Source organism: Eutrigla gurnardus (genome assembly GCF_963514095.1).
Source record: "Eutrigla gurnardus genome assembly, chromosome: 9".
NCBI classification, from domain to species: domain Eukaryota; kingdom Metazoa; phylum Chordata; class Actinopteri; order Perciformes; family Triglidae; genus Eutrigla; species Eutrigla gurnardus.
This window is the reverse complement of record NC_139923.1, coordinates 26,380,325-26,503,554: the sequence shown is the minus strand read 5'-3', so window position 1 is coordinate 26,503,554 and position 123,230 is coordinate 26,380,325. Positions and strand designations below refer to the sequence as shown.

Below are 123,230 nucleotides of genomic sequence, written 5' to 3'. Positions count from 1 at the left end.
CAGAATCTGTTCAAGTTTTCTGTAAGAACAGCACTTATCACGACGTTGATGCATGCAGGGCATGTTTTGTAAGGCCTTTGCACTCTTGTGTAGAGTACGATAAAGAATTCACAATAAAATTTACAGGTAAAAGCAACACAAGTCTTCTTTTGTGCAGTTTTTGGCTTCGTGCTATGGTAACTAAACACCTATAATCTGCTGGGCAAATGTTAAATTCAAGGAGTCAGTTCTACTTTTGGCCACAAGAGGGAGTCGTTGTCTATTAAAATGTTGAAAAACAACATTTTAATAATGTTTTCAACTCAAACTAAAGTAAAAGCTTGTCTTTATGCTCACACACAGATGCATTGCTGGGAAGTACTTTTACCCAACTTGTACATTAGTACATTTCAGAGGTCATTGTACATGTTGATATGCTTGTTAGTTAATTTTAATACTTAATAGCATAGAGAAATACTGCTTCTGTTATAATCTGTTACAATTTAGGCTATTTACAGCTGGAGTAAATTCATAGATTAAGACATTTTTAAATTATAAGATATAATGCATGTTTATAAATAAAAGCAAGTAATTATTATTATTATAACTTGTTTTCCTTTAATAACTGATCTGAGAACTTTCCCCACCAATATACAGATGTAATGTATGTGTGAGTGTGAATGAGAGTGCCTTCCTGCATGTCTGTATGTCACAGATCATCAGGATTAGTTGCCATCAAAGATCATCCACTAGCTTTACCTCTGCATCCCTTTTCTCTTTCACCTACTCTCACTGCTTCCCTTCAACGTATCTCTCCTTGCACCGATGTTCCTTTCAATCTCTTTTACAATAAATTAACCATGAACAGCTACAACCAAAAAAATAAATACAGAAATAAATATGGTTTCCTGCAAATCTCCTAGAATTAGAGACCGTTGTTCAGTTTTGCAGACCTTCACTCTCTACCTCTCCTTGAGTCTTTGCCCAAACGTCCCCCGGCCTGTGTTTTTATCCAGATGTTCAATTAGGATTGAGGCCACTAAGGGTGGTGCGTACTCCAACCAGGGGCCAAAGGGGTGTCATCAACCGGCTCTCCCAGCTTATCCCCTGCTGAGCTGATAATGGGATCTGCCTGCTGCCTCATCAGCACCAGAAATGGTTCTGTGGCTCCCGTTCTCATACACAACACCGGGCCTCACTGGATGCAGCGAAACCCTCTCCTACTGTCCACCTGTCTGTGGCTTTCTGACTACCTGTCTGTCAAACGTGCCTCTACTGTACAAGTTAGCGGTTTATTAATTGATATACTTTAACAGTCAGTTAAAGGGCAGTCCTGGATCCTAATCACTCTCAAGCATCCATTTCCTCCTCCACCCATCTTTATCTTGATTTATCTTTATTTATTCTTTCTCATTTCCCCCCACTTACATTCAGTTTGCCTATCAAACAGTCATCAAAAATTAAAATTAAATTAAATTAAAAATAAGACAATGCAAGTAAACTTCCTGCATTCAAATTGCTATTTAAGTAAAATCACAGCAGTGTTGAGGCCAACTACAACAGGTAGGCCTACCGACTGTATCACAGTCTCATTACGTAGAACAATGGGAGCCACTTTAATCAGTAACGAAGGTATAATTGTAATAAAGTTGTCGAGTCCTTCATTTTTAATCTAGTGCCATCATCAGGTCAGAAAAAACCCGTTTTAATCTGCCTCTGTTGTACTTTGTGTGTGGTGCTAATGCTAATTAGCAAATGTTAGCATGCTAATGCGCTAAACTGGTAGCGTTAAAGGTTAGCGTCGCCATTGTTAGCATTTAGCATTTAGCTCAAAGCGCCGCTGTACAGCTAGCATGGCTGTGGCCTCTTTTAACTTTGTTTTTGTAAGAAAACTGAAATATTAAACTATAGCTGTCAAATAAAAGACGTTTTATTTTGCTGTGAATTGTAATGGAGATACGTTTGAACATTCAGTAGCAGAAAACTTGACGTACCTCAAGATTGTACGTTCAGTAACGTACGTACTTAAGTAACGTTAACCGTAATTGTACGTAGTTACTCTCCACCTCTGCTGTTAAACGTCGGAGGACATATTAGGAACATGGTTGGCTGTATTTACATACATTTTTGCAGCCTTTTCTGACAGGCCTGTAGCCTCCATAGCAGTAGGAGGAACAAGAGATGAAGTAGAGATCATCAGAGCCTTTTTCCTGAGCCTTTCTAATAAGGTTTACGGTCAGTTGGAAAGCGGCCCTGCGTCAGTTACTGGGGATAAAACTATAATGAGGATGGGATGTGAGATAAATGACAGAGATGACAAAGTGGAGGGTGAAGTAGGGGATGAAGCTGCCACATGTAAAATTATCTCCCTTTTGAGACAGAATAGGCTACATCACATGGGTCAGAAAAGGCTGATTTTCCACCTCAAACCCCCCTGGAGTCTCTGGTTATCTGAGGCGCCCCCTTTCTTGGGGCTGTGATAACTGTTTATAGGTTACATGGATGATGTCCTGACGATATATTCCTGTTGCAGATAATCTGCGATGGCTCACAGTCTCAGGATTGTGCCTTGACCTTCAGGTGGTGCTAGGTAATCCCGTTAGCCCCAGGGAGCCGCTGCCTGGAAATCCCAGCAGACCTGTGCTGGCCGTGCCGCACTCTGGATCCCTTACGCCAACCAGCATGCAGAGCCACCTGTAGACACGCAGGTAAGGAGAAACAAGTCTGTTGTTCTGTGCAGGATTGAGGCAGGCGAAATTAATACCCGAGTGCTGATTTTGAGATGATCCACATCTTGGTGAAGTGGCTGCAGAAGTGGTTGTTTATACGAGCAGAATGTTCAGCTGATTGGATGTTGTCTTAGAGCTTTTGATTCGCTTTTGTCTCGCCGGATCTTATTTGAGGACGGTGAGGCTTAAATGCACAAATTGTTCCTAAATTACGAACACAATCAGAACACAAATAAGTACATCCTATGAGTGTCTTCCCCCCTGATTTGTGCTCTTTTCATGGCTGAGAATGATGACGAAGACGTATGTCAGGAATCGATCCAGGCCTAAAGCAGCGAGGAAGGCTGTAGATTAGTTGGGAGACATTTAATCCAATGCTCCAAATTTGGGATTAGGCCAGGGAAGAGGCGCCCCCGCTGATCTCTGATCTCTTTGGCACAGTGGGTCAGGAATCACACAGTGGGATCAACAACAACAGCTCAAACTACGTTGTAAAGATGCCTTGCCTGTGAATTATCTTAATGTTAAACTCATAGATAACTAACTGAAATTTAAACATCGATAACTGCAAATTTATGACATGACATCACCTTTTTTCCCCCCTCCATGCTGGAGATCCACTATGTCTACAGTGGACATTCAGCTCTCACAGAAACAAATCTAGATTAGATTCAACAATAAAGCAGTGGATTTTTAGAGAGAAGTCACTGAGATGTTTTGTGTTTGTTTTCTGAATTCATTGTCTATAGAATATGCTGTATAGTGGACAGACGGAAGCATAGGTCACAGTTAATCAATAAGGCCTTCATGGCCTGTTTGTAGTTGCATATTGATCAATCAGGGGATGAATGTCCCCTGGGCTTATAATAGATCTATGATGCAGACCTTCCTTATTACCCGGGGCTGTAATTGTGATGCTGTCTGAAACGTTTTTTTTTCGACAGCCGCCCTGATTTTCCTCGACCTCTCTGCTTCGGTCAGTTAGTACGACATGTCGCGGGCTCGGTGGCTCTCTGCCCCCGTCGCTGAAGTGGATTAGCTCAACAGGTTGACAAACTGTCACAGGGGGTTAATGAGCACATTTGAGATTAAGTCAGACAAGTGGCACTCCTGCTGACTCTCTCTTTATTTAATTTAATCTCTTTCAAGGATCAGTGCGCTTGGCCAGTTAAAAAAATGTCCTCTCGCTGTACATTTATGACGGATTTCTCTCTGTGTGTAACCGATTGAACCCTCTGTCAACAGTTAACCTGTTGACTGTTGACTCAGGAGCCTGATTTCTGTCTCTTCTCTGAGTTCATTTGCATATCGAAAAAGGCTACATTGCACAATTTACTTGTAATTTAAGTATTTTCTGATTCATTGAGAACCACATAAACGTTTGTAAATGTGTCTGATAAGAAACTACAAATGTTTCACGAGATGAAGGCAAAAACAAAGCAGGTGAACGTCCTTCATCGGACCTCATTAGCTGTTAAGGGTTCTCTGTTTGATGGATGAAGTGGCTAACCTTATATGTGTGTGTGTGTGTGTGTGTGTGTGTGTGTGTGTGTGTGTGTGTGTGTGTGTGTGTGTGTGTTCAACAGGATGTTTAACTGGGTGGTGAAAGTGGTCCCCCAACTCCCTGAAGCTTCTGGGACGGATGACGTTCCTGCTCGTTCAAAAGGGAAATGTCCTCCACAGAAAAACACAGAGGAGTGTTCAGAGGACAGGTAAATGTCTCCGTACACGAGTTCTATACCTCTGTGTGCTTAAATGTGTGAACATACTGACATTTCTACCGTACTTTCTGCACCTCCTCTACAGCCAGACCCAGACCGGAGTTTTAGGCTGGCTGTCTAATGGGTTCGTCAGCGCGCTGCCTCAACCTTCTGGCTCCCCGCGACCCAGCAGGGCCAACGCTGAAGCCAGGGTGAGTGTGTAGGGGTTTGAGTGGACATTTACTCTACTCAGGTCAACGGAAGATCTTCTCCTTATTGTCCTGTGAGGGGAAATATAAAACATCTGCATCTGCTAACATTTATTTAATGCCAGGTTTCGATACTGCTTCAAAATGAAGTCGTTTATCAATTACAGTAGAAGTAGTAGTATTACTATTATTGCAGTATTACTATTAGCTAGAATATTAGTAATACTATAATAATAGTAGTATTACAATAAGATTAGTATTACTATTAATGTGGCTTCAAAACAATAGGAACAAGGCAGATTTACAGTAGACTTTCTTTGGCCTCTACATTTTTCTCATTCTCTATTTTTTGGTTTTCTTTGCCAGTCAAGCGAGGATGGAGAAATGTACGGTATATTAAATAAGAGTGCACATTTATGACTTAATATGTTCTTCAAAGGTAATTCAGTTTGTTTGTTTTTGCCTCCAGGCCTGGAGTGATCGGCTGGGTCGCTCAGGGTCTGACCAAGGTGTTGCCTCAGCCTGACGACAAGTACAAAGAGACTGAAAACAATGAAGAACACACTGAGGTGAGACTCATCTTAACCGCGTCAGAACCGCCAGCATTTTTCTCTCCACAAACAAATACTATATACTATACTATATAATAGGAATTATGTGTTTTATGTCAGCAACAACAACAAAATCGATGTTTTTGAACTGTATGACACTTGACTCAAACAACTTAATAATGTCCTGAAGGACTAATCATGGTAAGGATTAAGCTTAGAGTTGAGCCAGGTTAAACTCCCTCCATTAACTTCACTGCATTTAAACCAATCTCTTTCTGTGGCAACATCCAGACAACCCCCCAGAACAATATCAGACACAATGATTCCAATATGCTGAGTTTTCTGCAGACAACACATGGTCCGGTCATTTCGAGTTAAGTTGCCAAAAAGTTTTATATTGAAACATTTATATTCAGGATGATTCCAGGAGGAAAAACAGCTTTTAGCCCATAAGGGCCCCACCTGTAGCTCTTGGCCCAACTTTTAGTCCACGTGCTGAACTGTGGGTATGGATGTAAAACAGGCCTTTGTGCTTTTGTGCAGAGTAAGGGCTTGCATAGGGAGATGCACATGTGGTGTATTCTGTATAGACTAAACACATGTCAGACAACCATGTGCAGCTCATTCAAATTGACATAATGGATATTAAAGTAAAGAAATCGTATAACCATAATTCACTGGCTTGACTTTAAGTACATCTGTATCTCTTTTCTCCCAGATCTATGATGCAGAAACAATGCCGGGTATGTTTCTTGATTATTTATGTATCAATTATGTTTTGCCATTTTCCACTAAAGTGTCGTTTGTATTGATGGTTGAATATCAGACTGATTGATCTGTCTGTCTGTCCAGATTATGATCCCCTCCCACACATCCCGGTGGTGGAGATGGTGTCAGAGGATGAGTCTGAGGAAGTGCCCCCTCAGTTCCCTCCCAAGTGAGTATAAACGGCCTTTTTATTACACATAAAGTTGAGGCACAGTACCTGACTTTACTGGGCAATCTGAATCAAACACTCACACTCACACATACTCACACACACACATGAGTGCAGGTAGTTTAGGTGCTGACTTTTGTCTTTTTCTTCTGCAGCGTGGTAAACTGGATAAAGCATATGGTCCCTCAGCCAAATATACTGCCCCCTGGTGCCGTACCCGTGGAACCAGCAGCCAAGTCCTCCCGCTCCTCTCTGGACAAACGTACGTTGGATAGCATAACTTCACACACACGGATGCTTGCTTTGTATCCTGGACTTCATGTCTTTCTCTTCTCTCCAGTTCTTTCTCCACCACCTGAATCTCTCAGTGGAATCTCCCTGGATACTGACAGCAAGGCCTCGGGGTACGTTCTGATCCCTCACCGCCCGTTTTAATTCTCTCCAAGGCCGGAAAAAGAGTTATTAGATGGCAAAGTCTGGCCAGCTGGAATGTTAGGTTCTTAGCTGGCTTGACATGTTATCCATCTATCCATCTTCCAACAGTAGATGTCTACATGGACAGTGTGTAACAGCTGAAGTGCATACATTTACATAGTTTGTCTCCTGACAGTGTGGTGGGCTGGTTCTGGTCAGGACTGGGCCTGAAGATGCCTCAACCTGCCATTCCACCAAAAGATGATGCTCAGGTAACATTTGTGGATAAATAAATGCTTCAAACCTTTTCCTTTTCTGGCACTTTCATTAATCTAATCTGTATTCATAACATCTCAGCCCATATGATTTTTTTATTTTTTATTCTCAGGGTGCAGCTGAAGTTCTACAGAAAGGTGAGTTTAGCGTTCATTAATCGTTCCTGTAGTCATAGAAACCCCTCTTCTTGTGATTTCCCCCCCCCCGAGTGCCACAATTCACAGTTCAAGCAAGTGGAATCATATCACCTAAAGTTCTCCCAACAATGTGTTAAATCACTGCAGAGTAACGCCAACAACTTGTAGGAAAACATCTCTTTAATAACACAGGGTTGCATTTTATTCAGGTCATTATTTTATATTTGGAAAGTTTTGCACACGTGTTTCCTGTTGAAGCACCCTCTTGTTTTTCCCCCCATAGTTTTTGAGGAGGTGTTTTGGTCGGACGGTCGGAGCCTAACTCAGTCCCTCTTCTCCTTCTGTTTCAGGGGGGAAGGCGCTGCGAGCCCCTTAAACAGCAGGAGGAGACGGCTGGGCGACGCTCTGAATCTCAGACAGACAGATACCGTTAAACATATTGTACTGTTGGGAGAGCTACAGGTGCTGTGCAGAGTGCAGCTCAGCACAACAAAAACTAGGCAGCTGTGAAATACTACACGAATATCGAGATATATTCGACTCACCTTACTGTACCTCATACAGTTTCACATGAATGTATTACCACTTAAAATGTGTGCACTGATATGTAACTAAAACGTGTACTGTATATGCCGTCGCTAATTAGAGGAGTGTTTGTCTTCAGTCTTTGTGATTTGAATTTTGCACATTTTCTGTTTGACACAGAAACATTTAGCCATTTACTCTGAAACGACTGCAGGTTTCATTCACAAAATATTGCAGACCGAACATTTTTTTTTATTCACACACGTGTGAGTTTGTTGTGCTTGAGCCTATGGCAGCATACACATTGTTTTCATGTTGCCATTTTCATATCCAGAAAGAGCAATAGGAGATTTAAAATTAAAAAAAAGATGTTCACTAGTCATTTAAACACAGGAATAATGTCAGATAAGGCGTCCAATCTTCCCTCCACCCTTCACTAAATCTGGAAATAACAATTAAATGGCAGCTATTTTCATTCATGCCTGCTGTATTTATACTTTATATTTAGAGGAACATTGTGTTAATAGTGCATTTGTAGTCCTTAAGAATGTGTTGATTATTAGGGTCTAAGAAAGCTGAGTTGAGTTTGGGTCTTGATCATGTTGGAGTAAGCTTTTCTGCAGGTTTGATAAAGGTTGCACAACACAAATGTAAGAGTAGCGGGTTAATTAGGTGAACTGTGAACTGTGGCCTGGGGATGTGGTGTGGTGTTTTTAGACTTGATTTGAAGGAACCATACTTGCTCACATTGAAAATATGTTGACCATCGTATGTGTTAGAACACATTTGTGTACTGTGATGTAAGGATAGTACAGGAGTAATAAAGATTCTGTGTGAAATGATTTCATGTGGTGGTTTTATCATCGATGCCTCGATGCATCCTCTGCACATGAAGAGGTTTTCCACCTCATACACCCAAATCCACCAACATTTCCAAAGTCAACCCACAAATCGACATTTGTCACCCTCTCGTAGCTTCGTCCAAACTCAAGCCTGACATGGTCCTAGAGGACGTGGACTCGGACAACGAGGACCAGCAGAAACGCAGAGATCAGTCCAAAGCTACGGCGCCGTCCGCATCGCCGGCGGTGGCGGCAAACCAAGAGCAGACGCAAGACGACGGGGAGCCAGAGACTCCAGAATCACCGGTGGAGGCTGAAACCAAATCTCTAGAAGATGCTGAGACCCAGACGGGACGCTGGACGCCGTTCATTGAAAACATCCGAAAGGAGGCCGAAGGTGTGGCTTTGGCAAGCATGGAGGAACGGTAAGACAGGTGGAGAGTGGAGGCGGTCAGAGGTGCAGCCATTTATGAGGTCACTTCCACTGGATGGAAATGTCCTCATCATATCAAATAATTAACTGGATGTAATTTAAAATAGCTACAAGTATGTCCACTCAAATCCATCTATCATCTTCTATTATGTTCATCCTGATTAACCCAAAACATCCGTATTAACATGTATGCCTCCTTTTAACGGATCGCCATGCTTTATGCTCCTTATGGTCGTCATTTCTATGCAGAAAGGTAGATGAAGCTGCATCACGTCAGTCTGTCTCTCTCTCTAGTCTGCTGCAGGAGCGCATGGAGATGGCCCGCATGGCCGAAGAGGTGGCCCGGGAGACAGCGGAGAAGGCCATCAGACAGATGACCAGCGAGGGACAGTCCCTCAATCTCTCACTTGGGAGTCAAGAGCTGCTGGAGAAGGAGCCCCAAGCTGAGTAAGGACTTGTGCTCAATTAGAAAGAAAGAAAAAAGTGTGTGTTTTGGCTTTTTTTGGGGGGGTGATGACGTGACACTGTTTGTTCGCTGTGAACAGGCTGCCAGCACCACAAGAGGATGAGAGCCAAGAGGACCAGAGTGAAGTCGCAGAGTAAGAATGCATTCATGGAGGTTTAAAACTTCACTTTATTGAAATCCTTTTGTAAACCCACTTCTTATTTCACCTAGAAATTGTATCCTATAATAATAATAATAATAATAATAATAATAATAATAATAATAATAATAATAATAATAATAGCATTGCTATAAAACAGTTATTATATCTCTGATTTAAAAGTGTAAGTTATACCGAAGCTACTTAAATAAGCTTCCACGTGCCGAGTTCCCACTCTGATCCCAGCGCCAGTCGTTTGGCTGTCAAGCTGCCAAATCCCGCGGGTTCTCGTTACGCGATCTTTTTCCGCGCGCTGCCTCAGCTTCACACCAACGTGCCATAGCAACCACAGCTTCCCTTGGCAACGGCCGACCCCCACCTCTCAACGGTTCCCCCGGTAACCGCGCGCACCTGCTTCCCCTGCCGCCGCCGCCGCTGCTGTTGTTTCACGTCTGGATGCGCGCGCACGGGAAATGATGGACGGAGACCTGTTGGATTATTTTCTAATCTTCTTCTTCTTCACACGAACCCACGGAGAGTTTCCTGTCGCTCATCGTGTCTCGACACTCTGACGACATTTTTGTTGTTGTCGGGATTGTTAACGAGCAACGCGCGTAAATGTAGAGGGAGAAAGTGAGTATTTTACGATAAGCTCGAGGTTAAGTGGACTAATATTACGACATGAATGAATTTGACCTATTATTTAACCCTAACTTTATTATATCAACTTAATACCCGCGGTGTGTTTCTATCTAACGTGTATTCAGTAGAGACCAGAATTTGATTTAAAAATTACAATATAATCATTCTACGTACAGTCTATAAACCATGTGTTATTACATTCATTCAGCATATTACATGTTATATAATATTTTGAAACATAAATAGACATAAAGACACTAAAAATAAAAGGAAAATCTACCCTAAAATAAAATCCACACAGTTTTAGAGTATAGGCTGTCTGTCTGTCATCAATATTTTCATACACTTGTGTCTATGTGTCTGATTTTCATATCCTAATACGAGATTCAACGAGCCCACGTAAATAGAAAAAGTCTGAAAAGCTGGAAGTGAAACGTGTACATTTTGTTCGAGGTTTGCCCAAGAAATACCAGCATTTTCATCAAAACTGCAGTCAAACCATTATTTATTGGACCAAATTACATAAATCTGACTGAAGAATGGACTTGATGCGGGTAACCTCGCTCTGCCAGTCTGATACATTCATTGTCTCATTTTGTTTGTCACTCATCCTGCAGAAAGGAACAGAGCCTTGAGGAGGAGACTGATGAACCGGACATAAAGGAACCAGGTAGAGATCCAGACAGAATCCAGACGCCCACCCCTGCACACACAATAGTTGCAATTAAAAAAAAAAGTGAATTAATTTGAAATAACAGTATTGTCCCTTTGAAAATGAAAAAAAAATGAAAGTCAGTAAATCAAAGCATGCTATGTTCCGTTCTCTATAACATGTTATACATCAACACCAGGCTGATTTGATTTGTGACAGTTGGGTATTCTCTTTAAATCTCATGAAATCTATAATAAAAAAAAAAAAGTAGAGCCAAAGGAGGAAGCCGAGCCGCAGCAGACGTCCCCCTCTCCACCTCCAAGTCCTGAACCAGTTAAGACTACTGAGTCGGAGCCTGAATCGGACGCAGAACCAGAACCAGAGACCAAGACCCAGGAAGCCGACTCCGAAGCCGAGCCTGTGACCCAGCAGCCGCAGAAAGCAAAGGAAGGCAGTCAGAGCGCTAACGCTGACACAGCTGGTGAAAAGGTAATGAACATGATGAGTGTAATACCCAGGACACCTTTAATTCAACCGGCTGCCTCACCTCACTGACGAATAGCATGGTCTTATGTCTTTGTTTCTGTCCTGTTCTTTCACGTCGGACTAAAAACAACCTTAATACAAAATAAATTACTCAAAACAAAAGGTTTTCTTACATAACACTCATGTTTTAGTCACAATTCAGAGAAGCTTCCATCCTTTTGTGCATCAAAATGTCTGTTTGACGTCCTACACATGATCATATCTGTTATTACTGATACATAGGATTCTCATACCTTTATCTCATGCAGAGATATTAATGCTTGACATTTATTCATGCTTTGTGTCTTTTGTAGGAGGAGGAAGCTACTGGGGACGGATGTGGTGGTATGCACGGATCTACTTTGTTATGTTTTGATGTGTTTTTCCTTCTATGTGACTGTGGTTACAGCTGTTATATTACTGCCTTAATGAGCATCTCACTCTGGTATTTCACTGACTTCTGTCACATGCACGTCTACGTCCAGACTTCTGTGTTTATTACTGTTATGTACACGTCACCTGCTCTGACATCATCTCCACCGCTGTTCGAAGCCGCCCTTGCTTACCATCCACCTGTCTCCTCTTTAGCTCCAGTCAGCTGCGATGCATTTAAGAGCTGCCTGATGCGCATCCCTCACACCTCCGAGTGCCTCGGCAACATCAACGCGTTCTTCAAAGAGAACGGCATCTCCACTCCCAAAATACCCTCCATGCCAAATCTACCCACCCAGCTCTCCGACGTTACCAAGCTCTTACCCTCCCTTCCCCCCGAACTGCGCCAAGAGTTCTCCAGCATCCGACTCACGCAGGTCCCCCGGAACATCGCCCAGACTCTGACTGAGCTTTTGCCCAAAAGCGCCGAGGGTTCGGTCAGTCTTCCTCAGAGCTTCTCAAACATCCCGCAGAAGCTTTCCCAGTTGCCCAGCCGGACGCAGCAGTACTTCCTCAACATCCAGAACCGCCTCAACAGCCTTATGCCTCAAGATGCCTAAGAAACAGCAGCAACAACAGCAGAAACCGAAGCAAGACAAGAATCAGCAAATTGTGGAACTGAACCGGCTCGTCCGACACTCCCCTCTCCCTCCTCCTCCTCCTCGCCATCCTCACCTGCGGTCCCGTTCCCCGTCTCCGTCCTCCCTGCACAGTAGCGCGTCCGACTTACCCAACGTGCCATCCTACCCGCGCCTGCCTCCGATTGTCAGCCCCCCGTCCAAGCAGCTCAACGCCGCGTCCCGCCAGCTGTCCGGGTTCTCTAACCCGGCGTTCTTCATTGAAGACGACTCAGACATTTCGCCAGTAAGACCCACAGGTGAATCTGCAGCAGCGGGAAAGTTAACTATCGTGAGATTCCTTGTAGATACCTGAACTCAGCCATAATAACTAATAATAACAGTAATAAACTTGTTCTCAAATTAAAAGAACAGCTGATTGCCCTTAAATTTGATTTTAAAATGATCATTTGCAAGCTTTAAAACTGAGTTCAGATGTCATGGCAAATGCACTTTTCAGGATTATTGAGCATGCTGTCAGGACAAAACCAGTAGCTGTTTGGTGTTGTGGTGGTGATTTGTATGTTTGTGCTTGGATGTGAATAAACCACCACAGTTGTTTGAATATAGAAACCTAAGGAAAAGAGGTGAACATCCTCAAACTTTTCTAATATTTTGCAGAGGAAAATCAGGATTCAGGACCTCAGAGGGAGGAGAAAAGTTTAAAATGTTGATATAGTCTGTAGGAAACCCGAGGAGGCAGCATACTGACTGTTGACACTTTAAATGAAGACGACAGAATTGTGCCATTGTGCCATGATCCTGATTAGCTGGCCTGAATGCCGGATGAGTAAGCTGGTCCTCTCAGCTATCAAGGTTCTCTTAAGGTTGATCCTCCTGCATTAGCCCGATGTAGGCCCGATGGTAAATCTGCTTCTCACACTCTCCTGCCTCTGCTTGCGGCGCTGCTGAACAACGTATTTGTCCTGAATACACATTTTTATCGATGCTCCTTATTAATACGTGTGTTTCCAACCTCTCCAGAGAGCTCCAGCCTCAGTCTTCGTCCAGCTGTCAATGTAGAGGATGTTGACTCAGACCTTGAGAGAGGAGGAGGAGGGGAGAAACGGAGCAACATCCCCAAAATCCTCACCCCCCAGGACCCCAAACTTACAACCCTTACCGTCCCTGTGACCCCTTCTGGAGGTCGTCAGAGGTGAGAAATACTCCCACTAGTACTCTATGTCCTCTAACAACGTACAGAATATGATTTACTCTACTTTTTTACATCAAATCTAATGTTTTTTTGAAAGGCTGAGTTTAGGTGTTAAAGACATACATTATAATATGTGCATTACAATATTTTTAAAAATCTTTTTCCCCTCATGCTTTCATCTACAGTAAAGGAGATAAAGAGTAAGGAGTATGAAAATAAACATTTTATCATTATATATACTTTCTATCATTTTGGAGTGAAACTCTGCATGTTTTTAGTGCTGTTTGAAACAGATCTACTGCCATCTACTGTCTGTATTTCAGTGTCCTGCTTAAACTGCATGTGTTGCTGAGGAAAATCAGAAATGTCTTTCAATTTGGTCCCACGGTTGTGAAATCTGTTTTTGCACATAAACAGCAATCAAAGCTGCCAAAATGGCACCCAGACTAACCAGCACACATTGTTGATGCAGAACAGAGTGTGAATCCCTGTGAAGCTGAAGTTGTTTGTGTTTCTTGTGTCGTGCCGTTCTGTGTTGTGATGTTCTCGCATGTTCTCTGTCATAACATAGCAGAAGTCAACCAATAAACGGATGCATGGCAATCTCCCGCGTATATCATTACTGTGTATTACCTGTAGACATGGATGGATTACTGAACGGGCCTACCGAGTGCAGGCGTCAGGGTTAAAACGACACAAAATGACCACACAGAAATGTAACGGAGTTCCCGTGTAGAGAGGGGTGGGCGGTCCTTTGTGCCCAGAGGCCCGTAGTCTCATAATGCCTCCATGCCTGTAGAGTTCTGGAGGTGATTATCTTCACTTGTCACCCGTTTCTTGGGTTAATATCATGCTTTCCCTGGCATGTAATCCACACACAAACCCCCTCTCTCCCCCCGTCCCTCTCTCCCGATCCCACATACACACTTGCTTCAAACCCTCCTCTAACCATCCGTGACAGAAGTGGAAGGAATCGTAGGACAATCTGGTCAAAGATGTAAGATCTCAACCCTTTCTAAATACTGGATTGACCACATCACGGTGGATTTTAGTTTGAGAAAAGGAAACAATACCTAACTAAGGCAGCATTGTCTCTCCTCAACGTCAACAGTAGGACGCTTCAGTCTCAAAGTGAAGATGACGATGATGATGAAGGCCCTGTCAGAGCCTGGCCCAGCCAGTCCAGCCTGCACAACTCTGATGACCTGTGAGCCACACTCGCACATTCACAATAATACAAGTCTGCATAAAATCTCACTAACTTTTTTATTTCTTTCCCCCAAGAGTGAAAGAGCGTCCGGCGTCTTCGGCCAGTCAGACCAGCATGGTGGTCAACGAGCGTCTTCAGGAGCTGGTCCGGATGTTTAAAGAGAGAACAGAGAAGGCGAAGGAGAAACTCATCGACCCTGACAGCTCCGACGAGGACAGCACCGTCCCCTGTGAGTTAGAGTCTGTGTCCCTTTGTCTAACACACACACACACACACACACACACACACACACACACACACACACACACACACACACACGAACCAGCATCTCTCAGTGTTTTCATCAGTGCTTTAACAGTGGACCAAGGGTGCCTCAGGATTTGTTAAGTTGTGCTTTTTACAGTTCATTTTAATATATTTTCCCCATATAAAATACTAGGTAATATTTGCATTGACAAAACGTCTCTTTTCATTAAACAAACAACAACAAAAAATGTATCTCAATCTAAGAAATAAGCAATGAACATACCTAACTAAATAAATAAATAAAATGATTCTGTAAATATGCAGTTACGCTGCAGGTATGTTGGGTATTTAAGCCAGTAACACTATGGGGTTTCTGCCTGTTCTCTGGGTGCACAACAGTGAGAAGCATAATGTCACAAACAAGGCGTCATTTCAAGCTGATCAGCGTGCCGTGTGGCTTAATCATTTATGATTTAAATTAAGAGTATTTTTAGAATCCCACATCCTTCATTTAGTAATAGAGAAGACCTAAATTGGGCATGAATGCAGAACCAAATCAGCAGCGTACCGTTTGAAAAGGGGGAAGTGTACACACAGCTGGCAACCACATGAGCAGTGAGGTCTTTGTTGGCAAAACATTTGCCTCGCTGGTTGAAATGCTACTCTGGAGATTGTAAACGTTTGCACACATGTTAGTAGTGTAGTAGTTCCCGAGTCTGTGGCAGCAGTCTGGGCTGTGCACGTTAATATGGTATGATCCTCCTAAGAGGGTGTGATTCACTAGGATAGTTTATTTTCACTTCCAGAGATAACAGTTAAGCTAACCTAAGACGTTTCTGCACATTAATTCCTTTGTGGCGTAGAAAAGTCCACCTCCTTCACCACGCAGGTAAACAGGAGCCTCCATCACCTGCTGCAAGCACACACTGTATTACTCAGGTATAAGACTAATCTACACGGCTAACACCTGAGTGCCCTTCATAACTGGAGCACTCTGATCCGCTCTCAGATGGTAAACCTTCTTCTTTGCATCCTCTCGTGAGTTCTTCTGACCTTTTATTGCCTCCCTTCAGCTCCTCCTCAGGCGTTGGCTCCTCAGCCAATAGATGGAGGAGAGAAGGAGGCACGAGCAGGTCCATCAGGAGGAGGTGGAGGAGGAGGAGGAGGAGGAGGAGGAGATGTAGAGAATGGGGCGGAGGAGGAGCAGTCTAGCCGCTGCTGCAAGGTGAAAACTCCTCGCTGGATACAAGCTTGTATGCACTACCGCTTCCCCGCCAGCATCGACCCGTTCACCAGTGAGAACCCTCCGGACACGGGGCCCGACCGTACAGCAGAATCTCCTTTATTTAAACCACTCAGACATGAATGTCACACACACGTCTTTGTTTGACTACATTTAAAAACAACACATTGATTCAAACGTACTGAGCTGACAACTGCCTGTTCCATTAACATGCAACCATCATTATGAGGTTTGAGTAAAGGGGAATCTACTGTACTGTCACATGTCTCCTAATCGTCTGTCATTGCCCTTTTCTCTTCCCCTTTTTTCACATTCATAAGGACTTTGTCCATTTTCTATCACCTTTCTGTCTCCTTCAATTCCAAATAATGCAAAATGTGCTTTATATTACAGATGATCTTGCTTATTTGTCATGCTTTCATTCCCATCAGTCTTTAGTTAACAGCATATAAATCATTCATCTCTCCTTGTTTCCAACTCTCCTATCGTCTCTCTCCCCCTCTCTCTGTTAACCCTCTCCTATTGTCTCTCTCCCCCTCTCTCCGTTAACCCTCTCCTATCGTCTCTCTCCCCCTCTCTCCGTTAACCCTCTCCTATCGTCTCTCTCCCCCTCTCTCCGTTAACCCTCTCCTATTGTCTCTCTCCCCCTCTCTCCGTTAACCCTCTCCTATTGTCTCTCTCCCCCTCTCTCCGTTAACCCTCTCATCTTGGTCTCTCTCTCCTCAGACCTGATGTACGTGCTGTGGATGTTTTTGGTCACTCTGGCCTGGAACTGGAACGCATGGTTCATCCCTGTGCGCTGGGCCTTCCCCTACCAGACTCCGGACAACATTTATTACTGGCTGCTGACCGACTACCTGTGTGACCTCATTTACATCCTGGACATTAGCATCTTCCAGCCTCGCCTGCAGTTTGTCCGCGGAGGGGACATAGTGGTGAGTTGTGTGGAAAGTGTGTAAGCTAGGGCACGGGCTGCTGACATCACTGGAATCACTGTTTTATAGTGAACAAAAACAGAAATAATCACTTCAGTTATATTTAGGGGTGACTACTGGCAAGAATCTCCGATACGATACATATCACGATACTTTGGTTATGATACAATACATATCACAATATCGTGATATTGTGATACAATACGTATCACAATATCACGATATTGCGATATAAATAAAGATGAAAACACAAGTACCTGTATATGTACATCAGATGATATTGATCAGAGGACAAAACTATTTCATTCAAAACAGCCTCTCCATTTTATTAATTCCCATGAAATTCACTGGAATAAATATTGAAATTAAAATGAAAAAGGATAAAGTACTGCCTTCACAACGCGTCTAAACATGAATCTCTTTTTTTTTTAAATCGATCTTTGGAGTTGAAAAATCTACAAAGTATCGCGATATATTGCAGTATCGATATTTTTACTCACCCCTAGTTATATTATATAATATATAGTTTACTTTATGTTGAGTAATATTGTCCCAGAAATACAGTATTTACGATATTTGTTGTTTTAAGACCATTTTATAGCATTTTATGGAAAATGTAAAAGCATAATAACAACATTGGTTTAAGACTATAATACAGTAATCAACCAACCAGGTTCATTATTCATATCTGCAGTTACTTTTTTTTTTTTTACAGTGTGACAAAAAAGACATGAGGAAGAATTACATGAAAACCAAACGTTTCAAAGTAAGTAACTTGAGTTGAATAAAAGCTATATTTTTGAGTCATCGAAGCGTTTCAGGACCTTCTTGTGTTTCAGTTTGATGTAGCCAGCCTGGTTCCTCTGGAGCTCTTCTATTTTAAAACGGGCATCAACCCTCTGCTCCGCTTACCCAGGCTGCTGAAGGTGAGGTGTATTCATGACAACCTGTTACAGTATATCAGCATTTACAGCTATTCAGATGCTTTTGTTCTGCCTCCCCAGATCAACTCCTTCTTTGAGTTCAACGAGCGTCTAGAGGCCATCTTGACCAAAGCCTTCATCTACAGGTCAGCTGTAGCCTGGTGGTATCTCTCTTGAGTGTCTCTTAAATCGGGTTTCGTAACCACTGGGCACAGGTTACGTTGTCACAGATGCATAGGTGAGGTGTGGTGAGGAAATATGTCCCTGAATACTTTAAATTTGGTTTCATAATGGCAGGGAGTGATGGGTGGTGAGAGTCAGTCTGAGCAGCTGACAGCTGACTTTGTTTTTTTCCCATTTATTTGGGAATGTGGTCCTCAAAATGTTCCAAATTGTTGAGAACATCTGACTTAAATGGCTGATTTCAGTGAGTCTCATTCGATTGACCCATTTGGTTTGAATGGTTACGTGATCAGCTGTTCAGGGTTGCATTTCTCTGCGTTTTTACCAGCGTCACCACCAGCATAAAGCACCACCGACATTCAGAATGGGAGGCCTGATTTGTTGTGATTTTAGCCTCTCTATCTCTTCTCTCATGTTGTCTTCCTTAAGATGAACCCAGATGAACCAACTTGGGTATTCAGATGACACAAATGTGCCGCTCTCTCACTCTCTGTCCCTCAGGGTGATCCGCACCACCACCTACCTTCTCTACTGCCTCCACTGTAACGCCTGTCTTTACTACTGGGGCTCTGCCTTCACGGGACTGGGATCAACCAAGTGGGTGTACAACGGCGAAGGCAACAGGTTGGTGGGATAAACGTGTGACTGGCGATCCATCGTGTCCCTCCTCGGGGTCTTTCTAACGCCTCCTCTCTTCGTCTCTGCTGCTCAGTTACATTCGCTGTTACTACTTTGCTGTGAAGACCTTGATCACCATTGGGGGTCTGCCAGACCCCACCACCCTGTTTGAGATCGTCTTCCAACTCATCAACTACTTTGTCGGAGTCTTTGCCTTCTCTATCATGATTGGACAGGTTGGTATATCGTGCCTTCCACATATATTTGCCATTAAAAAGCTCCAGTGTGTTGAGGACGCCGTTGAAAATGAGCCTTTTGTCTCACAGATGCGTGATGTGGTCGGTGCAGCCACGGCAGGGCAGACCTACTACCGCACATGTATGGACAACACTATCAAATACATGTCCTCCTATCGCATCCCCAAAGACGTGCAGAACCGTGTCAAAACCTGGTACAACTACACCTGGCAATCGCAGGGCATGCTGGGTAAGAAGAGCGCCATCTGGTGAGCACTCGTATGCATCTCCCACGCCTGACCTTTCATTCATAGCGTTCCTCTCGCTTGTCCGTCTTCCAGATGAGCAGGAGCTGCTGACTCAGTTGCCAGATAAGATGCGTCTCGACATTGCTATCGACGTCAACTACTCCATAGTCAGCAAGGTCCCTCTTTTTCAGGTAGGAGTTCCTTAAAACAGGTGAGAACATTGCAGGTGAACAAGAGGTCACGGTGTTCTCTCTTTTTTGTCTTCCCTCTTGACAGGGTTGTGACAGACAGATGATCTTTGACATGCTGAAAAGCCTCCGCTCGGTCGTTTACCTGCCTGGGGATTATGTCTGCAAAAAGGTGAAAGGAAAACTTGTGTTTTGTTTGTTCAAGACGCCTGTGTCACTCTCAGCCTCTCATCGTCTTTTCTCGTGCTCAGGGCGAGGTGGGTCGGGAGATGTACATCATAAAGGCAGGGGAGGTGCAAGTGGTCGGAGGACCGGATGGGAAGACAGTGTTTGTCACCCTCAGAGCAGGATCTGTCTTCGGAGAGATCAGGTGAACGAAGCTGCCGTCTCTGACAAATATCTTAGAATAGGATGGTGGAAAATGTCACTTTCAAGCATTATTTGTCTTGTTGGCAGTTTGCTTTCAGTAGGTGGGGGTAACCGGCGCACGGCGAATGTAATTGCCCATGGCTTTGCCAATCTCTTCATCCTTGACAAGAAGGACCTGAATGAGATCCTGGTCCATTACCCCGAGTCCAAGAAACTGCTCCGCAAGAAGGCCAGGTTAATTAGTCTGAACATCACTGAACCCTCTGCTTGATATGTCCTGTATGCTACAGATGTAATGGAGCCTTGTTCTTTGCCTGCTTGTATGTAATTAAAAGTCTTTTCCCTTCGATCACAGGAAGATGCTCACCAAGGGGAAGAAACCTGAGCCCAAAGAAGAGGCGAAGGATCCCCCTCAGGTCATGGCAGCCCACGTTAGACCCGAGACCCCCAGACTGCTGAGAGCCGCCCTGGAGATGACAGAGAGATCATCTGGACTTAAAGGAGCTCTGGCTAAAGTCAAGGAGAAGACCAACAAGTCCAGTGTCTCGTTGCAGGTGAATATAGACACAAAACAAATAAAACATATCTGCACACGTGGCAGTTGAAGAGAAGGATGTTCATCTCTTGTCTTCCAGCCCTCCATCTCCTCCTCCCTGCCTCCTCCATCCCCCACCTCCAGCGATAGAGACGTGGACACACCGTCACCCTCCTCCGCCGGCTCTGCAACGTATCGCTCTGCCTCCCGTTGCCTCAACAACAACAACAACACGGCGTCTGCATCCCGGTGCCACGGTGACGCAGAGGAAGAGCTCGCCGCGGACAAAAGTGAGGCAGGTGTCAGCTAGGGAAGGGAACGAGGGAGGGAAGGAGAAAGAAAATACGTCGTTCTAATTCTTTAAATGACAAGGGAAGGAGGAGATTGTGAAATGAGAATTCAGGTGACAGTCCCTAAGAAGAGAGGGGAGATCGAAATGAAGAAAGGCTCCCTTTAAAATGAAAATAGAGGAGAAAACAATGCGACAGTGTGTCTGAATGGTGGAATCAAATGTTGTTAATGAACATTTAGACAGCTGCCGTCTTGACGTGAGCCGGATCTGCTCGTGGGAGTTGTGTTCGACGCAAAAAAGAAAATCAAGGTCGTACTGTATTCCACACGTAGCTCCTTTTTGTACATTACATTGTGTGAAATATCGTTGGCGTAACATTAGCTGCTGAAACTCGATCTTCTTTCCACCTCCACACACTTCTTTATGAATTACATGATTAGAGCAAGCCAACTGAGCTTCTTGTCTTTCTGAAACACACAGAATGTTTTTGCTGTTGTTGTCTGCTGACCGTTCTTCTCTTATTCTGTTGGAAGCTTGAAATTAACAATTTGCCTTGTAGGTTTTTGTCCTTTACCGTTTATTTGTGTGTGTTCGTGTCGGTGTGAGTACAGAAACAGACGTAGTAAATCCACACTTCTGTCGTGAAGTCGTCATGTTATTATTGTACATAGATTTTCTGTCTGTCTTTGAACTTTATAGCTTTAAGCAAGCTCAAACATCAGCTAGCCTCTTCTTACCTCAACGCTGTATTTACATGCTAATCAAAGCGATCAATGTATCAAATGTATCCATTAATGTGTGTAATATGTGCTCTACATATTTTACAACTGCAGTTAACTTTTCGTTTTTGTGTTTTCTTTCATTTGTTTTGTAAAATGGTGTAAATATATCCAGGAATCCCACTTTAATGTAAAACCACTGTCCTGCTTCGTAGTGTCATGGCATGTAAATAATGATAAATATTTACTTTATAATGTTGCCGGCTCAGTAATGATGTCCAATTTATTATTTTTGTATAGATTGTATAGGTTTGATTATTGATACAGACTCAGAAAACCCATAAACCAGCTAACTTGTTTATCAAATTATCAATGTTTATCATTTATGGTGTGTGTGTGTGTGTGTGTGTGTGTGTGTGTGTGTGTGTGTGTGTGTGTGTCTGTGTGTGTGTTTTATGTTAATGCCCTTAAACTCATGTATTTTGTGAATAAATGACCTGTTTCAACATATTTAGAGTTTGATATCTGACCTGCAATGACCCCGGTAGAAATCCAAAGAGTAAACCAACCAAAAACAGCAAAAACAAGGGAACTGCAGTGACGTTGGTCTTCATCGGTGATTCATCAGCGTCACCTGACTGACGAAGCTGCAGGTGATGCAGCTGATTACCGAGCTTTTAAATACTCACAGGAGACGCCGAGGAGGGCAGACAGACAGACAGACAGACAGACCCGGAGCACAGACGGGCAACGTGTGTCTGCGTTCACTGAGCTGTAAAGAAACAAGCTGAATATATATAACTTTTAATAGAAGCACACATTAAAAAAAAGCCTAAAACTGGTAACAAATTCCAACTGAAGAAGAACATGTTCTCTGCAGAGGGAGAAGTAGAGAGTTAGTACAAGTACATAAAAGTGGAAGCATGCCTGCGATGGAGGCTTTTATTCAGTCAGGATGAACGCCATCACATACACGCGCAACGCTTTCTTTGTTCTACCGTAAAGCACCGAGTGCATGGGCAACAAATGCACCATGTTTTTCATTCTACCGTCAATCACCCGGTAAATGCGCAACAGCAGAATCGCATTAGATTTGTCACCTAGTGGATCCAACGGGGGCGTGTCTGTTCACTCAGCCCTGTGTTCCCTCAGGTTCATAGGGACTCGAGGATGAACTGATTAGATTTTGGTGGTCAAAGGTCAAGGTCAAGGTCAATGTGTGTTCATGACGGTCCACTAGTTGCTATAATCTGGTGTAGTTGCATCTCATGTGGCTCTAACCCTAAAAACAGCAACCAAGCAATGTTCACTTCTGATCGATTAAATATTTGATGAACAAGTACAAGGTCTGGGGCTCCGGTTTGGTGTACTTTTCAGATGGACTCCTACATTTAGTTTACTTACTTTATTATATCTGGGACTGACAAAAACAAGTTGCTGAAACAGTTGAAACAACATCTATATCACATTAATCCACATCAAGAAGAAACCTTTAAATTAGAAACATTAAGCACAGTCTCAGTCTACCATCAATGGTATCCTGGTCCTAATTTAATGTATAGTGCTTTAAACTATTCACTGGAAGATGAAGAGGGAGAGCTCTTCTCTGTCTGTGAGGATAACATCTTTTCTAATAAATCGTTTTCCCTAACCTGACCCTCTCATAGAAATGAGAAACTGTTACAGATATTTAAAGATGAATCCTTCCAAAACCCAATGTAACTGCTGTTCAGGTGTGTATAGGCATATAATATTATATCTGTTTGAAGGGGAAAAAACAACGTAAACTTTCCAGTTGCCTGATCATAATAACCTCGGTGGGAAAGTCATCGGTGGGGGAGTGACCTTTCCCCCTGTATTGAGGTCAAAGCATCACAAACTAACTGACTCTGTGGAGGTGTTAAACACAGAAACCACCACACCGGCGGAGGAGACGTTCACTTCAACCACATGTTTTGTTTGCCTAAAAACCCTCAAGAGATTTCCAGGCCCTGAAAGCAAACCCTATTTCCCACAATGCCCCGCCCTCTCTGACATCACCGGGCTCTCTCCGGTCAGCTGATCCAACTGAAGTCTGACTGCCGACGGGAAACGTACACCTCTGTGGTCCAGCACTTTAAAGTTGCGTTGGTGATAATGACGTCAGGCAACGTAGTTCGTCGTCGGCTTGCGTCGATATGAAAGGGGGTCGTTTTATCGATTAGTTCACGGATATGAGATGTGAGATTGATACGAGCTCAGAAGCTGTTAGCTTAGCCGCGAACGTTAGCTAGCTAGCTAGCTAGCTGGTGGAGGCTAACTGAGTCACTTGTGATGGTTTGGAGTTGTTTATAACAACGAAGGAGAAGCTGAGATGGAAAACTGCAACGGGGAGGACATTATAGAAACACCTGAGCTGCCTCTGGAGGTGAGCTAATAATACTTATTATACTTATATATATATATATATATATATATATATATATATATATATATATATATATATAAATAAAAGGAAGAAGCTAGAACAGAGTTGTTTACTACAACAGTTCATAACCAAAGACTGCTTATAACACTTCATATCCTCCTGAGTTCGTTTTTTTTTTTATTTAAGTCATTATCTCAGTAAAGTTATGCATTTTATCTGTTTATTATACATATTACATCTTCTGTTTATTATATATATTATATATTATACATTTATGAATGAACTAGAAGCACAGAGTTGTTGTTTTATCTGTTCTACAATAAAGTTGAGATAAAAAACACATGCAAAACACTGTCCTCTTCCTCCTCCTCATCATCATCTCCTCACAGCTCAATGTCTGACTCTTCCTCACTAATCTTTTCTGCCTCGGTCTCCTAAAGTATGGAAAGTAGTTGCAAATGAGAAGAAGCGAGTCCCACTGTCCAGGACATGGCTTATAATTTGTATTTTATAACACTTAATATAACATCCTCTGAATAATCAGGTGGATATTCTCTTCCAGGATCAATAACACTGTAATGTAATCTTAATGCTGTATTTCTGTCCCACGTTGTAGATCATAGTTTACATCCTCGGCTTTCTTCACGCTTCAGACAGGAAGGAAGCCTCGCTGGTTTGCCACAGCTGGTACCATGCCAGTCAGGCCCTGCACTTTCAGGTAATTTGGTTCAGAGCCGGATACATCTGCACCATATACTTCAGGAGGTGTAGTCTCATAGAATGGGTGCGTATGCTTGGAGGCGAACTAAACCTCGCGCCTCCTCTCGTTCCGTTTGTCTCTGCAGAAGAACGTCACCTTCTGCTTCCCGGCTTCAGCTGCGTCCCTGGAGCTGATCAGGGGTCTGAGCAGAAAGTCACGCTGCAGTCTGGTTATCAGCCAGCTGGATGGCTTCAGCATGTCCAGATCACTGCTTCTGGAGGTGCATATATGCTGTTAAAAACAATTCACTGCTTTGGGTTGACGAGAGTGTGGATAGTGACTGTCTTATGACATATTCACGATCTCCATCTTTATGGTACGTCAAGGCCAAACAAGAAGAAGGAGGAAGAAGTGGATGGGCAAAATAGGGAGCATTTTTAATGCTCGAACTTCAAATGATAACACACTTTCCCCAGAGAATCCCCCACCTCAAGGGCTTATGAAAGCCCTTTGAAGAAATCTGTGGAAAAACACAAGTGAAGTGGCTTTTGGCACGAAAAGAATGGCTTTCATTGTAGTCAGCGAGGCACAAGAACTGTGCATTGTCTGGAGTATTTGCGTAGTATCGCTCTTATCATTTTGAATTCTCGTCAAACTGACCAGGACACAGTCATATATGACAGATTGCAGTCCAAAGTTCAGAGCAGCTGCAGCAGTTTACTACAGAATTCACACTCCCTGACCCTTATCACTCTGTCAATAATGCGTGCGTGTTTGCGTGTGAACGTGAGTCAATTTCCTGTTAAAGACCAAGTAAAAGCCCAGAAAGGTGAAGACAACGCCTAATCCACCAGCGGTTACATTGATTTAGCATGTCAAAGTTGGGTTTCGGGTTATTTGAAGAGATTTGGTGATGACATCACTTCCTGTCCATACCTCCATTTATTTTGTGGCTTAGAAACAGCAGGTAGTGAAATAAATACCGCTGTCTTCACCTCTATCTTTAATCATTCTTCTTCTTTTTCTTTTATCTGCTGCCTATTCTTTGTCTTTCTCCCTCTGCAGGTGGGTCTGTGCTTGGGCTCTAATTTAGAGAGCTTGGCCCTGCCTGGTAGCAGTTTAACCGAGGCCTCTCTGCTGGCCCTCCTCCCTCGACTCACCTCCCTCCGCAGGCTGGACCTCCGGGGTCTGGACAGCCTCTTCATGTCCGGGGCTTTCCTCTCCAGGGAGGAGCACCGACAGCAGGTATTAAGTGATCCGTAGAGAAAGTGACCAACATATAGATTCATAGTTGCTTGTGATTTGACACTTGATTCCTGAACATATGGAATGTAAACTAGATTAGCAGAGAAGCATGTTAGCCTCCAGTCAAAACTCTAAACAAATTAATTGTATTATTCTTTAAATTAAATAAATTCCAGTAGATGAGAAGACACTCTTTGAACTCGCAGAGTTCTGTAACTGTACTTTTGTACTTTTACATATAATAAAAAGATATAAAATGAAGGCATTACAACAGTTTTATTGCGAATATAAATGTAATTACAAGGGTGACTGAGTGGCATCCTCCTCAGCCTAACCTTTCATACTAATTCTGCATGGTCCATCTATTGCAGTAAATCTCCAAATTCAGGTTCTTCTTGTTCCAGGTCAGGTCGGCCCTGTCTGGTCTGGAGGAGCTGGACCTGTCCAACCTGCGCTACCTATCCGACCTCACCTTCAACCGGCTCACCGGCTGCACCCCTCGTCTGCGCCGCCTCTCGCTGGCCGGCTGCCACATCGCCTTCGAGTTCGACCCGTATCGAGGCTGCCCGGTGGGAGCCGTGAAGGACTCGTCGGCGCTGCTATCGCTGAGGAACTTGAGGAGATTGTTAACGGAGCAGAAGTCCACCCTCGTAGCTCTGGACCTCAGCAGGACCTCCATCACCCCTGAGTCACTACGCACTATCGCGCAGGTCAGGATGCCTCCGGCGCCTGCAGCAGCTTCTTCATGGTTCGAGTAGCCGTGACTTGATTCTTCACAAATGAAACGCAGTATTTTTGATATTCTTTCTGTTCCAGGTTCAGGATTTGGTCCTGGAGGAACTCTGTCTGCATGGCTGTAAGGAGCTGACCGACTACTCTATGGAGGTTCTGGTGAAGCACCAGCCGGGCCTCCGGAGACTAGACATCAGCGCCTGCACTGAGCTGAGCAGCAGGTCCGTAGAGGCCATAGCGCTGGGCCTGAAGTCAATGACACACCTGTCCTTGTCCCGCGATTGGAGGGTCACTGAAAAAGGTACACATGGGATATTTTAATTATATTTATTTATTTTATTAATTTGTAAAGAAAGCAAAAACTAAAAGTCTTAACACTTAGAAGCCTGTGTTTATTACAAGCTACAACAACAAGAGTTGAATCCCCAGCTTTGTCCTGTTGGTGGCACTGAAGAAAAACTCATAGGGTCCAATTTGAATTGGGTTTATCCTCTGGGGTGCATGCATGTATTGAGAGATACATGGACATCGCTGTCACTGAGCAACGCCTCACGCATCGTGTCATCCTCAGGCCTCGCCGACCTTCTGTCTGCGTCGTCCCTGAGGAGTCTGGATCTGTCCGGGTGTCTGCACGTCGGTGGAACCGAGATAGTGAAAGGCCTGACGGGATCCAGTGCTGCCAGAGCTCAACTGGAGACCCTCAGCCTCAAGAGCTGCACCTACATCAGGGTCAGTCCCTTTGTACGGTTTCTCTGTTCGTCCCTTTGGGAAACATACATAAACGTTCCCCTTCCTCCGCTCCCTTCAGGATCTTGCCGTTTTCAATCTCACCCAGCTTCTCGGGGACACTCTCCGTGAGCTTGACTTGACCTCGTGTGTCAACGTGACTGACCTGTCCGTGCGCGCCATCGCCACATACCTGCAGAAGCTGGTCGTTCTGCGGCTCGGCTGGTGTAAAGAGGTCACAGACTGGGGTCTGCTGGGGATCGTGGAAACCACCAAATGTGATCCCGATCAGGAGACGGTGAGAACAACACAGACGCGGTGTCGGAAACGCTTACAGCACCTGTACCGTCGTATGTTAATGTCCTCATGTCGACTCCTTTGTCTCAGGGGGACAAAGGTCCCAGGTTCACGCGGACCTTCGGCAACATGGGCTTCTTCAAGCCTCCCCGCTTGCCGTTCGAGGAGCGACCCAAGCTGGTGACGCAGGACGACCTGCAGCAGTTCAAACAGCGGGCCGGAGCCTCGCTTTTAGCTCTCAACAGGCTGCAGGAGCTGGACCTCTCTGCCTGCCCCAAGCTCACCGACAGCAGCATCACACAGGTGGGAGGCTGTTTGCAGCTTTAACGCCGAACATTTGAAAATCAGGAGTTAATACCGCCTCTCCTCTCCTCAGGTGGTGCATTACCCCGACCTCCGCCGTCTGTCGCTCTCCATGCTGCCGGACATCACCGACGCCAGCTTGGCGTCCGTGGCCTGGCACTGCCGCAGCCTCACCAGCCTGGCGCTCGGCCACTGCCCAGGTATCAGTGACCGCGGCGTGGCACAAGCTGCACCGTACCTCCACCGGCTGCAGCACCTCTACCTCTCTTGTTGTGGTAACATCACGGACAGGTGAGCGGCACGCAGCTCCACGTCTTCTGTGTGTAACGATGGAATCCTGACCTCTTTGACCTTTGAACCCTGCAGGTCCTTGTTCCTCCTGGTGCAGCACTGCAAACGTCTGAAAACGCTCGACGTCTCAAGGTGCAAAAACATCTCCGCCACAGTCGTGGACGTCCTTCAATCACAGCTGCCCTTCCTGGAAAACGTCCACTACAAATGCATCGGCGGGGCCGATCCCACCTTTACACTCTGACTGAGTGAGTGAATGAATGAATGTCCACTCCTGGATGACCGCTGCTGACCGAAGCCCGCTCCATGAGTCGGGCTAATGCACGGTTCAGCAAATTTGCACTAGAAGTGAAGAAAATGTTGTCAGTTTGGAGCCTTTTAAGCCATTCTGGAAGTGATTTTAAGTCTAAACGTTTTGTTTGTTCATGCTTGGATTCAAGCAGACAAAAAAAACGATAAACCCCTCACACTCTCACCAAAGATACAGCTTCGTCCTACGGGGGAAGGTTTCTGTTGGGTTTATGTGGTGCATCATCACGGAGGATTTCATCTGTTTAAACCAAGAGAAAGCCTGGAAGAATTTCCACAGCGACTCGTTATAGAAAGAGCGTTAATTGTTGTCTTGTATGTTTGGTTTTGGGAGGCTTGTTGTTGATTTTATTTAAAGATAAACAGCTGAATGTTGGGCAGGAAAACAAAATGAAATGTTGACATTAAAGGAACATTTCTTATCATCCATCCATCCATCCATTTTCTACCGCTTATCCTGTATTTAGGGTCGCGGGGGGGCTGGAGCCGATCCCAGCTGTCATTGGGCGAACATTTCTTATCATTTATACTAATTATATATTTAAGAATTTTTAAATGATCAGTGAAGGAAGATGAGTCTTAATTTGGTTATTTTCTTGATAAGTTATTTTTTAGAACAGGAGCATCTATAGTAAGTACAGATAATCATGTCATTTGTCACCTGTTTTTTGGATTTAGTTCACATTTGCACTAATCTGCCCTAAACCTCTGCAATATCAATATCAAAATATGTATGTTATAAAACTTGAGTTTTATATTTTGCAAAAACAATAAAGGTGATGCAGTAAAGCAAAAAAATGTAAGAGTAAAAGGCTTTTATTCCCTTCATGTTAATATGTAACAAAAGTATGCAAACAATAAAGAGTTGTTATCACTTAACTACTTTCAGAGATATATCAAAAATAAAATTGTGAATCCATTAAACTCTATGGAGCTCTAGATTTCAAAATGCATCTCAGACGCTCCACTATAAAAGATACTGTTACACTTCTTTTTAGATTTTAAGTTATTCTCACTTCCATACTCTCCATCTGTTCTCTGTGTAATTTGCTTCACCATGTAGAAGTATAAGAAATACATTAATAAAAATAATTTAAATTTAATAAGACACACCTTTCTTCATTGTCTTGACTCACTTTGACGCTTCATGTTGGTTCTGAAACCCTGCGAGGTCGAAGCCTTTCTTCTTCTTTTTGATGCCGCTGCTCTCCTTTTGTAATAATTATCACAATTATCTTATGGTGGAGGAAAAGTGTGATAAATATAATTTTGATTCAGTTCTGGAATTATTTTGAATAAAGTATTTATTACATACTTTCACTTTCATGTATGTTTTCATATTTTTTTTTTTTTTGGCGGGGGGATCTCATCTTTTTCAGTTCCAGGGTTTGTTTTTAGATTTTTCCTTTTCCCTTTTACAGTTTCACATCATATATTTTCAGTTTACAGCCCAACAAAGAAGAAGTTCGACATGCTGTTTTCAGTGGTCTGAGTCCACTCATGACTCAGCACTTCTACCCGATCACATGACAAAAATCAAGGATGAAAGACGACTTTTCTTCTATTTTTTTATATAAAGCTTTGGCTACAATGCCACGAATAAAACACACACATTTTTTTCTCAGCATAAATCAAACATTTTCATCAGACAAAGTCACCCAAAGCATGTGATGAAGTGGATATTATCACGGAGGATTGTAGGTCAGGCAGTGACGAAGTGATCCGCTGGACCGGTGTCAGTTATTGAGTAGCTCCTTCGAGGGTCAGCATTGAGTGCTTGGTGAGTGAGTATGTTGCTTCCATCATATTATAATAGTACCGTGTATAAAATGTTTCAGGATCGGATGCAAGACAGTAGATAAAAACCTAAAGATGATCTCTGATTGGATCCTGTTCCATGCAGATATATACGGGGATGATTGCTCGTTTTCCTCATCAGAAAACTCTTGATTATGGCAAAAGTTGCCTCCTTTAAAAACAAAAGGCTTGGTACCGAATGCTGAGCTGCATCTTTATAAAAACTACAATAAAAGTGGTGCAGAGCATCTCTATTCCACAGTAATCATATTTGAGGATCCGTACCAAGGCCAGCACTTATATTAGGTGTATTTAATTAAAGTACTGACCAACAATAAAAACATTCTCTATTGTCTTTCATATGTTGGAAACGAGTGTACCATAATCTGAGACTGCATTGTGTTCTAGTTAATGCCCATTAAAAAAGAAAATACAAAAAAAAGAGTGATTTCAGATAAAGACCAAAGCATCTATTGCCTCAACCAGTAACACCCATCCTCACACGCAGGATTATTCCATGTATCGTACATAGTTTTAGATATATTTAGAAATATAAAGTGATTACGAAACACAATTAATGTACAATTAGTTGAGTGGCTCTATTGTAGGGGAATCATTTTGTCAAGTTGTTGAGTGCATGGATGCACAGGTCAGATCTCACCACACACGTACCCCTTATTTCAGATATTCACACGCATACACAAACATATATATATATATATATATATATATATATATGTTTACACATTCACACGTCCTAGTAGCACCACGGTGAGCTCTACTGCTCGGTCTGGCTGAAGTCGTAGCAGAAGTTGTAGTTGCTCGGCGGTTTGGGGACGACGGGCGCACAGTCGGGGATGGGGACGTTCTCGAGGTCCAGGAGGCGGAGCTTAATCTCCATCGACAGCAGGATCTCCAGCTCGCTGCGCATGGACTCGCTGCTCATCTCGCGGCCCAGCAGAACGCTCAGTCCGTCTGTCCACAGGCAGAACTGACAGAGAGAGAGAGAAGGAACGTCACTGAGCGTCCTCTTTACATCCTCGCTGTTCATCACAAACAGGAGAATGCTTTAGAGACTCACGTCAGTCCTGGAGGGGGCGATGAAGTTCAGGCTGTACTCCTCTACGTCGTACGTGATGCTGAATGCCAGGTCCAGCACGTCCTGCAGTGGGGGAGGAGCACGCATGCAGACACGGTGAGATGTGAGCAGAATGAGCGTGAGCTCGTAAGACAGTGAGACCTGCTGACCTTGTTCTGTTTGCCCTTGTTCTCCTTCATGTGAGGACAGTCCTTCCCCATCAGCAGGCCTTTGATATCTGCTACTGGGACTGAGATCAGATTCATTTCATTAAAAATAAACAAATCCTTTTCTCCCTTTTTATTCATCTAAATACACGTTTCAACTCACTCTTCTCCTGCAGTGATTCAATCGTGGGATTTTCCGTGTCTTCCTCCACATCGCCGTAGTGAAGCATCTTGTGATTGGGCGACAAGCGGCAGTACCATAGTTTATCTGAGGAAGACCGTCAGAGGGGTTAGAGAGACCAGAGTATTTCTTTTCAGGGCGTGTTTGTGTTAGGGCTTCCTCACCTTGTCTGCGTCGGCTGCTAATCTTCCTGAACATTGTTCCTTGACACAGCCGGTTGAGTCTCTGCTGGCGGATCAACTCCAGCAGCTCTGGCTTCAGGCGCTCTTTGAGCTCACTGGGAAGAAAAACCACATGCTATGCTATCAGCGTTTTTCTTTATTATAAAGGAACTCAAAAAGGCTAATTAAAAATCAAATCTGCGCCTGTGCCAAAAGTAAAACCAACCCGCATGCATGAACCCTTCCATATGAAAGCGACACACTGTTACACTCAAGTGTTTGGTGACAAACGGCAGCATATAATAATAAACAAACCGACCGGTCAGCTGGTTCCATACGGGTGGAAACTATCGTCGTATCGGGGCACAAATAGCAGAATGAAATCGACATAAATACCCATAAACTGCTGCGGCCTCGAGAGAAAACATCTTCCACCAACTGGAGCACACATTCAAACTGTGGAATCCAAGAGCGGTAATCTTTAAACAGCCTGTACTCACAGGACGGGTGGAGCGAGAGTCTCTTCTTGGTGCAGTCGTTCTGTCTGCCGCAGTTTGAGGATCTCGCTGTAGTTCAGGGCGTTGACTTTGTTCTTGAAGAGCTCCAGGGACGTTGGCTTACTGGACAGCGTCCTGGTGATCTGCTCCCTCACCACCTGCATCACCTGGGGAGGCAGACGTGGAGACACGACGGTGGGATCTCATATTTAAACTGTTTGTTATAATTGCCCTGAGTTTGGGAGATGCACTTTGGGTTGTAGCGGCCCTTAAAAGGAGAGCTTCTGGTGGTTTAGATAGACTTCTATGCATCACCAGAAGTCAGCAGCAGAGGAGGAGGTACCATTTTTCTTCTATTTTATTTTTCATTTTATTTGCATTATTATTATAGACACAGCTCCCATGGGTTAGAGTTAACCTCCATGTTCAAGTTTGCAGAAGTTCCTGTGAACCAAATTACAGAAACACAGGAAATTCCTTTTATAAGCCTTTTTGTTTGACAATATGAAAGCCCCCAACTATAACCTTTGACCTTTAAAATGAGGCCGTTTCTTCAGGTTAGTCTACCAGGCCTGGACATGGTCCATTGACTGCATTGAAGTGCATCTCGCTGGGTGTTCGATCAGGACGCATACGTTACTTCCTCCTCCTTCACGATGGCATTCATTACTCCTTCTAAGCCACACCCCTTCCCTCCAGTCCATTCATATATTTTCCCGCCCACTTCTTTTTATCAGTTTAAAGTCAAACCCTGGTTTCCCGTTGTCCAATCACATGAGTCCATACCTACCTCTCTTCGCCACACAGGGGGGCCAGCCATTGATCAACTCGCTCTTTATTAACCCAATTATCTGCAACATCCTCCCAACACCACCCCACGCTCAATTAGCACGATCAATGATGGGGAAACTGGGGGATTATTCCACTGAACTGGTTCAGCCTCAGATCTTAATATGCATTTCATTTAAAAACTAAAGTTTCAAAGGTCCCGCCAGATTGAAGTGCTGTTGTGCTGACTCAGCATTTGCTATACCCGTGTGTGTGTGTGTGTGTGTGTGTTTATTCTGCATGACTTGTTAAACTGAAGCTCACACACAGGGACAGGAGATGACCCCGGGTACCCCGAAGCAAGAGCTCGGGGCAGTTGGTCAAAAACAGCACATATGTGTAGAATCTATACCGTCTGTATACGTGGAAAATCTATACAGAAATCTATAGCGCTACACGACCAAGCCGACTCCAGCACTATTTCTCATGATCCCACTCTATCTGACACACACACACACACACACAGACACACACACACACACACACACACACACACACACACACACACACACACACACACACACACACACACACACACACACTCTGCTGACCTAGATCATTCCTGTTCACACCCATTTCGAGTAATTGCCTCGACATTGACTAAAGTGTCATTTCCCTCGTTCAGCTCCGTCCAGACTTCTCTCCACACACTTCAGTCTTATGACACAAAATGACCGTTAAATCAAAACCAAAAGCCGTAATCACAACGTCGTGACACGCCGTCAGCGCTTGTTTAACCATCGTTTGGGGACCAAAACTGTTTATGACCAGAGAGAGGAGTTCTGCATCTATCCGGTCGACGTACCAGGACTGTCATTTTATATCGTGTGAACATGCAGGGACACAAAACAAGCGACTGGACTTTCACACTGTGCTCGAGCACTCCCGCGAGCCGGAATAACCTCCAGCAAATTTCACACGACACGAGCCCAGAGACAGTCACGCCGTTGTGTCATCTCAACTCTCCCGTTATAAATCATTCCCGTTTAAAATCAATTTTGTGTCTACGACTGTCAAATTAAACAAACTTGGCTTAACGCACATTCCAACCAGGAAACAAACGCTAAAATCAGCCTTACCTCCATCTTTCTTCTGTAAATGACTGTATTTAATCCCCAACAACTGAATTCCACCCGTCGTTAACGATGAGAGAGAAAGTGACGGGAGAGTGAGACAGGGATCACCTACATGACAGGAGAGGTGCAGGCCTGTGGGTGTTTTGTAAACAGACACCCTGATACTCTCACACACACACACACACACACACACACACACACACACACACACACACACACACACATGCACAGCCTCCGTCCGGCCCCTCTGTCATTTAGCTGAACCGGCCAATAGGAGCGACCATGGCAGCTGTCTCTGTTCCCTAGAACCCTGCAGCACGTCCATGTGTGTGTGCATGTGTGCTAAATATGTGTGTGTACGTATGTGTGCTTGTGGAGGATGACGTTATATATCACGGAGGTGCTGTAGAGCTATGGAAACACATCGTTTAATGGAGGGAGTGTGCACTCATACAAACACCAATACTTCCGATTCCTTCTCCAAGTAAGGAAACCTAAATGTGTGCATACACCGTACCGCCACCACCTCCCTTTCCTTTGGTTTCTCCTCTCCTCCGCTCCCTCCACTCCTCCATCCCTCTCATTCTCCCCTCGTATTGTTTCCAGAGGTTTTACGTTCCCTCTGTTGTTGTCTAATTACTGCTCATGCCGTGAGCGCTTTGTTTCCCCCCCCGTTTCCTTCTCCCTCTGTTTCTGCCGCCCACCACGCTTCTCTTTGTCCACCTAATGCCCCTTTGTCCTTGCCCCAAAAGCACCCTGGGTAAGGGGGGGGTGCCGTGGTCATAAACAAAAGGCCGGTCTGCTAGCCTGGCGCTCAGGACACTGGTCCGCTCCCCGAAAAGGTCAAAGGGTCGCAGGGTTTTTATATCTGTCAGGAGAGCACTTTGTTGACGACGATGGACAGTTGCATGTGATGTTGAAACGCGGCTCGGGACAAAAGCTGCTGCCGCTCTCCTTTTCAGGACAGCTGGATTCTCAATATGCGTCCCAGACAAGACGAGTACTACATTGTGGTGGTAAAGTCACTGTGGACTTCTAAATGCAGGGTCAACTCTTTCTGTGTGGACAGGTCAGGCATGGTTAGCATGAGAATGAACCCATACCAAGACACAAAAGTACAAACTTACACAAATCCACCATAAAAAAAAATAAAAAGATTAACTCTGTGTCTGGAGCTTAGCCTTTTGTTGATTTTGAATTGATTTATTGTTCATTCATTTAAGAAGTGAAACAGTGGGTGGATACACAGGCAATGACCAAATTCAACTTCATCATTTATGTGTATTTGTAGTCTGGCTCAGTGCAAAGGTTACAGACTTAGCACTGCTAAGCTAAGCTAACCAAGTTTCATATTTACCGTACAGCTTTGACTCACGACTTGACTGACTGATGGACTTGATTTTTGCGACACCTATGAAGACGTTCATGCCAGCGTACCTTGTCAAAGTCCTCCTGCGTGGCTCTCATCTCCTTCCAGGTCTTGTTGAGCAGCTGAATGCAGACACAGAAAAGCTCCTCCATCAGCCGATCCTGACTGAAGAAGATGGGGTGGTAGTCAGATCCCGTCTCAGAGGCTGTTAACACACGGAGGAGACGGAGAACAGTTGTAAAGTTAGTTTACGGACAAAGTCACGGCAGTAATGTTGTGGTTCGGAGGTCGACCTACGAGGCTCTCCGATACGAAGGATTTCACACAGGATGAGCGTGAGCTGGATGCTGCTCCTGGCAAACGGACACTCATGTTTGTCTTCCCTGCTGCTGTTCTCCAGGACAAACTGGGAGAATCAATAAACAGGGCATTTTAAACATTACAAATTAGGTTGTAGTACAAAAAAATACAATTTTATATCATTCTAAATGCAAAGTGTCAAATTAAAAGCAGATAAATCACGCTCACCCTGCTGTAGGCATCAGGATAGCGTGCAGCAAAATAAAACATGGTGTCCAAAGCCAGAAGACCAGGAGGCGTTCGCACCAAGTCCTGCCCGGGGTTACTGTTGTTCTGAAATGATCAAAGACAGTATTCATCACAGTAATCCGAGGATGGAAACTACTATAACCAGGAGCTTTGGTATACCGAAGAGAACAACTTACAGAGAAGCCTAACTTCTTGAACTCTTTGGCGCAGAGCGAGCGCCGTCTCTCGTGGCTCAGACTGTTCTCGCTTTCGGTCTCAAACGCCGCCTGCCGTAAACCGTGGATGATATCTCTCTGCTCCTGCAGGGCGAGCGGACGGATGAAAGGTGGATGCTGAGTGGACATCTTTCATTGTTTGCAATAATTAAAAAGCGATGACGCACCGGTGTAATAACTCACCTGATTGTAACAGTCCAGTGGTGACCTCATGCGAGGCTCCAGGTGATTCAAGGTAACCGACTGCAGGACGTAGAGGTAGTGGGCCATCTCATCCTGGACGGACCCAGAACTATGGATGATGTTCTGCAACAAGACACACTTCTGAGATCAGCTTTCATCGTCGCTGAGATGCAGAAAACCATGTGAATTGTATAAATATAAGATAATTTACTTTATAGATGTACTGACGGAGATTCTTCTTATTCAGGAACGCAAACATCTCCTAGAAAAAGAAGACAAGAAGCAGCGTCAGTCAAGTACTAGGGTGCATTGGCGTGTTTCTACCATGGGGTGGCGATATAGTGTCAGTAACGGATGAGTGGGCGGGACAAGGGTTAGACTTTGACCTCTGGAACAAAACCAGCACTTGCCGGTACATGCATCTCTCGTGTTCGGGGCTAATTTGCTGATAAGAAGGGTGGATTTGTTGACCTACTGTAAAAGTGAGGAAGTGCGTGTCGTCAGTGACAAAGAGAGTCTGAGAGAAAGGGCTGAATGAAGGAACTGTCTCCGCACAATGAGAGAGGAGCAGCGACGCAAACAGTGGGAGAGAAAGCCTCGACTGTGCCGAGATGACCGGACAGAACGACATAGACGGGGCCTTTCTAGCCGTCTACAATAAGTGGCGTCGGCTGGATTCTGACTCACATATACAGTAACGGCCTGACTACATGTATGCCAGTCTCAGCCGGGGGATACAGAAGCTCCCCATAAAGACTGAACATGAAAAGTCAAAGTATCCACCGTGCATACCGATGAACAGCTGCAGGCTGTCTGGAAGTAACAGACATTCAGGACGGCTCTGAAACTGACCTCATGCCTACTTTTCTGAGTGCTTGGAAGTTTTGAACAGCTATGAGAAGAGGAAGTACATGAGAAAGTTAGAAAACGGACTGCGGCGGCACCTGTCTGTCTGAGTCCCCGGCTGTTTGAAGTAGTGCCATAAGCAGGGCCATAGCTTTGGTCTGTATTTGCTGGTTCGTCCTGGAAGAAAGGTCAGAGAGGTCAAAGGTTAGAAAATGTAACACTTCCACATCGGCATGAAACAAGGCGTTTAGTTGTGGTTACAGGATGTTTTAAAGCCTTACATTCTCACATCCATGTTGTTTTGGTTGGATAAATGGTCGGGACACTGGATAGTCGTATTCTCAGCACTATTTCTTCTTTTTACATATTTAAAAACTTCCTGTTACAGAGACAATGCTGCCACTTCTCACTGCCCCACCCTATCATAACATCATGAGATGTTAGACGTGGTCACTTTACTGAACAAGCACATACTGAACATTTTTGTTGTTTGTTTTCATCCTCTAATTAGCAAAATGAGTCAGAAAATAGAGCTGGAGTTGACGCATCCATATGCAGGCGATTGGTAAATACATGGAAGTCAGAACGCTTACAATACACACATTAAAAACAGGAAGAGGAAATATTCAATACACACGATGATGATTCAACTATATCATGATTGTCTTCTGAGCTCATGTGTGTTACTTACACCTGAAGGTGAGCGACGAGCCTCTCCATCGTGACTTCCTGTTTCACCTGCAGGAAGAGGCTGTAGCTGCTCAGCACCATGCTCTCCAGGATGTCCAAGGACACCTGCTGGATGGATGCGTCGGTCGGCTTGGCGTTCACAAAGCTGGCAATCTGAAAGTGAGAGAGTGGGGGTTACCGTCACTGAAAAACAAGTCTGTGAGAAACCAACAGACAGACAGAGAGCACGCGATACGGCACCTTCTTGATGAAGACGGACGACAGGTTCTCCCATGAAACTATCCCGTGATCCATCAGCTCCATGAAGCCCGTCAGCGTGTGGGTCATTATCACGTTACTCCTGAGGGACAAACAGAAACAATATGAAAGGCAAATATATATAAAGTATAAAGACAAGCAGCATTCAGATGGACTGCCAGTGTTCAGTAAACCAGTTTAAAATATACATATTTTTCAGAATAAACTCATGTGACAGAGCACTCGGGATTCAGTTTTTCAGCAGTCATGTGATCAAGGAAACTGTTCAAAATAAACAAACATCGGCTTTAAATTAACTGGAAGAGAGAGTCTTTCTGCAGAATATGGTCTAATATTTGTATATTCTATAAATATTTATTAACCATGTAAACTCCTTGTCTTTTTACCAGACAGGTTTATTCGGCAGGATATGCTGCAACACGTGTTGAACCACTTCACCCCTCAGCAAGACTGATATCTATCTGAGGATCGGCATTCCTCCCCAGCCTTGGAAACACACACACATATTGAATACTCACTCATTAGCGTCCTCTACTATTTTGACCAATAAGAGATGTCCGTCTCGACTGATGAACTCCTGAGCAAAGGTGACGTCCGTGGAAACGCTCGCCAGCTCCTTCAGCGAATCGCAGCGCACGCCCGAATCCGAGCTCTGGATGCCCTTGTACAAGTCTTCTGCACAGCGACCCTGCAAAACAAACATTTCCACACCATGCTCAACATTTTTGCCTTTTTTAATTGTTCATATTATGTATCTTTGAAACTCAGCTACTTGTAATGCTTTGTGACAGATCAGTGCTGACTTATTCTCTCGTCTGTGCAGCTGATTGTGTAAATCTGCTGCAGAACATAAATGACAGTGAGGAGGCAGTGACAGAGTGAGAGACAGAGGGCTGCAGGAATGTGAGGGGGGGGTAGCGTGGCTGAGAGGCTGGCTGATGCAGACTCACCGGTGCCTTGGTCAGACGCAGAATGCAGCCGTTCTTAATGTCCAGACGGTTCTACAAGACACAAGCAGAGGAAACATGAAACAGGACGCCCATATGCAGTGACACAGAGACCACAAGGAAGAGGAAGTCAGACACACGTTAATACAAATACAATCAACCACACATATACAATACAAAGACCTATAAACACAGTAACCTTAAAGGTCACACTTTGATAGTATAGTCACCTACGAACTGCAGGAAGAGCTCTGACTAAGAGCACAACTGTTTAGTGTCTGAGCTGCAGAAACAAACCCGTAGCCGAGAATAGTTTTCTCTAAGTAGAAGCCACCCGCGAATAACAGGCCATTAGCGAGGTCACTGATTGGTCTGCACCCACGCGACCTGCTGATCCAGCATTCCTTCTAATACTGATGCATTTACTCTAACCTCTAGGGTTTATTTAATACAAACAATATAGATTGCTACACAAGAAAAGACATACATGTATTATAATCGTTCCTCGCTTTTAGATTTAAGGTAAAACCCAAAAAACGGTTGGATAACACAAACAAAAACAGACAGAGAGCCTTTGAACACTGTGCATGTTTGTACGTGTGCATTGCCGTGAACAAGCACAGGAATATAATTGTATACGTTGCTGAGCTTGAACATCTGGCCGCCAAAATTCCAAAGGTTCCTGTGCCGCCTGAGTTTGAGCTCACAATTGCACTTTTGTCCGCGTTTCACTACAACGCACAAACTGTAAGAGAGGATGCTCTGTGTTTCACATTCTAAAGAGCAGCACACTTATGACAGTGTCACTGCGTCGTATTACCATGAATAAAGGAGCAGGACACATCATGACCATTTATCAAGGATAAAGGAAAAGGAAGGAAAAGGATATATGGAAAAGTTAAATCAAATATTGTCCAGTATATAAAAATACTCAAATTTTGCACATAAAATGCTGCCTTGGCTGCCCCTGATATACTGCCAGTGGGGATGTGAACTCCCTCTGTTCAGCTGTAATGGCCTTGTTTGGAAATGTCTAGATATCTAAAGGACAGGAGGAGCTGCTGCCACGTAAAAGCATCTTGATCAGGGCCTTGAGGGATTGTGGGAAACAGAGACGGCATATCTGAACCCCAGATTGTGTTCACGTCTGTAACGTTATCGTATGTAATGACTGTATGTGTTCCACGTCCATATCTGCAAAATAACAGTATACAGTTGTGATTTCTAGATTTGTTTCTGTGCTTAAACAAAGAAACATCTGGAGGACTGACTCAGATCACCGTCAACGTCTTGAAAACATAGTTTTGAGACATAGTTTTATTGATTTGTGCGTAAAGCAATGATGTGACTCACCGATTCAGTGATGTAGGTCTGCACCCCATCAGCATACTGCAGAGCGTAGTTATCAGGACCTGGGAGATTCCAGCTTCACACACACACCCCCAGATATTACTCATCACAGTAATAAAGTCGAATGACAACAGCAGAAAGAGTAGAGGCAGCAAAACAAATCAGATCCATCATCATCATCATCAGCTTACCCATCACAGACTTCCTTTATTACAGCAGATAGAGGCTTTTTCTGCACAGAAACACAACAGAGCAGCGTGTCAACACATTAAAACAACACACACCTGCTGCATACATGTGGACTCTCCCATGAGTGTTTTCTCTCTGTCGGGGAGCTGAACACATGTTCCAGTAATGACATGCTGTTATGGGATCATGGTGCCACAGCTATTCTCGCTGGCTGCAAACACTGTTTGCTGAGAAGAGGAAATCCAAGAGCTCCCCAACGCTTTTTTCTTTCTGTACGTGAGTAAAAGCCAGACTGCTTCCATGTCTGACTCTCAGCTATCCTGCTATTAGCGGTCAGCCCCGCGGTCAACCAATCAAAATGTCTTAGGGTTGTGCGGTAGACCCAGTGGCTGCTCTGTTATTAGTGGCCGGCCGAGAAGGTCGACCAATCAGATGTGTTTAGTGGAGACAGCTGTGCCAATGAGAGGTTTTTTGAGGGGCTGACAGGAGAATGTATGCATCCGAATCAACACTCCATTGTTGGGCTGCTGTTGGGATTATTACAAGAAAAAAGAACAGAAATATTGTCGAGATTAAAGGAAAAAATGTGAATATGTTAACAATATATATATAAAATCGTATTTCCTTCCTGTAAAACAAAATGACATGTGCTTGTGTAAACTAGTACCAACCAATAACTTCCATCCATCAATCAATCTGAAGCTTTTAGCGATACGGGAGTCTGAATCCCGCTGCATTCAAAGCCCGCCCACTTTTTTAGCGGTCCAATCAAATGCATAGGATTTGAATTGTATTCCTCTTGTTACCGTACAGCGCTCAGAGATTCCGTTTCCCTCGGGAATACAGAAGCTGAAGACGCTCTAGCTGCAGTTTCACCGAGTCTGTGAGGTATCAGGGCTGGAAAAAGTGTGTCAACCTGGGATCTGGGTTCATTACAGTTTCACTCATGCTGCAGTTTCCAAACAGCTGACATTACCAGACTGTCTAGTGAGTACCTGTTAAATCCATTCTGTCTCTGGTAAAACCTTCTCCAGTGATGTACAGCCTTTGATTGTGAAACACACACCCCTGCTACACTAACGCTACTCATGAGTCGTTTGTTGCGCAAAGAAGTACAACTTCCCCCTTAGATTCTGGGAAACAAATGGAAAACTCCCCTAGAATAAAGTCTAGTGAAAGCTGAAGAGTCAAAACCAGCGGATGGATATGACAGCGTTCGATATTATGTTAACAGGAAGGTGGCCTGTGATTGGCTGAAAAGGGAAGGTCTGGTGTCGTGAAAAGAAAATGAAAATAAAAATGGACTTTTGGAAACAAAACACTTCTAATATGAAAAAAAACTGATCAGTTATTATGAAAATTGCAACAATAAAACGCAATGAGTTAAGTTTGAATAACAGAAAATAACTTTCATGCCATTTATTCACATTTATATCATAACAGCTTGTTTATTCCTTTTAAATTGAACACTTTGTGGCTCCATAGAAGCAGCAGGGACGGCGGATGAAATGTGAAACAGCTGACGTGTCTAACTACCAGGCAGTTATTACTTTCACCAGACTTGGCAGCCACTAAGGCCATTTTCAATATGTTGTGCTGCAGCAGCTGTATCAAACCACACTGGTAAGGAAGTGGGGATAATCTGCTTCTGTGGGCAGGAACACCATTCAGGCAACCAAAATTGTCTTTGTCTTTTCCAATGTAACGGCCCCTCTAAGTGTTTCCAAAAGTAGATTTGAAGGAGTTGGAGGAGGATCGTTAGATTTGCAGAGATGCTTCGACTAAGCTAATGGCCTCTATGTGATCAAGGTTATGATGACCTGAGTCTTATTTGGTCATACTCGTGCTGTGAACTCAACTTTTTCTTTTCTGTTGTATTTTGAAACTTGGCCAGAACAATCTTTTAACCACAACTGCCATTCAAATAAAATATCCGAACATGCCTCACAGGTTAAGTTAGGGAGTTAAGGTCACTGTTGCGGCCTTGGAGTTGAGCACATGAAGCAGCCTGAGAGGAAGTAAGTAGGAACTAAGAGCACAAAACGCCCGTGGTAGTTCACCGTCGAGATGATGTTATAAATGAGTAACAACGTACTAATTCATCCACCTTTTACATGCATTTTGGATGGATTGCACGTGTGTTTTTTTTACCTGGTCCAGTTGTATGAGCTGGGGGTATGCCCCAGGCATCTGGATGGCTATCTTCACGATGTCCTTCTGTTGAGGCATGTTGGCACCTCTCGACTCCACCACTCTCTAGCTGTTGATAATAAAAGATACGAAAAATAAAGTGACTCATCAGGTTACATACAGTATATTAATCAAAAACCTGATGAAACCAAAAACTGACGGTGACCTCACAGTGAAGAAGAATGGAACGAAGATAAAAAAAACAGCATTTCTGCTTCGTTTCAACAAAGATAACTACGTGAAAACAGGTCATTTAGTTTGTATCTGATGGGACTACAAATCCCAAGAATTTCATATTAAATTTCCCTCTGGAAATGTGTGAGTAGAATCTGAGCTCTAAACTGTTGAGAAACCAAATATTGGTAATTGTCTTGACTTCAATTCAAAGATTTCAAAGTATATATATATATGAATATTAATTGTGTGATTTATAAAAACGTGACAAATTGCTGTCAACCGCTAACCAACCCGAGAGCCGCCCTCTCTCGGTCGGAGCAACTATCGTTTTCAATATGAAGCTGTAGGACGCCGTGTTCCTCTTTCACGCTGTATTTATGGAGCATGAAGTTGAGCTGAGAGGACCGAATACTGTCTGAACACGCATCACGTTCTGTTCACTCGTTCTTCTCCCCCTTCCACTTCACACACAGACACCGTGCACACTTCCTCCTCGGCCTTCAGATTCCCATTCCCAGAGGACACAGAAGAAGCAGTTGTGCTTCCAACCCCCCCCCTCTTCCCTCGTCCTTCCCCGTCTCACATGGAAACAATACGACTGGATCTAAATTATTCTCTACGTTCACAAGCTCTAGATGAAAGGAAATAGGTCGAGCTTGTGCCTGCTTGTGTGATTAGTTGCCCCCCCCCACCCTCCGCTAGATCTCTTGGATACTTCACATACCAGTCCAGCCTAAAAAGGAAAGCTCTCGCAGCTCATGGCAGGGTTCAAAGCAGTACGTCTGTCAAAACAACCACGCGCCTTTATTGTCTTCACACCTCACGCGCCCTGAGGCAGCGTCTTTCCTGATAAAGAAGGCCTTTTCGAAGCACGAATGAAAACGAGGGGGTTTCTTTAGCGGGATCGACTTGAGGTTGCAAACGCATTCAAATCAGGTGTATCTTTTGGATCATCTACGTGGACTAGACGACCTGGGTCGTTCCATCAGTGCTGGGGTCGAAGGTCAACAACAAGAGTTTGCAGACTTTACCTTTAAGAGATTCGGGTGCAGATGTGGATTTGGTGGAGGGCAGCTTATGAGTCAGCACATTTAAAAGGTAAAAGGGTCACGGTCGTGTCACGTCTTTGCAACAACAAAGACATGCTTGTGGGGTTGGAGCTGAATATCTGTGTGATGACTGTGAAACTGAGCCCACGTGCTTTTTAAATAAAACCCTAATTATTGCTTTGGCTGCACTATAAAGGGGGGAACGGAGAGGAGGCTTTGTTTTGTTGAAACACAGGTGGGCGCTGTAAGATCGGGCTTCCACAACAGCTGCACCTCTATCTATGCATGCGGCTGGCTGCTCATTGAATATGACTGGAAATAAAATCCGCTGATCTGAATGATTCAGACTCTTTTACAGTTTAAAACATTTTCAAAAAACGCTGGCAATTTGAAAACTGAAGCTAATCCTATTGGTCGGTCCAGCACTTTGGTGCTTTCCGATCACCTTTAAATGCTGAAAAAATACATCAACGGCAATCAATTCTGAAATGACTCAACTTTTGTCAAGATTTAAGAATATAACCTGGAACGTCAGAATGGCTGCAAATACTTTTATTTATTACTTCAAGATTACCACGATCAAACTTCTAGGTAAGTTCTTGACTCATATCACAACACACACACACACACACACACACACACACACACACACACACACACACACACACACACACACACACACACACACACACACACACACATTCTACTGAATTATATTATGCAACAGGGGGAAAACGGCTGGTAGATACACTTCTGCAGACTTTTGTCCAGAAGGGCGAGTAACAGAAGTCAGTCTGGTCTACGTCGCCGTGTCCGTACACGCTCCGTCTGTAATACTGGGTGCTGCTCCGCCCGCACTCACATCCCCCTTCATTACATCAATACAAAGCAGGATCAACTTAAGCTCGTGCTTTGGGTCTCAGGTCAAAAAACAAGCTCAGAAAGTGGCGTAACCGGTATTCTGACAAAAATCTTGCATCCTGTTGGACATTTAATTACATTTCTGGCTAAGTGTGAGACAACGATGATTAAGTCAAACAGTCAAATAATCTGTCTTCAAAATATCCAATTTCTTCTGAAACATCACCATCCAGAAAGTAAATACCATACAAGCGCCGCCTGCTCATCAGCAGTAAAAACGCACACAAACACAGTATTGGGTTCAAGGACTTCAACATGTAGAGGAGGCTTGGATCAAACCACTTCTCTGATTAGTAGGCGACGGCTCAGCCGGACCTTAAAGTGGTTATAGAGTGTAAACGAAACGTTTCATACCGCACACACCTGAGTGGTGAACAGGAAAGACGTTGAAGCCGTTTCCTTTTATTGACTCAACAGAAGAGAGAGTGTCTGCTGTGGCTGTGCCTGTCCACGCACGTTTGTCTCCTAAACTGAGTAAGTGGAAGCTGAAACTGCACCTTCGTCTGCGTCTCTGTTTCAAACAGAAGTGAAGTTTAGGCGTCACCACGCTACTCTCAGTGCTGCTCATCTCAATAGATGGACTGGCAATTAGTGTTTTTATTTTATCAATGGGTTAAAATCAACCCAAATGTGATTATTTGCTAGTTTTCTATGATATTATGGAATATATTTTGTTTTGAGTACTGGGTTTTGGACAAAGCAATGTACTTTGAAGACTCTTTTTTTTATTCTGACAGCTAATCATCAAAATAACCTGGAAGACAAACATTAAATCCCTTTTAGCTGCAGTCGTATAACATGTAACAGGTTAGATTAATATATTATTGGGGGGGAAATACATATATATGACTATCAGAGCACACTCAGTAAACTGTTGTTAACAGACCGATGGCACATTTATAACCAGTTGTTATTATTAATATGTCATTACGTTACAGTAAAAGCTACAGTAAAAACACATAAGGAAGAAGAATGAATGTATAGCTGTCATATTACACTAAACAAACTGGTTTTAAACCTCCTTACAGACTTTACAGAGGATTTAAGTTAAAAACTCCCACCGTGTGTTCAGCAGCTGTCACCAGCACTTTGAGTCATTAAGCTTAAAGCAGAACTTTTGTTTGCCTGCTGACTCACTAGTGTGTCTCAGACCCCCTGGAATGACAGAGACCCCCACACACACCCCCATGTGTGTGTGTGTGTGTGTGTGTGTGTGTGTGTGTGTGTGTGTGTGTGTGTGTGTGTGTGTGTGTAGGGGGAAGCTCTCAGCTGCCTGAAATTCCACACCTGACAGGGTACACACACACACACACACACACACACACACACACACACACACACATGAAGGGAACTTATTTAATCTCAAATACATGAATAATACAAACGACAGACTGGCTTTAGGCTTAGGCTTTATAAAAAGTAGAGAAGAAAAACAAATAACAGAACATACACACATGTTATGCACTTGTGTGTAGCCTATCTATTACAATAATAAAGTTTTAAACAAAGAAATGTGACTTAAATGCAGCTACATTACTTCATTAAAGCCATATATGCTTTAAGCTAACTGGAAGTAAGCACATGCATGTAAATAAAGGTAATTACACCTGAACTGTTTAAGTACTTCAAACCCCCATAAGACGATTGCCACATTTTTGTTTGGAAAAAAAGAAGAAGAAGATAGAGGACATGATTGTGAAAGAAGTGAGAGAGTCAGCTGCAGAGCTTTCTTTTCTTTTTCCTGGTCCTACCTGGTTTGAAAAGACAAGTCGAGGGCTACTGTCCCACAGGAACCGCCGCAGTCGGAGCAAGAAACATTTGCAACTGCCTTTTTTTCTCCCCTCCGACGGATATACCTCCGTCCGTAGAAGTGTGTTTCCTTAACGTAACATTTGAGCTGCTAAAAAAAAAACAAGAGGAAACTCCTTGCGATAAGTTTTCAGGAATTATTAGTTGGCTTTAAAGTTCCGGGTTGGTTGGAGTCGTTTAGTTTAGTCGAGGGTTTTAGGGGGGGGACAAGCTAGACAGATTTATATGACGATTTCCGGTTGTGACTTTCAAAATAGTACACGTCCTGCCCGGCGTGTCTTTATACAAGCATTCGCGTCAACATTGCTACGCGTAAGTATCACTTGAGTTGAATCGTCGTCGTGTTTACGCGTTGTGGCGTTTAAATCCTCTCACGTGCTTCCGTTACACACCGTGCCGTTTTTCAGTGAGTTATTTTTAGTCATCGGGCGATACGGCGCTTTTACTTTGAAAGAAAAAAGCACACGGAGACCGGAAACGCCGTTGCTGCCTATGCTGAGTTAGAGCGATTTTTTTTTCCTTTAAAATTGCCAAGAAGTACTACTAGATGAACTAAATCAAAGTTCCGGGTCGTGCGACAGCTGGTAACCGCCGCCCCCTGCTGTCCCTTCTGACTAGTGGAGTTTCTACTGCTTGAAATATGTCAACTTCTGTGTAAAATACCTTTAATTTAAGTTATTAAAGGCTGTAACATTGTCATAGCGATGTGAAAGTAGGGAGCTGACAGGAAACGAGGGGAGGAAGAGATAGGGAATGCAACAAAAGGCCCAGCTCGACTCAAACTGTGGTGGTTGCAATAACACAGTGAGCACATTAATGCCTTTACTTGTCTAACCTTGTGTTATGCGGGTTATGAAGACATTCCTCTTGCATCATCACCTGATCAGGCTTTCAACGCGTGGAACACCATGTTGACCGATGGAGTTTATTAAGGGATCAATCTCATAATGTAATTACCTTCTTAACGGTTCCCTTAATATTAGAGCCAGTAAACCAGCCATGCATGTTCATTTGATAATTGCATAACAGGCCTGAGCACAATATAAGAGCCTTTATCAGCTGAGAACACCCATGACTCCTATCAAGTAGACCAAAGCCAGTCTGCCCATGACAACTGTCACTATTGTGATGTGAATTTAGTAGCCTTATATACTGTCCATAGACAAAATAAATGTTCCGTTAGTGCCATTTTCACAATTCTCAACGTACTGTCTGCACACATACCATGATGACACATTAACAACGTGTGTAACTAGAAGTAGAAACCACAAAATACACAAAGAATACCAAAGTTTGTTTTTTTATTTTTGCTTCATTTGATGCAACTACAACTTAAGCAATGGTGAACCTGTTTAAAAAAAAAAAAAAAGAGTCTGCAGGATTGAGTCTCAAACGGCATCACAAACAGACAGGATTCATTCAACGTACGACTGCTGAACTCCCCGGCTGCTCTGAAGAAGAATTTTAGGGCAAACTCACAACACTGTCCGAACACAATGACTCTGCTACTCACCAGTGGATCAGCAGCAAATACTCAGCACAGTGTTGTAAAGTGCAACGATGACACAAGATGCTTTGACAAAGCAGGTTTTGCTGATGCACTCCATAAACCGTGTAAGTGTAGCCCCAAATTAGTAGAAATAATAATATATCTAGCTATCCACCAGTTATAAAAAAATAAACGCTATCCTATACAAGCAGTAGAGGGATATAAACAGTAAATACATACGTACATCGCAACGTCATCCAGGGAAAATCAGGACATTACCACACAGAAACCAAGAAGCACTGAAATATATGTCGATACTGTCCTTAACTCACCCTGAACTGCCCCCCCCCCCCGCACCGAGAGTGTTTTTAGAGTTGAACATTTTAATTTAGTCAATTAAGAGAAACAGAACATTGGAATAAACCACTGAATAGGGATCTTTACCAAATATAGAAAAACAAGCAAAAGTAGATGCACTTTCCATGACTTGGTGACTATTCACTGAATCAGTAAACATACGACCATGTCCCTTTCCATATTAATCAACAGTAAAAATGGCATTACTATACATACATAACTGAAAGACAACTGCCACAGAATAGAATATTAACCAGAGCCAATATAAATCTGCAGGGTTCAAAAGTCCAGAGGCAAAAAGGAAACCAAAAGCAAGCCTATCATTTCTAATCAAACCTCTCAGTGTGCTGGCAACACTTTCTTTACACTTTAACAAGCACCTTGTTGACATATAGTGTTCATGTATTAAAAAAAAACATTCCTCCCAACCCCTGCGTTTTGGTCCATTGTTACTGATTTCACTAACTCTCAAAAAAACACTCAAACACTGAAAGGTTTGACTTTTGAAGAGAAATTCCCATGATTCAAAACAAAGCACTTAATATGATTGAGTCTGGAACCTTTGTTTATTTGCTCTGCCTGTGTTACAAATGTAGATCATTATTTCACAATAGTCTTGTGTGCTGGTAATACAAAATATATATTCTCTATGTACATGAGGACAGTGCATATTTAACCAGCTGTATTTGGACTCATCAAGCCATGCGTGAGCATCTGTCGGGTGACAAAGGCTGCGCTGTTTGTCTGCCATGACTCTTTTACCTGATAGAAAAAGGGTTTCTCACCCCCCCCCCCACCCCACCCCCCGGAGACATCTGACTCAAGTTCAGAGCATTCAATACAAAACTCAAGCACTCACACAGACACACAAGCACACCAGCGTAAAGTATGCCTACTCACGTTCGCTCACAAGCACACGGGGAAAGCAGATACACAGACATAACGCTTTATCATACATGGCAATCTAAAAATATAATTATTTGTTTTGACTGTTTCCTTGGAAAAGCAGTGAGTAAAATGTTTTGTTCTCGTCTGTGTTTCTTCACCAGGCTGTACATCGAGCTTCTGTCTGACAGCTTGGGCTCGCCGTGTCAGTGCAGAGGTGTCCTTGAATGCTCGTCGGGTCACATTGAATCAAATGAACAAGCGTGTTTGGGGAAACCCGTCTCCCCCCCCTCTGACAACAATCTCAGGGGTCAGAGATTGAGAATGGGCACGTCAAAGAGGTCACAAAGGCCTTCTGTCTCATCCAGGTTGTATATGTAGTCGTGGTCGCTGGGTGGAGGGGACAGACGGAGGAGTGGCGAGAACACTGGAGATGAAACAGACAAAGAGATGAGACATGCAGGAAGCGTAAATGGGTCAAAAGCTCTTTGTTTATTGTAATTGTTATTTGCTCCTCTTATTTGTGTGTCTGCATGCAAACTCACCTTCTGATGACATCAAGTCCTCCAACAGGTCTGCACTCATGATCTCTGTGGGCGATAGAGAAAATAACAATCAGTCTGCAGAACACTGAGAAGATTGTACACCAAAAAGAAATATTCATTTGAGGGTGAGGACGTTACCTTTTGTTGGATCGAACATATCAGAGAGCTCTTTGGGAAAGTCCAGCACTAGAAGAAAACCACAGGAAACATGTCAGCTATATAGTCGGCCACTACATTCCATTGATCCCTCACGTCTCTCCAGGAGTTCACAGGCTTTTTCTGGGGGGATTGTTGTGGTTAAAAACGCCTGATTTCACGGCAGAATTGGTCATTGTGAAGAAATGCACCTGGGGAGTGTTCCACGAAGCCTCACAAATCTCTCCTCCACCGCCCTCGATGACGTCTCCCACACAAACATGCTCTTCCATCATTACACATCCATTTTGATATGTTTATAAAGCTTTCACAACAATGTTTAAGAAACTTCCAGGGACTCTCCTGGCGATTTCCACCCTTCCACCTTATTGATTTATATTATGTGGGATTGGTCAACATGGCAAGCTTGCACATACGAGAGCCAGAGACAGAGAGGGAGTTCAGCAACATGAAAAACTCACATTCAGAGGGTTCCGACTTGATTGGTTCAAATACTGCAGAGGCAGAGGATGCAGATCCATCCAACGAGGCAGAAGACTGTAGTTGCTGAGTAACTGTAGCAGGCGTATCTGTTGTCGGGGTGAGTGGCGTGGTGCTCGTCACTTCTGAAATAAAACAAGTGTGAATAAAATAATGGCGATTGGCATTCTTTTAACGTACATCACAAATGGTTCAGTATAAAATCCAATAAAATATTTTATAAATAAAATGTAGCTATTTTTGGAGACGAAAAACATTGCTATATTACAGCTTACCCTGCTGAAATATGGCAATTTCAAATCTTTGTACCTGTCACTGAGGCTGTCTGGTGGGCTGCTGTAGTTAACGTTGTGGGAGGACCAGGTTTTGCAGTTGTTGTAGGAGCTGCTTTGCAGACCTGGAGGGTGGAAAGATGAAGGAAAGAGGAAAAAGAGTAATGTCTTAACCTTTCAGTCATTTTCCCATGGTCATTAAGCATTTATGAACACTACTTTAAAACATAACTGTCAACTCAAAGAGGAGAACTGAAAATATTCCTGTCTTGGGACCAATTTTTCTAATTTCCTTTGATGATTCACTGAAGAAAGACATCTGAACAGCCAGTATCTTACAGTAAACGGATCAATACATAATTAGAGCTAATTCCATAGGGGAAGCTGATATCGGTTCGGACCTGTGAGGCAGCAGTGGGCAGCTGAGAGGTAGGTGTCGGTGCTGGGAGGTTTTGAAGGATGTCATCTGGAGGAGGGACGGGCAGAACAACAGGAGAGGCACTGGACGGGTCCTTATTGACCAGCAAAACCTCAATGGGACCAGATGAACTCTTGAGACGGATCTGGTATTTCCTCTGTCCGTTGAGGATCTGGATAATGAAAAACATAAACCCTGTCTGATGAGACAAAACGGTAGTCAGACTTTAAGTTTGAAAGTGTACAGTGTTTGAGAGTCTGACTTACAGATTCTGGTATGGGGACCTCTAGTTGCGTGCCAATGGGAGCACGGATCGCTAGGAGGGTGTCACCTGAGGAAGAGAGTGTTTGAGACTATCAATGTGGGTGTCACAAAAAAATGTCGTCTCCAACAATGGGGCATCTGAAACCATTACCTTTGAAAGCTCCACAGAGGTCTTCATGTTTTATATAAGCCATAGTATGAATAGGTTAAGGGTTGAATTCTACAATCACCTCAACAGTGCATATTTGCACACAGACATGAAACAAGACTGACTGGCAGTGGAGCGTTATGCAAAAGCCATTTCATATTCGGGATGATGGGTCAACCAAGGCCGTGATGGTTTACTGAACATCTCTGGGGGGGAAAACATCTAGCTACGTCATACACATAAATGCACTGTGCAGTGAAGGATATGGGCTGTTGTTAGAGTCATCCGTGACATTCTTGATGCTTTGTTGGACCCAGACTCTCTGCTGGTCCAGCTCGTTTTCCCTGAGAGCCAGATCATCTAGCTCGGCCTTCAGATCAATTAGCTTATCGGCTATCTCTCTGGTGTTACATCCTGGACCTACACCCCTGAAATACAAAAATACAGCACATGGTCATGCACAGTCAGTATGCAAAGACTAACAACAGGCTTTATTACTCATATTAAGATATCATTCTCATTCATGTATTCTTGGCTCCTGATTAATCTGCTTTCTATCAGAGCATGGATAAAACCAATAAGGCAGTACTTGAACTGACAGGGGAAATTGTTCATGGTAGATGTTGTAATTACCACACAGCATGAAATAATGTTTTCTTCATTGTTCATTTATTGTGACACAGATTACCACACAAGCAAACCATAAGTAACAATTCCCGTGTACTTACTTCCACTGGATGCTGTTCTTGGACTTCTTCTCGATCAGTCCAATTCCCTCCAACACGTTCGTGATGTCATAGATACGCCGTTTCTGCCGCACTGCCAAGGTGTCTGCAGCCTAAACGGCACGACATAAAGCAACTCAAAACACAGGCAAAGAGAGACTGCTATGTGTGTGTCAATGCTCTCAAAACCGGCCATTACAGGGTATGACTGTGTAACTTCAACTTCCTTCTAAGTCCAAACTCTTGATGTGTAACAAACCAATGATAACCATGTGGCTGGTAATGATAAGTAGGAGGGAAGGGGGGGGGGCACAGACCTGCTGAGTGACAGCTAATAACTACAAGGCTTTACATTTAACGGTCAATATGAATTCATTTTCATTGCAAAACAACATATTTTAATAAGTCTGTGCTTCAAGGTTACCCCAAGTTGAGGGTATTTGGGGTCAAGGTTTATTAAGGCTTAGTAGCACTGGCTTAAATCCCCCCCCAAATCTAATTTATCTTATTAGGTGTTTACAACAAAAAACAACAGGAACTGCAGGTAACTTCTGACACTGCGAGTGTTAATATGTAAACAGCTAATTATGAGGATGCTAACGTTAGTTAATGTGCATGTAATTAAAAAGCACAATGCTTTTGAAGTAACGTCACATAATAGGAAATCGAGGTCACTAATTGACAAAGACATTTTTTTTAAATCAATCGGAACAAAATTGTTCATGTGTTAAAAGGATGAGCATCGTTAGCTTCGACAGGAACGACAAAAGCTGACCCACTTTTTAAAACTTTGAATCTCCAGGGGGGGGGGGGGGGGGGGTCTGGGAGGGGAAAAAAAGTTGACCGGTATTCTCAAAGTCCAACGTGTAGCCTCGCTTTGAGAAACGCCAACATATTGTGACACAAGTATCGGAAGTGTATTTTTGTTTTTTTAAAAGCTACCAAACCGTCAGCAAAAGGTACGACCCATTCAAATTAGCCTGTCACACAAGCTAGGCTAGGCTAACGGGCAGGCTAGCGAAAGTGCATGCAACCCAACGACAGCGGGCAGGCTCAACATGACATGTGCTAGCAAACAACAAAGACTCGGCTGCGTCGCTCACCGCCTTCAGATCCAGCACCCCGTCCTTCGCCTCCTGTAGTAAAGTCACAAACTTGGTCGTGAGGAGTCCCAGGCTCTTCTCGTGCCTGCTGGGGGTCTGCGGCTGCAGCGAGTCCCCCACGGCTCCCAGTTCGCCTCTGTTACTGGCCGACTCTAGCTCCATCATCGTCCGGGACCAGCTCCGTAACGTTACTTCCCCCCCACACCCCCTCTGTGCTCCCCGACCAAAAAAAAAAACCCAGCCTAGCAAGCCCAGGGAAAAAAGAGAGCACACCCGGCCGCCGCAGTCGGGCAAAACAGAAGGCCGGGGGGAGAGTGTGTCGGGTAGCAGGTGTGTGGTAAGCTGGTCCGCCTCGGTTCGCTCCAAAATGCTTTTCACCAAATCGAGCTAAACGGGCGAGTACGCTAATTCAATGAGCGAGCGTTCGGTCGCGAGAGAGCCGTTGGCCACGCGAGGTATGACGGGACGGTTCAGTCGTCACAGGGACCGTCTGCAAATACCCGCGTCGATTCAAAAGCGTGGTACAAAACAACAGCGTGTTCACGAAAACCCGCGAGGCCAAAATAATATTCTTCTAATCCTCTTTGTTTATTTTTTTGATCGTGGGTAAAGGATGACGCACTGCGAGGAATAACTTTTATTTATATCTGTGAAGAGAAAGGGTTTCCCGGATGTACGAGGGAGTGTCACTTTTAACGCGGTCCCTTACTTACTCAAACTTGAAGAAAACACACGCACGCGTGTATGGGCGTGCACGCAAACACGCACACTATACACATGCGCGCGGACAAGGCAAATAAACGACACAAATAAAATAAAAATAAGTTTAAAAACTCTTATGTACTCTTTGAACATGACTTTTGACTGGATTCACAAGTCACTTTTAAAAATGTTTACACTAGGCTATATGATACTATTCTATTTGTATTCTGCATTGACAAAAACGGATGAAGATGAAAATGAAAGGAAGAGACTTGTTGGTGTAAATCATTAATATATATATTTTGTCAGTTTGCATATTGTATTTGATTGTGTTGCGGTCAGAGAGAGTCTCTGGGTTCATCATTAAAACTAACTTGCTTCAGTAGCTTAGTTGTTATAATATTATATACAATATAAAGTTAAACAAATTAATAAATACCCCCGAACCAAACCAAGCCTCCACTCAACCCTCGCATACCTAAATCGGAATGTTTGTGTGTTGATTTCTCTTCTATGAAACTGATGAACTTAGCACTCTGGGCTTGAATACCTCACTCTGCAACTGGTTGTTAGAGTTGCAAACAGACCCCAGGCTGTTTGGATCGGGAGCCACAGTTGAACTCTGGAGCCTCCCAGGGTGGTGTATTCAGCCCTCTCCTGTTCACGTTGTAGCTACACCCACGACTGCTAACCCCTGTAAAACAGGGTCCTTTGTTGGCAAACATGGATCCAAATTAACTGAGATATAACTTATCATGGAGTGAAGCTATGAAAGGTCATTATTACACAGTCACAACACATTATTCATTTGATGTTGATTTGGAATTTTATTTATCAGAAATATGTTTTGCTTTCACTTATCCCACCTTCACAAGATTTTTTCATATCGATCACAGTTGATTATAACACAAATGCATCATTTTAGAGTATATTTTCCAGTTTTCCCATTTGATTGAATGAAGATCCTACTGGTTGTACCGTCTTTGTCCAGCAGGGGGCGGTGGCGCCAAAGGAAAACAAACCGCTCTGGTAAAGTAAAGTCTCGGGGAGTTTCCGGGTTCGTCGCGGTGTAAATCTGCTTTGTACGTGACAGACAACAACCCACATAAACATTTGCACTTATTTCCTCAACATCAAGCTTTTATTTGTATTTATTTGTATTTATTTATTTTTTCGCGAAAGTGCTGTTGCTGTCACGCCGCTTACGACACACCGTGAAGCAGCGGTCAGCTGACTGAACCAAACATCCGCCTGTCTGGTCTCTGCAGCAGGAAACACCACATTCATTCTGTCTCAGGTAATTTTTAAAATGATGTGTCCACTAAAAAATACAGCAAACAGCGATGCTCGGCCACGATAAAAATGCTTCTCTTTTTTGTATTATCGTTAGTTTCGTAGCTACGCGTTAGCTACACTGCTAGCTAGCTACATCCACAATAACAGGGTGACGTTAGCTGACAGCTAACAGGGGTTATCTATGACTAATATTGATTTTAGAAACTGCAAAACACCTGTCCGGCCAATCACAGTTTAACAAGCTATTAATGAAGAAATCCTGTATGTTTACAGTACGTATGTCTGACTCTGCTTTAATTCCTTTGCATAATAATAACCCATTACGTCACATACTTCAGGTGTGTTGTTTTCTACCATTTAATTGTTGCATCCTTGTTTTCCTCCTCTCCCAGCTGCAGCCATGAAGAAGAACAGAGTCAAAGTGAGCAGCACTGCTGAGAAGGAGTTCGTGTTTGAGTTCAGGGCCGGCAGACACAACTGTGTCCTGAAGGTGCCTCTGCAGTTTCCTGTCAGGGAGAACATCTGTGACCTTCACGGACGCCTGATGCTGCTGCATAAAATACCCTGCTACATAGAGAACGGTGAGAATGATGCCATCTGCTGTGTTTATTCTGCTCGGGGTGACTTTCTCAAATTACACTCTTATGTATCTTTTAACCTTTTTTTGAGGCAATCCCTGTTCCAGTTTCAACCCAACCCTAACATTTGCAATATACAAGGATCAAAACACAAGCGTTTGAAAGGAGAAAACTACTTCAGGGGCTGTTTGTGGTCTGGAAGGAAGCACTCCACGTTGTCTTTTGAAAAGAAATCACCAAATCATTAATCTCTGTATTCTTATTTTACAGGTGAGAATATTTGTTACAATATTCTCCTATTAGAACTGAACAAAATTGACACACAATTGATCATTGGTGACTGCTAACGTGGTATTTTAAACTTCTCAATTCAAACAGATTTCATTTATTTGAGATGAATCTATTCAAATAATGTCTCTCAACACATCTTTCTGGGAAAGAGATTGTATTGTCAGGATCAGCATGCATGCTGTTTGAAAACTAAAACAGATGGAATGGATCCAGCCCGCTGATTTTCCAGCATGATACTCTGCTGGAAATACTAAAATAAATGAAAACGTTTTTTTAAATTACTGTTTTTTTTTGCTTCCCGCAGAGCTTAAAATCTCCCTTTCCAGCTTCATCGAGAGGGAGACCACCCTGGACTATGACAGAGAGGCAGAGCTGGCCCTGCAAAGACTCACAATGGGAGATGTGGACGTAAACCAGCTCACCAACGCATGGACCAGGTCTTATGTGGAGGTGATACCACATTTTGTATTGTTATTGTGGTTTAAAAACTCAACATTAGTTGCTTGTACCAAAAGCCTGAATATCAGCATCTGCAGTATAATCATGGGCGGACCTGAACATGTTACATTCAACTATCCAGTTTATAATAACTACTCATTACAAACCCTTTATATGTGCATATCACTATTATTAAGAAACTTAAACAACTCCACACTCTTTGTCTCGTTGTTTTTGTATTCGCTCGTAGAACCCATTTTCATTTATACATGTCAAGTCTTACCGTTACAGACATGCCCATAATTTTGAACGCTATTCAATCACGCTATTCACTCGTGGTATCAATTGATTCCTCAGTTGTTCCAGTTTCATATGAAACCAGTAACGTCACTGTAGCTTTGAGCCACTTAAAGACATCATGTCGGTCAGGATCCCTGGCAATCCCATGGGTGTCGGAGGGTTAATTACAGAGGCTGGCTGCTCAACGCACCCTGATCGTATATCCACTACTCCCATGTTTCTGCCGTATCACAGCGGTGTTTCGGAAGTGTCCTTGAATGCTCCCGCTGACTTCAGGTCAGCCATGGATTATTAAAGTAATTTATACAGAAGGAGAGCAGTGCATCTGCAAATTCATTATTCATGAGTTCCTGATGGGGGGGGGGGAAAGAAAATCTCATTACATAAACCTGCGCGCTGCATTTAATGTCTCTTCATTTCATTTGGTTACACTTTGATGCGCAGACATCCATCGGGACGCACACAGGGTCAACAATTTATATTTCTTACAACTTTATGTTAATACAAAACAGCATAGCGATGCACGGAAACAGACTTTGTGCTTTTCTAATTGAATGGTCTTCTGTCCTACACGCTTCTTTGGCAGTGAACGTCCCTTAATTTGTGTTTAAATTAGAGCAATAAGGTAATTTGGGTTAAAGTTCTGGAGTTTAAACGCTGCTGTCACGTATCAATAAAGAGAGAACGGCTGCCTCAGCTCGTACTGTGAAGCCCCTTTGGCCCACTGCACTCAGACATTTAAGACTTGCTAACCGTTTACATTTGATTGCAGTCACACAGAAATACACATGGACGCTTTCCAGTGTCCGTCATGTTTGTGGCCTGAAGATTCCTGCGTCTGTATAAATAGAGGAGTTTCAGATTCTAATACTGTTCTGTTGCTTTACTAATGATGGATGGTGCACTTAAGTGCCCCGCTATGTTGAGCTGAGCAAAACATTTGGACTTCATTTGGCTTAATCAACCACAGAAAATGTAATTTGCAATAGAGTGGTTAGGTTGCGTTTCTGTGTAATACATTAATACAAAATAAATGACATTTTCTTTAAGTAGTCATGTATTTCCTTGTGTCTCCGTTTCAGACGACGCTGGAGCACGCTCGGCCCGAAGAGCCCAGTTGGGACGAGGACTTCGCCGATGTTTACCATGAGCTGATTCACTCCCCGGCCTCGGATACCCTTCTCAACCTGGAGCACAACTACTTCGTCAGCATCTCCGAGCTCATCAGCGAGAGAGACATGGAGATTAAGAAGCTTCAAGAGAGGTCGGTTACAGGGATATATGGCTTTGGATTTGCTCAACTTCTCACACACAGAAGTTTGGTTCATTTGGTCCCAACTTAGATCAACGTTTTAACACCTCTGTTTTAGTCCTTTTCTGAATTGAGTTAGAACATAGTTTCCAAATGATTTTGCCTTATTATTATTCTTGTTACGTGAAATCAGGTATTGTCTTTCAACAAAACTCCAAGGGGTGTGAATACTTTACAAGGCCCTGTCTTATCAAATCGGTAAATATGTTTTCCGTCTGGCAGGCAATCGGTTGAAATGGACAAAGTGATGCAAGAGCTGGGGAATACTTTGAGTGACCAGGATGTGAATGCAGTTGCCTCTCAACACTTTGATGCACAGCAGGTAAAAAAAAAATCTGAGTGCTCTGTAGCGGAGTTAAAAGCAGCCCCTTGATCTCAGTACAAAGTTATAATTTCACCACTGACATTTCAGGGGGATGCAGTACATGGATTTTCAAATTCAGATTTCAGAATTTAAATATGTTGTCATATCAAAGTTCCTTAATGTTTGAATTTGTCTGCTTTGAGCAGGTGTTGGAAAACAAGTGGGCCAGTGAGCTGAAGCAAGTCACCGGCATTCAAAAGCACGAGTATCAGGAGTGGGTCATCAGTCTGCACCAGGACCTGCAGAAATCCAACAACAGCAGCCAAATCAAGTGAGTAGGTCTGCTTTTATAGACACGTTAACTTAAAAATAACTTAATAAGCATAATCTGAGTTTAAATTCATATGTACGGTGATTTAGCATGGAAGTAGAATGAATATAAAAAATGTAAATGATCATAGGAATTAGTTAAAAAGGCAAGAAACTGACTAAATAAAATGCTTCAAATGTCCCTTATGTGAATTGTTCTACTGTAAAAGTCTCACTTAATCTTTGTTAGAGGTCAGACTCACCCTTAACTAACAGGATCTGCACTTCTGCAGCGCTTCTAATCCAAAACACGACGCGTCCCGCTGCCTTTTGAAGTGCACGCCCCATTTACATACAAATTGAAGTGATTACAAGAGGTCAGACGCCCGTCTTAGTTTGACTGATGCTCAGCTTTGCCACATCAGTTATGATTGGCATCGCGGGATAAGAAGTGGGAAAGGAATCTAATAGCTGTTCACAGTAATGAGTTCCTGCGGGGTGAGTGGCGGTTTAAATTCAGGTCCCACACTCATCTGCATATATTGGACATTTCATCAAAACACAGAAACCAACGAGACCTCAATGCTGAGGGCTTCTCTGCTGCTGTGCTGACCCTGCATCAGTTTTCTTCTTCTATACGTGATGAATATCAATGTGTTGGTGATATTTTAAATCTGTAGCCCATCAAGGTATTCATGTTGGATTCCTTTTGATATTGTTTCTTAATTTTTACTCAAACTAAATCCTTATAACTGTGACTTGCATAAGCATATTGTCTACTATTATTTCTTGTTTTATTGTCCAAGAAGTATCCACAGAAAACTGCTGCTGGATGGGTGGTTCTTTCTTTTCATATTAAATTATAAAAAAGGACTTTCACTCTGCAGGTTTTGTCAGTTATGTCCCTGAACCTATAACACGTTCACCAGATGCACTGGTGTTGATAGATCTGCTTTCTGATTGATTGGTTGTCAGCGAGGAGATTAAGGTGCAGCCCAGCCAGCTGACGGAGCCGGCAGACTCCGGGGCCAGGATGTTTGAGGAGCAGCCTCAGCTGGAGGAGAGCTTTACCATACACTTAGGTAGCTTCATTTCTAACGTTATTTGCACACAGTTTCTCTCTGTGGCAGCCAACATTTCAGTAAACGTTTTTCATAAAAACATCTTCTCTGATAATATGTGTGTAAAGCAGCGTTGATGTTAATCTACAGTCCAATGTCCCGTCAGGAGCTCAACTGAAAACGATGCACAACCTGCGGCTGGTCCGGGCGGACGTGCTGGACTTCTGTAAGCACCGTCGTCACGGCAGCAGCGGAGCCAAGCTGAGGCGGCTGCAGACCGCGCTCTCTCTCTACTCCTCCTCGCTCTGCGGTCTGGTGTTGCTGGTCGACAACAGGGTCAACTCCTACAGTGGCATCAAGAGAGGTCAGGGAGACATATTTCTTTCTTTTTATCTTCCTTTTAACTGTGAGAATAACACTTTAAAGAGGAGTGAGAGTCATGTTTAAATTAGTGTTTTGAGTTGGAGCATATGGATATTAACTTAACGTAACTTTTTTTATGAACTCTTGTTCTGTGTTGACCCCCTAGACTTTGCGACTGTTGCGAAGGAGTGCACAGACTTCCACTTCCCCTTTCTGGAGGCGCAGCTGGACGAGGTGCAGCAGGTGGAGCTCTATGCCAGAGCCCAGCGGAGCAGCAAGCAGAAGGAACAGCCTGGTCAGACTTTTGCCTGCTCCATTACAGCTATAATGTAGACGGCACATTCACAGAGGATTAGAGAAGAGAAAGGCAAGACTGGTGAGATCTAGGCGCTCCACGGATCTCATCCTGGACGTACATTTAACCAGAAAAGGCCTGGACACAGATGCCACTGAAGAAAATTGCAAATTCATTTTTTTAGCCAGCTATGCATTACAAAATGCTTAACTAATATTGTTATTCATGGCCTTGTTCAGCAGTAGAGACACAAAGCTATGAGATGCAGGTCAACATATTGAGTACACTAAAGTTCATACCCAGTTTGATGTTGATCAAGACAAGAAGGAGCACCTTTTATCGCTTACATGAGAGTAAAATACAAGCTCTCTGCTATATACTATAGGAGTGTTGCAGTAAAGAAACTTCACACTGAAAAACATCTCGCAGTTAGAGAATGTCAGCGACATGCTGGCAGAATGAGTGGGGGGATTAAATGGCCAGGAAGTAGAAGACACTTAACATTACTGCCACTGCACTGAAACTGTGTCCAGATCCTTATCACAGCATAGGTTGAGTGGTTCGAGCAGAGCTGTATATAGAAACATTCTTTCTACGTTACAAGCCTTTCAAGAAAAGGCCACTCGCCATTGCCTTTAAGTGTCCTTATGAGATCTTTTGACAAATCTTTTTTGTTTTTTTCCAATATTCTTCCAGAGATTCAAAGGAATGGAGGCGACGATAAGAGCAAAAATGTTGAGAGAAATCCATCTAACATCTTGCCAGGTAATGGTTTTCAATATATATATATATATATATAATATTATTATATTCATCAGCATTACTTTTCTGTTCAGCATTTTTCTCACACTGTACCTGCCGCGTCTCCCTCAAGGTGAGTTTTACATCTCACGGCACTCCAACCTGTCGGAGGTCCACGTGGTCTTCCACCTGTGTGTGGACGACAACGTGCGCTCGGGGAACATCACGGCCCGCGACCCGGCCATCATGGGCTTGAGGAACATCCTGAAGGTCTGCTGCACACACGACGTCACCACCATCACGGTCCCCCTGCTGCTGGTCCACGACATGTCGGAGGTAAGGAGCTCTGAAAAATCAGCATCGACATCTTGCTTAAGGCTGCACAATTAATCTAAATTTTAACAAAATCACAATGTGGCGTACTGTGATTTTTAAACTACTTTGCCTGGATATGTAGCTACAAGAAATTTGCAAACGGTTGAAATAATTAGCAAAAAGTAATGGATTAACGTTAAACTAAATGTTACCTCTCCAAACCGTGGTGGTATTAGTCTGAAAACACTGACAGTTCACTGCTGAGGTTGGTGAACTGGAGAAGAGTTCAGGGGTCAGGCTCGGCTACAGAACACCACCCAGGAGCCGATGTGGATTCATCGTTATCGGTAGATTCAGCTCCCGAACCTCCGTCATTAACCCTCTCAGCATAATCTTCTATCTGCTTTAGTCTACATAGTGTATGATGGTTTCTTGTGAAGAAGTTTCCATGGCCCCTCACTGATGTCTTAATTTCTTCCATGTCATTCTGCCTCTGCTTGTTTATGCACCGCATCCTCGGCTGTGGTCGGGCTCGTCAGTCACTGGCTCTGAATTCAGTCTCAGACTCAACGTTTCCCAGGTTTTAAACCCAGGAGGGCAAAGTAGAGAGTGGTGAACTCCTGTGTTTACTTAGTACCTCAGGGCAGAGCAGCACTCTATGTACTCTAACATAATAGGGCAGAGTAAGCTTGCAGTGATTGATGAACTGAGAGTTTAACCAAATATCCCATCAAAATAAGGTGGATTTTTCTTTTACTTCTGGAAATTGGAAAATCTTTTTTTTTTCCTTTGGTCAGCTGAAAATGGATGGAAGTGAAAATGTGAAAACATAATAAACTGAGAATCCCATAAGATGGAAAGTAAATTCTCATCAAGCCTCTGTGCTTGAGTGCACTCCTGCCACAACATGCCCAGTTCAATTTCTTCTTTGCTTCATCTCTGTTTACATAACCAAAGTCTTCTAACTCTTGAAGCCACAGGAACCAGAGGAACTTTAATTGATAGCTTCTGGTTCCACATGAAAACCTTTCTATCTGTCATCTTCCTTTCAGTCTTGTTTGCCATTCGGCGGATATGTTTGCCTGTTTGTACAAGCCTATTCTTGTGTTTTGGCATCGAAAACACTATAGTTTGTCTAGATGAACTGTAGACTGCAATAAAAAAACAAACACAGGACTGCACCCTTCTTATATTTAGATCTTTTTCCCCTTGAGCATTTAAAAGTTTCGAGGAAAAAGAAACAAAGAATTGCTTAATTACACTTTAATGCACTTTTAAATGTTTGCGGAGAGGAATTTGAAAACAAGTAAAAGTGCCAGTTTCCAGACAGAGACACCGTTTTCACTATTTGACAGCTGTTAGGTTCCTTTTTTAATGGTTTGTAAGAAATGTGAAATCTCCTGGCAAAGATCACAACTTCCTTTCCCGCTCCTGCAAACAGCAACAGCTGGCCTAGCAGCACCACCAGCCTCACTCATATCAGGAAAAAAAACAACCCTCTAGTATGCTATCCTATTGTTTCCGCCTCAGACACCCATAGCTCAAGCCTGGGAAGTTTCACACAGGCAAACCAGTTAGTGGGTGACGCAGCGTTCACGCGGGTCTAAACATGGACCTCGATGACACTCCTGTCTCCAGTTCAGGGATTCAGTTTGGTGACTTGAAAGGTGTCATACATCTGTGTGCGTCAGAGACTCCTAGAGACTAAAGTTCCTGCACTGAATCTTTCTGTGTGTAGATGCAGTCACCTGACAGACACTTTGCCTTTTGACCTAGTTAACCTGAGTCTCAGACTAAGTTTTAACTGTTCATATGACAACATAAACCTGCCTTTCTTGATTTTTTAACACTATTTTTATTCTCATGCAGGAAATGACCATTCCATGGTGTCTAAAGAGAGCAGAGCTTGTATTCAAATGTGTCAAAGGTAAGATGAAACTTTGAAATTGTTTCCCCTTTCTGCTGTGTATTGTATTCTCACCCTGTTTTCATAGACTGCCCACATGTAAACAACATGACCTGTGATGAAATGCAGTATTTCCAGCTGACGTTTGAAAGCAGAGCTCTGTCAAGGTCACGTTAACAGCTTTCTAAAACACAAGGTCAAAGAGCAAGAGAGTTCTTTTCTTTTGAGGCTGAGTTCTTTGAAGTTTCAATTTACATAATGATGATCTCAAATTACATTTCCGATCATTTCCTGATCAAAAATGTCAGATGTTGTATCTGAGAAGCATAGAAGCTCCTCTTGTTGAGAGGAACATTACAGATAGATGTTTGATATGTGATGTCTGTTTTTATTTGCAGGCTTCATGATGGAGATGGCCTCATGGGACGGAGGAATCTCACGCACGGTCCAGTTCCTCGTGCCGAAGGTGAGAGCAGAAAAACGTTAACCTGAGACGACTCACGCTCATCCATTTGAGTGATTTCTTGGCAGCAGATTTCTATGTTATTTCCACAGAAATGTATGCTTGAGGCCTCGCTTGTACACAACGTCACAAAAGGCACACCTGGCCTTGCCTTTGAGTGCAGAGGCTGTTTGAAACGCACGCCATAAATCAAAGATTATACAGCTTTAGGTTTCTCTTGACCAATGTTTACAGTGATAAAAGAAATCTCAGAGACTCATCCAGTTAATTGTGTGATAAGCAACGGGGATTAAAGTGTGGCTTTCAAAAACGCAGAGCCGCCAATCTTCCACTCGGATATCCAGGTCTAACTTTGTGTGAAAGGAAAAGCATCCAGCTTCGGCTTTGATGCGATGGCGTTTTTCACGATGAAGCAATGGCTGTTTTATTTCGGTCTTATCTGGATGTCGTATACCTATAGCGTTTGCGGTTTGTCAGGAAGGCAGCGGAGATTATAGCACAATCTCATGTTGACAGGTTAAGATGATAAAACCAGCGGCATCAAAGGACTCCCGACAGCATTAGCTTCCCGTCAGCTACGTGCTCAGACGACATTCAAAATAGCACCTCTGAAACAACATTGTTTTCCGCGGCTCAAAGAGGACGCCGGTCCAAATATAAGCTCTGTTTGTGTGTGGGTGCGTAAAGATTAATACTTAACATTCTCAGTTGACAAGTCGGCGACTGCTAACGTGGTATGTTCCTCCCCGTTTAAAAGTCACAGCTGCCGGAGCTCACATCATTTCAGCATCTTGACTAATGTTTCCTCAGGGGAGAAAAAGATCCCCGTCAGGTTGAACTAAAGGACACCGCAGGGGCTGTTAACACTCGGCTGTACACAAACAGTCCAGATGTGTGTTTTTTTTGTTGTCCCTTCATTTCAGAAAAGGTTTTTATAGGTTCCATCACAGTGTCCAAGAGTTCACATTGCTGCTGCATCAAATCTCCGTCCTTTGCTGCTCACTAATCCTGGCTGTCTCTCTCTGTGTGTCTTCTTGTATTGACAGAGTATCTCAGAGGAGATGTTCTACCAGTTGAGCAACATGTTGCCTCAGATCTTTCGTGTCTCCTCAACTCTGACGCTCACCTCAAAGCACTGACGGGTAGAGGTGCACCACATTCCTCAAGGCATTCTGACTAATGGAGACTTATTCTAACACATTTTTTTTTTCAGGAACTGTAGATTAAAAGGAGTGGAGATTTAGTGGAGAAGTAGCACAAATCGGCCCCTTTCCATTGAAAATGAGTGGAGATATTTGTGTGCAGTTGGTGAAACTTGTTTTTTTTTTTTTTTTGCACATTCCAAAAGCTCAGTGTGAACGCGTCTTACTCCACTGGATTTAGTGGCTCATCACCAAAGCAGCTGCTGTACTTATAATTTTCAAATCCCCGGGGTGCCGTTCTGGTGACAAGAGTTTTATGACATCATGACATCAGCCACCAGGGCTGCATGCATTCAAGTTATTCCTTTTTTTAAAGCCGCAATCTGTAACTTTCTGCACGTTTGTGTGTCTGTGAAGTTGTTCTAACTCGCCAGTACGGAGTGAAAATGCCATCGACGGAGCGGATAGAGCGAATGAGGAAAAACACGGTGTTGTTTACTAAAGTGATGGAGCTGGATAGTGCTACGTGTGACTTTTTGTAGTCACATATTTCCACACAGATGATGTATGTTGATTATTTAAAAAAAGAAAAGAAAAAGGGATCTCTTTAAATGCCTTTTCTTTTCTTTTTTTTTTTACGTTTTGATCGACAGTATGAGGTCGCTGTCAACATCACATTTCATCTTTTGAATATTCACAGATTAATCCCGATGTATCATAACACAGTTCAGCCATCACATGAGATTTCACAGTCCAAACCAATGGGGGTAATTCATATTCATATTTTAACGGGCTGGTTCGTCCAGAGATGAAGTGACATAAACTTGGCTCCTCTCATCCTGAAAGACAAACGCTGTTGCTGCTGAGATGAGCAGGTGTTTTTTTTTTATTTTTCATGCTGCATTGCAGTGAGTTGTAGTGAGGACCACTCTTTGTGTGTGTGTGTTTCTGTGTGTGTGTGTTTCTGTGTGTGTGTGTGCACATGCATGTGGTCCCTCCCTTCTACCTCTGTAACAGCAGATGGCACTGTTCCTAAAGACAAAGCTGTGACGACACTTGCACACTTTCTGTTAAGAAAAGAGATAAAGTAGAAACAAGCATCTGCTGCCAGTTGGTCCACATGCATCACAAGAGAGGAGGAAGTGCTCTCAAAAAACTCAGCGGTTTCTTCAGTTGCAACTCTTAATCAGATCTTTTTTCTGTATATTTACCGCAGTTGGTTCTATTTTTATGTTTTAATAAAAAAAGAAAAACACGTTGATTTGATGTAAATTCTTCATGAAAGCCTTCACAAGCTCAGATTCACATTTTCACTTTTTTTTTTCCTTCTCTCCCTCTGCCAACAGCGATACACTTACTTACTCGGTTCAGCCTTTTATTTAGACTTGATGGGTTATCCACAGGGACATAATCTCTCTGAAGTGAATAATCCATGTCAGACATTGGAATTGCATTCCTCCTGCATCTAATGGTGGCTTGTAAGCCATTTCAGACAGACAGAAATCAATTCAGCTCGACAGAAAGTTTGCCACGGCCACGCTCAGCGGTGGAATTAGGAAGATTAAAAGAGTTGCCCTCCTCTTCTTTTCCAGATAAATAAGAAAACCCGGTGGCCCGGCAAAGGGTTATGAGATTTAGAAGCTTCATGTTGAAACCTGCAACTGTTTATTATCACACTGCCATGCTGAGAACCCCAAGAAAATGTAAGAATATGTATTGCTGAGTGTTTGGCATTCTTGGGATTGGTCCCAGCGGCCCGGAGTGTTGGGTTTCCTTGGGGAAGAGAGTGCCGGGTGCCGATTCAGCGCGACAGGCCGCCTCTCCTTCCTCTCTCAGTTCTGAACAAATGATTGAAAATTATCAGAGTAACATTCAACTACAGCACTCTTAACTGAAACGTGGAAAACAAGTAGGCACCTGTTAAAAGCTGTTTTAGACAGGAGTCAAAATCTGTACTTGATACTCGTTAGACGAGGATGTCCAGTCATTCAGAAGCATGACAGACATGACAAACATGAAAGTTCTTTCAAGTCCGTTAAGGTGGAAACGAATCACTTCCCATGTGGAAACATTAGTTTATTGATTTATACGGGCCAGCAGTGGGAAACCACCGTGGAAACGATTTCTGTGCACGTGCTAGTTTCACCCAATAATTATTCATTGATAAATTATTTCCTGGCTTTTAATTTAATTTAATTTAAATGGGGAATTACAAATCTGAGGAATGGCATGCCAGCACCGACTGGATGACAATCTAGTAAAACACAGGATTTAAAAGATGCCAAAGGGTTGAATGGGAAGGGTGAAAACATGATTCATAGTTGTTGTTTTTTTTCTGAATTGTCTTCTAGTTTAGGACACAGTCATGATGCGCTTAAAACAACATGAATCATGAATATGAAGAGTAATTATTATTATAATGTATTATTATTTTATATGACTTGTACTAGTTGAACTTCGGTTCATATCTGATAAATAAATAAATATCAGGAGCGTGTTTTTAAGCACGACAACGGTTTATTTCCACTCACGTTACACGTCACAGGTAATGTTGCCGGAACTAGCTATGTTTTTACGCTTCAAGAAAATAAAAGCTCGGATTACCGTTATGAAGCAAAACATTAAAATGTGTATCTTATTTTAGTTTGTCTTTACACGTATCTCAAACCATTTGTTCGTTATTGATTGTTTTTTATGTTTTATGTAGTTAATGAAGCTGTTACTCAGCAGAGAGTGCTCGTTGCGAGTGCTTTCGCCTCCGTTTATTTTGAAAGGTACGAGCGGAAGTCGGGGTCCTAACTGCCAGGAGCTTGCCAGTACTGTCGCCACAGCTGGGTATCTGGCTCTCCGCAAGTTTAGCAACTGCGATACGTCGGGAGCGAGCGAGTGAGTAGCAGCACGGATCTCCCGGAGCCGCACGGTAACTTCAGGTAAAGTTGAACTCAAGAGAGTCCTTCAACGGGGGAACACACCGGTGTTTATGTCACACATACGGGCACATATTCGGCCTTGTTTTTTTTTAGACACACATCTTACCCGGTTACCGTGTAACGGGCGCCGCGCGCGCGTGTTGAAACTTATCCATCGTAGCGTAACGTTATGTGTTTTCTGCCGCTGACCAACGGCTTTTACATTCCGACCCTAACGTCGGCGTGCGTGCCGCTGTTTTTCATCCATACGACGGGAAAAACACACACACACACACACACAAGGGGGGGAGCGTGTGTGATTTGTGTTGGTTTGTTCGAGCCTGAGGCTGAAAGGTGTAGCCTAAAATGGTTAGCCGAGGGGCTCCAGCAGCGGCAGCGGCAGCAGCGTGGTGCTTTCTGGAAGTTTTTTCCACTCTGCGTCGCTGCGTATACCGCCAGGCTCCACGCACACACACACGCACACGGATGTGGTGCCAAGTGCCATGGTGGCAATAACTTTTACAGGCTTACCGACCGATATAACCTTCTCTATCCACACGAAAGTCCGACTGGCTGTGTGACGCTGCGTTGGCGAAAACCCCGCTGTTTTGACACTTTGATATATGGAGGAGGGAGGGAGGGAGGGAAGGGGTTTGGGGGGGTTGCCGAGGCGTTTCAGGACACCCTGTTTTTTTTTTTTGTTTTTTTTTTTTTTGGAAAGTTGCTCCCCAAACTCCTCCAACTGGCAGTGTGGGGAGCGAGCATGATAACATAACATTACCCTTGTTGTTTTCGTGCACTGGTCAAGTATTTCTAAGAGCTCAGCTAAGCTCAGTTGCAGCTGTGAACACAGTCGTTGGACGTAGGATTTGCATTTACTACAGTAAATTACCACAAAAAAAAAAAAACATGTTCACATCCTATTAGAAGATATGGGTCTTGAACAGCAACTTCAGCAGTGGCCGTTGAAGGTGATGATTTAATTGACTTAATTAAATATGTGCATTGATTTTTTTTATTTTTTTTTCTCTTGGGGCTCTGGAGTATTCCTGTGTGTATCTGTCAAAAGCACTTTGTAAACTTCTGTTTTTAAAGGTGCTATATATAAAGTTATGAAGTAATCTCATATAAAACAATTGTGCTGTAAAAGTGGTTAATTTGACAGAATTGCCGTTGTAACACCCCCCCATAAATAAGCGATTGGTGTATTACAGACCTGAACTCCTTTTCCTATTGGAGTCCACAGAAGTGCCTTCTGAAGACTGCTCTGAAAGCACGCTGCTGTCTGATGCATCAGCTGTAGATGCCAAATCATATCTCAGTTGTCATGTCAACATCCTAATGCATGCATAGTGTACTGAAGAAGTACATCATCGCGTTTGACGAGACACCGATGCGACTGGGCGAGGAGCACGTTGGGTATCAGCCTCCTCTAAACGGTCGACTAGCTCGACCTCAAATCAGTTTTCATCGTGAAATTAAGAGTTCAGGGTGAAATTTGCTGTGTCACATTTAAGGACTTTAGCAGTAAAATAGTTTCATGGAAGAGTCCATTTCTTACAAGTCCGTTAGTGGTAGAGGAGGCTCTTACTTGCAAACCACTTCCAAAGTCACATTCTTATCATCAAATGCGATGACACAGACTTTTTTTTTCTCTCATACATGTGTATTTCCATCCACAGCTGATTCATCAGTCGCACAACGTTCCCATGACTGAAAATACTCTCAAGCAACATGTTCGTGCATGAAGGATAATTCATCATCAGTTGTGTAATGAAACATGTCAGTCAAGGGTATTACCTAATGCCATTGTCTGTCTTCCAAAGGCACTTCTGTGGAATCCAGTTGGAAAAAAGGCCAGTCAGAGATGGATCCCACATAGTTCCAGTAACCAGGTATGATGACGGGACCTGCAGGAAATAGACCCGGGAATGTGTTGTTTATGTGGGTGTATTTATTCATAATACCATTTTTTTTGATAGAGCAAATTATTACTTTTATTTATTACCAGCGTATTTATAGCCCTTAAATTAAGTTGATACAAGTCCTACATTTCTTAATATAGACCACTGACCATACCTATTTGGTGACAGTAGAATCACTGGTACATTTTACAATTTTTGATAAATTCTTGTGCAAAAATAGTCTCTACTGATTGTGCATTACTACCCACAAATCAGTTTATTAAAATGTAATTTTTTTGTAAAAGAAATCCATTATTGGATTTGATTTGCTCAGGAAATTCCCCCAAAATGTACAACTGCATAGCTTTTATTCTCACTTTTTACAGCCTCTTTTCTGATTTTATTTAGGGAACACAATGTCAGGAATGTAAAACTAACTAAGTGGCATCCTTCTCAAGAGAGCTGCAGTTTAAGAGCTAAAGTTTTCATTTCTGTTTTCTTTTGTGTGAAGACTGGCTTGTGCTAGACCCTTCAAAATTCAAAGGCCACATTTAGGGGGGAAGAGGATCAAAAGGTTAAACAGCTCAAACCCATGACAGAGGCACTTTTTATTGTCACCATGACCGTGACTCTGCTCTTACACAAAGACCTCTTTCCCCCTCTCCATGGACCACTCAAGTGTGTTATTCATTCTACCCTGGAAAATAGACTCTTCTCTTTAGCCCCGTTCACCCCGGCAGCTCTTCTCCTCTCCTCTCTCCTCTCTTGACACCATTTAGGTTACTTAAAAAAAAAAAACTGAACCTTTTCCTTGTTAAAACTATACACAGTCTCATTGTTTCTTCCGCTAACACGTGTAAAACTAGTTTCCATGTGAGATCCCTTGGGTGTACTCCGTCAACACCATCTGAAAGTATGACTATTGATGATCAGTGACTAGCAGTAATTGTGATCTGAAAGGCTGATGTCAGAGCAGCCCACATTCTTAGCGCTCACTTTCTATATGTTGCCCCAGGGGGAGTTTGCAGCACTCTCTGCAGAGCTCGTCCCCGTCGGGGATAGAAACGCTTCTCAACCCAGGATGCCGTGGCTAGACCAGCTGGCTGTTGTAACTGCTCTCTGACAGTCTAATATCCCCCCCAAGCCAGGGCAGGATAATCACCCGCCGTTGAGGACACCAAGCTACTTAGGCAGACTGAAGGCTTTGCAGTTTTAATCAGTGGTAGGCTGTTTATCTCCGGCGCCGAGTGCTCTCGGTGCTTTCCATGCGTACCTGGACTCTCGCTGAATTACACTCGGCCTCCTGCAAAAAAATATATATATATATATATTTTTAGCTACCTCTTCCTAATGCGGAGGGATTTTTTGCTGGAAGGCTTTTTTTCTTCTTCTGTGCCCTCTTCAAAGCATTGTGTGCTGCTGTTGCTCTGGTATCATGTGTAGCCATGAACAATCACAGGTATGCAATCTGTACAATGGTTGTCTCTCACACCAGAGAAGTGCAGGAGACACTCACTTCAGCGCTGTTTCTTTACATTGCTTTCATGTTTTAAAGTTCATGTCCTAGCTTAGTCCGATTAGTCAAGCTGAGGCACTTTACTGGCCTTAACTTGGTAGTTTTTGTTGCGTATGTCACAAGAGATTTATCCTCGTTGTTGCAGCGCCTCAATTTTATGCAGTATATTTCTGTGTTGACTTTCTGCCTGAAGGAAATTAGCCGAGATAACACCTTGTCTGCACTTAAGTTGGACCAATTGCCTTTTGGGGGTTTATGTAGCCTGAGCTGTTGGCTTTATATTGACAGAAGCCGTGCTGCCTCTGTTGTATTTGTGTCTGAGTGAACGATTGAGTTTGTTTTTGATTTAGTTTCTCAGATCTGCGCGGTGTATTTTGTTATCTATAGGCAAACATTCAAACCACTTGGGCCTGGCACGGTTACTGCTGAATTGAATGCGTCCCTCAAGCACTAATCATTGTAAAAACAGTGAGCTCATTTGTTGAAACAGGAGGAAGCAGAGAAATGTAATGGTACGAGTAAGTTGATGGGGAGTATGTGTATGTGTGTATATATATATGTATTTATACTCCCCTGAAGAACAACAACAACCACCAATCAAAAGCAAGACCTGCTCACAGACTGGGAAAATCATGCATGTGCTGGAATGCACATTATTAGACCACCATAACTCACTAGCAGCGGGGGAAAGCGCTGAATATAAAGCAACCTGTCTGGTTGCTGGATCTCTCATTGACGGGAAGCAGAGGAGTACGAAACATTTTTTTTTCCCAGCTCTCTGCAGGCTCAAAGGGTCAAAGTCCAAACCGTTTCCCTGTAATAGTGCTGCTCTGCAGCCAGCTGGGTCAGAGACAGAGCGCTTGTAGGCTCCCCTAATGGGCCACGGCTTAGAAGAAAAGATGACTGCTACCCTACAGCCCAGGAATGTCACCTCTGTGACATTGTTATCATCTAACATTTTCGTTGTTGTGACATTGTTGCTGCTTTCTCACAGTTATTGCTGGGAATCACACCAGCAAGTTATCCTTAACGTCATTCCAAGGATTGTGATTTGACTGAAACTTCACTAGTCATTTATTCCACCTTGAGTTCAATCAGCATTTTTTTTTCTTTCATATATAATATAAATGTAATATGCTAACACCCTCTGGCATCGTGAAAGTATGATATCATGGGACCCTCGGGACCACTCCTGCCAACACGGCAATCTTAAATTGGTGTGAGAGGGTGAAGGGAGGCACGTTCAATTCACGCATCTAGGTAATGTGTTCTGTTATTATCTCGTCTGATCAAAGACGAGACATGAATATATCTTCAGTTTTGCATGAAATCCCTCCGTGCCGAGGCGTGTGGGTGTGCTGGCACCAGTTCAGTTCTCTAGTGGCTTGCTTGGCCGACTGCTTATTCTCTTTAGTCCTAATTTGTTGCTCTGTATTTTTGTCAGTAAATTGGAATGCATTGTAACTCAATGGGTGATATGTTTTTTTTTTTTTTTTCTAAAAACAAAATAATTTAGTAAATTATGGGATTCATTCCTTTGGCTGGCAAAGGTAAGTGTCTATGACTGTCCTGGCCGTGTCACACACGGATACATGATGAAAGGATGGGTCTTTTTGTGACTCCATTATAGCCGGTGAGTGAAGCATAACGCTGATCACATCCGAAGCTCTGTCATTATGGTTTAAAAGTCTGAAGGTATTTTCAGACATTTTTGTCTCGCTTTATTCACGCAAATTCGACCGCTTGAGTGTTCTTCGCAGTCTGGTGGGGGTTTGGTTTAGCTCCAAAAAGCCTCCGACTGATCTCTGAACTCACCGGGAACTGCAGCTCTTTTTTCCGTTCCTTTTTCCTTCTCATTATAAATAAATTCGTACATCTTCAAGCCTCGGGGTGGGGTGCAAATGTTTAGCTCGGCAGCTACCATTGTAACACTTACATCCCTGGCCAAAGTATTGGCGGTTTGGCTGAGGAATCGGTGAGCTAAAAAAAAAAAGATGAGGTATTTGATTTTGCTGCATCAATTTTTTTGAAGTCCAATAATGTTATGATGAATCTGTTGTACTCCTTTTAATGTATAAAGTGCATAGTCAGGTTCAGGACAAGAATGGTATTGAATGAAGATCCATTTTTTTAGAAAGAGTGCATGTCAGTTTCATATCGGGAGTTTGCTTCTGTCTGGTTCTTTGAAGCCTTTATCAACTCTACTGTTGGAGAGGAAAAAAACAGGTTACTCATAGCTAACAGGGTAGTTCTCACCTCCTCTTTGGCGAGAGAAAACAACGAATCCAAGAGCCTGACTCTGTTTGCGTTGTGTCACTCACACAGCCTCTGTTAGCATGAATTACATTTTTTTGACTGTGCTTAGTTCTGCCCACATGGTTCAAGTGTGGAGGGGACTGCGTGGCATCGAAGGCTAAACAGCCTCGGGTCCGGCTCTCACAGAAAGGCGGGGAACAGACGGCAAATGAGCATATCGCTTTTCTGTAATTCCCCATTAATGACCAGCGCCGTCGTTTGATAGTTTGACATGGTTGCTAAACCACAGTTGAAGTCCAGATGAGACAGGCCCTGCAGCGGGGATAACACAGGCTTGTCCTCGGACATTTTCCCATGGCGATAAGGACCGCGCCAGATGTTTGCAATACATATTCACACTCTCGCTCTCGCTCTCTTTGACTGAAGTCAGACAAGCCCCAGAGATGATCTAATGTGGCAGATCTAGAAAGGGCAAATCTGGTAAGGCGTTTGGTGTGCGAAATTATGAATGACCCTGCCACCTCCTGATAATTTGTTACTGAAAACTTCCAGGAAAACGCCAAGCCAAGGGGACGGCGAAAAAAAAGGTTTCCAACTTGAATTAGCCCTCTTTGAAGTTGGTCTCTGTGAATGGGGAAACTGCACATTATAAGACACCACAGTGTTCTCTTTCATGTAGGAAGCTGAAAGGGATGCTATTGAGTGTTTGAGGGAGACCTTTGATATGTGAGATGCTCTGTGCCTTGTGAAAGGATCAAGCTTATGATTTGAGTCAATATGTGTGTGTGAGTGCTTTGATGAATGCTCCTGCCAGTTCAATGTTTTGTCAAAATGTTTGGTACAGCAGGCTTAGGGGATCAGCCGTGATCGTCCCTGCAGCTCCCATATGTGTGAAAAAAGTGCCTGCTGCTCTACACATGTGTACAATAACACACACCCATATAAATGAACACAGCCACATCTAATGGAACTGCTGTTTCACCCTAGTTGACGGTAAACAATGTCCCGTTTGTGAACGTGTTTGATATTGACTGTCCCGTCCAGCGTTTAGAGGACGTGACTGAAATGAAGGAAGAAAACATTTGTCTTGATTACATGTTTCCTTTTTTCTGGCAGCCTCTTCATCTCGTCGAGCTGATGATAGACGTTTTTCTTATTTTCCTTAAAACGCCCAGGGTAGCCTTCCTCCCTTTTTTGGTATGCCAACTTGGGTCGCTGTAAAAAGCTTTTCCTATTGTGTGATTTGTTGTTTTCATGCTGCCGTTTTATAGTCTTCAGGCAAAAAAGGCTACATTTAATAAGATTACAATGCCACTGCAGTGCACTTCCTGACAGAGCAGGATGTTTATTAAAATGTATTTAAATGACGTGCACACGCAAGACTCAGCATGTGTGTGTGTGTGTGTGTGTGTGTTCATGTGTGTTCTGTGTATGTTACTGCTTGAACAGAGAGCGAGAGAGAGGACTTTGCCCTTCTCTTCCATCTTTACCATCTGGTTTGTGTAGTATTTGACGGAGGTGTTAATCATTGTGCCTTGGGGCCACACTGCTGCTCTGAAAGCAGCTGGAAAAAGGTGATGGACCTGTTGATGTCCATCTGTCCGTATGTCTGTCAGTTCTCTATGGACTGCTGTTTTATCCATGCAGCTGGAAGGTTCATGACCGTGGTTTTTCTAGTTTCTTAAACAGCTGGAAGGGTCTCTCCAGCACTAGTTCCTCCACAGTTTTTTCACACTAGATCTATGGTATGACTACACTTCTTTTTAAAAAATTGCATTTGCGGTTCTGTGTGACATGTTTACATGTAATTTGAATGCAGTCTAATAATAAAGCCTTAATAAAATGTCATCCAATAGGTCAAACTTATTTTTAGAGTGCTAGTGCACACAACAATATATGCAAAATGCTGACGACATAGGTTATTTATCTTTTTGAGAACATGGCATTGCGTCTTAATTTATTATTATTATTTATTATTATTTATTATTATTATTATCTCCATATTCAGCTTTAACTGATGGGTGTTTGGCTTCGACCCTTGTCATCTTCCCGTTAGCAGCAGGAAAGAACTAGAGGAGGAGAGTTTCTACTTAAAGACAAACTGTTTCTGAGAGCATCGCAGGTAAAATTGTGTCCCTCCGTGCATCTCTGTCTGAAGTCCATGTGTGTTTTTCTGTTTGTTTGACAATGATCCATGCATTCATTCATGCACCTTTTTTATGGGTAGAACAACACATGGCCTGCAGTGAGACTGCAGAGTAGGATCTCCACCATTGTCTTTTCTCTTCTTGAAAGCCGTGTTCCTGCCGTTTCTGTTTCAGATGTTACTTGGCCAGCTATTAGTCTCATGATTACTTCAGTGATTCTTCATGATGGATTTTTGTATTAATATAAAATGATCATCATAAACTCATCAAGAAAAGAGAACTTTTTTTTAATTAAATGGTGGGTGTTTTCCAAATAATTTGCATGAATATGAATTGGTCCAAATCTGTCGGTTCTTCTTCTCAGTTCTGTGGGAAACATCCATTATATTTAATAACGGTAAAAGGACATTTACACAAATCTAATCTTGAGACATGTTGCTTATATTCGAGGTGGAGGTGTGTCCGTAATTATTTGACAGAGCAGATGTTGTGATCTCGTGTGTCTAGTATTTATTATTTTTAATCAAATATAGTGATGCACCATATCCCCAATGGAAACGGCATTCTTTGGGGAAAACCCTGCTTTTCTCACTGACACATGTCAAAACATTTTAAGGAGGACAGAATTCTGTGCTGAGGGAAAAACCATACAAACTTGTGTTGTTTTGAGTTCATCTTCTCAGCCGCAGGTACAAACATGTGTGAAGCAGTCTTGTTCTAACTATAAATAAATCCCTAAAGGGATGTAGCATCCTGTGTGCCTGGCGTAGGTTTATGGTTTGATTCAACATTTCATATTTGAATAGTCCTTATTTATGTTAGCGGGCAGCTGTGACAGTGTCCTGGCGCTGTGCAGCAGATGGCCCTGTGGAAGTAAAACACTAATGGGATTCTGCAGCCTTAAGGGAACATATAGAAGAATCTTGGACCATCTATGTTATGTCCTAGTATAGATAACTCCTGGAGAATGCTAACCGTCTGATGGTGGTCGGAGTGGTTCTAATCCTGAATGGCGCTACATGTTAAAAGCTGTTGGGTATGTATAGAAGCTCTGTGTTTAATGTGTTTAAGCATCAGCCTCACGTATTTACTTAAAGGTTAATTTGCTGTGGAAGCACACAATGAGTGATTGATCCTTCCCATCCCATCCTCCGTGCCATGTATAATGTGGGTGACATTTAGGCTTTATTGGGGCCCTGCTGCTATGCCAAGAGAGTAGTGTCCCTTGAATTCTATTTCTGACGCAGTGTTTTGGTTTTCCTTGGTTCATCAAAGCGGAGAGCAGTGTGTTGCAGCTTTATTATGGCCACATTTGGTTTCGGCCAGAGCTGGAGAAGCCAGGAAGGTTTGTGGAAAAGGCCACCATGAAATTAAAACCTCCTTTGCCTGCCCAGAGTGCCTATGCGTCTTTAGCCATAGCTGTCGTCCAGCATAGACACCGTGTTAACAAAAGGAACCTTGCAGCGTGAAAGGCTGAGGATGTGTACGGTTTTAATGCAGAATCATATTATGTAGCAATGAACCCATTTGTAGAAACATTTGTAGAAAGAGCCGCCAGCTGGTTTGGGGAAAAGCAAGTGTGGAACTTGAAGTTTTGTTGGCTGGAGCCTCCATTTACTTAGTGTGTACTTAATTATTCTTTCTTCCATACAGTTCCCCTTGACGGAAACAATGAAATCCTTTTTTTGGCGTTTTCCATTCCCAGTTAATTATTAGGCTACAGGGAGGGTGTGTGTGTGTTCAAGACATATTTGTACTTGGGGTGGGTGCGCACCACAGAGATAATACCATACTTTGCCAGCCGTTTTAAAGAAAGATCAATTATAGTTTGTTTTTTTGTGTCCAGATTTATCTCAACAGAAGATTAGTGAGGGGTAACACACATTGGGTAAGCGAGGACACAGAGGACCAAGCTGTGTTAGAGAGGCCGCCCTGCCTTCCTCTAAAATGGGATTTTCAGAATTCTCTTAATTCCAGGCAAGCCGCTCCTGTTGCAGAGGGGAAGTGCTGCCAACAGCCATTCTCTGCACTCCGTCTTCATATTGATCTGCCTCTGGGCTCCAGAAATGGGGATTCCTTAAGGCCAGTCTAATGACATTACTCAACACCCCACCCCCCCCTCCACCACGAACCACCCTACCCATTTTAGAGCTCCCTTCGCTCCACTTTTTTCCCCCTTCTTCCTCTCACTGTTATCTAATTAAAAGCTTTTCTATAGAGGGTTGGTCTTGGCCTCCGGGCGTGGGGTACGGACATGGCAGCCAGCCGGGGGTTGAGTGATTGTGTGTGTGTGCATGCTAGCAATCATGGGTGTATGTGTGCATGTACATGTCTACTCGAACAGGCTGAGCTGGTGAACCAGGAAAGGGGTTAAAGCAGTCCCTGGACTAGCGGCCATGCAGGAGTGTGAGCTTAACTAAGACTGGGCTGCACGAGGGGAGGTAATGAGAGAGGGTGGGAGAGCTGCCCCTGGCCCGACAGGCAGCTGAACATGATACTGGGTCAGGGGGTATAACACACAACTTTTAGGGAGTGGTTATAGATAGTGAGAGAAGGGATGGGGGAGTGGTCTCATTGTGGGCTTGTTAGATGATATCAATTCATTCTTTGTTTCCTAAGCGCCTGTTGTGCTCCTGCTATACAACACAGGTAAGTGTGTGTCTACGTACCTTCAGGTCAAGGTTTTAGCTTTGGTCTGAATTTTGTCTTTCAGGCGTATTTTTGAGACGGATACAGACAGAGAGCGACGGGAGTCTTCAAGTGCTTTGGGATTTTCCCAGTTCCCACCTTACAGGCTGAGGCACAGAAGAGAGGGAGGGAGGGTGCATAATGGGAGGGATGCAAAGGAGGTGGGCTAGAGAGGAGGGAACCGGGGACACAAAAAGAAGCAGGATAAGAAAGCGTCTTGAGCATAGAGGCGAAGCAGGTGGTCAGGAGAGTCAGTGCAGATATGCTCTGCAAGTGAGTGGAGTGCGTTGATTGGATAAAGAGTGTGAGCAGCCTTTAAAATAGATTAGACGCTAAGAATCTTCAGCAATGCGAGACACTAGACGATGGTGAGTATCATTTTGTCAGATAACTACTCCTTTGTGGCTCAGCACGTTGTTTTGCATTAATTACGCTTTTCTGTCACATTGACTTCCCTCGGTGTGAAAGACCAGAGGTCGATTAGCTGCTGTCATTCAGCCGAGCATGATGAATTTCCACTGAATGTGATGAGCTCATTGTAGCATATGAAATGAAACTGTACCTCCTTTACTGTGACTGCTAACGCTAGTAAAAGGCCACCTGTATCTTTCTTTAATAGAAAGTCTAATTTAAGCCATGTTTTATTGAAGAAGTTCTGACCTTCGTGTTGTTATTACGGAAATTCTCTCTCATTATTTATTAAAATTGAATAATAAGCTGATTTAACACCCTGAAGTGTGTTATACTATAGCTGAATTTGTGCGATTTGTAGATTTTAAATGAGGTTAAGCAGGTCATGAACATCTGACAGCAACGAAGTAAGTTTGAAGTCATACATCTTTGCCATGCTTGCATGTTACAACATTGTGTTGGACCACAAACACCATCTCAGAGCACTTAACTGGTCGTTGGTGAAACCTAATTAAAATTGTGACCGCTCTATTAACTAAATGTAAACACGCCTGATCGTGGTTGAATGGAAACTCATTAGCGTTTGCATTGCCTCTTATTAGTCCTTTTACCTTGACACAATAGTTTTTTTTTTAGTGACTGGAAAGCCACAGTCTGCAGGGAGGTGCATTATCAGCCACATTGACTCACAAGAGGCTACACGGCTGAACTCTGCTGCACTCCATTGTTGTGCTATTTGCATAGACTAGTACGATAACAGTCACCTTCCTGAGCTGTAGCTGGCTTCATTCTGTCATGTGGACAGAGGCACCGGCACACACACTCTCTCATAATCCCCCATCAGGCTAGTCCAGTCCTAGACTGCATGCCCCTCATGTTCACATGATGAGAAGTCTTTTTGTGTGGATCCGCTGAAATCTCCTTCACAAACACTGATACTTTCTCTCCATTCACTTTTCCGAGGTTAGAGTCCATTGATGTAGAGATGCTATTTAAAGCACTATTGGGGAATTCTTGTGTTGTGAATCAATTACTGAATCTGAATGATTGCTTTGATAATAGATTTTCCTCCGATTTAAAATGTTCTTTGAAGACAACGGTATCTTTGCTTTCCCAGGAGCCGTGGACTATTGGTTTTCTTGTGATCCTTTTGGTCTTTTAAACGTGAAGTCATGGGCCTGAGGGGAAGGTGTTTTGGCACTGCAAAGAGCGTCATTTGACTCTTGAATTAAGACATGGAACCTTGCCTTTCCTGCTGCATTATAAGATGCCATTCAAATGTATCTTCGTCCAGGCCGGTATCAATCCTTTTAAAATGCCTGGCGACAGGTTAACTTTTCATTTCACTAAAGCAGCACAGTACGGTGGGAGAATATTAGCAGCAGACAGCCGTCCGCCTGCCGGCGCTGTCTTTGAAATGTTAGGTTGGTCACATGATTTGCGGTGAAAGGCCAGGTCAGGGGTCAAAGTGACGGATGTGGGCTTAAGATTACAGGCTGTGGGGGGGGTAGGGTCAGCACGGTCAGGGCTGCGTTTCAGGAGAGCAGAGGCAAAACACTGAACATCTTGATTGAAGCAGGTTAAACAAGTTCCATGTTATCATCCGGCTGTGAGTAACTGAAGGAAATGGTGTTAGTGGAAAAATGATGCCAGAGGTTTGATGGTGTGATTGCAATGGGGCAGTGGAGAGAAGCAAGCGTGTGGCCGCTACGTTGGGGTGAGCTACATGCACTCCCACGCACACAGTCAGTGTGTCCGTTGCTAGCTAGAACACAGCTTCAGCAAGGCAATTTCATTTGTATAGCACCTTTCAACAACAGGGCAATTTGAAATGCTTTACATAAAACATTAAAAGGATTGGAGAAAAAACATTAAGAAAAGCAAATCAAATTAAAAAAATAGTATGAACTATGGCTGTTTGGGGCGAATGCACTCAAACAGTCCGGCGGTTGAATTTGCGTCAAGGATGTCAAGGCAAACATTTTAGCATTTTAAGGACTGAAAGGACTGACTCACGATGTGAGTCGGTGTTTCTCAGCTCTGACATCAGGCATTTGTCTCTGAGGGAAGGAACCGGGCCCTCCGAGTGAGACATCATTCCCATGACCTCAACACAATGCCAAGTTGGCACTGTTCAAAAGATGCTGAGGTAGTTATATTATGGCAGCATTGTAAGCAGTGCACTGTATTAGGGGTTGCTCCATCTTAACTTGTTTGTGTTATTCAGACGGCATAGAAGGAGAGGAAGTAAGCAGTGTTGGTAATAACGGTGTTAGAGTATAACGCCAAGAGTAATCTAATTAATTACTTTTCCCATCGTTGCAACGCCGTTGCCGTTACTGAGAATGTAAAGTTGCGCGTTACTACAGGTTGGTTGAATGAAGGTGTCGGCTTTGGCCTGTGTCACACATCAGCTGCCTGTGAGAGAGCAGGGGTGTGGATGAGGACGCCGTTGCAAATGCGATGATGATTGGCTGGGTGGGCGGATGATGCCCTGATCACGCTGTCTCACTGCTCACTCTGACTACCAAACGCAATAAGACAGCGATGATGGCGACGAGCCAGGGAAATGCAAAGGCAGCGTTCTCAAACTGGAAGTACCGGCACTACTTCTCGCTTATTGAACTTAAAGGCAGGAATGTTTATGTATCATGCACGCTATGCCCAGGAAAAAAGACTTTATCCACGTCTGCCTCACGCAACTCTAATCTTACGAAGCACCTCACATCAACACATGCTAACACGACACTTGTTGCTGCTGCTGCTAACCCAACCCCAAGGCCAAATGCATTTTTATTTCTATACATATCATATGGCAGGCTGCAATCTATTGAGTTCAAATAAATACCAAATGTTCTAAAATACTTATATGGTGTTTTTATTCTTCAATCAGCTAATATACACATCTTTGATGTTAAAGATGTTATAGAACGTAAAAACTGTAACTAATTACTTTTTTAAAATAAGATGACCAACACTGGAAGTAAGCCAGGGGAGCAGTCGGTATAAAGGCCGGTGGTGCTGTGCCTCCATGCAGACGGCCGGTTCCATTAAAGTGCAGGAACTCAAAGGGAGGAAGGCCACAGTGCTGCAGCCATTCAGCTTGAGCCAAACGCACAACCAGAACCTCCTACTGAGGTTTCTGCAGTCACAGTCTCAACTGTGCTTGTGGTTCTGATGTCATCTCAGAGCAATTCCTTCCCCTCTCCTCTTCCAAACCCCGCTGTCTGCTGGGAGACCCCCCACCCTTGCCCACCCAACTACACACAAACACACACTCACATGCTTTCTATATCCTACTATACGACCAAGAACACAGCATCAATAAAAGACTTGGAAGTGGACTTGATAGCTCACTATATCAACTGACTCATTGGCACAATGTATACAAAGGCTATTTTGTACCGTCAGAATACCACTAAGAGTCATTAGGACGGATTTTTTTGGGGGGGAGCCTGTGGCTGAATGGGGCATGGTAATGGAGCAGTGGGAGAGCGGACAAAAGCTGTCCACCGCCACCCCTCCTCAGCAGCCTGGCCCAGATTATAGTGTTTAAAGATGTAAAGTGCCAAAGAGAGTACAGCTGCATGATATGAGGAAAACATGCAATAATGTTGATTATTGCGATAATGGTATAAATAGTACTCGGCTCTTTCGGTATACTCCTAAAATAGAACACTACATTGCTTTTTAAAGGAAATTGAGAAATTAAAACTTTTTTTTTCTTTTTACGAATTGGACATTTGAAATGAACTCCAAAGTAAAAAGAAGTGAGGCTTCAATTTTGAGCTGTCCTTATGTACCACTACGCCCAACTAACTAACCCCCGAGTGCAGAATCACAGTCTTTTGGGCTGTGGTTATTGCAAAAGTTGACATTGAGATGGCAATAAAAAAAAAAACACTTTATTGTGCAGCCCTAAAGGACAGCTGTTTATCTAACAGTGTGTGTGCGTTTGTGTTTCCAAGGCTTTGGGAAGACATGAAGGGCATGGCTGGAGTACATTGTCGAGTCAGAGGTGTCATTAAATGGTGGAATGACTGTGTGGGTTGCCTGAGTGTGTGTTTCTGTCTTCCCTTTCTAAAATGCATGCTTCAGAGCTGTTCTGCTTTGCGCCAATGCCACAAACATCGACTTGGCTTAAGAGCACCATATTTAAAACAAACATGTATTTTATTTTTATGTTTGACTTTGAGGTGGATACATGGATTGATAAATGCTTCTCTCTCACTGTTTCCCTCAATCCCAGCCACAGACTTTCAGTCCTTTCCATCCTCCTCCTTCGCCTCTCTAACTGTCCGGCCACCGCTACTCGGGTCAAGACTTAAGCAACCATTCAATTTAAAAAAAAAAAAAAAACATGGAGTCTGACTTTCATTTGGACAGGATTCCAGACAAGCCACAGCCGCTTGGGTAGGCAAATCCGATTTCTCTATTCTTGCCACCGGGGGCCCTTCTGTTCTCGGTGAGAACGTCTGACAGAGAGTCAGCTGGGGCTGCAATAGAAAGCATTCACACCGAAATCCAGAACCATAAGGCATAACCAGTCGTGGGCAGATATGTCAAAAGGGGTGCTCTGAGAATGCAGGTCAGAGACGAGGATGACCTCAGGGGTTGAGAAAGGATAAGGATGAAATGCAGAGAAGGAGGGGGGGGGGGGGGGGATGTACATACACACAGAGAATATAGTGGTAGGGGGTTGTAGTGGACAGACAGGCCCGTTGGGCCAAAGGCTGGTCCCCTGATGTGTGTCTTTCAGTGTGCCCAGGCTGGGTGGGAATGAGATCTGACGGGTGTGAAATGGTCCTCTCTCTCAATGACCCAGGCCCCTGCAAGGTCCAGCCAGCTAACACTGTCGCTTTGTCCTTCAGTTTCTCAAAGAGCCTGTATATCAAAGGCCTCATAATGACTGAGCTGGGACTGTACGAATGCTGTAGGAACCCCAATGGCATCGTTGATGATGACATTCAGTTAACATTTTTGATCATAATAATGTGAAAGGCACAAGAGGTCGTTGGCTAATAACAGTGGTTTGTGCAAGCGGTGCAAAGTTTGACATTTAAGGACATGAAACTCTTCACTTCTGGAAACTACTTGCAAAGAGAACAGAACAGAAAATGTCACATGAAATGCCAATGCCATAGCATCTTGCTGTTTCTGTGTTTGCGGCTGTTCCCTTCCTGTTAATTCACTTGGTACCTGAAGACACCTCTATTCACGCCTTTTTAATAGCATCCCTCTTATGTGTGACTTTATCTATCTCCTTCCTTCCTCTTGTTGCATGAAAAACTCTCAAGCCCCACTCAGCTGAACAATAGTAATCTGCTAAAAAAATCTGGAAGGAGGACTCTGAACCTGCCATCAGAGCTTAATAATTCAGATAATTACAGGTCAGTGAAGGAAAGGCTCCCACTAATACCAGTTATTATGGAGAAAGGAAAGGAAGACACATTAGGTAGAAAGATGGGGAGATGAGAACTTCTTTTTGAAGGTTGGTCTTTCAAACCTCTGCCACGCTTGTTTTCAGACTTAAAGGAAAACACCACCGCATTTCCATACTGAACTATGTTCTGCTCTGATGTTAGACGAGGTGATACATACCTCCCTCTCCTCTGTGCGTGCACTCAATGGCTCTTGCGCGCACTCCGCGCAGCGCTAATTTGCTAGCATGTAGCTTGTCCCAGTATATTCCTTAGGATCCAAAGGGGGGTGAAGTTAGAAGCGACCAAGCACTTCCACATTGTCCCTATTTAAATACGGTTACGTGAGTAGTTACACGACCCAAGTTTGGTTACACTAAATGAAACATGCTAATTTTTCTAAGCGGATAACAAGGATAACTATATAGTATGGCGGAATAACAACTGGAAGCACTTCGACGTCGGCGCAGTAATATCATCACTCCGCTCCCCCTCTTACTTCCGTCAATAGAACCTACGTGACCTGCACGCCGTCGCCTGCACCAGCTGTAGTAGTTTGTGCACAGTTGAGGAAGCATCAGGTTGTAGTAAGATAGTTTGTGAACAATCAAACATCATGGTTATAACGTGGATCGTACAGGGTTGTGAAAACAAGCAGAAGGTATATAGTCCCGTCATGTTTTGAGTGATGATATTACTGCGCCGACGTCGAAGTGCTTCCAGTTGTTATTCCGCCATACTATCTAGTTATCCTTGTTATCCGCTTAGAAAAATTGGCATGTTTCATTTTGTGTAACCAAACTTGGGTCGTGTAACTACTCACGTAACCGTATTTAAATAGGGACAACGTGGAAGTGCTTGGTCGCTTCTAACTTCACCCCCCTTTGGATCCTAAGGACAAGCTACATGCTAGCAAATTAGCGCTGCGCGGAGTCCGCGCAAGAGCCATTGAGTGCACGCACAGAGGAGAGGGAGGTATGTATCACCTCGTCTAACATCAGAGCAGAACATAGTTCAGTATGGAAATGCGGTGGTGTTTTCCTTTAAATAAAGGCAAGCAATGCAGCAGAGGGGGAACGAGTTCTCTTGGCGAGTGGTTTGGCGTGTTCTCAAACGTCGCTCCAGCTGACTCATCTCTGTCCGCCTGTTGTTGCTACTGCTGTCCTGAAGCTGTCGGAGAAGAGCTCTGAATACATCACTGTCTTATCCTTGTGACTGTCGCTGCCATTTCTATGCTTCTGCAAGATATGTTCTGATTTGGGTAGATTGGATTCTGTTATGAGACAGCATGACACGTTGACATCCCCCATGCAACCTGAGGCCGCTGACATCCAGGTGTAGTAACCTGGGAATGACCTGTCTAACGTGGCATAACTTGGCCCTGAACTCACATTTTCTAAAAGTCTGAAACAGCAGCAGATACAGTTTGAAAGCTGTGCATCATATTTGGGCATTATACACATACAGAATATGTTTGAAGGGGGTTTAGTGGACAGACAGGCCCTCGGGCCAAAAGCTGGTCCCCTGATGGGTGTCGTTCTTCGTGGCCAGGCTGGGTGAGAATGGCATATGATGGGTGCAAAATGGTCCTTTTCTGTAGGTGACCCAGACCCCTGCTCGGTCCGGCCTGCTAACACTGTCACATTGTCCTTCAGATTCTCTAGCTGGGAGTGTATGAATGCTGTAGGAACCTCGATGGCATCATTGATGACATTCAGTTAACATTTTAAGGCACAATAGGTTGGTGCCTAAATAACAGTGGTTTGTGCAAGTGGTGCTAAATATGACATTTAAGGACATGAAACTCCAGAGTGGATCACTTCTGGAAACTACTTTCAAAGTCGTAACAAGCTACTCTAGTTTCTGGACTAAACAGTCGTGCATTTTGTCTATTTATCAGCTTGTTCAGTACAATACTCAACCAGATTTGTTTTAAAATCCCACAAGAGACATATCCTTGGAATATTGTATGACTCTGATTAGTTCACTTAGTTTTGAGCACGATTTTTTGATCAACCGCATCTTGTCAGAGTTAATGACATCCATATTGATTGCTGGGAGGGAACAGATGTGCAGCATTATCAGAAAAATGTAACACCAAATGCAAATATAGCACCTCGTTGTTTCTGTTAGCTGCTGTTCAGAATGTTCTGGCTCTTTTCCCTCTGCTTTAAAAAGAACACGCACCTCGACGGTGGACGTCGATGATGATGGTGATCTTTGTATTACTTTTATCATGCGATGTCTGAATGCACACAAATTGAAGGCAGCCTGGTATTTGTTTATTTTGGTCTTCCGAATCAAAACCACATCTTATTCCTTCACACGAATAACTGTAAAATGTGAAACTCTAGTCACGGCAAAAATGCACGACTGGTTTTAGAGACATCAGAGGTTGAACACAGTGTATCTTGACATAAAGGCTTGTGGAGAATATCAAGGATTGTCATTAAAAAATGTATTATCTCTCAAGGTGTCGTCGACTTGTATAACAAGGACGCGGTTGTCGTGGTTCACCTTGGTGTGCTCGTCTTCATACACAAAGCTTAGCACGACCTCTGACTCAATCATCAACGTGACAATACAGTTGATGACACTTTTCTGGCATCTGGCACCACATAGCTATCAGTCTTTTAACCTAGCATCCCTCTCACATGTGACTTTATCTCCTGCCTTATAGTTTCTTTCTAGTGACATCCACTCAGCTGAACAATAGTAATAATCTTCTAAAAAAAAAAAAATCTGGAAGGAGGACTCTAAAACTGCCATCAGAGCTTAATAATTCAGATAATTACAGGTCAGTGAAGGAAAGGCTCCCACTAATACCAGTTATTATGGAGAAAGGAAAGGAAGACACATTAAGGAGAAAGATGGGGAGATGAGAACTTCTTTTTGAAGGTTGGTCTTTAAACCTCTGCCACGCTTGTTTTCAGACTTAAATAAAGGCAAGCAATGCAGCAGAGGGGGAACGAGTTCTCTTGGCGAGTGGTTTGGCGTGTTCTCAGACGTCGCTCCAGCTGACTCATCTCTGTCCGCCTGTTGTTGCTACTGCTGTCCTGAAGCTGTCGGAGAAGAGCTCTGATAATACATCACTATCTTATCCTTGTGACTGTCGCTGCCATTTCCATGCTTCTGCAAGATATGTTCTGATTTGGGTAGATTGGATTGTGTTATGAGACAGCATGACACGCTGACATCCCCCATGCAACCTGAGGCCGCTGACATCCAGGTGTAGTAACCTGGGAATGACCTGTCTAACGTGGCATAACTTGACCCTGAACTCACATTTTAGTTTTAATTATGACATGCTATGCAGAGACTGACATCATATTTAGACTTTTCTTTAACTCCTGTTGTTTAAAAGTTTCCCTTTCCTCTTCCCCCTACTCTTCAGATCCAGAATGCTGAGAAGAGGATGAGTCCCTCAGGTCATCGGAGACGTCCACGTGTCTTTGCTGCTGTCCCTCACCGACAGCCCTCTTGTCCCACTGGGGCACCATCTGCCTCACCACGCTCCCCCCCTTGCCCCTCCCGAGGTCCCTCCCCCCAGTAGTGGCCATCCCAGAGGGGAGGAAAGGCGAGCCAGCCCCTGTAAATATGCCTGGATGGAGGTTTCAGTGGCGTCTCGTCCTGCTGAACTCCCTGACCTGTGGCCTGGAGATCTGTGTGGCAGCTGGGATCACATACGTGCCCCCGCTGCTGCTGGAGGCCGGAGTGGAGGAGCGCTACATGACCATGGTGCTAGGTAGGGCTCTGTAATGACTGAAAGAGTGGGATCTGGTTACCAGGCCTCTTTGCTACCTCGGAGTTTGATTCATTTTGTCCCAGGCATACACATAGTCTGTCATCATTTCTCCCTCTCTGTCCCGATTCTGACAGTGTATTTATTATTATGTTGTTGTTGTTATTCTGTTTAGGACTACAGACCACACAGTTGAGCCTACAATTCTCGCTAATGCACATTAATTATCCACAGACTCACAAGATTAGATGTGACCATCTACTCTGTGGCTTACTTATTGACCACAGGAGTGAGTGTTTCTTGTCCAAATGATGGATTTTCTCAGCCCGTGAGTGCCATTTGTTCACTTTGCAATCCTTACTGTATTGTCATGGGCTGAAAAGAAATGAGATTCTATTTAATCGGCCTGAATGCTTTGTTTGCAGTATTACATTAAAGCCATTACTCAAATGGAACATTATTTAATAAGTTGCTGTTAACGCCATGAGAAAGAAAAGGGCTGCACCCTCCGAGGAACGTTTTTTTGTAATCTACTTTTGTTACATAAAGATGTGAACGTGTCCAGTGTTGGCCAGGTTTTGTTTGGTGGTGGAGAGAGTGCTGAACATAGACGAGATAGTGCTTCGGCGGCTCCTATCTCCTTTTCCCATTCAGGTCATAAAGACATAATGGAGGCTGTTAGACAAATCAGCGGCCAAATCACCTGTTGTTTTGTTGAGTTGGTAATCGGTGCTAATTGAAAGGCAGCAGGAGAGCAAAGTGCCAGAGGAAGAGCCACGATCTGAAAACAGACTGACTGATTGCTCATTGCAATTCATGGAATTCACTTCACAACATTGTAAAACCAGGAGCAACCGTCATTTCACTGAATACAGCGTGTTTGCTTTTCATGATATTGTTAAACCAAAACATTTGCTATTATTATTATTAATAATAAAAACTATATACATGTATATTTATCTATTTGTTCTCCACAGTGAACACTTCTCTATCACAGCCTTCCTATGGCATCTTAAACTACTTTGCATAGGATTTTGCAAGAATTGACCGTCAGTCTGGAGCGAGTCTGACTCTCCGGATGTGTATGTTTGGGTATAAGTCACGCGGCATTCTCCTTCCCTTCCGCCATCTGTGCTATGTATTTCGCAAGGGCGCTTTCTTTTGCATCCTGGGCTTGGCACCACACAAGACAATTGGGAATGGTTTAAAGAACCCCCTGTACCAGAATGATAATGTGTGGAGCCAAGCCTCTTTCTTTAGCAGCGACCCACTGCTGTGGAGATACGTCTGGCTATGTGAGACTAGTCTGGAACTGGCAGGAACATCTGGGACAGGATGTGGAGAGCCAGCTTTCACTGTAGCAGCATTTTAGAGATATATTCTAACCCAGTTGTTAAAAACACCACGCCTTTGAATGTGCAGGAGTTTAGAGGGATGAGCCAGTAAGTCTGTGCTCCTCTGACATTACACTTAAAATAGGGTTGCCACTGGAAAGCGAAGGGAGCTGGAACATACAGAACATTGTTTTTGCCAGCTTAAAGGATCTCTAAGAAAGTGATAATCCAGCTGGGAGTGTAAATGTTGATTACATCTTATAAGAAACGTCAAAAATATCAAGTAGGCAACGTGCGTTTGAGTCCTCTTCTGTTTTGTAGTTAGGGAAACAAAGAGGTCACGCACATTTTTGCAGCCAAATCTTCGAGTCGCTGATGACAGCTCAATTATGTCTGGCTAAAATATAATTCAAAATCCGCCTCTGGTTGTTTATTTGTGGCTTTAGTTGCCTCAGACCTGTCAATCCAGCAATAGCCTGTAACAGGTTTGTTTACTGCAAAAGGTCAATCATCATGGTGCTCACAAACTATTAGTATCAGAACTGCTTTATTGATCCCCAGGGCATTCTTACATTATGGTTGCTCTTATATATAATCATAAAGAAATATGAGGAAAGTAGAAGGAAAGGACCATGTGAAATAAAATGGAAATCATGTGCATAATGGTACCATATAGAACATAATATAAGAGTAAATAAGAAAAACAAGAAACAATGAAAGAAATACAAGAAATATGTGCTTCACACACACAACCAGTGTATATATTGAATTAATAATTTCTATTAAGTGTATTAAATATAAATGCAAGAACAGTATGAATTATGTTTTAAATTTACAGGAGGAATGCAGAGTATTGCACATTCGAGGTACAGTTTCATCATTATTGCAGGAGCCACTGCATCCACTACAATTAGCATATGTTTCCATACACACACACACAGTTGGCATCACTCATACGGTATATAGTTGCAATTTTGAATAGTTGCATTATTCTAGCCAAAATGTCATTCACATGGTCTTCACTAAAGACTCTTTGAGGCATTGCCTTGTGACTATGCAGATGATAAATACAATTACAACGCACCAAAACGCTCCGCGTGGATGACGGGAGTGACTGTTCAAGTATAAATAACTATATACAGTTCTACTCCTCCGTTTCCGTAACGGACGCTGGCGATACGAGGAAGAATGATTTCATTGAAGAGTTCCTGGGAATGGCACTCATCCTTATTCTCATCTCCCTGTAATGTAATGGAATGCCCGAGTGTTATTCAAATGAAGATAGATATTGTGTGTTGGGAGGGCTACAGCTAATTCCCTGAAGCAGTATTGTCAGGTTCTCAGATGGCTGCCTTCTACTTTAATAGCTTGGCTGCTTCACCCTGCCTTTGTTCCCCCATGTTAGTGCAGTAGGCAGGCTTTAGAACACGGAGGGGTTTGTTGCTCTTGTTATTTTAAGCATATTTAGGTCTGTGTTTAAGTAACACAGCACATTAAGGAATGTGGCACATTTTATATTGGGTGTTATCAAGCGTGTGTGTGTGGGCTAGACACTACACTGTTTTGTGGTTGCATAAACAGAGCTGGAATGCAGCTGGCATTGTATTCAGAGGCTGGAAAGCATAGTAGAGTAAACTTTAGTGTCCCTGAGGGGAAATGTCTTGAGCAAATGTCTTCAAATCTGGGACAAACCACTTGGTCTCATGGATGAAATTATTAGATTCTGGTAGTCAAAGGTCAAGACCATTGTGACCTCGCGTCCATCCTATTTCCGTACAAGGGGATCTTTTCAAATTTGGCCAAAGAGTCCACACAAGGTTAAACTGACTATCATTTCGTGGGTCACTGCGGCCTCACAAAACACTTTTGGCCATAACTCAATAATTTATATGCTAATTAGGACGATTTCACACAAACGTTTAATAGGATAAAATGATGAAGTGATGACATTTTGGACTGCAACTTGACTGCATGGTGGATTCAAGTCATTTCATGTTTCATGACTACCTGCTTGTACAATGACATGTAAATGATGTACATAATGCTACAAAATATCATGTAATATATGCAGAAAAAATACAAGTAAATTGCAAAAACAGAGTAAGAAAAGTAGAACATCAGCAGGATCTGGCTGCTCCCTCATACAGTCTGTGTGTGTGTGTGTGTGTGGGTGTGTGTGTGTGTGTGGTATAGTGGACTGAGTGTGTGTGTGTGTGTGTGTGTGTTATAGTGGACTGAGTGTGTGTGTGTGTGTGTGTGTGTGTGTGTGTGTGTGGTATAGTGGACTGAGTGTGTGTGTGTGTGTGTGTGTGTGTGTGTGTGTGTGTGTGTGTGTGTGGGGTATAGTGGACTGAGTGTGTGTGTGTGTGTGTGTGTGTGTGTGTGTGTGTGTGTGTGTGTGGTATAGTGGAGTGTGTGTGTGTGTGTGTGTGTGTGTGTGTGTGTGTGTGTGTGGGGTATAGTGGACTGAGTGTGTGTGTGTGTGTGTGTGTGTGTGTGTGGTATAGTGGACTGAGTGTGTGTGTGTGTGTGTGTGTGTGTGTGTGGGGTATAGTGGACTGAGTGTGTGTGTGTGTGTGTGTGTGTGTGTGTGTGTGTGTGTGTGTGTGTGTGTGTGTGTGTGTGTGTGTGTGTGTGTGTGTGTGTGTGTGTGTGTGTGTGTGTGTGTGTGTGTGTGTGTGGGGTATAGTGGACTGAGTGTGTGTGAGACAGTAAGTCTTACAGCTGCCGATGGTGAGGATTGTTATGATGGGCCTTCACAGCTGCAGCCAGAAGAAATGTGTTGGAAGTGGTTTGGTGTCTTTCTGCCCGCCTGTCTCTTTGTCAGTACACGTCTGTTTCCCTGCGTATCCACCCAGGTTTAGGGTCTCATTATTTTTCTCTCTCCAGACATCAGAAACACAAATGTTTTTGTCTGTGTTTTAGTTGCTTGTCAAACTGTAGAAAGTGGTTAAGTTGTGTGTATTTCAGTCATGCTTCCTTGTTTTTGACCCCTAGTGGCGCTGTAGAGCAGCGTTTTAATGGTGACGTCCTTGTGTTGTTTTGCAACCATATGCACGAGGGACAGACATGAATTTACAACGTGCACGTACACAGAGTGATCATAATGAGAGTTCTACAGGATACCTTTTTAAATGTCAAACTTTATCCCCACGGTGGGACCGTTTTAGATATTGCATGCGTATTCAAACAGCCCGTTCACCATGGTGCGTTCGAATTAGCCAAACCAGACGTGTGGAGGATGAGCTCAGGGTGTGTTACCTTCAGGCTGCAAGCAAGCCATCTGCAGGAGCCATCACCAGCAGTCGGTAGTGATGGCAGAGCGGTACATGCGGTTCACTCCCTGGTAGGGCAGCAGCAAGGAGGACTAGACAGGAATAGTAACAGGAAGGAAGTCTACCACTCATACAAACCGTTATAAGCCACCAAATTATAGACACAGATTGGATTTACACCTTTTCGGTGTGGGATATTGTTAAAGTCTGTTTGAAACACTAAGGCACTTGCATTTCCAGAGGGAAAATGACTCGTTCCTCTTCAGCAGTTTTAAATGTTTATTCCACTTTGTCCACATCCTCTACATCTTTGTTTTTTTTTTCGTGTTGTCTCTGAGATATTCTGTACATCATTGGCTCTGTCCACAGGTATTGGTCCAGTGCTCGGCCTCCTATTCATCCCTCTCATTGGCTCTGCCAGTGACCAGTGCAACAGCAGTTATGGCAGACGGCGGCCTTTCATCTGGCTGCTGTCTTTAGGAGTCCTCCTGGCACTTTTCATCATTCCCCATGCCGACGTACTGGCTGCACGACTTGCCTGGGGTGGGCACACCTTCCAGGTAGGATACCCGTTTGTTTGTGATCGTCATCATGTTGGTGAATTCTACCTACAACGCACACAAAACGAGAAATTAACTCGTGTTACACCATTTGCTACAGGTGGGCTTCCTTATCCTCGGGGTGGGTCTCCTGGACTTTTGTGGACAAGTGTGCTTCACACCACTGGAGGCTCTTTTGTCGGACCTGTATCGGGACGAGGAGGACTACAGCCAAGCCTTCGCCATGTTCTCCTGCATGGTCAGCTTGGGAGGCTGTGTGGGCTATTTGCTACCAGCACTGGACTGGAGTCAGAGCCTGCTCTCTGCTTACCTAGGAGGCCAGGCAGAGTGCCTCTTCTCCCTCCTCATCGTCATCTTCGTCTCCAGCGTGCTCATCACCATGAAGGTGTCCGAGGAGCCCTCGTGTGCCAGCAGCGGCTTGGCGGGGTCCGGATCTTTACTGGAGTCGGGAGCCGGTGTGATAGAGGCCGGCAAGTGCGGCGTGCCGCGCTCATGCTGCTACCTGCTGAAGTGCAACCTGAGGTTGCTGAAATCTGGACCTTTGCTGTGCCTGCTGAGAACATGCTGGTCCATGACCCCGGCCATCTACAGGAGCTACTGCCACGTCCCGCGGGTGATGAGGCAGCTCTGCGTGGCTCAGCTCTGCAGCTGGGTAGCTGTCATGTCTTTTATGCTTTTCTACACAGACTTTGTCGGGGAAGGCCTGTACCATGGCGTGCCCAGTGCATTACCAGGAAGTGTGTCCAAGCAAAGATATGATGAAGGTCAGAGTTCACACACATACACACAATATATTATGAGTTGGTGATAATAGGCGAGTTGGTGATCGGGGCACAACTCGACAAAATCAATGATTAGGTACTCAAACGGTTGACTGATAGCTGAAATCGGCTGCGACGGAGCCAGTTTAATGACCTGATTAGGCTTACCAGTTAGCTGACAAGTAGAACAGCTTTTAATATGTACAGAAATGTACTTTTTAAGTCGCGGCCAGAAGAAAGTACATAGAATCATATGTTTTCTGAACCCCCAAATGCCCTGACGCATCACCAGCAAGACCTCCCACATGACTCCAAAGCCTCGATGGAACCACGACTTGAAATATGGGATCCTCAGCATGCGGTACCCACTTTCTCACTAGAACGCCATCTAGAAGTGTGTAACAGCGCGCAACATTTTTCACCTCACCACCTGGCAGCACAGAGCTGCTCTCTATTCACTCTTCAATTCACCGGGCGACACAGACAAAAGAAAATCAGGACATCACAAGATATTCTCAACTTCCCCAGCTGTCTCCTCAGCCTGATTATGCCCTGTGTTTCCGTGCATGCTGGAAAAACTTCAGGAAAGCGTACAGCACTTTCATCAGGCTGTTCAGAGCCTGAATGAGAGAGGGTTACAACTGGAGGTGGTGACACCTTAGCACACAACGACCAGCCTAATTTAATATCCACACGTTCTCCCTGTTAATGCATGAAGTCACAGTCTAACTTTATCTTATGCAGTGGGGCAGATAACACGTTTAACCCCATTCCTCGCATAAGCATTCATTCTGCGATATCAGTCCTCTCAAAATGGCAAAACGTACTGCAGGACATAGGAATTGAATGCACATGTATCTCTCATTGTTGCTAGCAACCTGAGTTACAATCAAACAAACAAAAGGGTAGAAATGACTCACTTTTATGAATGAGTGCATACTCATCAGCGAATCCCACAGCCTCAATTACAGTTGTAACCTTACGTTCAACAGGGTATGTGGCAACGCTACTGGGCAGAGAGAGTTGCACTTTCTATAAACTCCCGTTGTGCTGCTGAGACTGGAGTCCTATCTTTGTCACCATGGCTTTGCCTCCACCACCTGTCCACATCACCTGGCCCACGGTACATCCTGTCTGCTCGTGACAGCTGGGCGAGATGCACTCGCATTCCTCGGGCACAGGTGGAGGACAGTACACAGAGCCTGTCTTCCTGCTCGCCTACATGCTTTCCTGCTGCCCTCCTTCTGGCTCACGGTGTTGACACATACCTAAAAAGACCAGCCGCTAACATAATGCTGATGCAAGAGTTTGCATGATGGTAAACATTTTGCATTTTGTGTATTTCTACTTAAATACAACCTGAGCAAATCTGTAGTGTGTGTGGTGTAAGAGGGAGACGTCTTTCCGTGGTGTATTTTACCAGACGGTGTTTGAGAAAGAACAGTGAAGGGAAGAATGACGCTGAGGTAAACAGATGTGAGGCAGACCAACTTGTGCAAGTTGCAGATGTGTCCGAGTTAAGTTCTAAGCCAGCTTTCTTATTTTACACCTTATGTCTCTCCTCATTTTTTGTCTTTTCCGTTTTCACCTACTTTCAGCTTCCTCTGTCATTTTATCAACCCTTGCCTAACTCACCACCTGTTTTCTCATCTCCTACTCCTCATTCTCAACCTTTCCTCTCACACCAGTTCCCCTCTTCCATTTGACATTTTCATCCCTCCGTCCACATTCTTTTCTCCACCTCGGGCTTTGTTTACTTTTCACTTTCCCTCTGTCTCTCCTCCCTGTGCTTGCTGGACCACGAGGAATGTCACACTCACAAAGAATTAATGTGAAGGAACCAGCACACAAAGAACATGTTCATTCAGGTCCGGTAGACGGACAAAGAGCACCGTTCTGAGGTCTGTCTGTGCAGCGTTTGTTTAATCTGAACCCCAGCGGATGTTATTAAACCGTATCATTCAGCTTGCAGACATCCCTGTGCATCAAGGTATCAGCTTTTCTGTAGTTCCATTGACTTTTCTTTTTTTTTTTTACTTACTGCTTTCATTTTTGGGATCATATTTCCTGCTTGGAATGTTTGCAAATGAGTTATCTGTGAATTATCAGACATTTCCCCGGACTGCAGCAGTCGTCCTGTGCACAGATTCAGTAGCATTCTGGTCCCATATCTCGGAGGCCTTGACTTTCAGTCCTCATTAGCTTCTGCAGTGTTTGTGAAGTGGGCTCGGCAGCTTTGCTTTCCAGGAGTAATGTGATCCACGTACTCCTTTCACGTAAGTGATTCTCTGCTGTGCGGGTGAACTTCTGACCCACACTGTTCACCGAGAGCAAGCTGAGTGATCAGGCTGATAGCAGACAGAAATAAATAACAGTCCAGACATGCCATCACTCCAGCTTCCAAGGATTAGCACTAAAATAAAATAAAACCTTTGGTTTAGGGGTGAAATAAATATGTGCTTAACAGCAATTTCCCCACAAAATCCCACTAAAATGTATTAAAAATGTATTGGAAACTGATTGAAATCTATTTCTTTCAGTTTTGCAAATATGTTCCGAGTTCAAAGAGAGAATGCAAATAATTATGATTGTACTGTTTATTTGTTTGAGTCATAATGACATTGTCGTTACCCCGACTGTTTCTCTGTGTGTGTGTGTGTGTGTGTGTGTGTGTGTGTGTGTGTGTGTGTGTGTGTGTGTGTGTGTGTGTGTGTGTGTGTGTGTGTGTGTGTGTGTGTGTGTGTGTGTGTGTGTGTAATCCCTCTGCCCACAAATATTGAATTTAGCACCTTTTTTAAGTATCACTTTCAGATGCAGGACATGATTCATCACAATAGTAAAAACCTGTCACTGATGAATGCTCATTTAGGCAACAGCTGACTGTCAATGTTATGCGGGAATTGAAAACCTTTTGAAGGCATGCAGCAGGCAATTTAAATTAATTTAATTTGCTTAATCTATGTCTGGAACTCTTTTCTTGGACTTAAAATTCCTCCTCAGTCAGGTGGTGAGACCTCATCCAAATGCTTGTTATCTGTCTTAGTGGCTGGCTGGGCCAGACTCGGGACATTATCTCAGTAAACAAGGACCGTCCTGTGTGTGTGTGTGTTGCCCTGTTTTTCAAAGATTTATCTAAGGTTGATGCTGTCTGCGACTAATACCAAACATGTGTCCGTGCAGCAGATCTCTGAATGCCTCCCCAACTGGATCTGCGCCTGTGTGTTTATGAGCTTGAGCAAACAGTCATAGTTTAGCTCATCCAAACAGCTTTTAATGCATCACAGTTTAAAATTGACGTAGGGTTGGCTAATGTGGCCATAAAAGGAAATTATCCTGAGATTAAGCAGATGTCAGATAGTTTAATTTCAAATTACCAAATGGTGCAATGTTTTGCGTTGAGGAAGTCATCGTTAGAGCTGGGTCACCCACAGAGGATGTCTGACGGACGCTTTGATTTTTACATTTCTTCCAGGTATCCGTATGGGCAGTCTGGGCCTGTTCCTGCAGTGTGCTACCTCAACCTTCTTCTCCTTGATCATGAGACGTTTGGTTCGTCATTTTGGCTCCCGGTGGGTCTACATGAGCAGTATGGTCAGCTTCACGGTCTCTGCTTTGGTCATCTGCCTGTCCAAAAGTGTGGTCTTGGTCACTGTAATGGCATCCCTCACTGGCTATGCGTACGCCACACTGCAGACCCTGCCCTACACACTCACCTGCCAGTACCACAAGGAGAAAGAGGTACGTTTTAAAAGCTACTCCACACAATGACGGCATGAATGAAAAGTTGACTCTTTTCTCGTCTCATTTCAGGTCTATATGCCAAAAAGGAAAACCCAAAGCGTTCATAAAAATGGTATTACAACCAAGCGTGACTCTGTGTGTTTGACCTCTCTGGAAGAAGAGGGCAGATTGAACCACAAGACAGGGACTCCATATGGGCATGCCTTCTTCAGCCAGAATGGCTCATCTCACTGCTCCGGTGGCGCCGAACAGGAGGAGGTCGAGACGGCTTATGAGAAGCGTGGCGTGGGTTTGGACTTTGCCATCTTAGACAGCACCTTCCTCCTCTCTCAGGTTTTTCCCACCCTCTTCATGGGCATGATCGTTCAGTTCGCACAGTCCGTCACTGCCTATATCGCCTGCTCTGTCCTCTTCGGTGCCCTCGCCATCTACTTGGCCAGTCATATCATCTTTGACCAAAAGGACCTCAAAAGCTGAGGCTTGGATGTTAACGATTCGGGAGCGATGGAATCACAAAAAACAATCGACAAACAATCATTCAGGTTCCATGGGCGGAACTCAACAATGCACTACTGTTTCCAGAATGCCTTGCTCTAGAACCATGTGTTTGCACTTATATAAGCTCTGTGTTGGGGGAAGTGTGTTCGTCAGGGTATGAAAGAAAGTGGTTTACAAAAGAAAACGTTACACGAAACGTTCTATCTGCCAATGGTCTTGGTATTTTTACCCGCTACCCGAAGAATCAACACCGACTGTGTGCTCAGGTCAGGTGTGGTACTCTGTACTGAATGCAGTTGAATTCTATAGAAATATCTCTACAATGTCTCTTTGTTGCGACATCTTTTCTGTCCTTCGTCTCTTTCCTCAGGTACCACAGAGTTACTGTAGGAATTCATCAACCTCGGACACATGCCTTCTAACCTTTTTTATGTTTTTTAAATGGTCTTATCCTGTGCTTTTCAAATGTTTTTATTATTATTATTTTTTTTTTAGTACAGTGTGTTTTGTACTCATAGCAACATATTTAACAGTGTTTGCTCGTAGAAATTCATCTGCAGCATCACTTAGCCAGTCTGGAGCCGAGTCATCATCACGCTTGTTGGATATTAGAAAAGAGAATTACAAGAGGGGACCATTGGACTTGTCCGCCCAGGATGAAAAACCCACTTAAAAGGGTACTCCTATGATTTAATATTGACTACGTTTCCCATAATACAACCCTATACCATGTTTCATTAGACCCTCTCTTTCTGTCAAAGAGCCAGTGTGTAGCATTTTGATCACCTTGCGCGGAAACTGCATTCTCGTGATGTCACAAGAGCATGTGGAAATCCATCTTGTCAGATTTCAAGTAATGCGTTTGTGTCTGGCAAGCCAGTGCACGGACCAATCGGTGTCCTGTGAGGAATTACTGGCAGCTATGTGTGTAGTTAAGGAAGTGTTGTGATGCAACAAGTCAGAGAGGCGTTTAAAACAACCCTCTGAGGAAAAGTTAGCGTAGCTGCTGCGAAAGAATCCCTTATATCGGGACTGGAGAGCATTTCTCCGGAAAGGAGAAGGTAGGCGAAGGATGGGGTTGAAGACTTTTCCTGATGGAGGAGATCAGATGTTTGTCAGTTGGAGCGGTATTCAGTCGGTTGCAATCTGCAGCCACACCGCTAGATGCCGCAAAATCCTACACACTGTCTCTTTAAGTGCCGTCATCTTTTACGTTGGTAATGCAGTTTTACCTTCAACTGTTCTTATGCTACGTTCAAACTATGAGCGACAGAAGCAACATTGCGTTAAAGTGTTGCTCGTTGAGCTGGATTTCGGCATTTATACGATTGGTTTCGCCACATCATTCGAACGCTGAGAAAAGTTGAGAGCGGATAAACTTTGATTCAAGTCAAACAACAAGCGTCATGCTTCGGTTGGTAGCTCTGTGTTACCGGCGTTGAGAATGACTTTGTGGGGCGTTGCTGTGTCGCTCGTCGTGTGAACGCAGCATTAAGCCCGACTCAAAATAACCCTGGTGACATCAGGGACTTTACAACACTCCTCCACAGAGGACATTATATAAGAGTTTTCACATGCTGAGTAGGACTCTCCATGACGTTTATGTGTATCCCTTTAAAAATTCAGCTGTTTTGACGTTGGGCTCATTCTTTTCCCTGCATCTAGTGTCGTCTATTAATTAATGAACGGTTTTGCTGTAAATATTCTGTATGTGTTGTTATGCAACCTGTTGAGGTGAGGGGTTGTCGACTGTGGTGGTCTCAGAATTAAGCTATTTACTGGAACTGGAAATATTACATCAAAACGTCTTCTGTCTAATCAAGAGTCATGTAGTCACGCTGTCCAACTCTGCTTCTGAAAAGGACGGTCCTCTCAGGTTAGAACATTGTTTTAGTGACCCATCCTGTTCTTATGCCACTGATGAAACACTTCCCCCCTCCTGCCTAAACCTTGGTGTTTAAGTGTATTTCTCAAATGACAATCTCGGACATTCAGATGGGCTTGTTACGTAATGCTGTATGTAAGCATGTCTGCTGGAAGCTCACTTCATGGCATCCATTCCTGAAAGACCAAAAAAAAAAAAAAATGCGGCAAAATGGAAGTATTTGGTTACTGAAAATGATGTGAGAGTAGGCTGTTTGGTGTGTGAGTGTGAGACATGGAGGACAGATGGTGAGAAATAGAGAGTAATATTCAAGTGTGCGGCTAAATGAAAACTGACATGACTTTTTTTTTTTCACAGTTATAATACACTGTGTGGACGAGCCTCGCCCCCGTACGATGCTGTATGTTACAATCTGTCGTGGCCTTCAGTCGAGCTTTTGGAAATTGTCCGGTTGGTGTAAACACCATGCTTGGTTCTCAGACCGATAAGCGAGCTCATTTGAGCATTTTGTATCCAGGTTGTCTTGATCCTGCACAAGGGGAGACGAGCTCAGCAGATACAGATACTGAATGGTATTGCCCGAGGTGTGCTGCTCAGCATGCGAAAAAACAGCAGAGGGTTTGTTTGTCATGTCGATGCCACTGCAGAGAACCCCCGAAAATGGGAAAATGTCGTCTACCAGTAGCTGAAGTGTCAGGAAAAAAAGGTTGTTTTACAAGTGCCTGTACATTTTTTTTTAACATTTATTTTGTACATATGTATTTATTTATTATGCTTTTACTACAAATTAGCACGTATTGAACTATTGACCTCTTTGGCATCTTTTGTGGGTGCAAGGGCTTAGGCTGTTTCTGTGAAAAAAGATAAATTATTTGTATAGATGCGGTATAGAATCATCGTCAAATTATAATTTATTTCATCATTTACCCACTTTATCCTGTAGCTTTGGTAACATGGAAGAGCATATTGCAGATTAGCATACGGGGAGTTGTCAGAATTCCCCCCCCTGTGGTCATATAGCACGTAAACTTTTCTCCTGTCACATGAGATGCTTTGTGGATTTTTTTTTTTCTCCTGGTGCAAATGAGAAGGCTTATGTCAATACTGCATTATCTGGGTCTTATGTAACCACTCGTTTTCTTTTCTTATCAGAGATAACCTTTACAGATGTGTATTTACTGGATGGGTGGAGTCGTTTTCAGTCTATTGCTCTCAAACCAAATGTCTTTTTAAATTTAAGACAACAACAAAAAGTGCCAATGGTCAGACTACTTTAAGGTCAGAAGTCAGTGTGTTTAAAATGTGATTGATCGGGGGTGTTTGGTTTATTTTTAAATCAATTTTTTTCCACAAGATTTCAGTCACCTGTGTGCATTCATCCATAATAAAAAAAAAATGTATTTAATTTTCATTATACATCCATCAGATTGTGTATAAATATGCAGTTACCAAGTAGATTTTATACAAAATAAAAGAACTGCATTGTTAATGAGACGCTGTCCTTGAGTAATTTTACTAAACATAAATTATTACATACAAGGGATGTTTAATCTTAAATATTAGATATTAGTCTGAGTTGCGTTCATTGCCATCATTCTTTAAGCTTTCAGTGCAAACATCTCTGCAGTTCTGTCTCCAGACTGAAGGCTGCTTAGAATGAACTTGAATATGGTGCCATCCTTTGGAAGTCTTGGGGAACTGATGTGTGCAGGAAGAGCCCGCTGCTGCGCAACTGCGCCGGCCTCGCTGCTGACGCATGGGCACGCTGCTGGTGGCATTATCTATTACATGGAAAAGACGATAGGCTTTCATGTTGCAGGGAATGGCATGCTGACAATGTGTGCCATTTAATGGCAGGCCTCTCCAGTTTGCTCCTCATGGTTCTCACGAAGGCACCGCACGGGTTATGATGTACTATTACAAAAATACATATTCAATACTGTATTTGAAGGGGGGGGGGGGGGGGGGGTCGATTACTTGCTCAAGGACACATCAGCAGAGGCTAATGTTGACCGACACCCGGGTCTTGAACCCTGATCTTAGCGGCCGAGGACCGGTGGGCCCCCCTGCTGTGCTCCCTGGTCCTGCATTGTACGCCGGCAGAGAACAGAGATTTACGGGGGAGAGGAGGGTGTTCTTGAACGGAACAGCAGGAGAAGAAGTGGGACCACAAGAGCCCTGTCATTGCTCTCCGGTGACAAGTGGGCCTGTTTTTACACCTTCCTTCTAAATAAGGAAGCGGCCTGACAGACATATGACCACCGACCCAATTTGGGAGCAGCGACCGTGCGCCCCCATCGCGTCCCACGGCCGCTGGACGCCACCAATAAGCTTCCAGTCCGGCTGTGTGACAGCAGTGCTATCCCCCCCCCCTCAACTCTCCAACACACTTGGTTTTTATTTTTATTTTATTTGTATGTTTTCCTGCTGTCAGCGCCCTCTCTACCCTGGTATTGTCCCAGCGGTGAAGTCAGCATGATGTCATCTAGGGATGCGCCGACAGCCCTGACGAGGTTGAAACTGGGTTTTTGGTGAGGATTTATTCGGGACTCTTACCGGGAGGAGGAAGAGGGGGGGAGAGAGAGGGTGTGTGTGTGAGTGTGTGTGTGTGACGGAGAGAGAGAGAGAGGAAGAGAGAGGGAGAGAGAGAGAGAGGCGCGGAGGAGCTGCAAAACATGGTAATCACCAGCACCAAGCTCACCATCACCATCACCATCACCTCCAGCTCTGCCGCGCACTCTCCCGTCTCCTCTCCTCCTCTGCACCGGGGGCTTGCGTTTCATGCCCAAAGCCCCGACCCGCGCTCCCAGAATAACCCTCAGCCGGCATGCCGAAGGAAGCAAAACAAGAAGAGCGGTATTTTTAGGGTCATTAATTTCGACCACGTGGCCCGAAAGGTAAACCCGGGATGGCCGTTGCGCAAAGGCTCCTCGTCAGTATGTCCTGCGAGGCCGGCACGCCGCACTGGACGCTGACCGCGGCGGTTCTCCTGGGCTTTCTGCTGGGGATCGTGTCCGCGTACCCGCTACCGAGCGGCAGGACGAACGCAACTTTGCTGGAGAAAAGATGGGAGACCCTCTTCTCCCGCTCGGTGCTGGGGATCTCCGGGGAGAAACCGGAGCTCAACTGGGAGAGTGACTATCTGCTGGGCATCAAAAGAGTGCGGAGGCTCTACTGCAACGTGGGCATCGGGTTTCACCTTCAGGTCCTCCCCGACGGCAGGATAAACGGTGCACATAATGAAAACCAGTACAGTGAGTTCTACCTCTCCACCACCAATGTAATGCAATATAGATAGAAGAGTCAGTGAGCATGGATCCGTGATGAGCAGGCTAGTCTACCCCTCTATTCATCTGCATGTGTCATCAGACTCTAGGGAGGATAATTGAATTCCTTCCACTGCAAATACAAATGATTAAAAAAAAATAAGTATCCATCAATGCTGACCCCCTTCTCCTCCCCTCCTTCCTCCCCCCTCCTCCTCCTCCTTCCCCCCAAGCTCAACCATGACATGAATGTATGGACGCTTTTAGACACAACTTATTTTTACGCAGCCCCCCTGTGAGGGCGGTCTGGAGACCGACGGCTCCGTGCACGTCAACGCAATTACCGCGAATTGTCGCAATAACCCCGAATGCGCTTAATTGACATCACGCGCCATATGGGTGCGAACATGTAGGATGGGGTGAAAGATGCAGAACAAAGGCTCGGCATGCTGCGCAGCAATCTGCAAGGTTACACCCATAGACGCAGACAGAGAGAGAGAGAGAGAGAGCACATGATAAAACACCGAATCAGCCAGCATGATGGTGATGGTGATGATGATGAGTGTTTCATTTCATTCCCACTCTGATTGTGATCACTCTTTGTCTTTGCCTCAGGTTTAATAGAGATCTCCACGGTGGACAGAGGAGTGGTGAGCCTATATGGGGTGAGGAGTGAGTTATTTGTCGCAATGAACAGCCGTGGAAGGTTATACGGAACGGTAGGTATGCACAGTATTTCACTTATTGGCCAGCAATGTTGCTTAATGGGGTCCTGGAAATAGGACCTACTTGCAGCTCGATATTTATTATTATTATTATGATTATTATTATTTGCCAGTCATGTTTATTTAGGGCAGGGCTGCTCATTATGTGTTGCGAAATCCCTAATATATTTTAATATTACCAGGAATGTATAAAGCTCTATTTAAAGTGTGCTAGGCCTGGTGGCCTATGGGTAAATAATGATGAGGTTAACAGATGCAGGGTTCAGTCCACAGCCTGTAGAGTGTGTGTGTGTGTGTGTGTGTGTGTGTGTGTGTGTGTGTGTGTGTGTGTGTGTGTGTGTGTGTGTGTGTGTGTGTGTGTGTGTGTGTGTGTGTGTGTGTGTGTGTGTGTGTGTGTGGGAAAACCCCCTGACGCAATGAAACCTGTCAGCAGAGCTGGGGATCGATTTTAATGGCAAAGCGTTTATTTTGCGGGGCAGTGCACATCACACACATCCTGGGAGGCAAAGTCCCAACTCACCCCAACGACAGCTTCTTCCACAGCGAAGAAACATTAGGTTCTGATTAGATATTAGAGAGAAATTTGAAGTAGTCTTGCTTTAAAATGTGCGTTGGGCCTGTGAGGTATAAGGATTGTGTGCTGTTGGTAGCAAAATGCTTGTTCTGAGAAGCATCCACTACTACAAAACACACCACTGTGTGTGTGTGTGTGTGTGTGTGTGTGTGTGTGTGTGTGTGTGTGTGTGTGTGTGTGTGTGTGTGTGTGTGGATTTGATTTGAAAGGCTGTCACTCTGATTCTGGTCGTATAGTGATGGGGTTATGACAGATAATGATTTTTGCATCATTATCTCTCCGTATACAATAAAGGATATATTGTATCAGCATTGTTGCAGACGAGGTTTTAAATGCTCTTTTATTGTAATTTTCAGATGTAATAACGGCAACAATGGGCTGATTCAAATTCAAATGTATTCCCATTATACGTAGAATTTCTTATTTTTTGCCACTGTGTGAAATGAACTTCCCAAAGTGGATGTTTTGAAATGCACTTTATTGAATTCAATCAAATATATTTCACTCTAAGCTTACAGGCTATTTTAAATGTTGCCCTGATAACATGTTTCACCTTCTTTTATGGTAGAAATTGAAATGTAATTCAACGTTTTAATCCTCTTCACACAGATAAGATGTAGCTGTAGAAGGACTATAGTCTCTTATATAGTCTATATGTAGATTATAGATAAATGCTTGTGAGGGAGGAAGCGTCGTGTTAAGTAGAGCTCTGCTGACACATGGTTCGCCCGCTGTGGCCGACCGATCTGAAAGACACTAAGTGAGTCGTGTTCTGGTCATGAGTGATGAAGCGGTGATGCTGCTGATCTGATAAGAGATTGAATTAAGCCACATGGCCTCTGATGGAGAGTCTACACACTGCAGTGGTCCTGTACTGGTCATGTAGTGGTCCTAACTGGTCCTGTACTGTCAGCATGGGAGCAGGGCAGTCAGACTGTTCCTCAGAGAGACAGATATATGAAGGGATGATCTTTACACAGATTTATGGCGAGAATAGAGATCAGTGTTGCTATCATACCAAAATATCAGAAATATCTTCCTGGTATTGTTTATTTTAGAATTCATATCAGCGTTTAATGTGATTAAATGTATGTTTAAATGGTTATAATTTTAAAGGATTAGTTTGACATTTGGAAAAATGAGTCATATCTGTCTGTTTACTATGAAGCTGTAGAAATGATTAGCGTAGCATATCTTAGCTTAGCATAGCATAAAGACTAGAAACAAAACAGCTAGTCTCTGCTAAAGTTTAAAAATCTGGATCTTGTTTGTCAAAGAAATGAAAAAAAACTTCAAGTTCTGGTTTTACCTGGATTTTTTTACCTTTGGTAACGGCCAGACTTGCTGTCTCCCCCCACTTCAAGTCTTTAATCTTAGCTAAACTAGGCTAGTTTAGGCTAAGCTATGTAGCTAAGCTCACCTTCTTGACCTTGTGTGTTAAATATCAGTGGATTTGGCTCACTGTGTATAGTTAATTTATGTTAGCAGTATATTAATGCATATTTATAAAGGAGCAAACTATTTTTAGAGCTGCACACAGATGATTCTACCATTGCTGTTTTCTTTTTTTAATTGTGAATGGCACAGAATCTATTTAAAGAGCATTGCCAACTGCCAGCCGCCCATTTCTTGAGCAGTTCATTAAAAATGCACGTCTGTCTGTCTCTTTGTCCTCTCCAGACAGTCTTCCATGACGAGTGCAAGTTCAAGGAGAGCATGCTCCCAAACAACTACAACGCCTACGAGTCTCTGGTCTACAGGGGCTCCTACATAGCACTCAGCAAGCACGGCCGCGTGAAGCGGGGCAACAAGGCCACCACCGCCATGACTGTAACGCACTTCCTACCCCGGATATGACGAGCAAAAAAAAAAAATGGCAATAACAAACTTATTTGCACATGTGGATTACTTCCCAGGTAACAGGAAATACCGTATACGTACAAACGCAAAAGACATCACGGACTGTAAAAGAAAGAAATACCACTATATCATAGTATTTATTCAATCTTTATATGTATATTTGGGTAGCTTCCTTTGTATTAGAAAACGGAAATGCCATCCTTTGCTGCTTTTATGATTTTCATCATTTTTGTGATACGAAGGGGGATGGAAAGGGATCGTTTTATCCCCCTCAGTTTATATGGGTGCTTGCTGGATTTGGAGTCCTTGGCCTGTCGGTGGGTGACAGTTCACCCTTTTTGGAAGTGAAACGGATACGTTATTACCTCAAAGCACCATATCCTGAGAAGAAGAGGAAGAGAAAAAGAGACCCGTGTGCATGACATTTCTACAGAGAAGGAAGCCTGTTTACTGAAAGCGTCTTTCGTTGGACTTGAGCACATGCCGTCCTCTTATGTTTCAGTCGTGTCTCTGTCATCGTCAGGGCGACTACTTGGAAATATGGCGGTGTTTTTTTTGTTTTTTTTTCTCCCCTTGCTTCGTCATGAGGTGGCGGTGCCTTGAATTCCTACTTGCAGCCCCCTTAACCGTGCATGTGAGAAAACGTGGTGCTCAAGATAGAAATAGGAATGAAACGCAAGTCATCATCACTCCCTCAGACAGCCCAATTCCTAGAGGGCCAGAGGTTTCTCCACTTTATTTTCTTACCATAATTAGGTCAATTAAGTAATTGAGACTCTATGCTGCCAGGACCCAGTGGAGTTAATATGGAAAGCTAGATTTAGATTGAGCACTTCCCCCCCCCAACATCATGTCCAAGGGAGCTTCGACAATCCCAGGTTTTACTTTTATTTTGTATATTTTCGGATCAGGCCAGATCGAGTGTGTGAGTGTGAAGTGTATATATGGGGGCATGCGTTTTCTTCAAGTATGTATGTGGAATTGCATCGGTTTGACCTCATTGTAGGGAGGTCAAGGGGCGTCTGTGTAACAGGATATCATAGACCTGACACTATGAAGCAAAAATTTCCTCCATTTTTCTGTCTGTCTGTATATTTCCTGTTCAAATTGAGTTGGTGAAATCTGTTGCATCTGGTCTGTCGACGTGATATTTTTGCTAATTTATTGGATTGGTTGTTGAAAATGTTGACTTTATAAGGAGCCGTTTGATGACGATATTTGGCACTTAAAGAACCGTGTTTATGCAGAAACGAGTGACGTTGCGGTGGATGAGAGACGCTGGTTTGGGTTTGAGAGTTCATGATCCCGGGATGTATGAGCAATACTTCAGGTAACTTCGGTCTGACGTTAAGGTGATTGTTCTTATTGATCCCAGACTTTTTTAAGCTTCTTATGCATTATTCAGATTGGTGGCGGAGTCACAGTGTGGGGGGAAAAAAGAAGAGAAATATGAGCAGTGAACCAAAGGGTCAAATAGCGATGTTCATTTCTGTACTTGAATTCAACAACTGCTTGTGCTCCTCTTTCAGATACTGTAGGGGGGGGAGGGGTGGGGGGGGGGGGGGGGGGGGGGCAAGGACGAGGACAAAGAGCAAGCAAAGTTGAAGATAGCAATGATGGACTGAGATGGGACTCCGCATGTGGCGCTGGTTGTTTGTTTAACTTGGCGAGGATGTGAATGATGTCCGGTAGAATACCTGAGCTTCAGGCGGCCCCTCGTCGGCCCCTGGGATTCTTGTCCCCATTCATCTGAGCCATTCTTGTCCCCAAGGTCGCTGACGTGGGCTTCCTGTCCCTTTGTGTTGCCGATGTTTCGTCCCGTGAGGTGCAATGAAGATGGGAATGATTCTGCACCTTTACTCGATTGGATGTTACAACGAAGCGCTCGGCTGAGCACTTTTTGAAATGCTTTTGAATTCAGTTGTATTTTGGATACCTGCAATATTCTGTACGTAGCAAAAGTACCAGTCAGGCCAGAGTGGTGAAATGTGATTTAAGGCGGAGCAGCAAGGCTGTCATAGATATACATCATCATGTTTTACCTCGTGCCCTTTCTAACATTACTGTAACGCAATGACGACACGTCTGTGAGCGACGGTTTACGTGCCCTTTAAGCTCCAGGAGGCGAATGTGTTTGTACATCATCTGAGATGGTATCAGATCAATTTACCTTGAGTCAGCAATAATGGGGGCATTGTCTGCAAGCTGATGTACTGTGCTCTAGAGACTGGAGGCGAGAGGGATGTCAAAATAAAAGCACTGACTGTGGTTTGAGCTGGTAGTTATGTAGCAAAAAAAAAAGAAGAAAAAAGGCCACTTATAAAGAATCAAATGCTTCCATGTAAAAGGTGGGGGGACTTCAGTTACCAGGTTGTGTGGCGGACTGAATACTGTGATCCAAGAGAGCAACGCGACACTCCCAGGGTGTCACCTTTTATGTTTTTTGAATATTGACACCTTTATTTTCCCTCCTGGATTGATTTCTGTCACAGTGAGGATTTCTTTTGGCTAATTTGTCAAAATAAACAAAAGGTGCAATTTTAATTTAATTGAATCTTTTGTTAGTGCAATCTGTTTCTCCTTTTGCTGAGCGTTCATCAAAAACAAGCCGACATGCAAGATCACAAGCGCTTGTTTCTGATGACGACATTGTGTTTATTACTGTAGGTCATTTTCTGATTTATTACGCTATGTTTCAGAGGACACTGTCAGCACAACAAGCAGGTTGGGTTTGAATGGGAATTGTGAAATTACAATGGCTCCAAAAGGAGTGAGCGGGACACCTGAGAAGTTGTTTACACCAAAAGCAACTTCGGCCTCGGTGTCACATTTTCAAAGCTTGAGATATATCACTGTTACGAGTCTGCTGCGACTTCTGCATGGTGTTGTTTTCCCTGGCAGGTTGTATAATATAGCACACCACTGAGGGAAGGCGTTGATGGCGTACCACCTTTGAACATTAACCCTTTCGCCTCCTTAATTCCACATTATGCATATTATGGACAAGTATGTTTGATTAAGGAATCCAGAGTCTGGATGTTGTGCTTATTATACCTGTCAGCTTGTTCTAAAATGTGTTGGTTCACAGGGAACCGGAGGTGTGTGGGAGGATCTGGGATCAGACGTGTGTGTGTGTGTGTGTGTGTGTGTGTGTGTGTGTGTGTGTGTGTGTGTGTGTGTGTGTGTGTGTGTGTGTGTGTGTGTGTGTGTGTGTGTGTGTGTGTGTGTGTGTGTGTGTGTGTGTGTGTGTGTGTCCCTGTGTGCCAGCAGCCTTTGTGTTTCTCTCTCAGTTTTCTATTCCTGCACTGAGGGGAGAGTGCTTCCTCTGAGTCCCCCCTCCTCTTTTTTAACATATACCTCACCTTCTGCCTTAGTTCCGATTATTGAAATGATTGTAAATTAGTTTGAAACAACAGACTTCTCCAATCATTTGTTTCTGAAAAAATATGATGATGATGAGTAAGTAAAATACTATATTACAAATGGTTTTCCTTTTATTTTTGTACGTATGTGCTGTGCACAGCAGTCAACTGTATTCCTGAGATGATAATAAAAGACGTTTTGTAAAAATCTGTCTTCAGTTATTAAACGTGCCAGTAAAGTAAAGGCATGTTCAGTGAATGAATATCAGTATGTGGTGCCCTCTTCTGGTGAAGGGCAACATTTCGAAGGGATGATAAATTACATGAAAATGTACGGAAGATGATTAGGGCCAAAGTCAACATTTAATTTTGGTTCAAATTATTTTTAAGTCCGTATTTTGACTTTTATCTCAGAATTCTGAGGAAAAAAGGTAGAATTGTGACTTCAAAATACTTTGAATTGAAAAATAAAATCTCACATGTCACTAATCCTCTTCCGTAAAATGACTTTATTGGACGGTTTCCATTTTTAATATGCTTGTTGCTTGTGTAATTTGGTGCTAACAGTGTTCAGTTGGTAAACTTCCAATCGATTCTTTTGAATGAAATGCTGAGTTAGCGTCACATATAGAGTATTTTAATCCGCTGAATGTACAAAAATGCCATCTGAAAGGAAGCACACAAGTCAGAAAATGATAAAATAATAAATGAATGATGAATGAATGTTATTTCAAGGAAATTCATCTGGAAATAAACAACTGCTTTTGTAACTCAACACTGTAAACCAAAAATAACTGAGAACTTTGTCTCTATTTCACCGTCCTTTTATTAGCACTCGTCACGTAGTTCTTTCCAGGAAAGCTTCAACACATGATTTGGAAATTACAAACCCGGGTAATGAGAGTGGTAGTCGTGGAATTACAAGTTCCCTGCAGTACTTCCAAATAACATCATCTCATATCTCTAAAACGTCTAGAATTTAGAAAATTATCCTTAAGAATATTAACGCGTTCCCAAGTTACTGAAGGAAGGAATCACTCTTTTTTTTGCATTTTTTTTTAATGATGTTAAAAAACAATGTAAACCGTAGAGGACTATATGGAGGACTATTAGGACTATGTAGAGGACTATATGGAGGACTATTAGGACTATGTAGAGGACTATATGGAGGACTATATGGAGGACTATGTAGAGGACTATATGGAGGACTATTAGGACTATGTAGAGGACTATATGGAGGACTATATGGAGGACTATATGGAGGACTATGTAGAGGACTATATGGAGGACTATGTAGAGGACTATATGGAGGACTATTAGGACTATGTAGAGGACTATATGGAGGACTATATGGAGGACTATGTAGAGGACTATATGGAGGACTATTAGGACTATGTAGAGGACTATTTAGAGGACTATAAGGAGGACTATTAGGACTATGTAGAGGACTATATGGAGGACTATATGGAGAACTATGTAGAGGACTATGTAGAGGACTATATGGAGGACTATTAGGACTATGTAGAGGACTATATGGAGGACTATGTAGAGGACTATATGGAGGACTATATGGAGGACTATGTAGAGGACTATATGGAGGACTATTAGGACTATGTAGAGGACTATTTAGAGGACTATAAGGAGGACTATGTAGAGGACTATATGGAGGACTATTAGGACTATGTAGAGGACTATATGGAGGACTATATGGAGGACTATGTAGAGGACTATTTAGAGGACTATAAGGAGGACTATTAGGACTATGTAGAGGACTATTTAGAGGACTTTATGGAGGACTATGTAGAGGACTATATGGAGGACTGTATGGAGGACTATTAGGACTATGTAGAGGACTATATGGAGGACTATGTAGAGGACTATATGGAGGACTATGTAGATGACTATATGGAGGACTATGTAGATGACTATATGGAGGACTGTATGGAGGACTATTAGTACTATGTAGAGGACTATGTAGAGGACTATTTAGAGGACTATGTGGAGGACTATTTAGAGGACTATATGGAGGACTATTAGGACTATGTAGAGAACTATTTAGAGGACTATATGGAGGACTATTAGGACTATGTAGAGGACTATTTAGAGGACTATATGGAGGACTATTTAGATGACTATATGGAGGACTGTATGGAGGACTATTAGGACTATGTAGAGGACTATTTAGAGGACTGTATGGAGGACTATTAGGACTATGTAGAGGACTATATGGAGGACTATTAGGACTATGTAGAGGACTATTCAGAGGACTATATGGAGGACTATTAGGACTATGTAGAGGACTATATGGAGGACTATTAGGACTATGTAGAGGACTATTCAGAGGACTATATGGAGGACTATGTAGAGGACTATATGGAGGACTATATGGAGGACTATATGGAGGACTATATAGAGGACTATATGTAGGACTATGTAGAGGACTATTTAGAGGACTATATGGAGGACTATGTAGAGGACTGTATGGAGGACTATTAGGACTATGTAGAGGACTATTTAGAGGACTATATGGAGGACCATAAATGGGGTCACAATCAGAACTATGCTCTGACCAGAAGAGATACTGAAGAGAAGTCTGATAAATCCCACATTAGCCTCAGAGTGCTTTTATCTGTGCAGAAGTTTGTTTGCTTTCAACCAACTTTAATCAGTAAAGTCAAACAAGATGACACCAGATTTCACCTTCGTCTTCTTCTTCTTGATCAAGTTGAATGTCAACCTTTCATACCTTCTTATTGTCTCTTCATCCTCCCTCCTCTGCCTCTGGAGTTACAAGTTCAATCTTGATGTTTTAGATGTCTATCTTTATTTATGTTTTAGAGGTCTGACTTCAACAGAGGCTGCAGGAATTCCACGCAGGTTACCCTTAACCACGGTTAAAACCAGGTGAGGCTTTTATGAGTGAGCCATTTCATCGACCCCCTGTTTAAATAGAGCTGCTGGACTTTCTCCTCCTCCAGTAGCCGTTCACACACCGACCTGAACATTTCAGCCCCTGAAGAAGCCGAGCCAGCACGGCATCCCCGTTCACCATGCAGCCGGCTCTCTTCTCGCTCATGCTGATAGCCGTGCATGTGTCTGTGCCAGCGGACTGTTCGCCGAGGCCCCGGGCCCCGGAGCCCCTTCTACGACGCCAGCAGAGCAGCTTCAACACGGGACGCTTCTACGTGGAAAAGAGTGGATTAAAGAGAAAAGGCCTTCACAGACACTTCCTGGGTGAGTCTCATCCATTAAAAACACGATTTATTTTATTACTGATCATTTTTTAAAAGTCACTTTAGAAAATAAATGTCTTTTCAACATTAAATGCAGCTATTTATCTGTCTAGGCCTTGTTCATTTTAATTCACATAGCATGTTTTACATATATGTCCCAAATATAAAATAAAATAATGGTTAAAAAATTGTTTTTACACAGATCTGTATAAACTTGCAAACATATGTTGTTCCAAGTCTATACAATGACATAATATTCCCGGCAGCCAGAAATGTTCTATGTATTCTAAATATGATTTAATTTTCATTCATAAGTCATGTGTTTAAACCTGTTTTCTTCCAGTTATTTTACCGGTAAGAACAGATACATGGAACTTTGTGTCAATATTTGATTTGAGAAGAAAGCGTTTCCTCTGTATGGACTCAAAGGGAGAGCTCTACAACTCTGTGAGTATTGCTTTTTCCATGTCTTACATTTGAGTGAAGAGTAATGGTTGGAAGGAACGTTAACATTTTGTTTTCCCCGACTGAACAGAGGCAACAAGACAGAGAAGACTGTGTCTTCCAGCGGATTTGGTTAGATGTGGCGGACCCCCACGACGTGTTTTACTCTCTAAGGGGGGGCCGGCTGCTCCACCTGGAGGGACCTGAGCCACCTGGACCCCCCTCAGGACTGGTGGAGAGGCTCCTGGGTCCCCTGGTAAAGAGACAGAGGAGGAGCGAGGATGTGAACCCCTCAGATCCGTTAAGATCAGAGTCACATCCCTCACATCCTGCCAAGGACGCGGACCACGGGCAGCCCGATCAGGACCGGGCCGGTGCGGTGTCCAAAGAGACCATCACCTCCTGCGATGACCCCCTACGGGTCCTGCAGCCCAACGGGCCCGTGAGTCCCGTCAAGACCAACATCGCAGACCGAGCACAACAAGATTAAGAGCTTGGGGTTTAATGTGTGAGAAGTGAAGAGACTGCAGAATCAGCAACCCACGAGTCAAACTGGAAAACGATTAAATATATGAGAGATTTTATAAATTCCTTGAATCACATTTTTCAGAATGTGTTTTTGTGGTCCCGTTACGTTCGATAAAGTTACATCACAGCGGCTTGCACAGGTCTCCTGTTTGAACAGCAGTTTGCCAACATCCTACATAACCATCCGGCGTCCTGCTGACCTCCTCCGTCGGTTAAACTTTAAACCTCGGGTCAGATGTGGCAATGTTTGTTTTGCATATGTAAAAAAAATGTGTAATCTGTAAGTAATTATGAATATTTATAAGTTGAATTGTTGACGGTTAAGCTTCGTAACAGGAGTTTACAAACTAAAAAAAATAGAGAATAAAGTAATAAATCTGCCATTTCCAGCCAGAAGAGTCGAGTCATAAACATGATCAGGTGCCGGACACCAATAGTCACAGATGAAAAGTTATTTATTTATTGAAATGTGTTCAATGACTTCCTTCTTAGCCTTCTGTTTTATTATTTATATATTTCATGTTGTGTTATTTCTGATGTTCTGAAAAATAAACGGTTACTATTCTGTCGTATTTCTTTCCCTGATCAACAGATCGCCAACAAAAATAACTTTTTTTTGTTTAGCAAATCGCAGCAGAATGAGGGAAAAACAGGAATGAATGTGGGTTCACATTTCTGTTGAGTCAGCAATGAGTCACTTAAGATTTATTTGAACATCATGACAAATACAAAGACGTTGCTACACAGTCGTTTGCCCACCATCTAATCGTTTCCCAAGGATCTTTTTTATTATATTTTTAATTTGATCACAGTTGGCCGGTTTCTCCAGACACCTGACTATAGAACACAGAAGCTGCTCCATTTTCTTATTTTAGAAACCCACTCAAGCCCAGCAGCGTTCCTACATTATGACGAGTTTTATATCCCAGCATCACGGTGACGCACCTAATCTGTTCCACACATCATCTATTTTCAGTGGAAGGAAAGGAGGCGTGACCTTTGCCGACATGCTACATTTGCCCTCGTTGACCCCAGTGTTAATTCCCAACAATGACAAAGTCACTGATTTCCTAAAAGTCAGCAGCGCTGCGGTTCCACTGTGTTCCTACGTAACGATCTGTGCACTTCCGGAGAATAAATATAGAAACATGGACTCATTAGAGCACAAAGCTGCCCACGTTTACAGTAATGAACAGCCAGACGGTGACAGAGCGAGTACCGTCTCCCTGGGTTGAGATGAGGCATCGTATGTATATATATGTGTATCTTATGTACTGTAATATGTCTTTAATACATGATTATAATGAATAACCGGAGGAAGACTGTAAACCTTTCAGTGATGATTCTCCATCGTACGTCTCGTTATCTCGTCCCTTTCTAAAGGAACTCCTGTTTAACGTGATCTCCTCTGTGGACGAACACACAGCGGATCCCAGACAATTTGAACCTGCCGTCCTCTTTTCTGGCGCTCAGAATAAACCGAGACAGACCCGTGTTGGGACTCAAGGAGAACATGTGTGCTTCATCCGAACCCGGGGCCAGGCAGCAGTGGAAGTCCTCCACAAAGAATCGCACCGCCACGCACATGTAGGCCCCGTGGGTGACGACCACAGCGTGCACCGGGACGCCCCGGAGCCCGTCGTCTGCCCTCCCCGCCGCAGGAGAGGTTTCTGGGGGAGCTGGGGAGGACGTTTCCTCCCCTCCTCCGTCATGCCAGTGTTCGGATCCAACCTGCTGGAGCATTTTCTCCAGAAACTCTTTGACCCGCTCCTTCACCTTCAACAGAGAGAGAGAAAAAAACCTGTTAGAACTTAATGCTTCTCTTCAGTGTGCAAATGTGACTTCCCGCATCTGTGAAGGATAAAGGTTAAAGGTCGTGCAACTTTTTTCCCGTCAAAAACACACGCATGTAAAAACTTCAGTTTCATCCTGATGAAGCAACCGGTAACTCGTTAAGGGAAATGTGGGGAGGGAGGCGGGTAGCCGCCGCTGACAAGTCCATCGTTGGATATCTGCATCATCATGGTGATGTGTCGGTCACGTTGGACCAGAGTTAACGTCCAAGCCGAGATCTAATGGATGAATTCTGATGAGGCATTTTTTAAAATAGAACATCCCTCCTTCCGACGCCCCCTCACACACACACACACACACACACACACACACACACACACAGTCCTCCCACGCAGCCTCTAACACAAATAAAACAAAGCTAAGTGGTGACTTTTTAATCAGGGCCGGTGACGAACACTGCAGTTGTTTGACAGTGGATGGGCGTACTTTGATCCTCCTGATTCACAACAAGTGGGCAGATACAGAACATACAATGGTGTGGATGCAAAGAAAGCCAGAGAAGATGTTACATCTGTGCAGAGAAAGAGGTTTGACTGAGGAGACGGGTATCTGCCACCACCTAGTGTCGGTATGGCTGTATTGCATCAGGGTTTTTTACAAATCAACTAAAGGTTAAGATGATCCTTACACATTGAGTTTGAATGGAATTTAATTTGTTTTTATTTTATTATTATAGATTTGTATTTCATTTACATCACTTTTTGTTTTGTTTCCACCTAGAAATTAAAGGGTATTATTTTAACCAAAAAGAAGAAAAAAAGCAACATTAAATCTGGTTTGGATTTGATTCAGTGTAGGAATTAAATATTAAAAACAAACATATGTCAAGACTAACTTATGAGTTTACAAGAGAAGAAAGAGGGCAAATATAAATGGTAAAAGACAGGAAGGAGGAAAGAAAGATAATTAAATAATACTTATAATAATAATAATGATACTCAATCATTCTGTAAGCCTCACCTGCTCCTGAGTCTCCCCCTCTGGAGGGGTGAAGCCTGGAAACGTCTGCCCGGCTGCCTTGGCCATCTCTCTCACGTCCTGCACCCGCCCCCCCTCTGCGATCCCAAAGCTCTGAAAAACAACATAATTGACTGGATGACTCAGGTTGATCTATTAATAAGGAATTTTAGGGGAAATCACACCAAAGAAGTGCCACTCACGATCTCTTTAAGTAAAGGGTCGCACACCATTTTTAGTCCAGAGCAACTAGTGTTGAGTTTTATTATAGTTTCAGCAGTCTGGAAGAAATACCCATCAACATCATTCTCATGACCTGTTATTATCTGTAAAAAGAAGAGGAGAAGTTGAGGCATCGTACCTGCCGGGCCCGCAGCATATCACTCACAAACACGTTGCTGAAGGCGACATCTTTCAGGTAACAGCCCGCTGCCTCCGCCTGCTGCAGCCCGATCTCAGACAGGGGAGCGTCTATAGCTTGGCCTGTGTGGAGGAGGAGGAGGAGGAGGAGGAGGAGGAGGGGAAGATGAAAGTCAGACACAGAGAAAACACAAGGCTACATGTGTCTTCACTCATACTCTACCTTGTAGCAGGCCTTCCTTATTGTACCGTGTTTCCCCACTGCAGGAAATAAACAATGTATGAATGTCAAAGTACACTACTTAAAGAAACTCAGGGCTGCTGTTCAACTGCCATACATTTAAATTCCATACTGTATTTGTGGATTTATTGCATAACTGTTCTGCTCAAGGACCTTTCAGTGGGGGCAGACGGTCAAACCTGGCTCCTGTTATTGCAGAACAAAAGTCACCTCTCTGCTGTGCTCGACAATGTCAACGAGACATCAATTAATCAATTGATTATTATTGATTTGATTAATTAAACTTTTAGTCTAAAAAAACAATAGACAATATTGCCTTTTACATTTCTTCATATTGTTTATTTTGTCTAAATTCATAAAATATCAGAATGAGTGCCGACTAATGCTGGGTTTAATTGCATAAATTATCTTAACACTAATATGAACGGATTTGAAAGAAAAAAATGATTTAGTATAAATGGTTTAACCCAAGACTAAGAAACATATATTTTTAATTGTAATATTTAAAGCATTTTCATAACAAACTAAAGTTTTAAACCATACATCCAAGTTCCTGGTTTTACCAGATAATAATACTGTGGTTGATGAGGGACAATTCCCCCATCTAGCGGTCACGTGGAGGTACAGCAGTTCTCACAGACCGGCCTGAACTTCATTTAAACGGACTGGAAAGATGGACATGGGTCATGCCTCAGTTTGAGAAACAGCTGCCAATAACTATCACGTGTATGCTGATGTTATAACAAACTGTTAAAAGTTAAAAGGAAAGCTACTTGTGATCGGATCTCACTCCCCCTACATCATTTCCGTTTGTAAAGACCACATGCGATTTAAATTCTAACCATCGGAGACAGCGAAGAAGAAACCAGGGTAAGATATTTTTTTTTATTATTTTTGTTTTTTTTTCTCAGCAAAATTCTCTGAATTCAAGTTTAAGTTTTTAAAGTTTTTTTTCCTGTGTCGGACTTTTATTGTGAAAGGTCCGAACGGAAGAAGTGAAGCCGTAGCGTTAAAACGCCACCGCTGCAAGGCGAGTTTGCCTTCTTAGTTCAGATAGGTCATTATTTTATTACCTTCATACGTGTAGACGCGACTCACAACTGGGAAAAAAAACTGGAGATGAGAAAAAAGTGGAGGAACAGTGGGAAAGTCCATTTCCGGTTAAGTTCGTGAACGCACCAGGACGCGTTCAAACACCCCGGCATTGAGCGATCGGATGATAATTGCGTCTCGGTGAAACGTTTGCACTTGTGTTTAGTTTAGTCATGCAACTATCATTTTTTAAAGTAGGGAAGTGTCAGCTACACGACGATGCTTGCTATCGATGTCTCACACTATAAATAAAATAGGAGCAACAAGCAGCACTACTCGGAGCCTCTGTGCTAAATATATGGCCTCATAATAAACACTAAATATCGATGTCGGCTGCACACTTACTGTCGAATTAGGGTCAGCCCAAATGTTAGCTCTTTCATGCTTTGGAAGATCAGACAGAGTGGTGTCACGTTGACTTGTGCGCTAGATTGACAAACTTGAGCCTTGAAAATGACCACAGCAGGCTACTGTACCTGTCTGTAGCCTTAAGAGGAAATGTCACCGTGTTTTAGACTACAGCACCCCGGGAAGGGTGTCATTTACTTTAAAAAACAACTATTGGAACAAAGTCACCTGTGATTGATTGAGTTATTACATTACTGTATCTGGCAGGAACATAGTAGTTTCTTTATTTTATTTTTTTACATCACAGAAAAAAACAATGTCTGACTATTATTCTTATAATTTGTGCAGATGCCAGACCCCAATGTTAAACTTAATTGTATTGGCATTGGCATTATTTTATACTTCATATTTTTATACTTATTTGAGTCTTTCTCCTCTTTCTCTTATGTAGCAACTGCAGCTGTAACTTCCCGAGGAGTTACTAAAGTATTCTGATTCTGGTCAGATATATGATATATATATCACAGATATATATGAACAAATATAAATAAATGCGAACGTGGTCGCAAACTACAGATAACCTACAGATCGCGTCTAACAGGATGTAACTTTTTCTATGACTTCCTGTCAAAGGCCGACGAATAAACTGATTGGTCAGGCTTTTATCAGAAATATATGAGAATTAAATATTGATGAGTTTCAACACCTGATGGATTTATTTTACATTTTAGTGTGCCACACGCTTATTAGGAGCATTTTAAGATTACTATTTGAACAAATAAATTGACTTCTTCCTTTTTTTTAAATAGCTTTGACTGGCACTTTTAGTCCATTTTTGCGGCTGAAATGACAACACTCGCTCGATAGTTTCACCGCTGTGGCGAGTGGGCGGCGCCGTTGCCTAGCAACCGCTGCAAACCTGCGCTGTCAAGCCAGACGTCGGGTGGAGCGCGTCACAGCTGTGTCGCGTGCTCCGATGTCGGAGACAGCTGTGACGTCAGTGGAGCTTTGATCTCAGCTGTGACGTCAGTGGAGCTTTGATCTCGACAGCGACATTCCATCTGGCTCTGATCTACCTGTGACGTCATGAAAAAAGTTTATAAATAAGATGCAACAGCAAAGACATTTAGACAGTTTTCAGTAGAAGACATTACGAGACAGAGTGAAGAAGGAAGAAACTTCCACACATCAATGATCAACAATCCACCAGATTTCCATCCACATTCAACAAAGGTTCAGTTCACGTTCAATTCAGAAGCATCTACAATGGGGGAGCAACCAGACATCTCACACACCATTCGTCCACTGATCGAAGGCTTCTTTGAAAGGCTGACACATGAACAGTACACAGTGTTGAAAACTGGTAATCCAGATGTCAATACTCAACTCCTGCTGGCAGAGCTGCTGCTGGACATCGTCAGAGCGGTGTCATTGATGTTCCTGTCAGCGGTGAGGAGCATGAATGCCACAGAGACCAGGGAAGGGAATGTCAGTCCGACCGAGGAAGACATCAAGGCCAACCTGTGCAACAAAGTCACACAGACTTTCAAAGATGTCATGGATGTTGGTGAGGAACTCAGTTGTGCCAGCAGTCAGAGCTTGGAAGACTTGATTGGGAAAGATGTCGCAGTCAGCGTCAAAACTGCCCTCTCCGAGAATCAAAGCTCTGAATTCATCCTGCACAACACTCCACCTCGCCGACTCAACAAAATGGTCAGTCACGCCGCCACCATGATGAAGGCTTTCATGAAGAAAATGAAAACCGCGTTGACACCACGATTGCATAGGCGGAGTCCCCGTCCGAAAGTCACCGAGTCCCAGGTCACACTTGTGACTGAATCTGAAGTGGATCAGTCCTCTCTGTCATCACAGGAGTCTGACAAAGCGGAATCCCTGCAGGACAGAATTGAGACCCAGATGAGGGATTTCATTCAGCCTCTCTTGGATGACTTACCAGAGTCTGACTATGAGTCCATGGAATCAGAATGTTCTCTGCAGATTTCAAGCGTTGCAGGAGAAATTGCTGAAGAACTGAAGAGTTTGGAGTCGTCAGAAGCTGAAAGTCTAGCATCAAGAGCTACAAGTCGAGCATCAAAAGCTACAAGTCGAGCATCAAAAGCTACAAGTCGAGCATCAGAAGCTACAAGTCAAACATCAAGAGCTGCAAGTCCAGCATCCCAACAGATGAGGGAATTGTCCACGCAGGAAATCCAGAAGAAAATCAAGAAGTGTTCTGCAAAGCTCTTTGTCAAGGTGATGCTCGCTCGGCTGCTGGCACAACTGAGGAAGGCGTTCCTGTGCTTTACACCACGCAAACAGTCAAGCAAGTCATCAGACATAACTGAGGTCGTCAGCCAGTTTGTGGAAGAGACTGCTGAGGGAGCCCAGGCTGTAAATGTGCTCTGTGAGATGCCAAACCGCATGAACGCTCAAGCAGGTAGAACCCTGGTAATCACACAAGCAATGAGTGATTTCCTCTATCATCACTTGAGACCCAGACAGGAACCCGGCACCCTCGCAAGACCAAGGACCCAGCGAAATGCCCAACAGTACCATGAGATCCACAACAGAGTGCTGACTTTCCTGGGAGTCATGGCGTACTATTTAAGCACTCAGGTCAACACACACGTTGACAACATGGTGTTGGCTATAATGGGCCCTGAAACAACGCCACCGCGGGCTATAATGGGCCCTGCAGAGGTCACCAAGGTCAGCATAGCTTCGCCAACTCCTGCCGAACATCAGCAGGATGCTGCAGCGCAGCGGAGAAGGGAGTGTGCCGTGGAGTTAATCGTGCAGACGCTGGTTTCGCACATTTACCTGAAAGCAAATGTGCTCACCGCCCCAAAACAAATCGAGGACATCATCAAGCGCCTGACCGAAAGAACGTTGCTCGAAGTCGAGGGTGTTGATTTTGATATTAACGGAAAGATTTTCAAAAATCTCAAGTCGCTTGTCCAGGATCTGGGCAGTGACAGGGCCATGTTGCTGCTTGACTTGACATCAGGTGACCCAGCACTTGAAGAACGCTTCGCCTGCCTCGTCAAACATCACCTGACGCAGAAAAAGCGTAACGTTGTCTGCAGGTTCTTCCTGTCAGTCGGCAAAGCCTGCCGCAGGTGCTTCAGATCGGTTTCACCGGTCTAAACGCACAACAAACAAAAAGGAAAGGGTTTTTTCGCCGGGCGCTCCGGTTTGTCCCACATTCAGTGAATGAAAAAAAAAAACATACAGGTAGAAGGTGAGGCTTTCTGAGCTTTATTTGACGGCTACTCTGGTAGCAGTTTGGGGTTTTCGCCGGGTGCTCCGGTTTCTCCCACATTTAGAGAATGAAAAAAACCATACAGGTAGAAGGTGAGGCTTTCTGAGCTTTATTTGACGGCTACTCTGGTAGCAGTTTTGGGTTTTCGCCGGGTGCTCCGGTTTGCCCACATTTAGTGAATGAAAAAAACCATACAGGTAGAAGGTGAGGCTTTCTGAGCTTTATTTGACGGCTACTCTGGTAGCAGTTTTGGGTTTTCGCCGGGTGCTCCGGTTTGCCCACATTTAGTGAATGAAAAAAACCATACAGGTAGAAGGTGAGGCTTTCTGAGCTTTATTTGACGGCTACTCTGGTAGCAGTTTGGGGTTTTCGCCGGGTGCTCCGGTTTGCCCACATTTAGTGAATGAAAAAAACCATACAGGTAGAAGGTGAGGCTTTCTGAGCTTTATTTGACGGCTACTCTGGTAGCAGTTTGGGGTTTTCGCCGGGTGCTCCGGTTTGCCCACATTTAGTGAATGAAAAAAACCATACAGGTAGAAGGTGAGGCTTTCTGAGCTTTATTTGACGGCTACTCTG

General features: G+C 43.5%; 9 protein-coding genes across 12 annotated transcripts; 6 read left to right on the top strand and 3 right to left on the bottom strand.

The window, feature by feature from the left end:
- The first annotated feature begins 2,465 nt into the window (after positions 1 to 2,465).
- LOC311018625 (cyclic nucleotide-gated channel beta-1) lies at positions 2,466 to 20,786 on the top strand. The gene is made up of 36 exons (XM_084017660.1): positions 2,466 to 2,687; positions 4,295 to 4,420; positions 4,515 to 4,620; positions 4,984 to 5,003; positions 5,087 to 5,186; positions 5,887 to 5,911; positions 6,021 to 6,105; positions 6,261 to 6,367; positions 6,446 to 6,509; positions 6,716 to 6,791; positions 6,908 to 6,932; positions 8,433 to 8,724; positions 9,027 to 9,179; positions 9,278 to 9,331; positions 10,597 to 10,649; positions 10,903 to 11,120; positions 11,471 to 11,501; positions 13,190 to 13,361; positions 13,547 to 13,561; positions 14,323 to 14,358; positions 14,473 to 14,568; positions 14,646 to 14,800; positions 15,891 to 16,112; positions 16,787 to 16,995; positions 17,711 to 17,761; positions 17,835 to 17,921; positions 18,000 to 18,064; positions 18,603 to 18,725; positions 18,814 to 18,955; positions 19,046 to 19,205; positions 19,297 to 19,394; positions 19,480 to 19,563; positions 19,643 to 19,761; positions 19,848 to 19,994; positions 20,116 to 20,314; positions 20,396 to 20,786. Exons 2-36 carry the CDS (start codon positions 4,296 to 4,298, stop codon positions 20,603 to 20,605), a joined length of 3,924 nt encoding a protein of 1,307 aa, XP_083873786.1. The 5' UTR covers positions 2,466 to 2,687; position 4,295; the 3' UTR covers positions 20,606 to 20,786.
- Positions 20,787 to 23,384: 2,598 nt separating this feature from the next.
- Positions 23,385 to 30,557, top strand: fbxl9 (F-box and leucine rich repeat protein). 2 transcript variants are annotated; one of them, XM_084017456.1, is made up of 11 exons: positions 23,385 to 23,713; positions 24,330 to 24,431; positions 24,559 to 24,693; positions 25,479 to 25,658; positions 26,063 to 26,368; positions 26,475 to 26,691; positions 26,962 to 27,119; positions 27,199 to 27,414; positions 27,504 to 27,716; positions 27,790 to 28,007; positions 28,083 to 30,557. In XM_084017456.1, exons 1-11 carry the CDS (start codon positions 23,660 to 23,662, stop codon positions 28,249 to 28,251), a joined length of 1,968 nt encoding a protein of 655 aa, XP_083873582.1. In that variant the 5' UTR covers positions 23,385 to 23,659; the 3' UTR covers positions 28,252 to 30,557. The 2 variants fall into 2 exon arrangements, with proteins under 2 accessions (XP_083873582.1, XP_083873583.1); XM_084017457.1 differs by lacking the exon at positions 24,559 to 24,693.
- Positions 28,485 to 47,037, bottom strand: elmo3 (engulfment and cell motility 3). The gene is made up of 21 exons (XM_084017455.1): positions 46,786 to 47,037; positions 42,849 to 42,957; positions 40,700 to 40,740; positions 40,512 to 40,584; positions 39,162 to 39,212; positions 38,730 to 38,899; positions 38,194 to 38,293; positions 37,955 to 38,106; positions 37,362 to 37,440; positions 36,629 to 36,679; positions 36,418 to 36,540; positions 36,196 to 36,318; positions 35,999 to 36,103; positions 35,768 to 35,876; positions 35,539 to 35,675; positions 32,201 to 32,364; positions 31,704 to 31,816; positions 31,522 to 31,626; positions 31,362 to 31,441; positions 31,195 to 31,275; positions 28,485 to 31,104 (listed from the first exon to the last, which is right to left on the bottom strand). The coding sequence occupies exons 2-21, from the start codon at positions 42,924 to 42,926 to the stop codon at positions 30,892 to 30,894; spliced, it is 2,148 nt and encodes a 715-aa protein (XP_083873581.1). The 5' UTR covers positions 42,927 to 42,957; positions 46,786 to 47,037; the 3' UTR covers positions 28,485 to 30,891.
- Positions 47,038 to 49,092: 2,055 nt separating this feature from the next.
- Positions 49,093 to 54,137, bottom strand: e2f4 (E2F transcription factor 4). Its single transcript, XM_084018599.1, has 11 exons — positions 53,686 to 54,137; positions 52,586 to 52,695; positions 52,125 to 52,285; positions 51,861 to 51,905; positions 51,712 to 51,776; positions 51,429 to 51,617; positions 51,065 to 51,152; positions 50,737 to 50,880; positions 50,258 to 50,305; positions 50,120 to 50,164; positions 49,093 to 50,001 (listed from the first exon to the last, which is right to left on the bottom strand). The coding sequence occupies exons 1-11, from the start codon at positions 53,848 to 53,850 to the stop codon at positions 49,886 to 49,888; spliced, it is 1,176 nt and encodes a 391-aa protein (XP_083874725.1). The 5' UTR covers positions 53,851 to 54,137; the 3' UTR covers positions 49,093 to 49,885.
- A 1,298-nt stretch (positions 54,138 to 55,435) lies between these two features.
- On the top strand, positions 55,436 to 66,757 carry ferry3 (FERRY endosomal RAB5 effector complex subunit 3). Of its 2 annotated transcripts, XM_084018570.1 has the most exons (14): positions 55,436 to 55,684; positions 56,076 to 56,264; positions 56,857 to 57,002; positions 58,373 to 58,554; positions 58,825 to 58,924; positions 59,113 to 59,237; positions 60,191 to 60,297; positions 60,443 to 60,640; positions 60,806 to 60,934; positions 61,631 to 61,699; positions 61,809 to 62,011; positions 63,860 to 63,917; positions 64,295 to 64,362; positions 65,406 to 66,757. In XM_084018570.1, the coding sequence occupies exons 2-14, from the start codon at positions 56,084 to 56,086 to the stop codon at positions 65,496 to 65,498; spliced, it is 1,659 nt and encodes a 552-aa protein (XP_083874696.1). In that variant the 5' UTR covers positions 55,436 to 55,684; positions 56,076 to 56,083; the 3' UTR covers positions 65,499 to 66,757. The 2 variants fall into 2 exon arrangements, with proteins under 2 accessions (XP_083874696.1, XP_083874697.1); XM_084018571.1 differs by lacking the exon at positions 55,436 to 55,684 and having other exon boundaries at positions 55,998 to 56,264.
- A 1,622-nt stretch (positions 66,758 to 68,379) lies between these two features.
- On the top strand, positions 68,380 to 102,031 carry LOC311019269 (solute carrier family 45 member 3). Of its 2 annotated transcripts, XM_084018568.1 has the most exons (7): positions 68,380 to 68,431; positions 70,237 to 70,305; positions 88,147 to 88,497; positions 93,473 to 93,663; positions 93,764 to 94,427; positions 97,897 to 98,162; positions 98,235 to 102,031. In XM_084018568.1, the coding sequence occupies exons 3-7, from the start codon at positions 88,350 to 88,352 to the stop codon at positions 98,640 to 98,642; spliced, it is 1,677 nt and encodes a 558-aa protein (XP_083874694.1). In that variant the 5' UTR covers positions 68,380 to 68,431; positions 70,237 to 70,305; positions 88,147 to 88,349; the 3' UTR covers positions 98,643 to 102,031. The 2 variants fall into 2 exon arrangements, with proteins under 2 accessions (XP_083874694.1, XP_083874695.1); XM_084018569.1 differs by lacking the exons at positions 68,380 to 68,431; positions 70,237 to 70,305 and adding an exon at positions 79,243 to 79,289.
- Positions 102,032 to 103,176: 1,145 nt separating this feature from the next.
- On the top strand, positions 103,177 to 108,513 carry fgf6a (fibroblast growth factor 6a). Its single transcript, XM_084018170.1, has 3 exons — positions 103,177 to 103,802; positions 104,430 to 104,533; positions 106,794 to 108,513. The coding sequence occupies exons 1-3, from the start codon at positions 103,457 to 103,459 to the stop codon at positions 106,968 to 106,970; spliced, it is 627 nt and encodes a 208-aa protein (XP_083874296.1). The 5' UTR covers positions 103,177 to 103,456; the 3' UTR covers positions 106,971 to 108,513.
- A 4,676-nt stretch (positions 108,514 to 113,189) lies between these two features.
- Positions 113,190 to 115,093, top strand: LOC311018193 (fibroblast growth factor 23-like). The gene is made up of 3 exons (XM_084017023.1): positions 113,190 to 113,569; positions 113,912 to 114,015; positions 114,104 to 115,093. Exons 1-3 carry the CDS (start codon positions 113,386 to 113,388, stop codon positions 114,500 to 114,502), a joined length of 687 nt encoding a protein of 228 aa, XP_083873149.1. The 5' UTR covers positions 113,190 to 113,385; the 3' UTR covers positions 114,503 to 115,093.
- A 132-nt stretch (positions 115,094 to 115,225) lies between these two features.
- Positions 115,226 to 119,452, bottom strand: tigara (TP53 induced glycolysis regulatory phosphatase a). The gene is made up of 6 exons (XM_084017636.1): positions 119,390 to 119,452; positions 117,935 to 117,972; positions 117,713 to 117,834; positions 117,555 to 117,632; positions 117,355 to 117,465; positions 115,226 to 116,316 (listed from the first exon to the last, which is right to left on the bottom strand). The coding sequence occupies exons 1-6, from the start codon at positions 119,425 to 119,427 to the stop codon at positions 115,918 to 115,920; spliced, it is 786 nt and encodes a 261-aa protein (XP_083873762.1). The 5' UTR covers positions 119,428 to 119,452; the 3' UTR covers positions 115,226 to 115,917.
- Between the last annotated feature and the right edge of the window lie 3,778 nt (positions 119,453 to 123,230).

Bases quoted from the DNA above. Each gene is read 5' to 3' on its own strand.
- fbxl9 (XM_084017456.1), top strand. From the start codon at position 23,660: ATGGAAAACTGCAACGGGGAGGACATTATAGAAACACCTGAGCTGCCT. The intron at 26,369-26,474 runs GTCAGGATGCCT...TTTCTGTTCCAG, and splicing joins CACTACGCACTATCGCGCAG to GTTCAGGATTTGGTCCTGGA. The intron at 28,008-28,082 runs GTGAGCGGCACG...TGAACCCTGCAG, and splicing joins TGTGGTAACATCACGGACAG to GTCCTTGTTCCTCCTGGTGC.
- LOC311019269 (XM_084018568.1), top strand. From the start codon at position 88,350: ATGCCTGGATGGAGGTTTCAGTGGCGTCTCGTCCTGCTGAACTCCCTG. The intron at 88,498-93,472 runs GTAGGGCTCTGT...CTCTGTCCACAG, and splicing joins CTACATGACCATGGTGCTAG to GTATTGGTCCAGTGCTCGGC. The intron at 98,163-98,234 runs GTACGTTTTAAA...GTCTCATTTCAG, and splicing joins AGTACCACAAGGAGAAAGAG to GTCTATATGCCAAAAAGGAA.
- tigara (XM_084017636.1), bottom strand. From the start codon at position 119,427: ATGAAAGAGCTAACATTTGGGCTGACCCTAATTCGACA. The intron at 117,835-117,934 runs GTAGAGTATGAG...TCCTCCACACAG, and splicing joins TAAGGAAGGCCTGCTACAAG to GCCAAGCTATAGACGCTCCC. The intron at 116,317-117,354 runs GTGAGGCTTACA...TCTCTGTTGAAG, and splicing joins AGGGGGAGACTCAGGAGCAG to GTGAAGGAGCGGGTCAAAGA.
- e2f4 (XM_084018599.1), bottom strand. From the start codon at position 53,850: ATGATGGAGCTAGAGTCGGCCAGTAACAGAGGCGAACTGGGAGCCGTG. The intron at 50,306-50,736 runs GTGAGTTTTTCA...GTTTTCTTCTAG, and splicing joins CAAGTCGGAACCCTCTGAAT to TGCTGGACTTTCCCAAAGAG. The intron at 50,002-50,119 runs GTGAGTTTGCAT...TTTCATCTCCAG, and splicing joins GGACTTGATGTCATCAGAAG to TGTTCTCGCCACTCCTCCGT.
- LOC311018193 (XM_084017023.1), top strand. From the start codon at position 113,386: ATGCAGCCGGCTCTCTTCTCGCTCATGCTGATAGCCGTGCATGTGTCT. The intron at 113,570-113,911 runs GTGAGTCTCATC...GTTTTCTTCCAG, and splicing joins CCTTCACAGACACTTCCTGG to TTATTTTACCGGTAAGAACA. The intron at 114,016-114,103 runs GTGAGTATTGCT...CCGACTGAACAG, and splicing joins AGGGAGAGCTCTACAACTCT to AGGCAACAAGACAGAGAAGA.
- fgf6a (XM_084018170.1), top strand. From the start codon at position 103,457: ATGGCCGTTGCGCAAAGGCTCCTCGTCAGTATGTCCTGCGAGGCCGGC. The intron at 103,803-104,429 runs GTGAGTTCTACC...TCTTTGCCTCAG, and splicing joins ACATAATGAAAACCAGTACA to GTTTAATAGAGATCTCCACG. The intron at 104,534-106,793 runs GTAGGTATGCAC...TGTCCTCTCCAG, and splicing joins GTGGAAGGTTATACGGAACG to ACAGTCTTCCATGACGAGTG.
- LOC311018625 (XM_084017660.1), top strand. From the start codon at position 4,296: ATGTTTAACTGGGTGGTGAAAGTGGTCCCCCAACTCCCTGAAGCTTCT. The intron at 17,922-17,999 runs GTGAGGTGTATT...CTGCCTCCCCAG, and splicing joins GCTTACCCAGGCTGCTGAAG to ATCAACTCCTTCTTTGAGTT. The intron at 19,395-19,479 runs GTAGGAGTTCCT...CCCTCTTGACAG, and splicing joins GCAAGGTCCCTCTTTTTCAG to GGTTGTGACAGACAGATGAT.
- ferry3 (XM_084018570.1), top strand. From the start codon at position 56,084: ATGAAGAAGAACAGAGTCAAAGTGAGCAGCACTGCTGAGAAGGAGTTC. The intron at 60,641-60,805 runs GTCAGGGAGACA...TTGACCCCCTAG, and splicing joins CTACAGTGGCATCAAGAGAG to ACTTTGCGACTGTTGCGAAG. The intron at 61,700-61,808 runs GTAATGGTTTTC...GTCTCCCTCAAG, and splicing joins TCCATCTAACATCTTGCCAG to GTGAGTTTTACATCTCACGG.
- elmo3 (XM_084017455.1), bottom strand. From the start codon at position 42,926: ATGCCTCAACAGAAGGACATCGTGAAGATAGCCATCCAGATGCCTGGG. The intron at 36,104-36,195 runs GTAAGTTGTTCT...TGATCATTTCAG, and splicing joins TCAAGAAGTTAGGCTTCTCT to AACAACAGTAACCCCGGGCA. The intron at 32,365-35,538 runs GTACGCTGGCAT...CTGCCTCCCCAG, and splicing joins CGCAGGAGGACTTTGACAAG to GTGATGCAGGTGGTGAGGGA.